Source organism: Podarcis tiliguerta (assembly GCF_965153285.1).
Source record: "Podarcis tiliguerta genome assembly, chromosome: 7".
Classification (NCBI taxonomy): domain Eukaryota; kingdom Metazoa; phylum Chordata; class Lepidosauria; order Squamata; family Lacertidae; genus Podarcis; species Podarcis tiliguerta.
The window spans coordinates 485905-595269 of record NC_139540.1 but is presented as its reverse complement, the minus strand read 5'-3'; the positions used below and the strand labels follow the sequence as shown (position 1 = coordinate 595269).

The 109365-nt window shown below is 50.7% G+C and overlaps 4 protein-coding genes and 1 long non-coding RNA gene across 18 annotated transcripts; 1 reads left to right on the top strand and 4 right to left on the bottom strand.

Moving 5' to 3' along the window:
- Nucleotides 1-303: 303 nt before the first annotated feature.
- On the bottom strand, nt 304-21606 carry LOC310681297 (sphingomyelin phosphodiesterase 5-like). Of its 5 annotated transcripts, none has more exons than XM_083448957.1 (9): nt 21579-21606; nt 19479-19597; nt 6964-8006; nt 4938-5010; nt 3862-4002; nt 3675-3764; nt 1832-1895; nt 1328-1478; nt 304-1130 (listed from the first exon to the last, which is right to left on the bottom strand). In XM_083448957.1, exons 3-9 carry the CDS (start codon nt 7897-7899, stop codon nt 1032-1034), a joined length of 1554 nt encoding a protein of 517 aa, XP_083305083.1. In that variant the 5' UTR covers nt 7900-8006; nt 19479-19597; nt 21579-21606; the 3' UTR covers nt 304-1031. The 5 variants fall into 5 exon arrangements, with proteins under 5 accessions (XP_083305083.1, XP_083305082.1, XP_083305081.1 ...); XM_083448956.1 differs by lacking the exons at nt 19479-19597; nt 21579-21606 and adding exons at nt 9548-9672; nt 11838-12301; XM_083448955.1 differs by lacking the exons at nt 19479-19597; nt 21579-21606 and adding an exon at nt 11838-12301.
- A 2437-nt stretch (nt 21607-24043) lies between these two features.
- On the bottom strand, nt 24044-40593 carry LOC310682033 (uncharacterized protein; the record flags this gene model as incomplete). The annotated part of the gene is made up of 4 exons (XM_083450279.1): nt 24044-24446; nt 28379-28518; nt 34969-37962; nt 40566-40593. The coding sequence occupies 4 exons, from the start codon at nt 40591-40593 to the stop codon at nt 24117-24119; spliced, it is 3492 nt and encodes a 1163-aa protein (XP_083306405.1). The 3' UTR covers nt 24044-24116.
- A 258-nt stretch (nt 40594-40851) lies between these two features.
- LOC310681292 (speriolin-like) lies at nt 40852-70681 on the bottom strand. 8 transcript variants are annotated; one of them, XR_014513209.1, is made up of 6 exons: nt 69552-70681; nt 68608-68856; nt 50467-53667; nt 48599-48671; nt 46434-46567; nt 40852-41244 (listed from the first exon to the last, which is right to left on the bottom strand). XR_014513209.1 is itself a non-coding variant. In XM_083448941.1 (6 exons), exons 1-6 carry the CDS (start codon nt 69736-69738, stop codon nt 40915-40917), a joined length of 3921 nt encoding a protein of 1306 aa, XP_083305067.1. In that variant the 5' UTR covers nt 69739-70681; the 3' UTR covers nt 40852-40914. The 8 variants fall into 8 exon arrangements, 6 of the variants coding, with proteins under 6 accessions (XP_083305067.1, XP_083305066.1, XP_083305070.1 ...); XM_083448941.1 differs by lacking the exon at nt 48599-48671 and having other exon boundaries at nt 50467-50554; nt 50735-53667; XR_014513210.1 differs by lacking the exon at nt 40852-41244 and having other exon boundaries at nt 50467-50554; nt 50735-53667.
- Nucleotides 70682-73150: 2469 nt separating this feature from the next.
- Nucleotides 73151-82732, bottom strand: GRINA (glutamate ionotropic receptor NMDA type subunit associated protein 1; the record flags this gene model as incomplete). 3 transcript variants are annotated; one of them, XM_083448966.1, is made up of 9 exons in its annotated part: nt 73151-74337; nt 74890-75033; nt 75539-75667; nt 75882-76082; nt 78584-78696; nt 78840-78899; nt 79153-79502; nt 82369-82569; nt 82665-82732. In XM_083448966.1, the coding sequence occupies 8 exons, from the start codon at nt 82380-82382 to the stop codon at nt 74188-74190; spliced, it is 1161 nt and encodes a 386-aa protein (XP_083305092.1). In that variant the 3' UTR covers nt 73151-74187. The 3 variants fall into 3 exon arrangements, with proteins under 3 accessions (XP_083305092.1, XP_083305093.1, XP_083305094.1); XM_083448967.1 differs by having other exon boundaries at nt 82369-82566; nt 82665-82726; XM_083448968.1 differs by lacking the exons at nt 78840-78899; nt 82369-82569; nt 82665-82732 and having other exon boundaries at nt 79153-79474.
- Nucleotides 76455-77934, top strand: LOC310681304. The gene is made up of 2 exons (XR_014513218.1): nt 76455-77147; nt 77606-77934. It is a non-coding gene; the product is annotated as an uncharacterized lncRNA (long non-coding RNA).
- Nucleotides 82733-109365: the final 26633 nt, after the last annotated feature.

The following is a 109365-nucleotide window of genomic DNA, read 5'->3' as shown; positions in this document are numbered from 1 at the left end:
GCCCTGCTCATGCCATGAGACGCACAAGTCTCCTTCCACATGACCAGCCTCCAGGGCAGCTCTGCTCAAGACGGGAACGCAGGGCAGGCCGCCCATCTTGGCAGCAGTCAGAACTATCTCAGCAGAAGCCGTCTCAACCTGCTTTTTCACAAACAGTTAAACCTGCAGTGCTCAGAGCGAACGTCAAAGGGAACGGCGCTTATTTGGGATGGCAGTGAGTGCAGCCCAGCCTCAGGGCTCCACGGATCTCAGGAAGGCCAGCTGCTGGGACTCTGGCCAGGTGCCACTCCAAAGCCACGGCTCTTGCACAAAAACGAGCAGAAGTTTATTGAAAGGTATGAAGGTGAGCAGGTAGGCACTCACCTTCGGCACAGAGGGGCTAAGAAGTCCTTCTGCATTTCACAAACTGTTGGGTGAAAACACAAGCATTTGGTGTGGGGAAACTTCAGCCCCGAAGAGGGCGAAAGCCAGCATGGCAGTCCGAGAGGGTAGGCCACACCAGCCATGCTCCCCTATTTCCCCAAGCTGAGTGGTGCTGCCACCCCCCCGGCACCATTCCTCGCGCTTGGGGGGGGGGCCACCTTGAGTTGACAGATGAGGGTCACCCCTCCAATTCCACGCCCCACAGGGCCTTAGAGGAACAAGTCACAATCATGCCATGCAGGACATTTGTTTTTAAGCCTCAGTTTGGTAAAACCCTTGATAGCTTGCAAGTGCTGGGGGGTGGGTGGGTGATGGCCATTGCAGGCCTGCCCTTTGGCCCTGGGGTTCCTGAAGGTCGTTCTCAGATTGGCAGGTGGAGGGGGTGCCTTGCCCACAAAGCGGCCTGCCAGTGGAGCCCCTTGCCACACCTCCAGGCTGGCCTGAGGCCTCCTCTGCCCCAGGAACCCCTGCCCGGGACAGAAGCACGACTCCTCCTCGCCACTCAAACTGGGCCCAGGGCCTGATCCTGCTGCTGCTGCTGCTGAGCTCTGAGAAGGGTGTGTGTCTTCCTGCTCACAGATGCCTCCCTGGCTTGGCATGGGAAGAGTTCACACTTCCGGCTGTGTTGTCAGGCGAAGCCGCAGCCCCACTGGCAGGTGGTCTGAGAAGGTGGCCAGGCGAGTGATGAAGAAGAACTTCTCCACAGCCTGGAAGAAGCAAGGGGGGGGGGCGGAGAAAGACCATGAGGGCAGGGCAGGCAGCAGAGAGGAGAGCGAGCCCACAGGCAGGAGCCCCTTGGGCACCCCGGCAACACCCACCTCCTCAGTTCATGAGCAAGAGGGCATTGAAGGGCCCCCCCGGGCACTGCGCACTTGCAGCCGCTGCCTGGCAGCCCCCAACTCACCGTTTTCAGCTCCAGGGGGTTGAGGTGTTCCCGGTAAAGGATGTAGTCAATGCGCCGCCCCTCGCTCGAGGTCACCGAGGGATCGGGGGTCCCGTCCTCCGTGATGGGGCCGGCCAGGTACTTCCGCCGCCCCTTGGGCTCCGTGAGGGTTCTGAGAGGCAACGGAAAGACGTGTCCAGCAGGAAGGGGCTGTGGGTCTCAGGGCAGCCCCTCCTGTGGGGTCCCGCATTGGGACACCTCATGCTGATGGTCCACTGCAAACGGCCCCAGAAAAGCCCACCCAGCACCTTGCTCTTCTTCAGAGGGCTCCCCCCCCCACTGCTCCCAGCTCAACATGGAAAAGACCATGTGCAAAGTCCCCCCCGCAAAACCCAAATTTTATCCTGTCAATTTTGCCACTGTCCACACCCCAGCAAAGGAAGAAAGCAGCTGCCACCCCCAGCTCTGCCAAGTCCAGCAATCCTGCCACGGAAGGAACCCCCCTAACCCAGTTCAGCCCCTCACCTCTGCATGCGCTTTGGGGTTGACACAGCCTTGCTATAGATCTTCAGGTAATTCATCAGGGTGCCTGTGGGGGGGGGGGAGGGACAGTTGTCAGTTCAAGGTGTGGCGCTTTTGCACTCTCCCCCCACCTGTTCATGCTTGGGGGGCTGCCCTACAAGGCTAGATGGAGAGTTGGGAAGAGGTGGTCTTTCTGCAGTCAGGCCAGCAGCACAGCCCACCCCCATCTGACTTGCCATGATGCCCCTCCACCTGCCCCCCCCCGCAGAAACACCTGGCCCCTCCCCAACAGCAGAGCACAGAGAGAAAAACCCATCCTTGCTGCTGCTGCTGCACCGTGGGTGCTGAGGATGGCTGCTCCCCCCCGTAGGCCCAAGGGGCGGGGCCCACACCCGCCACCGCTACAGCTTTAAGGACACTGGTGCTGCTGCAGCAAATGTTTAAAATGTTTTTATATATTTTAAAGTGTTTTAAAGGGGTTTTTACTTTTTACTTTCTTGTACCACCGTGAACAGTGGTTTTTATTGATGTATTTTTATTTTGTTCCGTTTTATGTTGGTTTGGGGTTGGATATTCAGTGGGGTGGGGATTGGTTTTGTTTGGTATAATTGTTTTTGGTGGGGTTTTTTTCTATTTTGTAAATGGAGGTTGGTATGAGGCTTGGGATTGCTACCGTGGAGGGGCGAGGGAGGTATGGCGGTGGGGGCAGATGTTATAGGCGAAGGGGATCAAGATGCGGATATGCTCGTACCCCTTCCAATCTGCGCCCCATCCCGAGGGACGAGGGTAGGGTGAGCAAGGATTACTCACTTCCGTCACTGGTGTTGTGCAATGCCAGGTCTATAGGCAACAAAACCGCCACTCTGCGAGATTTCTTCACCTCGCAGGGGGTCGACCTGGCTTGTGGGGGTGCAATTAGTGCCAGCATCGTCCGTTAAGAGTTTGGGTGTAATCTTCGATACTTCCCTCTCTATGGAGGCGCAGATTACAGCTATAACAAAGGCGGCATTTTTTCATCTCCGCCAAGCTAAGCAGTTGGCTCCTTACCTCTCTCGCCCTGACCTAGCCACTGTGATCCACACGACGGTCACCTCCAGACTGGATTATTGTAACTCGCTCTACGTGGGGCTGCCCTTGAGACTGACCAGCGGGTGCCGAATGCCGCGGCGAGACTCCTTATGGGGTCTTCGCTGCGTGATCACATTCATCCGGTGCTATACCAGCTGCACTGGCTCCCGGTGGAGTACAGGATCAGGTTTAAGGTGCTGGTTTTAACCTTTAAAGCCCTTTACGGCCTAGGACCCTCGTACCTACGGGACCGCCTCTCCTGGTATGTCCCACAGAGGAACTTACGCTCTGCAAATAAAAACACCCTGAAGATCCCAGGCCACAGAGAGGTTAGGCTGGCCTCAACTAGAGCCAGGGCTTTCTCGGCCGCGGCTCCAATCTGGTGGAACGCTCTGTCACAAGAGACTAGGGCCCTGCAGGACCTGACATCGTTCAGCAGGGCCTGCAAGACAAGCTGTTCCACCAGGCCTTTGGTCAGGGCGCAGCCTGACTCCCTCCTCTGGCAACCTGCACAGAATTTTGCTTAATGGTTGCCATCAATTTGATTTTAATTAATTTTTATAATGAAATGTTTTTAGAACGTTGGATTATTTTGATTGTTGTTAGCAGCCCTGAGCCCAGCTTCGGCTGGGGAGGGTGGGATATAAATAAATTTTATTATTATTATTATTATTATTATTATTATTATTATTATGCCACAGGGCAGAGTGCAGGAAGGTCTAGAAGCAGAGGCAAGGCCAAGGTGGGGCAGGCATGCTGTGTGGGGGCAGAGACCCACCGATAACCCAAGGCTTGTCCTTCCGGGGTCCAATGCGGCACGGATCCGTGTAGACGTTGAAGATCTCATGCACTTGCTCCAGCGCATCCCCTGTGGAGAAAGGAGCAGGGAGGGACGACGGCAGGTGAGGGGGAATCCTCAGACACACACCCCTTGCCAGCCCGCTGCAGGAACCCCACCTGCGTACCTGTTGAGCAGTTGTCAAAGTTGAGGTCCCCACAGTAGATGTCGAAGGCCACAATGTCCCCAGGCTGAGCATTTGCATCCTGGAATTGCTGGGCCCAAAGCAGACTCAGAGTCAGCTGGTCGACCCGGACCTGGCTGTCAGCTGGGAGAAAGTGGGAGGAGGCGTCAGCCCAAGAGGGCACAGCAAGCAGGGGGGAGGTGGAGAGTCCAGAGCTCCCCTGGAGAGGGCTGAGGGACCCTCCCTCTCCTGCCGGGATGTGGGGAGAGCAGAGCAAGAGGGCAGGAGGAGGAGGCGGCCAGGGGGGAGACAGGGAGGGGCAAGCACACAAGACCCTCAGAGCCTGCTGGGTCAGGCCTATGGTCCAAGTTGGTGGCTCTTGCTGCTTCCTGGGGAAGCGAGCACCATAGTTGAACTCTGCTCTGCATGAAGGAGGACTTTCTTTTATCCATCCTGAATTAATATAATTATTATTATTATTATTATAATTATTAATTTAATTTATATACCGCCCTACACCCACAGGTCTCAGGGCAGTTCACAGGATAAAACCAGAATATAAAATTCAAAAAGTACATAGTCAAAATAAAAACAACAATCCAATAACCCCCAACACATTTTTAAAAATCAACCAAAAGCCTGGTTAAAGAGGAACATTTTTGCCTGGCGCCTAAAGGTATATAATGAAGGTGCCAGGAAAACTTCCCTGGGGAGAGCACCTCACAGACGGGGAGCCGCTGCAGAGAAGGCCCTGTTTTTGTGCTGCCACCCTCCGAACCTCCCGAGGAGGGGGCACACAAAGGAGGGCCTCAGAAGATGATCTCAAGGTCTGGGTAGGTTCATATGGGAAAAGGCGGTCCTTGAGTTATTGCGGTCCTGAGCCATTTAAGGCTTTATAGCTCAAAACCAGCACTTTGAATTGGGCCTGGAAACTAATGGGTAGCCAGTGCAGTTGGAGCAGGATCAGTGTGAGATGCTCAAACCGTCTTCCAACGTGCAGCTTTGTCCACAAGATATGCTATATATAGCGTCATGTGAGAGAGGGAGAAGAAGACACCCTCTCCCCATCCTTCACTTACCTTCTGGAGCGTGCATGTGGGTGCAGTTCAGGTACCCCACAATCCTTTGGCCTTGAGAAGCTCCCAGTTGCACCTGAGACACACAGGAAACAAGGCAGGTCAAGCATCACCAAGGGAAACCTTCTAAGGGGAGGCACTCCAGGGAGAAAACAGATTCCAGCAAGCAGCCCCGAGACCAGCTTGGTCCATTCTCCAGCCCCCAGGAGACCCCCTTACAGACCTCCTGGAAAACAACTCCCGCCTCTAAAGGAGGGCAGAATCTGCAGAAGGCACAGACAGTTGTTGTCGTCGTCATCCCCCCCCCCCCGCTTCTGAGGACCCTCACTCAAATGCGCCTTTTGCTAACTGCTGTGAGGGAACTCCAAACACACCCCAAAGGCAGGAAACAGAACCACTTTTCCTTTTGCAGCTTCCACACCTGCAAGCGTGCATCCGCACACACACACACTCGCACACTGGAGCAACTTTCTGATCAGGTTCAGCTTGGTCTTCCAGTTAATGTTTGCCAAGGGCTGGAGAAAGTGCAAATCTTGGACAAACAAGAATGATTTTGATTTCGGGCACGGAGGCATGTGGAGGGCAGGGCTAGGAAATCCTCGGACCAGTGGATCATATTTTTCCTGGAATGGGTCTTTAGGGTGTGAGGCGGGGTGTGGGATGAGACCAGTTCTTGGGGCTCGGCTAGGAGACCCAATCTGCTGCTGGGCCCCAGCGGTGCGCCTCCATTTCCAGACAGGGAGGAGGGTTGCCATGAAATCAGGAGACCTCATTGTGGTTGCCCAGCTGCAAGAAGAAGCACCCCCACCCACGCTCAAGGACTCTCTAATCTCCGGCTGCACGCACCACGTCTGTTTGAAGCGTATGGCTTCACAGCCGTAATCTGTTAAGGGTGCTGAGAACTGTAGCTCTCTGAGGGGGTAAACCAGTTCCCGGAATTCTCTGCGGGAAGCCGTGTGCTTTAAATGCACAGAGAGAAGCCCCGCAGCGGATCCAAGGGAGCGTGGGAGGGAGGGCTGCTCCCCAGGCAATCTCTTTGCTCCCTCGCCTCCCCTCCCGGTTCTGGGTTCCCATGCAGATCAGAAAATGGCAGCAAAGTGACAGGCTCTCTTTGGAGGTGGCTGCTCCTAATTCAGCCACGTCCCTCCTGGCACGGGAAGTACAGGAGCAGCAGCAAGGGCACGGTCACTGCCAACCTTCCTTCGCAAAGACTCCTGCCAACGCAACAGCACCCTCAAGGCTGCCTGGGGGCAGCAGGCGCAGCCGCAGCAGCCCTTCAGCACCCAGTTCAGCCCTCCGGAAGTGAAATGGCCCCTCCCATGTCATTTCCTTCTGTGCCAGCGACTTTGAGGGGGGCATTGCTAGGGTTCAGCATTAGCTGTGGGTCCCATAAATGAGAAGCAGGAGTCCTGCTTTTAGGAGGGAGGGGAGAAGAGGCAGGCAGGCAGGCAGGCAGCAGGAGGGCTTCCCTGCTTCGGTCACAGAAACACCCCACAAGAGAGCAACACGGGGGGCTGCCTTTTCAGAAGCCAAATGTAGGTCTGCCTAGTGTAGAGTGGGAAGGAACCCACAAGGGTCATCTAGTCCAACCCCAGAAATCAAACTTATTGTATTAATTTACAAATCCCTGAACAACTAGGGTCCTGTCTGAAGCCTCATATCCCGGCTTGGTTACTGAGATCATCTGCAGTGTCGTTGGGGGAGTTGGCAAGGCTTGTCTGACAACAAGATACTGAGCCTTTAGTGTCATGGGCCAGTCCTGTGGAACTCCCTGCCACCAGAGATTCAGCAGGCACCTTCTGTTTCAACTTTTAAATACCTGCCGAAAATTTTTCTATTCCGCCAGGCCTATGTAAGCAGTTGAGAGAACATCGCCCACAATGGTCCACTGATGTTTGCTGTTAATTCTTTTGCTTTCAATTTGTTTTTATGTTTATGATATATTTCTATGACATAGCGGCATGGAAATATTGTTGTAAATAAACAAGCAAGCAAGCCAAGGAGCCTCCCCCCCCCCCCCGCCTCTCACCTGCACAGAGAGCAGCCCTTTGGCGCAGAAGGCGTCCTCGCCAGTGCCGTTGGGGTAGCAGTGGTACTGCACGGCCAGGACTGGGTAGCGGCTGGCCAGGAAGAGCCCGCTGTTCAGGAGCTTCAAGGTCGAGCAGCCCACTACCCCGAGGGTGCCCACGTCGTAGATGATGTGCTCATAGTAGGGGGCGAGGAAATGGCGTACCTGCCCCGAGGCCCGCCGGTCAAAGACCTCCTGCAGGCACACAACGTCCGCGTAGAGGGGGAAGCGGGCCGTGATCTCCGCGGGCAACCCGGCAGCCGCTCCTTCCTCTTCGAGGGGCACCTCCAGTGTCACATCCCCACTGAGCTGAGGGGAGCCCTGGCCGGACCGTGGGGGGCTGGCCTCCATGGACCCATACTTCCTCACGGCCGAGGGGCTGAAGCCAATCTGGAAGTCCCCCCGTGGGCCTGGCTCGTGAGACGGTGCGGAGCCGGAGGCCGCCCGCGCCAGCGCATGGCCGATGTGCTTGGCACGCCACTGCGTCCGTGACAGGTTGCTGAACTTGGCCAAGCCAACGGGAAGCAGGCAGAGGTTGCCGCTGACCACACTGAAGGTCTTTGCCGGGCCGGGGAGCACCCAGGGGTCTGGTGGGGCCTGGTTCGGCGTGTGTTGGTAGGCAAAGGGGCGGCGGGCGGCCTGCAGGGGCAGCCACAGCAGGAAGGCCAGCAGCGAGAAAGGGGCAGAGAGGAGCAGCAGGGGCACCAAGACGACCCCCTTGCCTGCCGCCTCCAGGGCATAGGGCAGGCCGTGCTGGTGTTCCTGCTTTTCCTGGGTGGTCTGCTGCAAGGCCAGCAGCTGGTTCACCAGCCAATAGCTGGGGAAGAGGATGTGCCGCAGCACAGAGTCCATGGCCCCCAGGACACAGTTGGAGTAGGGCGACTCGCGCAGACCCATCCTAGGGCTGCTGCAGCAGCAGCAGCAACAGGGCCTTCCGAGGGGGACTCCTCCGGGCCCCAAATGGATCCTGGGTGGCTGGCCTCTTGGCTCTGGGGGGCCGGATCCTGTGGAAGAGAAGCAGTAAAAGTAAGAGGCTACTCTGGTTAAGGGAGGGGGGTCTTGGGCTCAGTGATGTGCTCTGGCAGTTAGATTCTGCATCCTCCCTGAACTCTAAAGGGAGCAGAGTGAGGATGGAGTAGTTTTTTGGGGGGGAGAAGGTCCAACTAGGACTCTTTGGCTCTGCGGCCAGAGCAGGGCAGAAACCAAACTGGCTCTCCTGTTGGTGTTCAGCCACCGTTTTATCAACCCTACATTTGAAGAACGCCTTCTCAACATCAACCCTTTTTTGGCAGTTGGAATACAACGAACATTGAGGGGGAAATATCAGAATAGATAAAATGCCGGAAGGGCGAAGAGCACGTCAAGCCCCAGGGGCCTGATCTCGCTCCAGGGGCCGCTCTTCAGGTGCGCATTGCAGAGATGGCTCTTTTAAGCAGATGCAAAGAGGGGGCGTCCCAGGGGGAGAGGGTGCCCACGTGGGGGGGGGCTGGGCTGAAGATGCTGCTGCTGTACAGCCTCCACACTCACCCCCCTCCCCGGAAAGCGGGTCCCCCTACTCCTTCCCGCGGATGCCTCACCCGCCTCTCCACCCAGCCACCTCGCGCGTCTAGAAGCGGAGGAGTCAGCGCGCCCGGCCGCCTCCCTCTGGGCGCGCCTCGCCTCTCGCCCCGGCAGGTGAGGACTCAGAGCCCGGGCCAGCCGCCCGCCCCCTCCAGGACCCGCCTCGGCCCCGTCCGCCCGGCGACTGGCTGCTGCACCTGGCGGGCGAGTTAATGGTTAGCCAACCTCCCTCGGGCAGCTCGCGAGCGGCTTCTCCCGGCTCGGCTCGGAAGGGACGCTCCGGCTCGTCCCGTCCAACCCCCGCAACGTAGGGCGCGCAGCGCAAGCATCCCGCCGGGCACTTCGTGGCGGTTGAAGGCGAGCCCAGCAGTTGGCACCCGCGGGGCGCGAGGACGCGCGACGAGGGCGGGCAGAGAGGAAAGGAAGGGCGATCCTGTGCCCCCCGCCCCGGAAGCCCCCTGGATCCAGGCGGGGAAGAGGAGCCCCCAGGGAAATCCCCACTTACTGCCTGGGGCGCCTGGGCTCTGCGGGCGCCACCCCGGGCGAGGGCGCCCGCCCGCCCGCCTCCTTCCCGTTGCCGCGGGCGGGAGAGAGAACGGAGGAGGAGCGCGGCAGGGAAGGGAGGGGCCCCAGCCCCCAAGGCCCCTTCCCCGCCTGCCGCCACCCCACTTGCCCCACATCGGGGCACTTCCTAGAGCCCCCTCTGCTCTTCCAACCAACCTGCTCTCAACAAAGCAGCCCAAATGTCTCTTTCAGGAGAGGGCGTTTCCCCTCCAGAGGGACCACTGCCACGCCCCCCCCCCATCTGCCTCAGTTCCACTGGACACCCCTTTGCACCCATCGCCCCTCCCATTAATGTTTCGTTGCATTAATTATATTCTATTGATTATATTAACAATATAACAGTTGAAAGTCCTTAAACTGAAGGGGAATATTTCCAAGGCCTGGTTGAAGAGGAATATTCTTATTATTATTTTCCCTTTACCTCACTGGGGTTCTAGTCCCCACTCGGCCACGGGGCTCCCAGGGTGAGCGTGGGCCAGTCACCACCTCTCAGCAGAGGCAGGTTTAGGGGAGTGTGTGTCGCTTCGGCTGCAGTGGGCGCAGAGCCTATGGGGCAGAATGGAAGGCAAGAAGTGGAGGGGTATCCGATGCTGGCATCATGACGCTGCTGAAATTTGAGAGCACAAAGTCCAACGCTGCTCCCAGCCTAACCTACCTCACAGGGTTGTTGTGGGGGATTAACAGTGGGGGGGGGGAGAACCACGTGTGCCACCTGGGAGAAAGAGGTGGCACAGAAATGCAGTAAATGAAAAGAGAAAAGTGGACAGCGCTGAGCTAGAGGGACCAAGAGCCTGGATCTAAGGCTGCTATTTGGAGGCTGCGCAGCAAACCTGCCCTGGGACAACCCTGCTCCTCAGGAGCCCTCACAATCTCCCCTCCCCCCATATAAGCCTCATGTGGGGCACCCCTAAGAGAGTGGGCAATGCTGGTGGACCTGGGTTCAGATCCCTTCTGTGCCGCAGAAACAACAGGGACCCGTTTGACAAGGTTGTGGGTTTGAGTGAGCAAAGCAATTTGGACACCACGAGGACAACAACGTCAACATCCTTGTCATTAGAATTCTCCTAATCATCCTAATTACCACAATTCCAAGGCACAGACAGGCCTGCTGAGTGCCTTCGAGAGCAAGCACACCTGAGCTTGTGCTGGTGGGCGGAGGACAGAACATCCGCTCTTGTTTCACATTCATGAGCTGGTGAAACGGCAGCACTTTTTCATTGACATGCCACATTGGTGGGGCTGCCAACGGAGTGGCTGTTGGATTCTGGAAAGGAGGAGGGGAGGGGCGAGGTGCAAATGTGCCAGCAGCCAATCTTGCTGAAGCATTTGCACTGTGCCATCCTCATCCCTCCATCCCAAGATGCAGCAGCGGCTCAGCTGGAGAGAGGTCAGGTGAGCAGCGCAGGCCATCCTTTTCCCATGCCAAGAGCCTCCTCATAAGAGGCTGGTTACAGCTGGATCAGTCCAAGGGGGGGGGGGTGACCCACCTAGTTCAGCACATCCTGTTTTCCACAGTGGCCAACCAGACACCCCACTGAGGGAAGCCACCATTGCAGGAGTTTGAACAGATGACCCTCAGGATCCCTTCCAATGCTACGGTTCTATGAAAGAAGCGCATGAAGACCCTAGAATGGTATCACTGGAAGGGACCCAACGGCCATCTAGTCCAACCCCCTGCAATGCAGGGATCACAGCTAAGGGCACCAAAGAAAATGCTGCTCGTGGAAGTAAAAATGCAAAGGCACCATTGAGGTAGAGCAGCAAACAAGATAAGATAAATGCTTTCCTAGTGTGTCAAAAGGAAGAGGAACAGAATAATAATTAGTTCTGTTTATCAGCAGAGAAGATGAGATATAAAGATACACAGAGTACACTGAACCGTTTTTGTATTCAAGGAAGAGGACGTGGGTGCTAGAGGATTAACAGAATTACCACAGGTCACGAGGTGGGCCAGACTCGCGTGCGTGTTTATAATTCTTTGCAAACTGCTTTTTACATATGTCTCAAGGCCAGTGCTTTTTTTCTTTAAAAAATGTTTAGGGGTCCTCTCAATTTCCTACTCATATTGAAATACTGCCCCTCAGTGAGGCCAAACTTAGATTCACAAAATGTACCCCTGCGTCGCCCCAGAAAAAAGCACTGCTCAAGGCCATTGACAGGTGTCCCACCAAAGTGACTATGCGACCGTGGGACTCTAACTCCCAGCAGCCCCAGCAGCCGGCCTCCCCCATCCCTGGCCTTCACAGAGAACCAGGGCAGGGAGAGCCGTTTGGGCCCCTCCTGCTGCAGGGGCTGCTTGGGAGTAAACTAGCACCAGCAAGGGCCAAGGGCTGAACGGAGGAGAAGTCACATTACACACCACCACCTGCAAGCTATGGCCAAACCCCTCTGGTTTTGAGAAGCAGTGGACTCTTCTTCATTGGAGGATATTAAACAGAGGTTGGGTGGCCATTTGCCAGGAACTCTCCAGCGGTGATTCCTGCATTTCAGCGGGTTGGACTAGATGACCCTTGGCAGTCCCTTCCAACCCCACAATTCTCTGAGAGCAAGTTCCTTAGGGCTCTGAAGCCAGAAGGGGGCCCAGAAGGAGGTTCGGATGAGGCTGGAGGAACGAACCTTTCCTCCCCCGTGCCCTCCTGGGCATGGACAGACCTCCTCTGCCCAACCACAGTGCGAGGGCAAAGGGAACAGCCCCAACCCAAAGCACTCACCTCTCTGGGTGCTTGTCCAAAGCGGTCCAGGGGAAACCGGCTGGCTGCTGGTTGTGTCCAGCTGAGATCCTCCCCAAGAGCACCTGAGAGAAGAAGGCCTGGTGGGGAAGTGAGGCACAGCTGGGATCTAGGCAGCCACTCTAGGTGTCCTGTCATGTGTTCTAAATAGCCGGGCACTCAGTCATGCCTCATTGCGATCCAACTGCTTCGCCAGAGAGCTCCTGAAGGGCAGGCGCTTTGGGCAATCCAGCTCAGACCCAGCGGCTGACTAACAGGTCTTGCACCCGGACTTCCTTCAGCTTCCTGGTTTGATTGCAGATTAAATGCTGCAGAGCTACAAATTCGCAGCAGCCTGCCCAGAGGTAAAAGGTCTAATTATGGTCTCACGTGAGGAGGTGATGATGGCAGTGGTGATAAGGCAGCTCATGTGCTGCAGCCAGAGTGCAGTGGCAGGCAAGTGCAGGGGAGGGTTTTACACTCCAGGGAAAGAGGGCGTTCTCTCCAGGCAAACAGTGTTCTGCCAAGCTTCAGATAATGAGGTGCAGATTATTTAGGAGGGAGCACATCCCAGTCATAAACACATTTGCCTGGAAGCAGATTTCCCTCTTCCTCTTTCCTGGCATGGCAGTGAGAAAGTCATCAGCATCAACCGTATGTTAGCAGAACTCCTTGCCACCCCACTCCACTCCTGATGCCATGCTTGGTGTTTGTAGCTGGCAGAATAGCTGACACACACCTCCGCCGGCCGGGTCATGCAGCATTCAGGCCCGGAAAGTATTTCTTACATGCCATGTTTTGCTTACTGTCTTTGGGACCTTTCAGCATTTTCTAGACTGAATTCAAAGCACCAAACTGGAGCTGAAATGTTGCCAATGAGACTCTGCCTCTGGGGTGGGCATTTTAGAGTTTGCCAAAAAGTTGCTTCAAATTTGTGAAGCTTCATATTAGGAGCTGAAGGTGCTCAGGATTACTCCCATGATGAGGTGACACCTTCCAGATGTCGTATGTTCTGTGTGTGGCTGCAGCCAGCTAATGGTTCTTCTATATGTTTAAGCATATCTTTCCACTAGTTTTCCAGGGACAGACATTAAGCTAACTGGCCTGTAATTTCCATAATCCACCCTGCATCCCCTTTTAAAAAATGGCTGCTTTCCAGTCCTTGGGTATAGAAGGTTATAAGTTACATACTTTTGTTAGAAAACCAGCAGTCGTGTGACTTATTCAACCTACAGCTACCACCACCTTCCCCCCATTCCTGGTGAATCCTGAGTTGACTGGGAGGATGCATCTGCTCTCTTAAAACTGGTCTTGAAAGACCTACATTGGCTCCCAGTACGTTTCCAAGCACATTTCAAAGTGCTGGTGCTGACCTTGAAAGCCCTAAACGGCCTCAGCCCAGTATACCTGAAGGAGCGTCTCCACCACCATCATTCTGCCCGGACACTGAGGTCCAGCTCCGAGGGCCTTCTGTCGGTTCCCTCATTGCGATAAGTGAGGCTACAGGGAACCAAGCAGAGGGCTTTCTCGGTAGTGGCTCCCGCCCTGTGGAACGCGCTCCCATCAGATGTCAAAGAGATAAACAACTACCTGACATTTAGAAGACATCTGAAGGCAGCCCTGTTCAGGGAAGGTTTTAATGTGTGACATCTTAGTGTATTTTTGGTCTTTGTGGAAGCTGCCCAGAGTGGCTGGGGAAACCCAGCCAGATGGTGGGGTACAAATAATAAATTATTATTATTATTATTGGTGTTATGAAGGCATAAGCAGAAAGGCCTGAAACCCCCCCCCCCAGCCTTCCATAGGCCCTTGCAAGTACAAGCTGCATCACAGTCACAGTCACACACACACACACACAGAACCAAAGACTTGGCTGTCTGCCATGCTGCCCCCAAGGCTGAGGAGGAGAGGCAGGCCCTCACCTGAGAGTTGGGATGGTTCCAGGAGCAGCATGTTTCCCCACATGTGGCGATATAAACACAGATGTTTATTGCATCTGCCCAGATGTTGCGCAAGCACCTCTTGGTGCAAACGCTTTCAGGAGATCTTATCTCCCTGTGTTTCTGAGATGATCTTGTTGTGCATCACTGATAGGCCGTGGGGTTCAACAGCTGAGGGGCCATGCAGGCTGCTCAGAGGCAGCCCTCCCTCAAAGCAAGATGATGACTCCACAGACAGCCCCATCCCTAGTGTGCACATAGGTGCTGTGATGCTTGAGCCTCACTCCAGCTCTGAGGAGAATGGCATCAGGACAGAGTGGGCGCACAGAGCAAAGAAGCCCCTGCTTCCCCAGGAGCTCCAGGTGGGCTTCAGGTGTCCATGAACTCTGGGTCTGGGCTTCTGAATCCACCTTCCATGCTTTTGCACAACTCCCATTCTTTTTGCTGTCACTTGCACAGTGGCTCATGCCCAGCACCTCGTCTCACCCTCACCCTTTTCTGGCAAGACTTCCAGCCCCTTTCTCTGCCAGGTAACCTCCCTTTCCAGAAGAGAGTGTAGGTGGTTTTATTGATTTGTGGATGAGGAATCCATCTCCCAAGCTACTTGCTGCCAAAAAAGATTGATGAGATGTGAGCTGAGGTTATTTTCAGGCACTCTGCCTGTTCTTGTCACGTTTATCTCACACCTGGTATTTAATGGGGAGTTATGAAACAGGATTTCGCCCAGGGCCCTTTTCTGCTGAGCCAGCGGGGTCTGCTTGGATGTGGTTCTGGGAATCCAGTCTTCTTTGCCAATGTGGGCACTGGGTGGGTTGCTGACCCCCCCAGGCACAGCTCCACGGAGGGCTAGGAGGATCTCAGAAGCAATTTCGATCAAGTCCAGGTTCATTTTTAAAAGGCTAAATATCACCTGACATGCTGACATGTTACCCGCATTGGAATCTCTTTCCCTTCATGACTGACTTTACTAATGAATGGTAATTATTTAACATCTTCCTCAATTACTGTGACAAAGGTGACACAGTTCTCTCCATGTTGAATGTACGGCATCCACCTTGCTTGGTCAACATGCTTTAGGGTCAGGTTGTGGATGCCAGAATCCTGGTGTGCCTTCTGGCCACTCAGCATCTTCCTCTGACCACCAAGTTGCCTTGGATCAGCTTCCGTACCCGCTGACTTATTAAGAACAGAAGAGCCCTGTTGGCAAGGCCGACCCTGGGGGGGGGGAGGAGGGCAAGAGGGGCATGCGCCCTGTGACTAGATGGCTGGGCTGGCAAATGGAATCTTGACTTCTTCATCCTCATCGGTGGGGCAGCATCCTGCACTGCGCCTGAGGGCTGGCTGAAGGGGGTGCAGGGCACACACACTGCTCTCACTCGGCAGCATGTTTCCAGCCATTCTCTGGACCATGTGGAAAGCCTTGGGGAGTGAACATGACTGGGCTTTTAAAAAGAAAAAAAGGAGAAGGGAAGGTGAGCCAACAACCAGGCCACCTCTGCAAATTCCTAAGAAATCTGCACTCCACAAAAAGACCTTTGCAGCCAAAAACCAGTGACCTCCTGCGCTCCAGTCACCTCTGTTGGATTTTAACTCAGGGCTCCTGTTGGTTTGAAACACTGACTCCAAAGGTCTCAGGAAGCTCCTTCTTGTATAAGGAATGAAAATACCGAGGGCCAGTCCAGTGGGACATTCCGCTGCGCAAGCTGAAAATAATCATCTAACGATAACAGGTACCTTGTCTCTAGATCAGCCTCTGTACTTAAAAATTGTAGTCACCAATGGAATGCCAGGTTTTAAAATTGGATCCAGAGGATATCAAGAAAATTACAGGCTAGTAACATCAGTTTCAGGAAAATGATAATAAAATTATTATCAACAGAATTACCAAATGTGGAGAACATGCCTTACTAAAGTGGAACCAGCATGGCTTCTGTGAGGGCAAGTCCTGTCTCAAGCCCCACGTTGGGGAGAAGATTCCTGCGTTGCAGGGGGTTGGACTAGATGACCCTCACGGTCCCTTCCAAGTCTACAATTCTATGATTCTGTCAGCTGGGCTCCCTTGCACAGGAGAGCTTCCCTGTGGATCTTGGCCAGAGTGTGCTCTTGACTTCCTTGTAGATTCTGAACTAGATTAAGATGTATCAGGGGCTTTTGAAGTAAGCACAGCCTTTGCATTAGATTTGCGTGGTGGACTGAGGCAACACCCCCAGAAACAGGTTAAAGTCTAACAGGAAGGCATAGCAGGAAAGTGAGACAGTAACTTGAACAACTTCTGGAGGAAGGGCAGCCGTGTTAGTCCGCTGCATCAAAAGCAACAAATAGCTTTGTAGCACCTTGACAATGGGAAGAAACTTTTATGGCATAAGCTTTCCTGGGCGCTTCCTCAGGTATCAATGTTCAAAGTGCCAACATGGCATTATATTATTGAGTTTCCTTTTGAAGGGTTGCTTTGAATGTCCATACCTGAAGAAGAGCTTGAAGATTCTTCGAGGATTTCAAAAACTACTTGGTGCATCCCTATTAGTTGTTCTGAGGGCTTTGTTTCATTATTGTTATTGTTGCTACTGCATTTCTATACCTTTATCTGAGGATCACAGGCAATGTGTGTGTGTTTTGCTTGGTGTCTAAGCCTAGTGAGGCCGCCAGCTGAGCCCCCCTGTGGAGATGGGGAGCCACGGCAGAAGAGGCCTTTTCTCATGTTGTCACCCTCTGGACAAATGTTTTGTGGACGGGGCACATGAAGGGCCTCAGAGGATAATTGCAGGGTCCGGGTTGGTTCAGATGGGGAGAGGAAGTCCTTGAGCCACTTAAGGCTTTATAGGTCAAAACCAGCATGTTGAATTGGGCGTGGAAACTAAATGGCAGCCAGTGCAGCCAGGCCAGGATTGGTGTAACATGCTCAGACTGTCTTGCCCCAGTGAGCAACCTGGCCACTGAATTTCTGAACCGTCTTCAGAGGCAGCACCATGTATAATCTAACCAAGAGGTTAGCAGAGTGTAGACAGTACAATCCTGTGCATACTCAGAAGTAAACCCAGAACCAGAACATTTGCTATACAAAAAGTTAGAGGGTTTAGACAGCAACTATGGGAGATGCGCAGCTTGCAGCTGAAGTAGTACAACTGCCCCCAAACTGTTGTTGGTGCGTATGGTATGGTACAATTGTACTGTGAGCATAAACCACAATGAATGCACAATGAGAAGGACACTTGCGGGGAGGGGGGGCTTCATCTGCCCCTTCTCCCCTCAGGACAAGAAGCCCTTTTGGTGGCAGCTGTGGGAGGGAGACACCACTGGTGGCTGGATAGTGGCATCTTCCCCGGCTCCTCCTACTTCTTCTCCCTTCCCCTCCGGGCAAGATCTGTTTGTGGTCTCAGAACGGAAAGGGGACAAGATCTCTGTCTGGACATTGATCACTTGATCCTGTGCATGTTTAAAGGAAGCCCTGCTAATCCAAGGGTGCTCTCTACCAAACAGGTGTGCATGAATTGGTGGCGTCTGCCCCTCTGCTTCTCATGGCAAATTATGGTGGGGGCAGGGAGGGGGGTGGACCATGGAGAATGCAGAGGCCATGTGGGGGCTGAGAGCGTATGTGTAGCAGTGAAGGGGTTTCCAGTTCTGCTATGACTCTGAAACAGCAGCAGCAGCGAAGGGCCCCAAAGCCTGTATGGCTCTGAATGCAGTCCTTCACCTGAACTGCACTCTGGTCAATGGCCCTCATAGAACTGTAGAGTTGGAAGGGCTCCTAGGGGTCATCTAGTCCAACCCCCACAAAGCAAGTATAAAAATCCTGCCCATTCAAGCCATCGGACCCAGGAGAAAGAGGCAAATGATGGTGCACTCCAGTGAAGGGGAAGGGAGCAGGTGGTGAGGAGGGGGCCACATGCCCCAAGCCTGGTAAACATGTGCTGGATCCACATGCTGGATCCTGATAAGGATCTGGTCCACGGAGCCAAAAATGTTCCCCACCCCTGCTCTGGGCCTGGAGGGGGAAAGGAAGAAGGAGCATTGGCTTCAAAGAGGCTGTTAAGTTAATGTCAAGGTGTTGAGGGGAATGAGTCACAGCCTTGGCAAACCTCCCCCAAACCCCAGGAAAATCCCACCAGCTCTGTGGCCAGGACCTCCAGGACCCTCTGGAAGAAGGTGGGGAGGAATTGGGCTGGAGAGACTCAAGTTCAAGCCCAGCCCTTTTCAGACATGGAGCGTGTAGCTGTGGCTCTCAGCCTCAGGCCCTCATCTGCACAATGAGAAGAACGGATTCAAGAGGACTAGGGCCCACGGCAGGAAAGCTGGACCAATAAACTGGACGCTGTCTTTGAGGCTTCTCTTCTCCAGTTCACTAGCTATGATGGCTTATGCCAGGGGTAGGCAAACTGAGGCGTTCTCCATCTGGCCCACGGGTGGTCCGGGAATCACAACGTGTTTTTACATGAGTAGCATGTGTCCTTTTATTTAAACTGCATCTCTGGGTTATTTGTGGGGGCTGCCTGGTGTTTTTACATGAGTAGAATCATAGAATCATAGAATCATAGAATCATAGAGTTGGAAGAGACCACAAGGGTCATCGAGTCCAACCCCCTGCCAAGCAGGAAACACCATCAGAGCACTCCTGACATATGGTTGTCAAGCCTCTGCTTAAAGACCTCCAAAGAAGGAGACTCCACCACACTCCTTGGCAGCAAATTCCACTGTCGAACAGCTCTTACTGTCAGGAAGTTCTTCCTAATGTTTAGGTGGAATCTTCTTTCTTGTAGTTTGTATCCATTGCTCCGTGTCCGCTTCTCTGGAGCAGCAGAAAACAACCTTTCTCCCTCCTCTATGTGACATCCTTTTATATATTTGAACATGGCTATCATATCACCCCTTAACCTCCTCTTCTCCAGGCTAAACATGCCCAGCTCCCTTAGCCGATCCTCATAAGGCATTGTTTCCAGGCCTTTGACCATTTTGGTTGCCCTCCTCTGTACACGTTCTAGTTTGTCAGTGTCCTTCTTGAACTGTGGTGCCCAGAACTGGACACAGTACTCCAGGTGAGGTCTGACCAGAGCAGAATACAGTGGCACTATAACTTCCCTTGATCTAGATGCTATACTCCTATTGATGCAGCCCAGAATTGCATTGGCTTTTTTAGCTGCCGCGTCACACTGTTGGCTCATGTCAAGTTTGTGGTCAACCAAGACTCCTAGATCCTTTTCACATGTACTGCTCTCAAGCCAGGTGTCACCCATCTTGTATTTGTGCCTCTCATTTTTTTTGCCCAAGTGCAATACTTTACATTTCTCCCTGTTAAAATTCATCTTGTTTGTTTTGGCCCAGTAGAATGTGTGCTTTCATTTAAAATGCTTCTCTGGGTTATTTGCAGGGCATAGGAATTTGTTCATTTTTTCCCTTCAAAATATAGTCCAGCCCACCTGAGGGATGGTGGACTGGCCCACAGCTGAAAAAGGTTGCTGACCCCTGGCTTATGCTCTGCCCTCCACAGCTGTGGCTGGGAACCACAGATGGGGGGTGGGAGTTGCTCTTGTGCTCCAATCTTGCTTGTGGGCTTGCTAATGGGGCCTGTTTGGCTTCTGTGAGAACAGGATGCTGGACTAGATGGGCCCCTTTGGCTTGATCCAGCAGGCTCACCTTATGTTCTTATGAGTTATGGTTCAACTTCAACGAAAGGAAAGCAAAAGCTAAACCAAACCTGTGAATTACCTACCTTAAGCAAGAGCTCCACCTGCTGCCATCTTTGAAAAAACCAGTTAACTGCAGTACCTCCAGTGATGCGGCTGGCCTTGCGTTTATTGTAAACATTTGGTTAGACCACAAGATGTAATGCTGTAATATAATAAGAAATGTATGTCTAAAGTATAATACAAAAATTTATTAAGGAATTATAGACATTTATAGAATGTATATATAGTAAACATACTTAAGCAAGAGCAATGTAGAGAAGCCCGAAAAGGGGTGGAGGGAAGCTCCCACATTTCCAAGTTGGATTGGACCAGGCAACTTACGGTGGCCAAGAAGCTCCTTAAGTTTCTGAGGCGAGAGCCTTTCCCGGGGCGAGAGCTGTAGTTTCAGCTCTCCAAAAAACCCCCCGCAGCTGCCCCCTGCCCTGGTCTTCCTCTTGATACTAAAGTAAGCCTGGTAATTTGGAGATCCATTCAAGGCCGGCACATCCCAGGCCAGATCCTGGCCACGCTCACTGGATTCCTCAGTCAAGGTTTGCATTTGCTCAAGACTGTAACTGGAACAAATCATTTGTTTTATCAGTGTTCAAAGCTAAATGGTGTTGGGACAGCTTCTAGAACTTAAATAAAACAACTTATATAAGGTGAAATATGTGAAGATAAAGTAACTTAAAGCAATTGGATGTAATGTGCATCAATTAATGGTGTTATGAACTAATAAACAACACTGACAGAGCAATTAATCTGAGGAATTAACATGCTTTCTTCCAAAGCAGGAGAAAACAAGCTTGCTCTATCTGCCATGTGACAGCCCTTCAGATATTTGTTCGTTTTCATTCATTAAAAACAAATAAATATTATTCTTCATTGGAAGTTTTTAAGCAGAGGTTGGATGGCCATCTGTCATGGATGCTATAGCTGGGATTCCTGCATTGCAGCTGGTTGGACTAGAGGACCCTCAAGCCCCTTTTAACTATAATTCCACCACTACTACTACTACTATTATTTCTGTATATTTATTTATGCCCCATGTTTCCCCCTGACAGGGAAATTTATCAGGAGGTCTTAAATTTTATAAACTGTTGGTCTTCATGTGTTTATCGATATACTCCTCCAATTCTTATCCTTCTTCTTTTAGACATCTCCGCTTGCATTGTGTGTGTGTTCATCTTCTTGTTTTCCAGAGGGAGGTCTCCTTGCCCTGACTCTGCCCATTAGCCCTGCTGGCCTTCTCTCGATCCCTTTCCTGACCTGAGACATGGATTCCTGCAGGATCTCTGCTTCTTGGGCTTTTGATGAGCAGCCCTCTTTGGGCAGAAATTTCCTCTTTTAAGGCCAGACGGGACTCTTGGGACTTGATGCCAGCCTTCCTCTTGCTTGCATTTCATAGCCCTGGTCATCTTCTGCTTATTTGACTTACGATTTTCCATTTTATACATTTCAACAAGTTTACAATCCTTTTAACATTTCAAGACTTGACTTCCTTCCCCCTCTTTCCGTGGTTTCTTAAATTTATATTTTTATATCTTATATTTATATTACAGTATAGTATATTACAGGATTTTGTTTATGTTAAGTGATAAATTAAGATGTTAACTCTATAAGGAGAAGATTTAAGGATGTTAATGATTAAATTAAATTTCAAAAAAAAAGGGGATTTGGAAAACCGTTACAAGGACATGCAATGAAATTCAACCAAGGGGAAGCAAGGAAGTCATTTAGCAAAGTTAATAACTGTAATTTTCAATAAGGCTACGATTTTTGTTTGTTATTTTTGTTTGTCTTGCGTGTGTTTGTTTGTTTGCTTATAATATTGTAAAAACCAATAAAATTTTTGAAAAATATATATTTATATTATAGTTATGCTTATTTAAATATGCATTCTATATTTAATCTATTTTTTCCCCATGGACGAAGGTGGTCCTGATATAGATATATAAATATAGAAAATTCTTTCCGCGTCTGTTTTCGCTGCTTTTTTCTGTGGAGGAAGGTTCTCTCTCTTTCTTATAAAAATTTGACATTTTATTATTCCCCCCCTTTGTGCTCCCCCCGCCTAATCTGTAGTCCGCCTTCAGCCCTTTCCCGGAGAGAAGGAAGGAAGAAAGAAAGAAAGCGCGCGCTACCTCTTCTCTGTCCAAGTGGCGCCTCCTTTTCCCGCCCTTTCCCGCCTCCCATCTTGGCGCCCTTTTGCCTCTCTGAGGGGACGTGTGGGGTTCGCGTTTGGGGGTCAGCTCCTCGCCCGGCGCCATGGGACCTGGGGGGGATTTGGGGGGCGCCCCCGTCTTGCTGCCCCATCTCTCTCGACGGGGCTCCCGCTTCCTCTGGAGAGCGAGGCCGGCCTGAGGCGGCGGCGGGGCGCTTTCTGAGGGCAAACCCCCTCGCCTCTTAACATGGCGGGGCCTTAGAGGCAGCCACCACCTTGAAATTGATTTGCCCCCCCCTCAGGCGGGCTTTCCCCACAGCCCCCCATGGCAGATGGGGCAGCCTGAAGAAGGAAAAGCTTTTGTGGGGGGGGGGGGGCTGGCTCTGCTGCTGCGCCCCCCCAAGTCTCTCCCCTCAGGTTTCACCCCCAGACGCCCCTCCAGAACCTGGCCCAGTGGGTCCGTGAGGGGGTCCATGGGGGCCACAGAAGCTCCCCAGAAGCTGGCCTGGCGTCTTGGGGGGTGCAGACCCCTGTCACAACTAGGGCCCCCCTCCGAGCTATGGGGCTCCCTCCCCACAGAGGTGCGCCTGGGGCCTTCGCGGCTCCCTTTCCGGAGGACGAGGTTCTTCTCGGGGCGCTGGAGGCGTAAGTTTGGAGGACTTTCTTATGCTTGCCTGTGATTTAAGACGGGTTCTTTCGAGATGTGTATTGTGTTTTCACTGTTTTCCGAATGGGGGGCTAGAAATAAGGGGGGGGGGAGCCCGGCCAGAAGGAGCCCCGACTCGGCCTTTGCCTCGGGGCTCCTCTCCGGAAATGGGAGCCGGTTTCAAAGTGGTTCAGGTTCTAGATTGAGCACAAGATTAAACTTTCCCAGCGAGGTACAAGTAGGAAATAAAACGTTTTGGCTGGATTGTAGCTTGAAAACTTTCTCCCAATGGTTCACTTGTAATGCCTGCCATGCAGAAAGGTATCCAAGAAGGGGCCTAGACTTCCTCTTCATCCCCCCACTTTGCCAAATTGATTTAGTCTGTAATAGGAATTTCATGGTCTTAGATATATGGTAATGTTCACAAGTGTACCAACCAAGCACATACATAGATCAGCACAGGAAGGCCAACCTGGAACCGTTTTGATTCCTAAACTGACCAAATCTTCTCTCTGCAAGGTCAAAATGGAAAAGCCTCCCCATTGTCTTTTCCTTCACAAATCCTGTCTTCAGGGCACATTTAAGATATGAATAAGGTGTGAGCCTGTGACCTGGCCCAGGAACTAAGTATTTATCACTACAAAAGACTGGCCAGGCTACCCAGGCAATCCAATCAAGTAACCTGCCAGACAGGAGATAAACAACAACAGGAGAAAAACAATATTCAAATTTCTATTTTGGACCGCCTCTTCTGTGATGTATGTATGATGTTTCTGGGGGTGGTCTTGATCTACAGGGTGGCAATTTCAAAAGTTTTTATAAGGTCTTGCACACCATTTTTCTGGGTCCTTCCTCTCTCCTGCAAGTAAGGGGAGCACCCTGTTGCAACAGTTCAATAAAGGCCAAGCCTACAGGCTGCTGTTCTGCTCCAAGTAATCCTGGTTGGTGTCTTTGTTTTTGTCCAAGGGAGCCCTCGGATTTTTCCGTTAACAAGGCCAGTTAATTAATCTCCTCACCTTTCAATCGGCTCATTGATTGTGTTATTATTTACCGTATTTTTCCATCTATACGGCGCCCTCTATTTTGGGGGACTCCGATTTAAGAAAATGGGGGAGATGGCCTCTCTGTATGAGACACCCCCACATTTTGTCATTCTTTTTAAGGGAAAAAACCTAGTCATATACCGGTACATGGAAAAATATGGTATGTTGGAAGCTGCCCAGAGTGGCTGGGGAAACCCAGTCTGATGGGGGGGCTACGATAATTATGTATTATTTGTAGCCCCCCTCCAGTCGGAATGGGTTTCCCCAGCCTCTGGGCAGCTTCCAACATATATAAAAACATAATAAAATCTCACACAAAGTTTCCATATACAGGGCTGCCTTTGGACGCCCTCTAAAGATTACAGGACTTTTCCGTGTATAAGACTATATTTCCCCCCAAAGTTTAAAATTGGGGGTTGTCTTATACACGGAATGTTGTAATTATTTATTTCTTAATTTTGGGCTCAAAAAATGAGGGTCGTCTTATACACAGTGTTATACACAGAAAAATACGGTATATCACACCGGCAGCCGACTGGACGGCATCTTTTCAGCCAGCCGCCATGTTGCTTTGGACTTCTGGTTCTGGGATTGAGGCAGCTTTCCGCCAGCCTAGGACTGTGGGGTTTGGGGTCCGTTTGTCGAAGACCCCGAGGGGCCCTCGGAATGGCTTCCTCCCAGGTAACGGAAGGACTGTGGTGCCGGCAGGGCCATCCCGCCCCCCCCCCCCCGTGGGATGGACTTTGCACAAGACGCTTTGCCAGCTGTTTCCAGATGGTTTATTGTGGCTGCAGTGGGATGGCATGCCAGGAGGGGGACAGGCGGATGGTCACCAGATGAACAAGGGCTTCCCGTCCGTGGACGCCATGAAACTGAGGCAGTCCAGCAGGGTCAGGCAGTCCGTCATCTTCTCTGGAGGCACGATCTGCTCAATCACCTGCCGCAGGTAGCTCGAGTTGTTGTAGACGTCTCCTTCGGGGCCTGCCGCATCTGGGCGCTCCTTCAGGATCCCGTAGGTGTTGACGATGTGCTCTGTGAACTTGGAGTGGAAGTTTGGGTCATAGCCCTTTGGCTTCAGCATATTCATGATGGTGTCGTAGCGCTCCACCATGGATTGGCGCTCCTCTGCTGACATTGGAGACAGGGGGTCATTGGCTGCCTGTGGGGAGAGAAGCAGCGTTAGACAAGAGGGTTTCTGAGCCCTCGAGAAGAAGCCCAGCCTCCCCAGCTGCCTTTATGGAGCTGCAGGTTTATGCAGCCAGGAGGGTCAAATGGGAAAAACTCCTGCCGCTCCTGGCATCTTCAGAAGAGGGGGGAGAGGCATCTTTGATTATTCCCTATGGTCAGTGCCAGTTCCCCACCCCCAAGCTAGCACCCTCCTTTGGTTTGGAGCTGCTATCCCCCCATCAACCCTAGCCAGTCAGTTTGAGAGTTCAAACCCCAAAGTCAGAGAAAGTTGTAGGCACATGTTGCAAATAGGCAGCTACAGTGGTACCTCAGGTTACATACGCTTCAGGTTACAGACTCTGCTAACCCAGAAATAGTACCTTGGGTTAAGAACTTTGCTTCAGGATGAGAACAGAAATTGCGCACCGGCGGCGTGGCAGCAGCAGGAAACCCCATTAGCTAAAGTGGTGCTTCAGGTTAAGAACAGTTTCAGGTTAAGAACGGACCTCCGGAACGAATTATGTTCTTAACCCGAGGTACCACTGTACATTTCTGTTTCCTTTGTTGTTGGCATCCATTTCTCGGAAGACAATGGCTACTGCATTTAACGCAGATATCACTAGGGCCTTATGTAAACCAAAAATTACCCTTAAGTTTAATCAAACAGGAAAAAAGATATTTATCATATTAATCAATTTATTTATTTATTAGAAAGTGATTCAGTAAAATCATTTTAGATTGAGCTACATAGGCAAGGCTGCATTCTGAGCATGGAGGGACCCAAATAGTTCGCATTTAACAGGTTGGTGCTGGAAAGAGAGGGGTCAGAGAAACCACAAAATTTGCCCTGTGTTTGCGTAGCTGGGGCTATGCTGCTTCCTCGCCTTGTGGGATGGGGGCTGCTTCCTGTTCTGTTCTTTGCCACTTGAAAATAGCAAAAAGCAGAGCTGTTCAGAAGCGGCCTGAATCTCCCTAGCAATACATGGCGCAGGAGGGATATGGAGGCTGACTTCTCTTTATTGTTTTGCACCAAAGGAAAAAGGAGTGAACTTGACACCACTACAAATGAGGGACGGGGGGGGGGGGGAGAGATATTTAGTTCATTTTGCCTTTTAAAATGAAGTTCTTTAATTGCATTTCTTGAAACAGTGACGCAAAACGCAGCTACCCTTTGAGATTCATGCTCCTCTGGATCTTGCGATGCAGTTTATTCATTTATAAAAAATATTTACACACTACTCAATCATAAAAATATATCAAAGCAGTTTACAACATTAAAAATATAGAAAACCATAAACTAAAAGTGTAAAAAGGTTAAAAACAAGCATCAGGTAACCATTGTGGAAAGATACAGTCTGAACTGCCTGCATAGGCCTTGCAGAATAGAAAGGTTTTCAGCAGGCTTTTGCTGAATCTTTATTGACTGGGTTTATGGCACTAAAGACTTGGTTTCTCATTGTCAAGTGAGCATCACCAACTTGGGGAACAACCAACGACATTCCTATAGATGTTCAAGGCTTTGTAAATTAATACCACCTTGAACTTGGCTCAATAGTAGATGGGACGTCAGTGCAGCTGATTTAACAATGGTGTCACATGTTCATAGAATCTGTCACGGTCTGGTTCACAAGCGATTGAAGTCCTGGCTGGGGACCTTGGGACCGGGGGCAAGATGGCAGGGTGGGAGCAGGAACAGGAGTCCAGAAGCCAGGAGTCAGAAAGCCAAGAGTCCGAGGGTCAGAGAGCCGGGAGTCACGAAGTCAGGGGTCCAAGGATCAAGAAGCAAGGAGTCACGAAGTCAGGGGTCCAAGGATCAAGAAGCAAGGGGTCACAAAGTCAAGGGTCCAAGGATCAAGAAGCAAGGAGTCAAGGAGTCAAACGCAGCAAGGTAGGGAAGGTGTTGCTGTGGCAAAGAGCTGAAGAGAAAATGCTGACCTTATATCCCTTCCCGGCTCTTGCCACCAGGTGCTGTGAGTTACCAATCGACCTCACCTGTGTGGCCGCACCTTGCTTTTTCAGAACAAACTGAGGAAGGCCCCAGTCCTGCAGAGTCCTATTGGTCACAGGGCTTGGCTTCATGCACACCTGACAGAATCGTAGTGTTGGAAGGGACTGTAAGGGTCATCTATTCCAATTCCCTGCAATGCAGGAATCTCAACTAAAGCATTCAAGACAGGTGGCCACACAACTTATAAACCTTCAAGGAAGGAGAGTCCCAAGAGAGACCGTTCAATTTCGATCAGCTCTTACTGTCAGAAAGCTCTTCCTGATGTTTAGTGGAAATCTCCTTTCTTATAACTTGAATCCACTGGTTCAAGTTCTACCCTCTAGATCAGAAGAAAACAAGCTTGCTACATATTCCATGTGACAGCCCTTGAGATAGGTGAAGCTGGCTATCACATCTTCTCTCAGTTTCCTCTTTTCCAGGCTAAACATATCCAGCTCCTTCAGCCGTTCCTTATAAGGCTCGGTTTCAGACCCTTGATCATCTTGGTTGCCATCCTCTGCAACCACGTTCTTGGCCAGAAGCTCCCATCAGCAATCTGGCTGCAACATTCTGTGCCAGCTGGAATTTATGGACCCATTCTCCAACCAATAAATGTGCAGAGAGATGCAGATAGAATAATGTACGAAAGGTGTTAATGAAAAGAACACAGACAATTGCATTATATTGAGTGGAGAAACTTGTTTGTAAAAATGCATATATTACGCAAAAATGCGTATAAAAATGGATAAATCAGGATAAATGCATTTTAAGAGCCTGATGAGTTTTTGTGAGTGCGTTAAAAAAACTTTGCAGACTGATGCAGGTGGTGAATTGGACATCATAACGGAGAGAAGTGAAAATAGACGGATTCTTCCTATAAACACAACTTTGAAAGAAGAAGAGGCCATGGCAGGAGTTGCAATAAGGGAAACTTTTTAGCTTGAGGGCCACATCCCCTTCTAGGTTACTTTATTTGGGGTTCACGTCAGTGGTGGGCAGAGCCAGAGGCACGAGTGGGCAGAGCAACAGTTGTTGTTTTTACCTATAGAAAAGAGTGGCTGCTTTCTATAGTCACTCACGTACCACTCTCCATTCTTCATCCAGGAAAGCCAGAGCCATTATAAAGAGATTAAAGACACACATTCCATCCAGGCAAAAACACTCAAAGAGAGTGACCTCATAAGCCCAGCAGCTCTGTCAAAACTGGGCTGGGATTGGCAGGCTCTGATGGAGGATGCAGAAGAAACGGGGCTGAGGGCTGGGGAACCTGGGTTGAAGTGGGATCTCCTTTCCACCCTGGCTTTGGTCACTTTGGAAGGGCGAGCAGGGGTGTCGTCTCTCTTCCTGACATTCCTGTGGAGCAGGAAGACTCAATGGAGGGCTTTGATCCACTCACTGGAGGCTGGACAGGAGGCAGCAGTGACTGACCAGGATCCTGAGCTGGAGGGTGTAGCCTTGTGGCCTAGAAGCTGACAGTGCCTTTGCAGATGGAGCAGACTCGCCCGCTCCGATGGTGTGCACTCTTGCACTCTTGATATTCCCGCACGACAAGGGAATCTTGTGAGTGAGCGTCCCACGCCAGTCCTTAACTCCTTGGCCTGCTCCTAAATTCCTGAACTGCGATGCTTGAGCACGGTGTCTGCTGCTGAAACCGTACCATTACTTGCCTGGATAAAGGTGTCTTTCTCTCCTCTAGGTGTTGGGTAGGAGCCAGGACACGGGCAAAGCAGGGCCAGAGGAATGTGGCCTGGGGAAGGTCCTGGGGGGCCAAACAGAATGGCCTCAGGGGCCATGTTTAGCCCCTAGGCCTGCATCTTCCCATCTCTGGGCTGCAGCTTTCAGGGTTCCTGTTCCTCCATCTTCTTCGATTGCACCCTGTCAACACACCACAGCAGGGCTAGGACTGGGGAGTGGGGGGCAGGGGAATCTCCCCTCACCTGCTGGATTTTCTCAGGGATGCTGCTGACGGTGAAACCGTAGAGGCGGACCCGATCAGGGAAGATGCTGGAGAGGATCCTGCGATCCAGCTGGAAGGCAATCTCTCCAACGATGCGCTCCATGGTTACCAGTTTGGGATCTGTAAGGACCAAGGGGGGATTTCCAGTCAGTCCAGCAGGATACCGCAGTAGGCAGCAGATCTCCCAACTCCTCCTTGAGGGGACACCCAACGAAGTGCTACATTTGCTCAGGGAAGCCTTAGGGCCAGGGCAGCCCCCTAAGGACTGTCCCCATACTGCACCCTCACTGGACATCCTCCGTGCCCTCCTTGAGTGCTTTTGCCTGTGCAGGATGTGTCCTTGAGGTGCCTCTGACTTGCCTGGATAGAGAAACGTGATGTGTGTGTGTTTGTAGATATGCTGGTTGACATCCTCCAATGGCACAAAAGAATATAGGGTTTAGTCCTGTTGACAAAACTTGCATATTATGAAAGAGAGATTGAATGAAGTGCACTAAACAATATTTATTGAAAAATAGTTTGTTAATTATTGGAATGTAACATGCCAAGACACTGTTCAACCTTATATTTTATTTTCACTCATATAATCATTAATATAATTTGACATTCTGCTTGAAATTCAGTCATAACCGAAGGCACCCAAAAAGTTATGTATCACTCCTTAAACCCCTAGAGACACACTTCATTGTCTCTTGAGACAGATGAACGCCAATAAAAAACCCTCCTTAAACCATAATTGACCTTTTGTATATGGATCCAAGATATTATGAAATCATATATTGTGAAATAGAAAGCAGATGAAGCAATGGGCAGAGCACTATCAAGAACTGTACTTGTGGGAAAACATGGTTGCTGACACAGCAGTTGACAGCATCCAGACACTGCCTGTCTTGGGAGAGCTGGATGTCCTCCCTCCCTTGATGAGCTGAAAAATGCCATCAACTCTCAGGCATGAGGAAAAGTCCCAGGACAGTACCGAATTCCTAAAAGCTGGCCTCAAGTCCTCCCTCATGCTGCACCTCCACTACTTCCTCTTGTTGTGTTGGGATGCAGGATCCATGCCACAAGACATGCATGACTCCAACATTGTGACCCTCTACAAGAACAAAGGTGATGCCATGACTATTAACAACCAATTTCTTGCCTTTCCAAAAGGGAATGGCAGAATGTGATGCTAACAACCTATACCAAGCTGATTTTTAAAGCACAGGGAGATTCCCCCCCCCCCAAACCGCAAGGCTTCTCTTGGATAAAAGCTTTTTGTTGTGATGCTAATGACCAATACCAAGATGAAGGCCTACTAGGTTCGTGTGTTGGATCACACTGCATGAGGAAGATTTGGGGCATCATATGGCAGGATAGAGTCTCAAGCAAAAATGTGCTCTCTCAAGCCCACATTCCCCGCATGTTTGCACTCTACTATCAGCGATGTCTACACTGGCATGATCATGTCTGCAAAATAAAAGATGTCAGGATTCCTAAGGATGTGCTCTACAGAGAACTGGCTTCAGGCAACAGACCTATCTGTGAATATAACATGAATGCTGGCACCATCAACCCCACAGTGTGGGAATCTCTTGCAGACAATTGCAGTGCCTGGAGGCAATCAATCAGGTCATGCATCCACAGCAGTGACCAGAGGAGAAAAGACCCCTGGGAGGAGTGCAGAAAGAAGAAATGCCATGGTACACCTACATCAGCACAACTGGATGCCTTTATCTGCCTTAGCTTAACGCGTCTCTCCCATATCAGTTTCTACAGCTACAGCAGATGTTATAACTCTCCAACAGTCTGACTTTACCCATAAAGGTGCACTGCTCATTGTCTCCTGAGACAGACAGATGCCAGAAGCATATTAAATTTGTATTCTGCCTTTCATCCGAAGATCATAGGGCAGTTCACAACATAAAAATAAACACGAGACAAAAATACATTAAGAATCAAACGGACCAATAACCCCCCTCCACAAACATGCATTTTTATTTTATTTATTAAAATGAAAGATGATTTTATTTATTATTTATTCAGGGCCACGCTGCCTCTTCATTCTGGAGAGAGCCCCATGGCCACCATGATTTTAAACCACAGATAGTCTCATCCTCCATTAATCCTCCTTTTTAAAACATCTGGGGATAGAGGGCAATTTGCTCAGATAGGTAAGGTGGTGGTGCCGAGGAAACAAGAAACATATTACCCGTAAGGCTGGCCAGTATCTGGTTTTCAACATCATAATATATCACCAGCTAAACATCATGATATAGCATGATATATATCTGTGGTGGTGGAGGGCCTTGCTGGGCCTCCCCGCAGTGGCAGAGGGTCCCGCCATACCTCCCTGCAGTGGTGGAGTGTGTGCTGCACCTCCCCACAGTGGCAGAGGGTCCTGCCATACCTCCCCACCACTGTGGAGGATGTGCTGCGCTTCCCTGCAGCAGTAGAGGGCTTTGCTGAGGCTCTCTGCAGCTGTGGAGGGCCTTAAAATGTAAGGAAGTAGTAGATTTAATAAAAATATTAAATAAACTTCCATATAATATATTTAATATGTTTTCAACTAATTTAAGAGTAGTTTAAGTGATTTACTAGTCAAGTTGCATCTGTTTCCACACTCAGAGGTCTAAGTGGAATCTTTGCATACAAGTAAGCCCTCTTACTGGAGAGGAGAGCCAACTGCCCCATAGACCTTATGACTGTAAAATAGATCTTCTGTCAGGTGCGCAATTGCTTTGATGTCACAAGCAGAGCTTGTGGTTTTGAGAGAGTTTTTGGATAAGAATCTAGCAACGAGTTTCATCAGACTGCCCAAGGCACCAGGAGGCGCCCCTGTGCTATTCGTGAAGAAAATGGTACCTCAGAACTTAGATTGTGCACAAACTATAGGAAGATTAACCACATAATGGTGTCCAATCGCTGTCTGCTACCACACATTGGGAATTTATTGGAAAGGTTGAGGTCAGGAAAAATCTTCACAAAGTTGGATTTGAGGGGGCCTTATAACCAATCCGTGTGAGAGAGAGAGATGAGTGGAAAACAGTGTTCTGCACCAGATATGGCAGTCATGCCCTTTGGACTGCAGTCAGGGGCAGCAATGTTCCAAGCCTTCATCAACTATGTCCTCAGAAGCCTAGTGGATAGATTCATGGTGGTTTACCTTGATGTGCCGATATACTCAGAGAACCCAGAGCAACATGTACGTCACATGACAGAGGTGCTGCAGAGGCTGTGGAAACATCAACTCTGTGCCAAGTTGGAAAAGTCTCAGTTTTGTGTATCAACAGTAGATTTCCTAGGTCACTGCCTCACACTGGAGGGGATGCACATGGATCCTGCTAAGGCGCAGAGCATAGTGTCATGGCAGGAACCCAAGGCAAAGAAAGATCTGCAGAGATTCTTGGGTTTTGCCAGCTACTACTGCAAGTTCGTGCCGGACTATTCCAGACTCACTATGCCTCACAGATTGCTTGAGGGGCAAGAAGCCATTCCAGTGGACAGCTGAGGTGTGGCAGGCATTTGAATTCAAAACCATATTCTTCTCAATGGTATACCTAGCACATGTAGACCCTCACTGGCCGCTGATTGTGGAAATGGATGCCTCTGACAGGGTGGTGGGGGTGGTGCTGCTGCAAGGAGACCAAGATGGCAGCCTACGCCCGTGTGCCTTCCACTCCAGGAAGCTGACTCCTTCCGAGTAGAATTACACCATTTGGGAGAAGGAACTTTTAGTGATCAAAGAAGCCTTTGAAGTGTGGAGGGGGTGACACCAGGTGGAGTTGCACACTGAAAGTCCGAATCTAGAGTATTGGCAGATGATGAGATGTCTCAATCAACGGCAGATTTGTTGGGCGCAGTTCTTTGCCAGATTTCATTTTAGACTCCAGTATGTAGCCGGTAGTTTGAATCAAGGAGTAGATGCCCTTTCCAGGAAGCCGGAATATTAGGATGATGAGCCAGTTCCAGTGTATAGGCACAACTTGAAGCCAGAGCAGCTACAGCTAGCAGCTGGGTCAGTTCTGAGTTCCAGCAGAAGACAAGGGAGGATGCATTCGCGAAAGGTGAGCTAGTGGTGCTGCGGGGGGATGTCAGTGATGTGGAGAGGTTTCTGGAAAAGGATGGGCTACTGTATAGAGGAGAAGCTCTATGTTCCAGAGGGAGACCTCTGAGCCAAGGTCTTACGTCAATGCCATGATAACCCTACAGCTGGACACTTGGGGCAGCACAAGATGGAGGGCAACCAAAATGGTCAAAGGCCTGGAAACGATGCCTTATGAGGAACGGCTAAGGGAGCTGGGCATGTTTAGCCTGGAGAAGAGGAGGTTAAGGGGTGATATGATAGCCATGTTCAAATATATAAAAGGATGTCACATAGAGGAGGGAGAAAGGTTGTTTTCTGCTGCTCCAGAGAAGCGGACCCGGAGCAATGGATCCAAACTACAAGAAAGACGATTCCACCTAAACATTAGGAAGAACTTCCTGACAGTAAGAGCTGTTCGACAGTGGAATTTGCTGCCAAGGAGTGTGGTGGAGTCTCCTTCTTTGGAGGTCTTTAAGCAGAGGCTTGACAAACATATGCCAGGAGTGCTCTTTTGGTGTTTCCTGCTTGGCAGGGGGTTGGACTCGATGGCCCTTGTGGTCTCTTCCAACTCTATGATTCTATGTTTCTAAGATGCTATGCCATGTGATGCGGCAATTCTGGTGGCCGAGGTTGGCGGAGAAAGTCAAGAAATATTTCAGAGCCTGTGAAATGTGTCAGCGGGCGAAGAGACCCAGAGAAGTGCCAGCGGGCTTGCTATAACCGTTGCCCACCCCGCAAGGCCCTTGGCAAACCATAGCTATGGACTTCATCACTGATCTGCCGGAATCACAGCAGCAGACAGTGATCTGGTTGGTGGTATACCTGTTCACTAAGATTGTGCACTTTGTGCCCTGTAAGGGACTTCTGACAGCCCAAGAAACAGCACAGCTCTTTGTAGACCATGTGTTCAAGTTGCACATGCTCTCAGAGTGATCTCAGGTGAGCCCAATTAACCTCAAAGTTCTGGAAGCAGCTCATGCAACTACTCAAGGTAGAGTTGTGCTTCACCTCAGTTTGACACCCAGAGATGAATGGAAAGTCATAAAGGACTAATGCCATGTTGCAGCAGTATCTCCGTAGTTATGGGAACTACCAGCAGGATGATTGGGTGTTCAAACTGCCCTTGGCGGAGTTCGCATACAACAATGCACTTCATGCTTCAACGCAACAGACCCCCTTTTTTTGCCAGTCATGGATACCATCCCCAACACCCTGTCAGTGCTGGCAGCAGATGACTTTGTAGAAGTATTGACAGCTAACCAGCGTTTGGACTGTTCTAAGGAGGCATATAAAAAATCAGCCGATGTGCATAGACAGCCAGGTAGTGACATCAATGTGGGAGATGTGGTTGTCAACACATTATTTTCTTCAGAAAGATAGATATAGAAAACTGGACCGCCAGAGAGGGGGGCCATTTGAAGTGATAGAATAGATCAATCCTGTGACTTTCAGGCTCAGGTTGCTGGTATCAATGAAGATCTACCCTGTATTCCATAGATCCTGGTCGTTGCCAGTGGTGCCTGTGCACCCTTACCAAGCACCAAGACAAACACCTCCACCTCCAGTCCTGGTAGAAGGAGAGGAAAAGTTTGAAGTAGAACAAATTCTAGACTCGCAAATGAGAAGGAAGAGGTTGCAGTACTTGATTGTGTGGAGTTTGTATGGGCCAGAAGAAAGATAATGGGAATGTGCAGAATATGTTCATGCCCTGGACTTGCAAAAGACTTTTATAGAAGTCACCCCAGCAGACCAAAACCGAAAGGGTGGAGGGAAGGAGGAGGAGGAGGGCTCTGTAGAAGGGGTGATGTCAGGGACTCGACTGAAGAGAAGGGCTGGAGATCACCCCTTCCTTCTCTGCTTCCCTTGGAGGAGGAATGGTGGTGATCATCCCCCCTTCTCTACTAATTTCAAGAGAAGAGGGAGACACGATTGAATTACAGCAGAACTCAGAGCAGCTTAGTTATGAGGCATTAGGAGAAGGAGGGGTAGTGCTGACAGCAGAAATGTCTTTGGAAAGCATAGAAGAGCCACCATCCCCATGTACCTGTTGCTCATTTAGAGTTCAAGAGCCAAGGGCTCGGCTACATTTGACTCCTGAGGCCCCTCATAGAGCCAAGGGCTGTTGCTGGGGAAAGAAGAGGAGGAGCTCAGAGCGAGCAACGTTACTGTGGAGTTAAGGACTGGATTCTTTGCCTTGTACCACGATGACTAAATAAAACCATAATTATGAACTTCTTTGTTTCTTCCTTGCTCTTTGATGCTACTAGGGGAGGAGAGATTCCCCCATGCCTGACAGCTATGGTAGGAAATGCCCCAACTCTGCCTGAGTTCGGTTGCGCTGTAACTGTTCAGTTCTTTGGGCTTGATAGTGTCTGTCTGTGGTAGAGCTATATCAATGGAAAGTGACCATCTGTGAGAAGATCAGCTCACCATGCCCAGTCAGGGCCCAGAAACATCACACATTGCTTACACAACAGAAACACATGTACACACTCACCCACCTCTGCTTGACTTGGTGCTGCTCAGGGAGGTGGCTTGCCTGTCGGTGCCTCGGCGCTCCTTTGGCCTCACGACCATTGGCTGGCTCTGGTTGAAGGCCTGAGATGCTACTGTTGGGCTTTGAGAAGAGGCTGCTTGGCTTTGGTTATGGTCAGTGAGTTGGCTTTGGTTCATGTCTGGGGGCGGAATCTCATACAGCCTTCGATACAGGTCTGGGAAGAACATTAGCATGTGGAAAGGGGAGGGATAATAGAAGTTGGTACCCTCGCTTCTAGCGTCAAAGGTTGGGTAAGGCAAGGGAGATGCGTTGGGATTTATCATGCCAGGTTGGTACACAAAGAGGGGGGACACTTGTTGCGGGGGGGGAGGCCGAAGGAAAACAGAGTCGTCTATGAACTGGTGAAAGAAGGTTCCTGGAACGAGTGGGGTTTGCGGGGAGTTTGTGAAGAGTTGTCGTCTGAACGAGGTGCTGCCCATAGGTGGATCATCATGGCTTTGGGTCTGATCAGTGAGTTGGCTTTGGTCCATGTCTGTGGCCGGAACCTCATACAGCTTTCGATACAGGTCTGGGAAGAACATTAGCATGTGGAGAGGGGAGGGATAATAGAAGTTGGTACCCTCCCTTCTAGCGTTAAAGGTTGGGTAAGGTATGGGAGATGCATCGGGATTTATCATGGGAGGTGGGTACACCCTGAGGGGAGACACTTCTTGGGGGGGCATTTGGAGGGGGGGAGGCCTGGGCCTGACAGGCCGATGGAAAGCAGCCTCGTCTATGTTCGGGACAAAGTAGGCTTCACTGAGTGGGCTTTGCTGGGAGTTGGACACGTTGCTGCCCATAGTTGACTCATCATGGAGTTGGCTTTGGTCCATGCCTGGAGGCGGAATCTCATACAGCTTTCGATACAGGTCTGGGAAGAACATTAGCATGTGGAAAGGGGAGGGATAATAGAAGTTGGTACCCTCCCTTCTAGCGTTAAAGGTTGGGTAAGGTATGGGAGATGCATCGGGATTTATCATGGGAGGTGGGTACACCCTGAGGGGAGACACTTCTTGGGGGGGCATTTGGAGGGGGGGAGGCCTGGGCCTGACAGGCCGATGGAAAGCAGCCTCGTCTATGTTCGGGACAAAGTAGGCTTCACTGAGTGGGCTTTGCTGGGAGTTTGGGAAGAGTTCTCGTCTGGCCACGTTGCTGCCCATAGTTGACTCATCATGGAGTTGGCTTTGGTCCGTGTCTGGGGACGGAATCTCATACAGCTTTCGATACAGGGCTGGGTAGAACATTAGCATGCGGAGAGGGGAGGGATAATAGAAGTTGGTACCCTCCCTTCTAGGGTTAAAGATTGGGTAAGGTATGGGAGAATCATCGGGATTTATCATGGGAGGTGGGAACTCACTGAGGGGGGACACGTCATAGGGGGGCATTTGGAGGGGGGGAGGCCTGGGCCTGACAGGCCGATGGAAAGCAGCCTCGTCTATGTTCTGGACAAAGTAGGCTTCACTGAGTGGGCTTTGCTGGGAGTTGGACACGTTGCTGCCCATAGTTGACTCATCATGTAGTTGGCTTTGGTCCGTGTCTGGGGACGGAACCTCATACAGCTTTCGATACAGGGCTGGGTAGAACTTTAGCATGCGGAGAGGGGAGGGATAATAGAAGTTGGTACCCTCCCTTCTAGGGTTAAAGATTGGGTAAGGTATGGGAGAATCATCGGGATTTATCATGGGAGGTGGGAACTCACTGAGGGGGGACACGTCATAGGGGGGCATTTGGAGGGGGGGAGGCCTGGGCCTGACAGGCCGATGGAAAGCAGAGTCGTCTATGTTCTGGTCAAAGTAGGTTCCTGCACTGAGTGGGGTTCGCTGGGAGTTTGTGAAGAGTTCTCGTCTGGACAAGATGCTGCCCATAGTTGACTCATCATGGAGTGGTGCGTACGAATCCCACCAGAACTGGCCATCAGCAGAGCCGGGTGAGTAACCCTGGCCAGACTGGTAGGAAGTGGTGGGAGCGATGGGGAGTGGTTCATAGATGGGCCTGTTGCTGAGGGGCAAACTGTAGTTGGGCTGGTGGAAGGGGGCAGGGGGCAGGGGTAGGCTCTGGTGGCCTGGCGCCCGGCGCCCAGCAGACTGGTAGGAAGCATCATCAGTAACATTGACTGCATAGTAGATGGGGGATGGGGGCTGGCTCTGATAGGCAGAACCAATGCTCAGTGGCTCGCCCTGGATGGACTGGTAGGGAGGAGGAGAGAAAGGGAGGGGCTCGTAGCCAAGCTTGTTGCTGATGGGCAGGCTGTAGTTGGACTGGTGGAAGGGGCTGGGCGTGGAGGGCAGGGGCACAGGCAGGCTCTGGTGGCCCGGTGCCTGGTAGGAAGCAGCGGGGAAGGAGGAGGTGTCATTGGCATTGACCGCATAGAAGATGGGAGATGGAGGCACGCTCTGTCGGCCAGAACCGAAACTCAGTGGCTCTCCCTGGATGGAGTCATAGAAGGCACCAGAGGTGATAGTGGGGGAAGATGGGAGTGGCCCATAAGGGATCTTGTGACCAAGGGGCAGGCTGTAGTTGGGTTGGTGGAAGGGGGCGGGGCCGGGGGGCAAGGGCAGGCTTCGGTAGCCTGGTGCCTGGTAGGAAGCAGCGGAGGAGGTGTCAGCAGTGGCATTGAGTGCATAGAAGGACTTGTTGGAAGCTGCAGAGGTGACGGTGGAGGAGGAGGCATCACTGGTGACTCTGTGGCCAGGGGGCGGGCTGTAGTAGGGCACGATGATGGGAGAGGGTGGGGGCAAAGACCGGCTCTGGTTGCCAAGGCCAAAGTTTGCCTGGGAAGTTGCACTCTGGGTAGCTAGGGGAGCGAGGCTGGAGGAAGGGGTGGGCGGGGCTGGCAGGGCCAGCTGGGGCTTGTGGGGGTGCCAAGGAATAGGGCACTGAAAGCAGAATCCACGTTGCCGAGGCAGGTTGGGCTGCCCAGCTGCACCACCCTGGAGGTAGAGAGAACTTGTGCCACCATCTGTGCAGAAAGGGGGGGGAGGGGAGAGAGAGAGAGAGAGAGAGAGAGAGAGAGAGAGAGAGAGAGAGAGAGAGATGTTGGTTGATTTGGCTGCAGAGACATACCAAGAACCCTCAGAAGTTGCCCAGCTCTTCTTCCCTCCCACTCCTACCACATCTTTGACGGTGGCCATGGCCTGGTGCTGGAGGCACCCATGTGGGCTCTGTCCCAAAGAAGGAACCATTCTTGGAGGAGGGGAAAGCCCCACCCACAGAGAAAGAAGCCCAGGCTCCTCTCCAAGAAAGAAGAAGATTCATGTGTTGAAACAAGGAGGGCATGCTTCAAGCACTCCAGGATCAGTAATCTTTCTGAAAGCTGGATATGGGTAGGCAAATCCTACTGATATCCTTATCCCAAATTCTCAACAAGCCATCCCTTACTTGAAAAGCCGTTTTCACAATACTTAGACTGCTTTTTAGGTGGAAAAATCTCTGTACATTCATTTGGCAGTACCTGGGCTTTTCCCTGATCTTGACTTGGTATCAGGGTCACCATCTCATGATCCAGTTTAGACAATTTGCCTGGCAAGGCAATAACAATTTCAAGTTTGGTGTTCTGAGGCTACCTCACACTACTTTATCCCACACCCTGTTTCTATCACAAGACCATCCTCTTTGGCTCATACAGGCTGCTGCTCCTCCCTTCAGCCATTTCCCAAGATGCCCTTATAAAGATTACTACACACATCCACTCATCAACATGATAGACCTGTCTGGCAGTAAAGGAGCTCAATAGAGCACATTAGAGAACTTGGAAATAGATGGTGTCTTTATGAAAGTAATACCTTAACCTGGCTTACAAATCCATTCACACTTACAACTTTCAAGATTTGGACAAAATGGGCAAAGTCCTGGTTGCAGGCTTCTCACCCATTATTCCATTACACTTCTACCCAGCTTTCAAAAATAAATATAGACTCTATAATATAGAGGTGTTGAAAGAAAAGCAATTGTAATGTTTGAAATATTTTTACAAAGATAGATGACTGCTTACCATTAATGTGATGCAAATTGCAGAGGCAAATGTTCAAATATCACGATTTTTAGACTACCAGTTTTTAACAAATTCCCAGTTTAAAAACAAAGTCATGAGACAATAGCATGCAAAAATTATAGTGGAGTAAAATATAATATAATAACAAAAGGCTTAATATCTTTGTATAAATCTATAATCGAGGTTCAATTTTTTCCTCTGCAAAATTTTGAGAAGGTGGCGGGAACTGAATTGAGACTTAAATACTGAAGAAAAGACATGGAACAGACTGGACCAACTCCTAGCCTATATAAAACCGAACAGTTTTCCCATGTGTTGGAGAGGATGTCCTGCTATAGCGGCATATTAGCACTTGTGGTAGGAGTGTCCAAAAATAGAAATGTTATGGGAAAATGTATTTACAGAAATATATTTAATTACAAGACAGACAGGACCCCAGGACTGCCTATACTTAACTTGTACAGTCATGATATGTTGCGAATTAGGAACAAAGAACTCATTACACTTCCATTAACTGCTGCAAAAGCAACTTGCACATGGAACATGGAAATCATTACAATTATTGATTATGGACCAATGATACAATGCAATTTCGCAAACAGCATTATTGGAGAAACTGACACAAAAACAAAGTATCAAGAGGCCAAAAGAAACACGACTATTTTAATGCAGTCTGGTGTAACTTTATTGCTTAGCTTGTTGCTATATCCTTGAACTAGCAGCCAGGCTTTTCTTTGCTGAGGGGCTCCACCTGCAGACTGAATGCTCTTCAATTGGGAAAATGGTGTCGGGAGAAAGCATGTAAATGGGGAGGCTCTTACTGGGGCTCTTTGCCCCTGGTGCAGCAACCAAGGTCTTAGGAGCTCAGCACTCTGTTGCTGCCTGCAGGCCTCTGACAGGACACTTCGACCACTAGAGATGTCAGTGTCTGAGTGAAAGACTATCTCCCCCCCCCCCTTGCAAACAATCAGAAAATTCAGAAATGAACATAGCACCGAGAGGCTCCTTTTGCTGCTGTGGTGGCCGGTGTGAGCCACTGCACCCTCCTGGCCTAACCTTGGAGGAGATTAAAAACAACACACTTTGTGCAGTGAGAAGATTTGCCAAAAGCAGTCGCCAGAGATCAACAGGAAGAGAGAGAATAGCCAGGGAGGAGAAGGGTGCTGCTGCTGCTGCTGCACTTTGGTGGAGGGCAGGTTTGGCAAAGAAGTTGCCTGCTTTGATAGGTGGAGCCCTGCCTGAGAATTCACTGATTTACACTCCTGTCCTTTGAAATCGCAATAGACTTTGTTTTGCTTTTTGGCATTTAGTTTCCAAGCCCAGCTTCAGACAAATGTTGAAGCAGAAGGCACAGAGAAATTATTTATTTAACACCAGCATTTCTAAGACCAGTTTGATGAAAAGTTATTTTTTTTAACACCAGCTATTAATACCAGTATTAGAATACAGAGTACAGAATGGAGTTAATACATCACTACAGAGCATCTTGACATTGATTATTTTTCAGTAGCAAGTCTTGTCGTAATTGGCTTATGGAAATAGTTATTGCTTATGAAACAATCATGGCTTACCAGATCCGTCATCACTCAAGCAGACCATTTCCCATAAAGTAAACCCTGCCTTCATGCCAACCTTTTACCCTTTGAATATCCTCCTGTAACAATGAATTTCAGTATATTTCTAATCATGACCACCCCTTGCTCTTTATGTTCTGGCTTGCTGGCAATTAATGCAGTTATGAAGAAGGCCAGCTGAGGGCCAAGAGGGGGCCGGACACCAGACTGGCCCTCTCCCAAATCATGAAACTGGCCAAGGGGGCACAAATTGTCTGCGGGTTACACAAGAAGACTCACTAGACATTTTCAGATGGTTTATTGTTTCTGCAGTGATACAGTGCGCACTGTGGGGGGAGTGGGAGGTTCACCATATGAACAAGGGCTTCCCGTCATCCTGAGACAGTTGATGGAGGCAGTTGAGGAGCAGCATGCAGTTGTTGAACATGTCTGGAGGGGTGGCATTCTTGACCACCTCCTGCAGATACTTTATGTCATTGTAGGCGGCTGCCTCTGCGCCTGTCATGTCTGGCCGATCCCGGAGGATGCCAAAAGTGTTGACAATGTGCTCCGTCAGGGTAGGGTGGACGCTTGGGTCATAGCCCAGCTGCTTCAGGCGGTCCATGATGTTATTGTAGCGCTCCATGATGGTTGAAGCCTGCTCTGTTGTCAGCTGCAGGAAGGGGTCAGCTCCACTCTGCGGAGAGAGAGGAACAGAGAGAGAGAAGAGCAGCATTAAGGCACATTGTGTTCACTTTTCAAGTTGTCTGACACTTTTTTCTTTTTTTATATAAGGTAACTGAGAATGTAAATACTATTGATGGTGATTACAGTGGTAGCTCGGGTTGCAAACACTTTGGGTTACAGACTCCGCTAACCCGGAAGTAGTACATCAAGTTAAGAACTTTGCCCCAGGATGAGAACAGAAATCGTGCGGTGGCAGCAGCAGGAGGCCCATTAGCTAAAGTGTTACGTCAGGTTATGAACAGTTTCAGGTTAAGAACAGACCTCCGGAATGAATTAAGTAATTAATCAGAGGTACCACTGTATAGATAATTATTTGTGCCCCAAGTGAAAGTAATAGAAACCCATCCCAATGGGCAGAAGCCGCAGAAACCCCCTGATACCATATGAAGTCCAGAAGAAACTACTTTGGCCTGATGCAGACCCTTTGGGTCTGTCCAGCCCTGATGCTGTCTACTCTGACTGGCAGTGGCTCTCCAAGCCCCACCCACCCACCGGCAGCTGCTGCCTGAGATTGTTTGACGGGAAATGCCAGAGGCTGCGTTGTGGGATCTCTTCCCATGCAGTGTTGGGGTATTAATAGTCTCAGGGTTGTCGCCCATGTTTGTCCTACACAGAGTAAGCCCACTGAAATTAATGGACATAACTAACAGATTAATTAAATTAGTCTGCTTTGAGTAAAATGTAGTTGGCTACAACCCCTCAAACTCCAGCCATTATATTCTATACAAAATTTAAAATATACTTTTTATGTGTTAAAACAGCTAGCTGCTAAATCCACAATGGGCTTTTTGCAACTATGATTTCCTTCTAAAATAGGACTTGGCATGTACAAGACACTGGCCAGTCATCCCAGGATAATAGCAAGGCGTTGCTTGCCGGCTCACCAATTAGTTAATGTCAAGGGTCAGAGGGGGAGGAGAGGTTTTTGGCACTCCATTACAGCTGAGGTCAGACGAGCCTTTCCCCACTGAACTTCCGGTGCCTACAGAAGGCTTTGTTATCTCAGCAGGCATTTTAACTATAGTTTGATTTTATCATAGCTGATTTTTATTTTGTGTTGCATCTTTGTAAACTGCTTAGAGACTATTGGTACCTTGGTTCTCAAACGCCTTGGTGCTCAATTTGGAACCCAAACACTGCAAACCCAGAAGTAAGTGTTCTGGTTTGTGAACTATTTTTGGAAGCTGAATATACTCCGTTTTGAATGTTATGCTTGCAATTTGAGTGCCACACTTCCGTTTTGAGTATTACACTGACGATTTAAGTGCCACACTTCCGTTTTGAGTGTTACGCTGAGGTCGGTCTGGTTTTGTTATTTATTTTGTGTTTTTGTTTTTGTGACTCTTTTTGTTTTGTTTTTGTGACTGTGTGGAAGCCAGTTCAGCTACTGATTGATTGATTGATTGATTTTGTGACTGCAGCACATTGTTTATTGCTTTCATTTTATGGCTCAATGGTCTCATTAGATAGTAAAATTCATGTTAAATTGCTGTTTTAGGGATTGTTTTTAAAAGTCTGGAACGGATTAATCCATTTTGCATTACTTTCCATGGGAAAGCGCTCCTTGGCTTCGGAATGCCTTGGTTTTGGAACGGACTTCTGGAACAGAATAAGTTTGAGAACCAAGGTACCACTATATATGAAGGGCTTAATAAACGAAAATGTTCATAGCACACAGGAAACTGCTTGATGCCAAGCTGTGTCGTGGGTCCCTCTTGCTCCCTGTGGCCTGCAGAGGCTCTGCAGGGTGTCAGGCCAAAAGGAACAGGGTCTTTGCAAGCTTGCCTGGATACGCTGCCAGGGGTGGGGTTGCGTGGCCAACCATGGCCCTCCCAAAGTGGTTCTTTCTCACCTGAGGGGGGAAATAGCAGGCAAGACACTATTTAGAATAAGAAAGATCAGAAGCCCAGAGGAAGAGAGAACATTTGTATTTGAGAAGCAGGAGGCATATTTAATGACAAGCAGGCAGGAGTCCCATTGACAGAGAAGCTGGAGAAGGTAAAGAGGATGGAGCTGCCAAGAGGCTTGACTGTGAGGAGTTTTGGAAGGAAAGAAGTTGAACCTTATGGGGAAACAGAAAAGGAAGCCAGAGAGGTAAGTGGGGAGGACATGGTCAGAGCAAGAAGCAAGAAAAGTCAGGATCCAGGATCCATGGTGAGAGGCAAGAGCAGGGAAGACAAGGCGGCTGCAGCCCAAAGGATCTTAAAGAACCAAGCCTTGGGTTAACATTTTAGTGGGAAGGGAGGGATAAGTAATGTGGACCTGGAGGCAATGGAGAAAAAGCTGGGCAGTGAAAGGGGGGGGGGAGAAAGTGGAAAGGATCCAAGCCACCCACCCCACCCCTGATATATAGAGGGCATGGGCATAACCAAGATTTTTGTAGGGCTTTGGGGGAAGCAGAACCTCAGATGTGTATTGATTTTTATTGATGGGGGGCAGCCACCTCCCCAACTATGCAACTGTGGAAGGACGTGTGGCTCCGGAATTGGCCTCCACAGTCACTTACGGACTCATTGTTAAAACCATGTTTATGGAAGACAATCTTACTCAGCTACGAGTGATTGCCAAAGGAAGGAAGGAATCAAAATTGCAGACTTGGAACCAAACTCCACATGACTTTAACACTTTATTTTTTTAAACTTTTATATGCCTGTTGTTTTTGTCCATGGAGTTTTGGACAAAAACATCACAGTAATCCAAGTTTATGCACAAACTACCAGTGCCGAAGAAACTGAAATTGACCAATTCTATGAAGACTTACAACACCTTCTAGAAATGACACAAAAGAAGGATGTTCTTCTCATTACAGGGGATTGGAATGCTAAAGTAGGGAGTCAAGAGATGAAAGGAACAACTGGCAAGTTTGGCCTTGGGAGTTCAAAATGAAGCAGGGCAAAGGCTAATAGAGTTCTGCCAAGAGAACAAGCTGGTCATCACAAACACTCTTTTCCAACAACACAAGACATCGATGGGCAGCATCGACATCAGATTGATTATATTCTCTGCAGCCAAAGATGGAGAAGCTCTATACAGTCAGCAAAAACAAGACCCGGAGCTGACTGTGGCTCAGATCATCAGCTTCTTATAGCAAAATTCAAGCTTAAACTGAAGAAAGTAGGAAAAACCACTGGGCTGGTAAGATACAATCTAAATCAAATCCCTTATGAATACACAGTGGAAGTGAGGAACAGGTTTAAGGATTTAGATTTGGTGGACAGAGTGCCTGAAGAACTATGGATGGAGGCTTGCAACATTATACAGGAGGCAGCAACTAAAACCATCCCAATGAAAAGGAAATGCAAGAAAGCAAAGTGGCTGTCCAACGAGGCCTTACAAATAGCGGGAGAGAGAAGGCAAGCAAAATGCGAGGGAGATAGTGAAAGATACAGGAAATTGAATGCAGATTTCCCAAAAATAGCAAGGAGAGACAAGAGGGCCTTCTTCGACAAGCAATGCAAAGAAATAGAGGAAAACAATAGATTGGGAAAACCAGAGATCTGTTCAAGAAAATTGGAGATATGAAAGGAACATTTCATGCAAAGATTACCATAATAAAGGACAAAAGTAGTAAGGATGTAACAGAAGCAGAAGAGGTGGCAAGAATACACAGAGAAATGATACCAGAAAAATATGGATGTCTCGTACACCCCCAGGTAGTGTGGTTGCTGACCTTGAGCCAGACAGGCTGGAGAGTGAAGTCAAATGGGCCTTAGAAAGCACTGCAAATAACAAGGCCAGTGGAAGTGATGGTATTCAAGCTGAACTATTTAAAATTTTAAAAGATGATGCTGTCAAGGTGCTACACTGAATATGCCAGCAAATTTGGAAAACTCAGCAGTGGTCAGAGGATTGGAGAAGATCAGTCTACATCCCAATCCCAAAGAAGGGCAATGCCAAAGAATGCTCCAACTACCGCACAATTGCACTCATTTCACATGCTAGCAAGGTTATGCTTAAAATTCTTCAAGGAAGGCTCAAGCAGTATGTGGACCGAGAACTCCCAGAAGTGCAAGCTGGATTTCGAAGGGGCAGAGGAACCAGAGACCAAATTGCAAACATGCGCTGGATTATGGAGAAAGCTAGAGAGTTCCAGAAAGAAATCTACTTCTGCTTCATTGACTATGCAAAAGCCTTTGACTGTGCCGACCACAGCAAACTATGGCAAGTTCTTAAAGAAATGGGAGTGCCTGATCATCTCATCTGTCTCCTGAGAAATCTCTATGTGGGACAAGCTTAGTTTATGAACAACTTGGAAATAGAACGCTGCAAACCTGGAAGTAGGTGCTCTGGTTTGTGAACTTTGCCTTGGAAGCGAAACATGTTCCACTTCCTGTTGAGTGTGTTCCGTTTGTAAATTGAGTCCCCTGCTGCTAATCAGAGGCTTCGTGTTGAGTCTTGAGCTCCCACACAACACAGAGGTGATATTTGGAGCTTTTGTTTTTGCTGTTTTTTGCGTTTTTGTTTGTGTGGCTTTTTCATTTTTTGACTGTGACTTGTTCTTCATTTTATGGGACTGCCTTGTGACTGTGGTTTGTGACTTCGTTTTTGTGACTGTGTGGAACCGAGTTCAGCTACTGATTGATTGGTTGTGTGACTGCAGAAATGGATAAAAGCCTCCCATCCAAATATTGACTATCTTTAGTACACGTAAGAAAAAAAAGTAATTTTTATTTTTATCATCTACAATACTGTCTTATTTATTTTATAGTACAGTACATTGATTATTGCCTCATTTTATGAAGCAATAGTCTCACTAGATAGTAAAATTCATGTTAAGTTGCTGTTTTAGAGCTTGTTTTTAAAAGTCTGGAATGGATTAATCCATTTTGCATTACTTTCTATGGGAAAGCACACCTTGGTTTTAGAACGCTTTGGTTTTGGAACAGACTTCTGGAACGGATTAAGTTTGGGAACCAAGGTACCACTGTATGCTTGAACTGACCCACTGACATCCATTCCTAGTTGGCCTGAAATGACTGGTCCCTTTTGACGGTTCCTTGGGGGAAACCCCCAGTTTGGGTTCCACAAATTCATGTGGAAAGGCTCTACTCTCTCTCTCTCTCTCTCTCTCTCTCTCTCTCTCTCTAAGCTGCCATGCCAGGGCTAGGGCCAGAGGCAGTAAGAGGAGTTTCCCCTCACCTGTGCGACTTTCTCAGGGATGTTGCGGACGGTGAAACCGTAGAGGCGCGCGCGGTCAGGAAAGATGCTGGAGAGAATCCTGCGGTCCAGTTGGAATGCAATTTCGCCCACGATGCGCTCTTGCTTGCTGGTTTCTGCAAAGAAATTTCCTGTCAGAGAGGAGGGTCTCCCAGGCCCTCCACCATCCACAAAGTGCCCACTCCCCTTGGTCAAGCTGTCCATCCTCCCCTGCCAGCCTATTGCCTCACAGCTAGCAGCCCAGGCCACATTTTGTTGACCAGAGTGGAGTCCCCCCCTTCCCCCCCGTTTGCACTGCTCCATGTACTAAAGCCAGCCTGTCCTGTCTCTTTGTAAACTCTGCACCAACACCCCTCCTGTGAATATAAGTTAAGGGCCTTGTCCTGCACTATGCTTAGAATTGTATGCATCCTTCTAAATAAATAAATAAATAAAATACAAAGGTGAGCAGCTTTTATCATTCTGCTATTATTATTTTTTTGCCCAAGTGCAGCGCATTCGATGCAAAAGGTGAGAGAGAAAAGAAGTCTGTAAGCTAACGGTGCTCAGAAGGACAGCTGTTCATTTTAGGCTGGATCATGGGGCTGTCTGCAGCCACCAGCACCTTTTGGAGCTAACAGGACACAGGAGAGGGGAAGAAATCAGGCAACCATGGTGTGAGTCCATTCTGGATTGGAGTTGCATGGGTGGTTCCTTCTTCAAACTAAAACTGGCTAATTTAAGTATTTTTTTTTAAAAAGTAAGTGTGTTTCTCCTGATGTGTCAGCTGGCCCCCAGTGGCACACATTTTGTGGCAAAGGAAGGTGCATTAAGGCAGCTTTCAGGCATAGGGTGCAATATTTACAGTTGCTACTAGGCACTTATAGGTCTGTATAAGCCTGTCTGTGGCCAGGCCATTATTTGAAGACTGGCCAGCTGCTGATAACTTCTGGGGAGAGGAATGGCAGTTTAGCTGCCTCTCTGTTAGCTCTCTGCTGACAGAAGGTAATTATGTGGTGATTGATAGTAGTCAGACTATTACCGCATTGGTCCAAAAGTAAGCCACACTTTCCCCACAAATTCCGACCGTGAAAAAGTGTGACTTAAATACATGAGCTTACAAAAATAGGCTTTTATGATCTTGCTGCTGAAACAGACATATAGTAAAACAGAACAAATAAATGTTTTATTGCCGATTTGCAAGATTACGGGTAATCTCTAGTACCCGTAGGATTTTCTTATACATTTTCCATTTTTGGATGTGAGTGCCTGCGGAATTGTAGCCATTGAATATATTTGTGGGTGCGGCTTATATTTGGGCCAATACAATAATCACTCAGGAGAATAAGGGTGATCTGGGAGATCTGAAATGCTTTGCTGAGGTCATTTTATGCTGTCTGTGCCTGGCGGCTTGGACGGGAGTTACAATGAGCTGGCAAGGTGAGGAGTCAACATTGTGCCCAAATGTCACTTAAGCATGTTTTATAGGTAGAAAGTCCAGCACACTCTCTTTCTTAAACACTTCTGGGACAAGGAAAACTAACTTGGAGAGATCCCTCTATGCTGCTGGTGAAAATTTACAATCTGAAAAATTTTAAGTACCTCTTTCTGTTGTTATGAAGAACAGAAAGGAAAACTGTTTGTTAAAGTGTCTCAAGGCAAAGCTAAAAGCCTGATTTATGGTTGACAGTAAAGATTAAACAGACAAGGGAAACCCTTGTGTGAAAAATCTAACCCTTTTTCTGTTTCTTGCTGCTGAAAATAAAGCGGCCATTTCCAGTTGTGGAAAAGAATTTCCTATAAGACACGTTGTGGCTGTGGTTTTAAGGTGGAAATATTAACATAGAGTTGCTAATAATATTCAAATCATCAAAAGCATCCAGTATGGCAAAGGTACCTTTAGATCTCCCAGTGACTGTTGGCATTGTTCAGCAGTTGATGGCTGAACAATTAAAAATGATTGGAATCAATCAGTGGAAAAGAAAGGTGGAGAGAAAATGAGTCAAAGAGATCTGAAATGGAAAATGGAAATGAAGAATACCTAGAAGCTTCAGACCAAATCAAAGAAAAGCTGGCAGGACTGGATGAAGAAAGCAGATGCTGAAATGAAATGCATTCCATACAAGGATTTGGAGGAGGAGGAGATACAATCACAAATGGGGAATTACCTGGATTTGGCATTGATGGAGTTGAGGTAGGGAAAGCTTTAGGGAAAACTTCAGTCCTGGCCATTCTTCAGTTCTAGCAGAGAGAAAGTATTTTGTATATGATTTGGAGCAAATTCAGAGAATGATGCTGCCAAATTTATAGTATTCTCTCTGGGAAAAGACTGGGAAAAATGAAAATGGAAGTTTCTAGAGGAGAGGAGATCAGGATAGCACTGTAAATGCAACAGGAAATGGAAATGCAACAGGAAGTGGAATTTGAGCATATGGAAATGGACATGAACTAAAGGATATATAATAAGAAAAAGGAATATTATTCCAATATGTGATAACAATGGAGGGATTTTAAAATGAACATGGATAGAAAGAAGAATTTGCTGTCACTCAATATGGAGTAACTGTGGTGGAAATTAATGGAAGTAAAGTTAATAGAAAAGAAAAAATATGGTTGACATTAGCCAATAATAACAATTAGGGAACTCCTCTTGGACTTTTAGTGGGAAAACAAAATGAATGATTCTGAGACACCTTAACTTAAAAGAAATATTGCTTAACAGAAAGTGCAGAAGATGGATTTTAGCATGGGCTAAATGTCTTAAATACCATACTTTTCCGTGTATAAGACTGTTTTTCTATTCAAAAATCATGTTAAAATTGGGGGTTGTCTTGTATATGGGTAGTGCATTGTGGGGACATGGGATTGGTTGCTGCTGTGAGTCAGAGATTGTTATTGGTGGCTGCGGCAAGGGCTGGTGTTGATTGGCTGTTGATGCGGCAATTGGGCAGCCTGTTTGCTGCTTTTGTTGGCGATGGGACAGAGGATAGGTGACTTTTGTGATGCGTGTACAACTCTGGGCCACCCCCCGAATAAAGCTCAACAACTGTGGGCAATCCTTCCCCAAAAAGCTCAACAATCTCCCCCCCCCTTTCCAATTTTCTTAATTTTGATTTCTCCAAAATAACGGATGTCTTATACATGGGGGCGTGTTGTACACGGTAAAGTATGGTAATCCCTTTTCCTTTTTTTATGTTACCGGCCGATGGAAAATCAGAAGGGATTTTTTGTTTGTATCTTTCTCTAGCGTTTATTTTTCTTTTGTCTTTTTCTCTCTCTCTCTTTTCTCTCTTATTGTTCCTTCCTTCCTTCCTTTCTTTTTTGTCTCTTTTGTTTTTCTTCTTTTTGTTTTTTCCTTGGAGTCCTATGTCTGGGGCCTTTATTAAGGTCCAGAGATTGTATATGAATGGGAGTGGTAGATGGTTGATGGAGGGCCTTGGGTGAGAAACAGGAAACTGTTGGTCTCCCAGAGTGGGAAGTGAGAGCTGGGAGGAGCTACTATCCTCTGTGTGTGGTAAGGGCTAAGAATTACTTTTAGGAGAGGACTCTATTTGTATTTTTTGTAGACACTATTTTATTTTATTATGAAAAACTTTAATAAAAATCTCACAGAAAAAGAGTTGCTGATGTTGACCTTCAGTTGCCCACTGTGATTTATTCATGATCCCACGATCCCATTATAACTTCAGCTTCTGGCAAATGGGCCCTGACTAGTGCCCACATATAGCCAGCTTACACCAGACTTTCCTGTGCGTCCCTCAGCCATCTAGGGGCAGATCATGGCTTGCCTCTGACCACAAAGGATTTCCCCCTCTCCCTTGGGCTTCTGGATCTCCTCCAGGGCAGGGCACTGTCCTCATAAGCTCTTTGGGGTTGCAAATAGCAGCACTCATGGTGCTGGCCTGGGCTGCCCATGCTACTGCTTGTTGCTGGCTCTAGGGCTAGAGGCAGTTCCTTGTGAATTGTACCCCCACCACATAGCTCTACACCACTCCACCCTGCCTGCCTGCCCCAGCTCCGTTCTGGTCCCTCTCACCTTTTCCTTTGGCATCGCTGCTGGTCTTCATGTCAGTCTCTTGCTTAGTGGAGGCTCTGCGCTCCTTTGGCTTCACATCGGGATATTTCTGTGGGGCTTGGAGTGGATTAGCAGGAAGGTGGGTTGGTGGCATGGCTTCGGGAGAGGGTAGTTGGAAAGGGGGTGGCATGGCTTCCCTACCAACAAGTGGGGATTGCAGTATGAAAGGGGCAGGGCTTCTCAGGATTATAGGCTGTGCAAGTGCCTGGGCTTGTGCTTGGGTCATTACCTGGGCCTGGGCCCGGGCCTGGGCCTGGGCCTGGGCCCAGTGTGCCCGCTCCATTTCCTGTCGTCGTGCTGTTTGCTCCATCTCTGCCCAGGTCTTCACCCATTGCTGTGCCTGTGCTCTCTCGATTGCCTGCTGCTGTGTCAGTCTTGGTGCCTGGGTCACTACAGGTGCCTGCGCCCATGCCCTAGGCTGCATCTGCTCCCGCTCCATTGCCTGTCGCTGTGTCATTGCTTGGGCGTGCCTTAGTTCCTTTACCCCTCCCAATAGCTTCTCATTCCTTGGAGTCAGGATTTGTGCCTGCTGCATTGCTTGCCCCAGCGCCAATGCCTGCTGCAGTGCTGGCATGCTTATGGCAGGCCATGCTTGGCATACATAGGCATTGAGTGCTGCACTTGGAGGGGTGAAAGGCCGAGACTCCCACCAGCGCTGAGCAACATCAGCACTGTTTAGAGGGCCTGAGAGATTTAGCACTGAGACAGGACCATTCTGTGAGGCATTTGGAGAGGCATTTTGAGAAGCATCCCGGGTAACATTGAGAGAGGCATTCTGGGTGGTATTCTGAGAGTTGGGGACCCCAGGGCTGGGCTGGAGAGTGGTAATGTCTACTGTTTGTGTCCTGGCAACTTTGGGGCGGCCTGGAGGTAAGAAGACTGTATCATCCCCAGGGGACATGGAGCTGGGCCAGGACCAAGTTGATTCAAGTTCTCTTGTTTGGTTGGCATTTGGAGAATAGGAGCCCCCAGAGCTGGGCTGGAGAGTGGTGATGTCTACTGTTTGTGTCCTGGCAACTTTGGGGCGGCCTGTGGGTAAGAAGACAGTATCATCCCCAGGTGACATGGAGCTGGGCCAGGACCAATATGATTCAATTTCTCTGGTTTGGTTCGGATTCGTGGAATAGGAGCCCCCAGAGCTGGGCTGGAGAGTGGTGATGTCTACTGTTTGTGTCCTGGCAACTTTGGGGCGGCCTGGAGGTAAGACGACTGAATAATCCCCAGGGGACATGGAGCTGGGCCAGGGCCAATATGATTGAATTTCTCTGGTTTGGTTCGGATTCGTAGAATAGGAGCCCCCAGAGCTGGGCTGGAGAGTGGTAATGTCTACTGTTTGTGTCCTGGCAACTTTGGGGCGGCCTGTGGGTAAGAAGACTGTATCATCCCCAGGGGACATGGAACTGGGCCAGGACCAAGTTGATTCAAGTTCTCTTGTTTGGTTGGCATTTGGAGAATAGGAGCCCCCAGAGCTGGGCTGGAGAGTGGTGATGTCTACTGTTTGTGTCCTGGCAACTTTGGGGCGGCCTGTGGGTAAGAAGACTGTATCATCCCCAGGTGACATGGAGCTGGGCCAGGACCAAGTTGATTCAAGTTCTCTTGTTTGGTTGGCATATGGAGAATAGGAGCCCCCAGAGCTGGGCTGGAGAGTGGTGATGTCTACTGTTTGTGTCCTGGCAACTTTGGGGCGGCCTGTGGGTAAGAAGACTGTATCATCCCCAGGTGACATGGAGCTGGGCCAGGACCAATATGATTCAATTTCTCTTGTTTGGTTGGCATTTGGAGAATAGTAGCCCCCAGAGCCGGGCTGGAGAGTGGTGATGTCTACTGTTTGTGTCCTGGCAACTTTGGGGCGGCCTGGAGGTAAGACGACTGAATAATCCCCAGGGGACATGGAGCTGGGCAAGGACCAATATGATTCAAGTTCTGTTGTTTGGTTGGCATTTGGAGAATAGTAGCCCCCAGAGCCGGGCTGGAGAGTGGTGATGTCTACTGTTTGCGTCCTGGCAACTTTGGGGCGGCCTGGAGGTAAGAAGACTGTATCATCCCCAGGGGACATGGAGCTGGGCCAGGACCAAGTTGATTCAAGTTCTCTTGTTTGGTTGGCATTTGGAGAATAGGAGCCCCCAGAGCTGGGCTGGAGAGTGGTGATGTCTACTGTTTGTGTCCTGGCAACTTTGGGGCGGCCTGGAGGTAAGACGACTAAATCAACCCCAGGTGACATGGAGCTGGGCAAGGACCAATATGATTCAAGTTCTGTTCTTTGGTTGGCATTTGGAGAATAGGCGACCCCAGAGCTGGGCTGGAGTGTGGTGATGTCTACTGTTTGTGTCCTGGCAACTTTGGGGCGGCCTGGAGGTAAGAAGACTGTATCATCCCCAGGGGACATGGAGCTGGGCCAGGACCAAGTTGATTCAAGTTCTCTTGTTTGGTTGGCATTTGGAGAATAGGAGCCCCCAGAGCCGGGCTGGAGAGTGGTAATGTCTACTGTTTGTGTCCTGGCAACTTTGGGGCGGCCTGGAGGTAAGAAGACTGTATCATCCCCAGGTGACATGGAGCTGGGCCAGGACCAATATGATTCAATTTCTCTGGTTTGGTTCGGATTCGTAGAATAGGAGCCCCCAGAGCTGGGCTGGAGAGTGGTTATGTCTACTGTTTGTGTCCTGGCAACTTTGGGGCGGCCTGTGGGTAAGAAGACTGTATCATCCCCAGGGGACATGGAGCTGGGCCAGGACCAAGTTGATTCAATTTCTCTTGTTTGGTTGGCATTTGGAGAATAGGAGCCCCCAGAGCTGGGCTGGAGAGTGGTGATGTCTACTGTTTGTGTCCTGGCAACTTTGGGGCGGCCTAGAGGTAAGACGACTGAATCAACCCCAGGGGACATGGAGCTGGGCCAGGTCCAGGGTAGGGGGAGTCCCACTGCGTACACTGTGCCACCCTCAAGATGTGTGTTACTGGGGTCAGAGGAAGTTGTTGAGGAGCTCTGTGGATGGTGTGGATGCACCGGAGAGGAGCACTCATAGCAATAGCCTTTGGGACTTTGGGAGGAGGAAGTCTGTGGATGGTGTGGATGCACCGGAGAGGAGCACTCATAGCAATAGCCTTTGGGACTTTGAGAGGAGGACGTGGCAAGACTCTGATGGGCTGGATATAAAGCGGCATTAGCTGCAAAGAAGAGAGAGAGGCTCCACTGAGCGTCGGGGTCACACTGACCTCACAGGGCATCACATCCCTAACACTCAGAAGCTAGTAGTGGCATCACAACAAGGGAAGCCCTGAGTTCTATGGTCATAGAGATGGTCTACATTTTTTTGGAAGGTTCTGGCTCTAGTTTTCTCTTTGGTTTGTTCTCTTTAAAGGTATTTATGGTGGCTGGATGACAGCAATTCTGGAGCTTTTTGAAGTTAAAGATGTTTCAGTTACCTCTGCACCCCAGCTGTTGTGGACCATCTCTACAATCTGCCCCAGCATCGCACAGCTGATGCTGGCTAGTGGCAGGTGAGAATTGCAATCAAAAACATCTGGAGGACACCTGGTGGAGGAAGTCTGGCTCATGGTCCTCTTTAGTAAAATGTCAATGCCAAATGCTGAGACTGAAGGCAGCTACAGGGAGGAATCCAATGATCTGCATCATATTTGCTACACCCTGGAACATTGGCAGGGGTCAGCAAACATTTTCAGCAGGGGGCTGGTCCACTGTCCCTCAGACTATATATATATATATTTTTTTTGGGGGGGGGGGGGGAATGAACGAATTCTTATGCCCCACAAATAACCCAGAGATGCGTTTTAAATAAAAGGACACATTCTACTCATGTAAAAACATGCTGATTCCCGGACCATCTGCGGTCTGGATTTAGAAGGTGATTGGGCCAGATCCGGCCCCCAGGCCTTAGTTTGCCTACCCATGATGGAGGGTTTGTTCATCACCTGAATGTGCAATCCAGTAACACCCCCTCCCCAAAAAGCCACATTTTAAAGGGTCAACTAAAGACCTGTTTAAAAAGGAATAATAATAATAATAATAAATAAATGTTATTTATACCCCGCCCTCCCCAGCCAAGACCAGGCGCAGGGTGGCTAACAACCAATAATAAAAAGTTGATCGAAATACAACTTAAAAAACAAGTTTAAAATACAACATTAAAACATTAAAATGCAGCCTCATCATAGGAGGAGAAAGGAAAAAAGAAAGAGGGGGAGGGAATCAAATTGATTCCAAGTCAAAGGCCAGGCGGAACAACTCTGTCTTACAGGCCCTGCGGAAAGAAATCAGCTCCTGCAGCGCCCTGAGGCTAATCTAACTTCCTTAGGGCCCAGGACCTCTAGGGTGTTGCTATTTATGGACCTTAAGGTCCTCCGTGGGGCATACCGGGTGAGGTTGTCCCGTAGGTACAAGGGTCCTAGGCTGTAAAGGGCTTTAAAGGTCAAAACCAGCCCTTAAATCTGACCCTGTACTCCACCGGGAGCCAGTGCAGCTGGAAAAGCACTGGGTGAATATGCTCCCATGGCAGAGACCCCGTGAGGAGTCTCGCTGCAGCATTCTGCACCTGCTGGAGTTTCTGGGACAGCTTCAAGGGCAGCCCTGTGTAGAGAGAATTACAGTAGTCAAGCCTGGAGGTGACCATCACATGGATCACTGTGGCCAGGTCAGGGTGGGAAAGGTAAGGGACCAACTGCTTGATGCGGCGAAGGTGGAAAAATGTCGCCTTGGCTGTTGCTGTAACCTGAGCCTCTATGGAAAGGGAGACGTCAAGGCTTACACCCAAACTCTTACTGGAAGGCAGTGGCACTAATTGGGACCCCGCAAGAGAAGGGAGTTGGTCCCTCATCCCCATACCATCTTGACTCAGCCAGAGGACCTCTGTCTTCGAAGGATTTAGTTTCAATCGGCTCCCACAAAACCATCCAGCCACAGCTTCCAAGCATCTGGTCAGTGTGTCCAGGTCGAGTTGGTGTGGCCATCCATCAGCAGATAGAGCTCAGCATATTGGTGACAGCCCAGCCCAAAGCTCCGGATAATCTGGGCAAGGGGGCGCATGAAGATGTTAAAAAGCATCGGGGAGAGGATTGTGCCCTGAAGAACTCCACACACCAAGGAGTGGCGCGACGACATATCCCTCCCTAGCGCCACCCTCTGTCCCCGACCAGAGATAAAAGAGCACAGCCAGTTACGGGCTATGCCCTGTATCCCCACGCCGGCGAGGCGGTGGTCCAGAAGCTCATGATCAACCATGTCAAAGGCTGCTGATAAATCTAAAAGAATCAGCAGTCCTGGCCTGCCTCGATCCAGTTGTCTACGGAGATCATCTGTAAGGGCGACTAGAGCCGTCTCGGTCCTGAAACCAGGACGGACCCTGGACTGAAATGAATCTAAAGCCAATGTTTCCTCCAGAAACCTACCAAGCTGTTCAGCAACCGCTCTCTCAATTACCTTACCCAGATATGGAAGATTTGAAACTGGGCGGTAATTGGATACATCTAAAGGATCTAGTGAAGCTTTCTTTAAGAGCGGACACACCACTGCTTCCTTCAGCTCCCCTGGGAATATCCCCGTGCCAAAGGACAAATTGATAATTTCAACCAGGGGGGTCTGCACGACATCTGGGCACGCCCTAATCAGCCAAGATGGGCACAGATCGAGGAGGCAGGTGGTGGGCCTACCAGCTTGGAGGAATCTGTCCACATCAGCAGGGAGTATCCGATCGAAATGGTCCAACATTGGACCTGAAGACAATTGAGGGGCCTCCAGTTCTGTCACTGTATCTAAATTGGCAGGGAGGTCACGGCGGAGCAACAGGACTTTCCACAAAAAAGCTCATGAATGCCTCACAGCTGTGAGTCAAATTTGTGCTTATATTTGGTTGCCCTTCTAAGGACGTTATCGACCTAATTATTCTAAAAAGTTATGCCGAGCGAGAGCTAGCAGATGCAATGGAAGCTGTAAAGTAAGATTTCTTAGCAGCTTTCATAGTCATCTCATAGGCTTTCATAAGCGTCCTATAAGATGTTCTTAAAGCTCTGTCATGAGTCCGTTGCCATACTCGCTCTAGCCATCTGAAATCCTGCTTCATTTTCTGGAGCTCCTCGGTAAACCAAGGGGCCCGGTTTTGACTGGGTCGCAGAGGGTGCTTAGGCACGATCTCATTGATAGCTGCCAAGAGCCGGTTATTCCAGTCCTAGACAAGGTCATCTAATGAGTCGCCAGGAGGAGCAGGGTCCCGCAAGGCCTGATGGAATCTATCAGGATCCATCAGCCTTCACGGGCAAGCCCAAATAGGCTCGCCACTCGAGCAGGGGAGGAGTGGGAAGTCAATCTTGGCTTTCAGAGCATAGTGATCAGACCATGGCACTTCCACAGGGGGGAGCATGATCACATCTATTCCAGCACCTAAGATCAAATCCAGTGTGTGGCCTGCTTGATGAGTGGGGCCCAAAACAAACTGGAAGAGCCTAGTGTTGCCATGGAAGTCACCAGGTCCAGAGCCTGTGAGGAGGGGTTGGCATCGGCATGGATGTTGAAGTCTCCCAAAACCAATAGGCTTGGGAACTCCAAGGCCCAGCCCGCCGCCACCTCCAGCAGGTCTGACAGGGTGGCTGCCGGTGCGCTGGGTGGTTGGTACCCTTGGCCAGACAGCCAAGCTCTCCTTGGTGCCCCACACAAGACCAACACATTCAATGCCGGAGATCGCCGGTGCTGGCAGAGCTCTGAAAGAGCAATCCCCCTGGATTAACAATGCTACTCCTCCTCCCCCGCAGTTCGTGATTGATGGAGGACAAAGAAACCTGGGGATGTTATCTCATGTAGGGAGACTACTTCGCCTTAAAGTACCCAGGTCTCCGTCATACAAGCCAGGTCAATCCCCTGCAAGACAAAAAGTCACACATGGTGGTGGTTTTATTGCCTATGGACCTAGCATTGCACAACACCAATGACGGAGGTGGGTAATCTCTGCTTGCCCTACCCTTGTCTCTTGGGATGGGGCGTAGATTGGAAGGGGTTTTTCTTGAGGCGTTCACAAAGTAAAGGAAGGATTGAACTCTGATTAATAAGCAAGACTCTGGGAAGGGTGTGTATAATAATCTCTTTGTGCCTCCAGCCCCTGGCCCAGGTCGTTTTATTCACAAAAGATCTTTTTACAGAGTGTTTGTAAGAACCAATCAGATTTCTTCTGAGCATTTCAACAAACCCCACGTGGGGACAATGTTAAACTACAAACACTAGTTAAGCGCGCATATTTTTGGGTAAATGAATGAAAACTACAAAGGAGTGCATTCAGCAACCCCGGAGGTTGTAAACAATCAATACACATGATAAGAAGGATGGCCAGGAGGACAGTGATCATTATCACCTTCATATGAGATCTGTTTCCTGGCCCTAAGATTAACATATCAGAAAAGCTACATCAAAGAAACTTGCCCACTATCTTTATGGCCCAGGATGCCTGCCTGGTGACAACTGGGCTGCGTACTTGACTTGTCAAGAAAGAGAAATGGACAGTAGAGGAAATGGCCAGAGATGCAGAGGGTTGTGGGATTTGATCAGAAATTATTGCCAATGTATCAAACCCATTCAACACAATGCATTCATTGTGGACACAATGGCTTGATGCATATTTCATAATTCCTCATAGTAATCCCACCTGACCCCACACTCTGGATATTTGCACTCCTATAGTTTTTGCCCGGCACCTAAAGGTGTACAATCAAGGTGCCAGGCGAACTTCCCTGGGGAGAGCATTCCATAGACAGGGAGCCACAAGACCCATTCTTGTGTTGCCACCCTCCTGACCTATTGAGGAGGAGGCACACAATGGAGGGCCTCACAAGATGATCTCAGGGTCCGGGTAGGTTCATATGGGAAGAGGCGGTCCTTGAGATATTGCGGTCTTGAGCCATTTAAGGCTTTATAGCAGAGAGAAAGGGAAGATCTACATCAAAAACCAGAGGGAAGAAAGATTGTGATCTGCTGTCCCAGTGGATCCTGCCACCTGAGGCGGTTGTCTCAACTTGCCTCATGGGTGGGCCGGCCCTGACCCCACTTAATGTTGCAACCAGTCCAAATGGGTAGAAGTGGCTTATTGCAGTGAGAGCAGAAGGCTGTTGTCACACCTTCTGGGCCCTTCCACAGTAGGTGTTTCCCCGTGTGGAGTTCTCTTTCTTTGTCCTATAAAAGGCGAGTAACAGAATGTATAGAATGTACTCACAGAAGCATGGAAAGTGATTTCACCTACAGAAAAAGAACTGTATTTCATCCACTGACTTTCATGGCTTGTGTGTGAGTATGTGCGTATGTGTATCTGCGTATATCTGTGTATATCACATCATACAGGACAAGTAGCTCAGCTGTCATATGGTATTACAGACTGTTCTAATATTGCCTACGCATTTAGAACTTTAACAATAACCAATAGCTAATTACAATTTTCCCAACAGTCTTTCATGCATGCATGCATTCAGCCTTTATTGGCTCATTGAATATCTCAATGGTTTCAACTGTATTTCATTCCAAGAAATTTGGTTAATGACTGAGGTAAACACTGCTGGGTTCTCTTCATTCAAACTACCTGCCCACAGACAATTCTCTAAAGGTCGCTGCAAGCTGGCCTTTTAATATTAATCAAATTCGGTCTGCAATATGAAACAATTCTTATTGGCACACCCTCCTCTATCCCAAACTTTCCTAATAAATATGGGTAACAAATAGGTAATTTTGATAAATGTTTACCTCCCTCCCTCAGATGATGAGATGAAACACTGTTTACCTTCCCTCCGCAACAGTACCTATTCTTCTACTTGCACTGGCATGCTTTTGAACTGTTACGTTGGCAGGAGCTGGGACAGAGCAACGGGAGTTCACTCCATCGCGGGGATTCAAACCACCAACCTTACTATCTGCAAGCTCAAGAGGCTCTGTGGTTTGGACCACAGGGCCACCCGCGTCCTATGTTCTTTATATTTATGTTCCAGTATTAACTTCTCTATTGGATCTTGTACAGAAAAGTGGAAATTCCCATTTCCTTTCGACTTTGCGGTGCAGACCAGCAAATAAAATATCGAAGCCTGGTCATTCAGAACAAACCATCTATAGCGTTTTAGAAAAGATTAGGTGGTCGACTTCTGGTTTCCTGCTGTGAGATATGGCTGCCTCCCAAGAGATCAGACCCCCAGTCATGCCAGTAATTCAGGGCTAATATGTGGGTAATTAGCCCTGCTGCCCCCCCCTGGTAGGGGGGGCTGCACTGTGCCACCTGCAGATTGTCCGTTATCTGACTTCCACAACAAGATGTGGGGGCAGGGGCACTGGGTGATGACCACGGCGTTTTGAAAAGATTAGGTGACCACTGCAGTCTGAAGGCGTGATTGCCAAATTCTTGGACTCAGATAGAATGTTACATCTGAGGGCAACCCTTATCAACTCACACTTTATTAAGGTAGCAGTATAATCTTATTCTCAATTAATAGACAACTGCAGTACAATATCTAAGCCTGCATCAGTGACCCTCCCTAATCCTTCTCCTTGGTTTGACTAGGAATGCTATACAGAGAAAATATTACTCAGAACTTTGCTTAGGGACCTTCACAAAAAAGGAGATGTAACAAATCTTAAAAACGATTTTATATGTAGGGAGCTATATAATGATCTCATTGCTAAGAAAAAGAAAATATATGTCAGGGAACTGCCATCAGAGCTGGCGGCGGAGAGAAGGCTCCAGAGGGATGGCGGAGAGGGTCCCAGTAGGGAGAGAGGTAGCCCATCCGCTGGGGAAGGAAATCAGCGTAACACCAGTGGAGAAGGGGGGCAGATGGGGGAATCGGAGAGGTGGCTCCAGGACTCTTCGCCGGAGACCAGCGGAGAGAGTACGGGTACTCCGCTGCCCACACCCTCTTGGCGCAGAAGACTTCCGCGCAGGCAGAGTAGGAGGAGACTGGGTGTCAAACAGCTTTTATGCTGGAAGAGGTTCAAGAAACGCCCACTGACGGATTCTGCCAGCGACTGAGGCAGCCACGAAACTTGAGGCTGTCCAGACAGAAAGGGTTCAACCAGGTAACCTAGCCAGGAGTGGCGGCAACTTACGCACGAGCAACCCCTAGAACCATTACAGCAATCTGTCAGTCCCCAACATTGCTTGTGCGCAGCTCCAGAGAGGCAGCACGATGAGCCATACCAGGGGAGCCGGAGATAAGGCGGAGCAAGCAGCTGGAGTGCAAGGTCTGGTAGAGAGAAACCGAGACTTGGAACAGCATATAGCTCTCCTGACGGTGCGGCTGGATGAAAGGCAGGCTCAGGATGCACAGGTCAGATCCACCCCCATCGCAAAGAAAGTACCGGGGCTGGTACACAAGTTTGGGGGGGAGCCCCAGGACTACAGTGTGTTCCGAACGGAAATAGAGTACGCCTTAGAACTGCAGCATAATGACTTTGAGAATGATGGGGAGAGGGTAGCCTACATGATCGGGCATCTGCGGGGGGGGGCACGTGAATGGATCAGGCCCCTCATGGCAACGCAGAATAATGCCCTGAAGGACCTTAAGAAATTCTTCCAGGCAATGGATGCGATGTATTCCAGTGAAGTGGCACAAAGTGTGACTCAACGAGAACTGATGGGGTGCAAGCAGGGGAGCCAATCAGTTAGAGACTACTGGTCGCGCTTTGCAATGTTGATCCACCGGCTTGGGTGGGATCTGGACTCTGAACTGATTCAAATGTTGTTTGAGGAGGGATTGTCCCCTACTGTGAAGGATGAGCTGTCCCGCGCGCCCTGCCCACAGTCGATGGATCAGCTGACCAAGGCTGTACTTGCGATTGGAGTACGGCAGGAAGCGTGGGCTCAGGAGAATCGCGAGGGGAGAGGGGAACGTTGCCTTGACTACAGCATTCCTGAAATACCAAGACAGCTTTCCCAGGCGGCTGAGCCAATGGAAATTGATGGGGCGCGCGCGCAAGAGGTTTCAAACTCCAGTGAAGGTCGCAAGAGGGAGGGGAAGGATTGGAAAACAACCAAGAAGTGTTTCCTCTGCCAACAGCCAGGACATTTTGCCAGGGTCTGCCCTCAAAGGAAGGCCTGGCAAGGGATGGTGGGGGCTGCTGGCTGTGAGGAGAAGGGGGAGGAAGGACAGGGGCAGGGAAACGAGAACGCCTGGCTGCCAACCAGCGGGGTCAGCAGCCAGGCCAGCCACCAATAAAAGTGTCCCAGCATGATCCCCCCAGGGCAGCTATAGCCATAGAAGTGGTGTTAGAACTCCCGAATGGGCACCCAGTCAAGGTTGAGGGGCTGCTGGACTCAGGCAGCTCCTGTAATTTCTTCAGCAGGGACTTTGCTCTGGAGCACCAACTCCACCTGCTACCCCTGGATTTTCCCTTGCAAGTGACCACCATCGATGGCAGGGAACTTCTGGGAGGGGAAGTGACACACCAGACCCCACCAATGCGAATGAGGGTTTCCAGGCACACTGAAACCATCGCCTTTCACATGGCCACACTGGCCGGACCTCCAATAAAACTGGGGATGAGCTGGCTGGCACTGCATGATCCAGTAGTGTCATGGCATCAGCGGTCAGTCACCTTTGGGTCAGCTTACTGCTTGGAACACTGGGGGGGGGACCTCAAGAATGACAGTGGCCAGGGTGGCTGGGCTAGCAGTGGGAACAAAAGGGGAGGTGCCACCACAATATACTGACCTAGAGGAAGTCTTCAGCGAGAAGGAGGCGGATAAACTACCCCCTCATCGGCCCTTTGACTGCCAAATCAACTTGCTCCCAGGGGCTCAACTACCGATGGGTAAGCTGTATGCCATGCCTGACCGGGAGATGCAGGAGTTGCGGCAGTTTATTGACAAGAATCTGAAGAGGGGGTTTATAAGGGAATCAAAGGCGGTGGGGGGCAGTCTGGTGTTCTTTGTGGACAAGAAGGAGACTAATCAGCCCAGGTTGGTCGTAGATTATAGGGCATTGAACATGGTATCTGAACCCGTGACCTTCCCAATGCCAAGGATTGACGACATTTTAACACAGGTGAGGCGGGGAATTTTTTTACCAAGCTGGATCTCAGAGGAGCGTACAATTTGATTAGAATAAGCGAGGGGGATGAATGGAAAACCACCATGTTCACCCCCCTGGGGGCGTTTGAGTACTTAGTCATGCCATTTGGATTACAATCAGGCTCTGCCTGCTTTCAAGCTTTCATGCACCATGTGTTGGGGCCCCTGCTGTACAAGAACTGCGTAGCCTTTTTGGATGACGTCTTAATCTATTCGGACAATGAGGAGCAACATGTCAGAGACGTCAGGGAAGTGCTAAAGAGACTGCAGAAGCACCAGTTGTGGGTCAAGCTGGAAAAATGCCAATTTCACGCCAGAGAGGTCAAGTTTCTGGGATACAAGTTGTCAGACAAGGGCCTAGCTATGGACCCAAGCAAGGTGCAGGCAGTGTTGGAGTGGAAGGCCCCCAAGACCCGGAAGGACGTGCAGAGGTTCCTAGGGTTCAGCAACTTCTACTAGAAGTTCATCAAGAACTTCGCCCACTTGACAGCGCCCATCACAGATTGCCTCAGTAGCAAGAAGAAGTTCGCTTGGACAGAAAGTGCCCAGCAATCCTTTGAAAGACTGAAGAAGGCGTTCGCTTCGGAGGAGCAGCTCCTGCACATTGATCTGGAGAAGCCCATGAGGCTGGAGACCGACGCGTCCGACCGAGCCATTGGGGCGGTACTTCTGTTGCAGCCAGGAGCCAAGCAGGGCTGGAGGCCGTGTGCCTTTTTCTCGAGGAAGCTGAGCAAGTCGGAGCAAAACTATACAGTGTATGACCGTGAACTGCTTGCAATCTATGCGGCATTTCGCCGATGGAGACATCTGTTAATAGGGGTGCAGCACAAGATCCAGGTTTGTACTGATCACAAGAACTTAGAATACTGGAGGACCGCGCGAGTACTCAACCAGAGACAGATTCGATGGGCACAGGAGTTCTCCAAGTTTTCCTTCGAGATCCGATACATACTGGGAGAAGAAAACGTAAGAGCAGATGCGCTCTCCCAGAAGCCGGAGTACATGGAAGGAGAGGGACCGCCGGAGATACGACACGTGATCCCCGAGGACCGATGGGTGTGGGGGGGAGCGTTGGTTGGGAAACGAGAACTGGGCGGGCTTACTAGAAACGATGAGTTCGCTCAAACTAAAATCAGGGAACTCCAAGACGGAAGGGAAAACCATGGAGGGTTTGAGGAAAAGGAAGGGCTGCTGTACTACAAGGGGGCGCTGTATGTACCAGGGGAGACCTTGAGGGGAAAGGTACTCAAACAACTCCATGACAACCCTACGGCGGGGCACTTTGGACAACACAAAACCATGCTGCTTGTCACCAGGCAGTTCTGGTGGCCAAGGGTAAGGGAAGATGTATGAGAATATGTACGGGGGTGCGACCGCTGCCAAAGGGCCAAGGGGGAGAGGGCGGCCCCCGCAGGGTTACTGAAACCCTTACCCACACCGGGAAGACCCTGGGAGGTGGTGTCCATTGATTTTATGACAGATTTGCCCAAGTCAAGGGGGAAGACAGCAGTCATGGTAGTCATCGATCTACTGACAAAGATGTGCCATTTCATTGCTTGCTCACAAGCGGTGACGGCAGAGGAGACAGCCAGGTTGTTTGTGGAGCACATCTTCAGGCTGCATGGGGCTCCCTTGATAGTCATCTCAGATCGCGGGAAACAATTTACTTCCCGGTTCTGGAGGAAGCTCATGAGCTTGTTGCAGGTCGAGGTGGGCTTCTTGACGGCGCAACACCCGGAAACCAACGGGCAAGCAGAAAGAGCGAACGGTATACTCCAGCAAGACCTATGCTGCTACGTCAGCGAGAGGCAGAATGATTGGGTAGAGAAACTAGTGCTGGCTGAATTTGCGTACAATAACTCTGAACATGTATCCACGGGAATGAGCCCGTTCATGGCCAATTATGGGTGTCACCCCAGGGCCTTCCCGGGGAGGGGGGAGGAAGGATGGAGTGTACCTGCGGCAGAGCAGTTTGTGGAAGAAATGGAGGCCTTTCACCAGCAACTCAGGCTGAACGTGGAGCGGGCCAAGGAAGTTTACAAGAGGCAGGCTGACAAGCACCGTCGGGAGGGGGAAGCCATACGGGTGGGAGACCGGGTGTGGTTGTCAACCCAAGGGTTACCCCTAAAGGGAGGGTGCAAGAAGTTGCAACCAAGGAGGCTGGGACCTTTTGAGGTAACACAGCAGGTGAACCCGGTGGCATTCAAGCTCAAATTGCCTAACAGCATGAAGATACATCCGGTGTTCCATAGGTCCCTACTCTCACCATACAGGGAGGGGCGGGAATTTCCGGAGCGGGAGGGAGGAGTCACCATCCACCCGCAGGTAGAGGAGAAGGAACACCACAACCAAGCCACAGAAATACTCGATTCAAGGTGGCGAGGGTGCCAGGTGGAGTACCTGGTGGCTTGGGAGGGAGAACCCAAGTCAGAAAACACGTGGGTCCCTGCTGAGGTGGTCCAGGGCGGGTATCTAGTGGAAGAATTCCACAGCCTGTTCCCAGATAAACCAAAACCACTAGCGAGATTCTGGGAGGAAGAATTTGGTACCACAGACAACAAAGAGGACTTTGTGGGTTTTCCTGCCTCCGAAGAGGAGGGAGAGGAGGTGTCTGAGGGAGAAGAATCAGACTGGGAGACTCACCCCGCGGGAAGGTATCGGAGCGGGTGGGAAGCGGGTTTTGAATCCTCGGAGGATGACGACAACTCCTTCAGGGGATTCCCCGCATCGTCGGCCGAGGATAGGGACGAGGTTGGGTCAGAAGGTCAGGCTGGGGGTGGAGGGGGTCCTGGGGGGGGAGGTGGATGTCAGGGAACTGCCATCGGAGCTGGAGGCGGAGAGAAGGCTTCAGAGGGATGGCGGAGAGGGTCCCAGTAGGGAGAGAGGCAGCCCATCCGCTGGGGAAGGAAATCAGCGTAACACCAGTGGAGAAGGGGGGCAGATGGGGGAATCGGAGAGGTGGCTCCAGGACTCCTTGCCGGAGACCAATGGAGAGAGCACGGGTACTCCACTGCCCACACCCTCTTGGCGCAGAAGACTTCTGCGCAGGGAGAGTAGGAGAAGACTGGGTGTCAAACAGCTTCTATGCTGGAAGAGGTTCAAGAAACGCCCACTGACGGATTCTGCCAGCGACTGAGGCAGCCACGAAACTTGAGGCTGTTCAGACAAAAGGGGTTCAACCAGGTAACCCAGCCAGGAGTAGTGGCAACTTACGCATGAGCAACCCCTAGAACCATTACAATATACTATCAGAATAAATGGGCGCATTTAGTAAATGCAATAAAAACGAACAATCATAAATCCTGGCAAATAAATTCTGGCCATCGGAACTCCAATTCCCTTCTAAATGTATATGCCATTCCCCCTCAAACCTAGGTGAATTCCTTTATTAATAAAATTAAAATATTTAATGATTCACCTTGTCTTCTACCTAATGCTGACAAGCTTGTTCCCTCAAATATACCCAATTGGCCATTGGTAAGCTCAGATGAAATTATAGAACTAATCACAGAAGTAAAACTTGCCAAGGTCCCCGGCTCTGGCGGGATTTCTGTTTGAGATTTTGAAAAAGCATACAGAATGGTGTGCATTACCACTTGCCAACCTATTTACACTTACAGATCAACATGGAATTATTCCAAGATAGTGGTTAACTATTTTTATTGGTTTTTTGATAATTTTATACAAATAAAACAGCAATATCAAACATTAAAATGCAAAGTTCTTTTGAACCTTCAGATCTCCTTCCCTGCCTCCATTAATTCCATGTTTAAGTTTTAATTTGCTGCATCTTTTACCATTATCCATCTATTATATAACCATAATTACCATAAATAATTCCACATTACAAGTGTCATTACATCCCTGCCAAATCATTCCCATTAAAAACATACAGACAATCACAACGATCCATTAAAAACCATACAGACAATCACAATGAAAGCAGCATAGCACCATCCCTCTCATTAAAAGAAGTCAGTTCTCAAAAACTGTTGGAGCTCAAAGGTGCAACAGTTTTTTGCCAGCAGGACAAGGAGGGAGCCAGTCTAGCTTCTCTAGAGAAGGAGTTCCTCTCTGCTCCTGCACCTTCTCCCAGGTGCTGCTGAAATGGTGTGAGCTAGTCTGAACTTCTCCTATGGTTTATTCATGTAGACCATGATATCAGCACAGTTGGCATAAACTTGATTCTTAATATTCTTAATAGAAAATACCCCTCAGCAAACTTTCCTGATGCTGATCTAGTTCTTATCTCTGATGCCTCGGAAGGCTTTCAGATCTCTTAAGATTTTATGTAAAGATCAGCACAGCAATCTGGTGTTACCAGCAAAAATTTCATTTTCATCACCTGTGAAAAGGTTCCATGTAGACAATGATACATAAAGTTAGAGCTCAAGAAACAAAGGTAGCCAGTTATTTTTCACTAGAGCCATAGCCCTTCTACTCCCAATTAAGTAAACAAATTAGGAAGCAGGCCAGAACTTAATAAGAAGCGAGCAACAGAACAATAGAATATAGGTATTGTAGGAATTACTCATCCCAAAGACCTCCTCCCCTCTCCACAACCTAAAAGTGGCTCAAAACCATACTTAAACCCCAGGTTTTCAAGGCTTGGTTAGTTCTCACAAGCTCCAGCATGGATCCCCTTGTCACTCCATGCCCTCAGGGACCAGCCGCACCCTGTGCGTTGCTTCCTTCGCTTTCTTGCTTCACTTCTAGTGTGAGGCCTGTGACAAATGTCATGCCCTCTTTAAGCTTTGAATAGGGACCCTTCTTTCACTCTTAGACCAAGGTGTGCATGTGCTGTAGGAGTTGCTGCCTGCTTATGTGGTGACTTGGCTGCCTGGAGCAACATTCGTAAGCTCTAATTTCGTGTAACAAACCAACCTTGCTTCATTCCTCTTGTCAGTGGGCATGAGGGTAAGGGTGAGTGCATATTCATAACAAACACATATTCACCACAAACACACGTTATAGCTCTACAAAAGGTCCTAAACCTCTTCGTGGTGAGTGTAGGAATGCACATGAGCGCTGAACACACATGTAGGTTCAGACGCACATCTTGTAACACTGCTTCATGCGGAGATGTGGGCATGCCCAAGAAAATGCCCAGTTGCTTCATGGCCACCCGCTTCCCTTGATCTGCGCAGCTGAAGGGACGGGTATTACTGGACAGAATCTCAACGGGATTTACAAGTGATCAAATCTTCCCAATGCTCCCCATGATTTTTACTCTTAAAAACAGTGTGTTTTAGAGCCCACTCCCTGTCCAAATGTCCGCCAGATTCATGAGGATATGCCTTTACTGAGTTGTGTTTCCAAGGAATGTCCTCTGCTGTCCTGGGCAGGTGTTATAATAGGGTTCGGTACGCAGATAGGTGTTGTATTTGGGCAACCTCAGGTGGAGAACATCCAGCATGATTTATTCCAGTGCCCACTATACTCAGAACCTGGGAGACGCTTTCTAAATCCTTTGTCCAGGAAAGCTGTCTCTCCCTGGCAGAGAGGGGTCTCTGGCTGCTCAGGGATGCTAATGCTCCAATGACTTATAATGTGGCCCTCTTTGTGCTGGGGACAAAAAAGATCAGGAAGAACCTGGACAAAATTGCAGTGAATTGTAAGATTCAGAGGCCTAGATAGGAAACTCTTCTATGCTTTGTGGAGTCCCCAATCAAAATGAGCATCTGCATGTTATGATCTTGATGGTTCAGGCAGTGGCTCTGCTTTCTATATATAGTTATATAGATATTTCTTTTCCTCATAGTATTTGTATGGTTTTGTTGTGGCCTTTGGCTAGTCCAGTAAAGCTTATTTTGATGATGACCTGCACAGCTGAGACCCCGGACCCCGTGGACCCTGCTCAGTACCAGAATGGCAACCCAGCAAGAGAGTCTTGCATTGCATGCTGCTTCACTGGTGCCCCTAAAAAGATCCCCACCTCAAGTAGCCACTTGAGCTGCTAGTCCCATGCAGAGGGCCCATCCTGGCACACACACCAACTCGCCCCATGCCACCAGCCCTGCCCCCACCCGCTAGCCATGTTCCTGGAGACGAGACGGGCTCTCACCTGTTGTGGTGTCAGGAGCAAACCGGACGACCTGCAGTCCTGCTGCTCTGTCCGTCAGGTTGAGGGGCGTGGACACCCGTGGGCCAGGAGAGGATCTTCTTATCATTGTTCCACCCGCCGAAGAAATGGGTGAAGGAGGGTTATCGCTTGGAAGCCGTCGGCGTACAGTCACCCTGAAGTTGGTGTTGGGGGCGAAGCGGGCTTGCTCCCAGCTGTGGCTATCCTGGAAGGCGTTGTTGAGCGCCGGATCTGTGGGGTTGAACAGGCAGGTTAAGATGAGTCAGAGTCCCCAGCCGCAAGCCTGTGAAGCCCTTAGCGATTTGGGACCCACATTTCTGAAATGTGACTTGAGATCTGCAGATCAAGCTCTCCTAGGAAGGGGGTTTGGTGCAGCGGCCAGCAGCCCCCCAGCTGTGGAGTCGTCTCCCTTCTCCTACATTCCACCTTTGGGGAAGGGGGCGGAGTGCCTGATGGATACTTCATTTTTGCTTCCGGTGCCTGTTTTATTTTATTATTTGTTTTATGGTGGTGATTAATTCACTTCGCTTTACATTTTCATTGTTAATTGTTTACTCTGCTTTCCCCAGGGGGAAGAGCGGACTAGAAATAAAAATTATAAATACATTTCCCCAAACTCACAATCCCTTTAGCTGCCAATATTCCCACATAAACTTCTGTTTGTTTTTAACAACTTTCACTGATTGTTTGGGATGGGGTGCTAACCCTCGTTTTGGGAAAACATTTCATGCTCTTCCCTCTTCCGCATCCCAGAAACAGTCCTGCTCCTTGGATTGTGTCCCTCTGCAGACAGCCTTCTGGGGCTCCTCCTTGTCCCCTAAGGCCTGAACCCCCCCCCCCCCCCCAGCTGCTCTCCAGAGTAAGATCTTGCCTGGGGGACCAGCCTGCCTCACAGGAGCCCCCCCCCCATCAACTGTAGCACTTACTTGTGGCATCAATCCGGGTAGATTCAAACTTGGGGATCAGGTTGGTTTCGTTGTACTGGTTCCGTAGGATAGACTTGAGCTCTTGGTTCTCCTTGAGCATCTGTATGAGGTGCTTCAGCTCGTCATTTTCTGCCACGAGGGCATCAATCTCCTTTTTTAAGTCGTCATAGCGAGCGAAGATGGCCATCCCCTGCGAGATGTCTTGGTGCAGGGATAGTGAGCTGCCTGGGAGTGCCCCAGAGGAGGGTCAGGGTGCCATCCAGGTGTTCAAGCTGCCATAGGATCCCCTCTCCTTGCCACTGCTAGCCAGGGAGGCAAGCAGGCAGCCCAGGTAGCCTGGTGCTAGGGATGACACGGGCGGCGATTGTGATGCAAGCAGCCCCAAGTGTGCTGGAGCTCTCAGGAGCCCTGTGGGGGAGGGGAGAAGAGGCGGGCGGGCGGGCGGGCAAGCTGCAATAGAAAAGCAGGGCGGGCATCGCCATCACCCAGGAAATTCCCTGGGCCCTGTTGACCGGCTTTGGCCCTGTATACCTGGAGGTCACCTCCATCGTCCAGCCCAGACCTGAGGTCCAGCTCCGAGGGCCTTCTGGCAGTTCTCTCATTGCGAGAAGTGAGGTTACAGGGAACTAGACAGAGGGCCTTCTCGGTGGTGGTGCCCACCCTGTGGAATGCCCTCCCGGATGAAGTCAAAACAGATAAACAATCATATGACTTTTCGTAGACATCTGAAGGCAGCTACGTTTCAGGAAGCTTTTAATGTTTGACTTCTTGCCGTACTCTCTGTTGAAAACTGCCCAGAGTGTCTTGGGCAGGGTATAAGTTAACAACAACAACAACCACTTTGAGGTTTTTTGGGGGGGTTTTTTGCAATCAATATGTGTATAAATGTGAAATAAAGTAAACAAAGCCACTCGTCCATTTTCATTGTCTTTTTCTGCACATTCCCAGCTCCACAATATATGGCGGATGCACTACATTCCAAATGTAGATACAAACTGGACGGTCAGTTTGGCTCCAACCCCTTCGCTGAACAGACCAAACTCCCAGGGAATGTGGCACCAGCTGCCCCCGTGTGGCCTCCGTGGGGAACAGCAACTGCCTCCCCAACCAAGTCAGGACCACGCGCAGCATCCTTCGCCAACACTCTCACGTGTGCCAGATATTTTATTAGTATTTTACAGTGACTTGGTATTTTACATAGACATAAATAGAAGTATATTGATTTCCAGTGAGTTAATATATTTTAGAATAAGTAAACATAAGCAATCAATAATAAATAGACTTTGTGGTGAGCCCACGGGGACTCAAGGTTAACAGTTATGTTATAAAAAATAGAAATATACACCTTTACACCTTTGTACTATCAGATAAATAACTAGACCTCTGAGTAGTTTCTGGCAGAGAATATTCCCTTTCTCTGTCAACACAGACTCTCAAAAACGTTCTCGAAGCACTGGGGAGTCTCACATGACATGAAATAGATTCAGATGCCTTCCTTTCTGCAATTGATCATGGAGTATTGGCTATAACTTAATCCAAGTGGTGTCAGATACCATCGGGTTAAAGCTTTGCTTTTTTTTAAAAACACAACACAACAACTTTCAGATTCACTGCCTAGAGTTGTGGAGTGAATTTTTCCATTTTTCTGTTGGTATACAATAAATTTGATTATTTCCCACTTTAGCTTTTAATTACGTCATGAGGATTAATTCTCTGATTATTCACATAATTAACCAACCCATTTTTTTGTGATTGCACCTTTTTGTTTTTGTTTTGTATCTGCAAGGTTTTCAAAACTGTTTCAGTGATGTATTTTAAATGGTTGTAACCTGATCAAGGACTTGAGGGGAAAGGGCGTATGGGTGGATAGATCAATAAATATTTGAGACCAATAACTCAAGAACTCATGCCATCTTTGAAGTCTAGATGTGTTATGCCTTATCTAAGTTTTTCATAAAAAGTCAGTTATTTCCAATCAATCTCACATTTCAGCTGGTGAACCGCCCTGAAACCACTGGGTGCAGGGCGGTATATAAATCAAATATGTTTTTAATATGTTAACTCTTCTTCCTTCACAGACCTTAATTTAGTCATATCTCTTTCCCAGAATTTCATTTCAACTAACTGGTCTTTCCCCTCACATTCCATATTCTAAAAGACTGCAGCAAGAAGCAGGTAGCCTGGGATTGACTTGTTCCTAAACTTTCTCCAAATCTTACAAATTACTCTAGTAATGGGATTTGAATTTAATTATTGCAAGATCTTTCCTACTATTATGTCGGACAATTTTAGTTGATAAACCTATTTGTTTTGTGTGACAAGGGTATTCAAACTATGTTCTTATAATGCCCCAATGTGTAGTAATTTAACAAAGAGTGGTAATTTAACACTTTGCATTTGGGAATTCAAATCTTCCTACTAATCACTGTAGGTAAAGGGTCTTTTAGGTTACCCTATGCTTCCTCCCCCCCCCCCCAGGAAAGTAAATAAAAATACAATTTCTTAAGTAAGAAATTGCTGACTAAGTGCAATATTTAATAATGAAAGGAAGTTCTGTGGCATTTTGCTCATTTTTATAACTGGCCTTCCAGCCCAGAAGAAATTCAACTTTTTCAATCTAGGCAGATATTTTATTATTTGTTGCATTCATTTAGAATGGTAGTGTTTGATTAACTCTTTGCAATCTTGGATAATTTCAAAGTTCCTTACTTGTGTCAACCACTTGGATTTTTTAAAATACCAATGCTATATCGCCTGCGCCCAAGTTATTTGTTAAATGGCCATTTCCTCCCTTCAAATGTAACAAGATTTGACACTAGTTCTAGATTTTGCAGTACCCGAAATGAGTACGTCTGTTCCATTCTGTCAAATGCTTTCTGGCTTCTAACTTTAGAGAATTGTTTTTGAAAGGTTTCTGGATATTTGATGTTAAACCTGTGTTTTTTCATAAATCCTGCCTAATTGCCCTGAATATATACGTTCTTAAAAATCTGTTTTATCTTTCAGCCAATACTAGACCAGGGCTTAAAAACTGTAGGTCTGTATGTCCAGCTACCGAGAAATCTTTTGCTGGTGTTTGGGGATGACAGTCTGAGCTTCTTCTCATTTGGCGGAGAAGATGGTGCCAGTGATAAACCATACAAGGAAATGGGCAGGGTGGGGGCAGCGCAAGCAATCCATGCTGAGATGGGGAAGGGGAACAGAGCCCTTGAGAAAGGCAGCCTCTTTGCAGAACTGCCACTGCTTCCTCCAAGGAGCGCTGGAGTTGCACAGCTGCAGCTTCGAAAGTCGCTGTATTAACCTGGACACGCCACATTATATCTCGGGCAAATCAAATTACTCTGAGCTGGCTTCCCTAAGCAGCCGCCGGTGCCTGTCAACATGCCAACAGCTGCAGGATGTGTGCATTCCTGTGCTCATTGCAGCCCCTCAATATACAGCAGAGGTTCAGCCCCAGAGATCCAGGCCCAGGACTCTAGAGGCTCCTGGTCTTTGCGTCCTGCCTTGCAGGGGTGGTTGGCCCTGCAGCATTCCACCCCCCAGCGCTGAAAAGAACCTCTCCCCTCCGGCCCCAAAGACAGAACCCAGGACTATCGATATCTGGTACATTCTCACTTTTATTAGGACATCCTATTTTTACAGTTTAGTGCAGAGGCTGGCCCTGGGGGCACAGTAGTGGCTGCTCAGCATGCAGTAGTGCAGGGCCCCCCTAAAGCCAGCCAGATTGCGGGGGGCAGGAAGGGGGAGAAGAAGAAGGGGAGAAGGAAGGATGGGGTACAGGGTCCCCAGACAAAAAGGGTCAGGAGACTTCACAGCTCTGTATAAAAGCAAAGTGTTTAAGGGCCAGGAGCAAGGAAGGCTTCTTCGCTGCACCCCCAAGGGGGGGCCTGAGAAAAGGCAGCTGAGCAGTCTCTGCCCCCCGAGCCAGAGGGGAGAAACCACCCCTACTTTTGTAAAAACGGGACATGGGCATCATCCAGGCACTCAGCCCCCACAGGGGCTGGACCAGGAGAGCCCAGCAACGTGGGAGGCCAGCCTGGGCAGGACAGGAAGCGGCACCCGTATCAGTATCATTCAGGGGTGGGGGTGGAAGGTGGCAAGGGGGGGTGGGGAACCTCGCTGCCAGCCAAGAGGCAGGGGGCGGTTTGCATGTGTCCAGAGCCCCAGAACAGCCCTGTGCCCACAGGAAGAAGCGGCTGTGAGTGGCACGCCCAAGACAAGGACATTCCTCAAAATTAAATTAGCATTTCTAGACCAAAATACAAAAGAGACAAGCACAGCGTATTTACATCCTCTTCCGAACTCTGCACAGCTCAAGGGAGACGCAGGGCAGAGGAGCCCTTCCTTTCCAAAAACGGACACCAGCATCATACGGCAGGCTGGAGGTGAGCGCTGCCTCCCCGGTTGGGGGGGGCATTGGCCACCTTGGACTCCCCCTTCTTTTCAGGTATCCTTCCCCAGAAAAGCACAAGACAGGGAGGGGGAAGAGGCAATGAACTCAAACTCAAGGGACGGGCAGGAACACAACAAAAACCGGGGCGGGGGAGACCCCCCGGGGTGGGAATAAAAAGGAGGAGAACCACAACAAAAGACAGGGCTTGGAAGGAACTAGCCCCTGAAGGGGTCAGAGGGCGGCCTACTCCTTGGCACGCCCAATGATGGCCAGGATGTAGAGGAAGATGTTGATAATGTCCGTGTAAAGGTTGAGGGCCGCAAAGATGTATTCCTCCGGGCTGATGGCCAGCTGCTTGTTCCCGATTATCATCTGGGTGTCCATGGCCAGGAACTGCAAGGAGAAAGCGGGTCACGTGGGTCACAAGACGCCCCAGGAGAGCCAAAGGGGCCTGCGCCCCCCCCCACCCCCCAGCCTGCTTCCTCTGGAAGCCCCACCCGCTCCACTGCTGGGCCTGGGATGGTGTCTCAGCTGCCTTTAGGCCCTCAGCATCCGAGGAAGAGAGGAGGGGGCCGGGCAGGTGCTCTTTCCAGCCGCACTGGGGGGTGAAGGCGGGGTGGAGAAGGAGGGGCTCCGCAGGGACTCTAACTTAGGGCTGGGGAGATCGGGATCTGCTGGCAGATCTCTGGGTGGGTGGCCAGCAGCAGATCAACAACCCCAGGCTCCCACTACCTGTTACCTGACAACTGCAAGAGCTAAAAAGCTCTCCTCTAAATCTGGGGGGACAACCAGGAGCTGTCTTTTGTACAGAAGGCCTTGCGAACAGAGATTGGCTATTGATCCCTGGGCTGAACAGGGAGGGGGCTCAGAGGCAGCTTCCTTCCCCTTAATTCTCAGCGCCCTTCTGCCCGGCCGGTGGATCTCGGGGCCCGCGGGGAGACTCACGCAGGTGAAGAGGAGGGCGCCCAGGGAGGCATAGACAATCTGCAGGATGCGGTTCCGGATGAAGATGCAAAGGATGGCGAAGATGAAGAGGACCACCAGGCAGACGATCAGCACCCCTCGGCACGAGGTGAAGTCGTACTTGGTCTGCAGACAAGGAGAGGAGCCCCGGGACAGAGGTCAGGCAGCACCCCACAGCCCAGGCCCCCTGCCCCACATGCCAGGGCCCCCAACGCCATCTCTTCAGGGGCCCGTTTGCCTAAAGGGGCAGCCTGGGCAAGAGTGGCAAGCAGGGGAACCAGCAGACTCTGCCAGAGACCATCGGCCTGACCTGTGGCACTTCAGCCTGCTTTGCAGGGTCTTATTCCGCATCAAGCAGCCATTGGGTCAAAAGATGTAGGGAGCAACGCAGAGCCCCAGGAAAGGAGGCCCTGCACAGCCATCGCTGCCTGGAATCTCTTGGGTGCCAATTCTGCCATCCCCACCCACCCACAATCCAGAAGAGCAAAGGCCTCTTTGGCTTCACAGCCCCCCTGGATGCCAACCCAACAGCCCAAGGGGCGCTTCTGGGCAACTGCTCACCCTGGGAGAAACAATGCCTCTTGTCGTCACCCCCCCCCCCCAGGGAAGGGGGACGAGCCGACACACCAACCTGCAGGGAGAAGATGACGACAGTGAAGCAGACGACGGTCGTGATGCCCACAGCCATGATGACGGCGTCCGTGTCGTAGAAGCTGGCAATCATGCCCACCATGTAGGAGAGGCTCAGGGTCAGGATGGACTGAGGAGGAGGAAGAGAGGCAGGTGCCTTCAGCAGTGAGCCTCAATCCAGGCCCCCCATCCCCCCATATCTGAGTCCAGGGGCAGCCATCTCAGCTGCCTGCCTGCCTAGCTAGGCCACAGCAGGCTTCTAAGACTTTTTAAACTCAGAATTCAATCAGTAGCAGCAGCCGCCCCCCCGAGGCCACACACCTGCTGCCCGCTGCCCCGCTTACCATGGCCACGAGGTTCCAGGGGTGCTTGCGCCGGAACTCCCCACAGCAGCTGAGGACGATGAGGGAGATGAAGAAGAAGACGTAGGAGACGTAGTAGGTCCAGACATTCCTCCGCACGAAGCCCTTCACGCCCTTCACGAAGGTGAAGATGGCCACAAAGGCAAAGGTCACCGACAGCTGGATGGTCAGCACCAGGAACACCTGCAGGGGGACAAAGGCAGCCAGAGACACTCAGGGGGGCAGAGCAGGCAGCGCCCAAAACATGGCGAGTGCCCCCCCTGGCAGCAGCTGCTTCAGAGTGCCTCCTGCCCCTTGCGGGAGGCAGGGAGCTGGACTGCATGGACCACCCACGGTCAGTGCTCAGGGGCTTCTGCTGGTGTCAAGATTTAATACTGGAGATGCTAATTTTGCTGTTATTGATACTGATTTCTGGTATTAGATAGATTAATAATAATAATAAAATTTTATTTATACTCTGCCCTCCCCAGCCAGAGCTGGGCTCAGGGCGGCACACACCAGTAAATAAAAACATAACGGGGGGGGATTTAAAATACAGGTTAAAATACAATTTAAAATGCAGCCTCATTTTAATAGTAGCCCATGGATCAAGACCATAAGGGGAGGGAAACATAAGGGTCAGACTGAGTCCAAACCAAAGGCCCGGTGGAAGAGCTCTGTCTTGCAGGCCTTGTGGAAAGATGTCAAGTCCTGCAGGGCCCTAGTCTCTTGTGACAGAGCGTTCCACCTAGTCAGGGCCAGTACTGAAAAGGCCCTGGCCCTAGTTGAGACCAATCTAACTACCTTGCAACCTGGGACCTCCAAAGTGTTGTCATTTGTGGACCTTAAGGTCCTCCGTGGGGCAGACCAGGAGAGGCGGTCCTGTAGGTACGTGCGTCCTAGGCCATGTGTGTGTGTGTGTGTGTGTGTATATATAAATTTTCAATTTAATTTTCTGTTTTACAATTTAAGTACTAATTTTACACCCTTGAGATATCAATGACTTCTTCTCTTTCCACAGTTCATTTTACATATCATAAATCCCTGCATATTTTACAAAAACTACACCATTCAGTATTCCATTATTGCATCCATCAAAACTTATTTACACTGTTGAATTTATCTTAATGCTGCCGGTGTTTTCAGCTGTACAGAATTATTTCCCATATATTCAACAAACGTTTCCCAATCTTCTTTAAACGTGTGTTCTTCTTGTTCTCTTATTCTATATGATAAGTCTGCAAGTTGTGCATATTCTGTCAACTTACTGTATTTTTCGTCCCATAGGACGCTCCGTCCCATAGGACGCACCTAGTTTTTTGGGGGGAAATAAAGGGGGAAAAAATTTCCCTTTATTTCCCCCCCAAAACCAGGTTGGGGAAACCAAACCAGGTCGGGGAACAGTGGTATGGCGGCGCTGCGCCTCCCCGCTGTCCCCCGAGCTTGTGGGGCTGCCCGATGTCTGCTCTCTGCTCCAGGGCGCCCTGCGCGCCGGGCGGCAGGCTGCTATCCGCAGCCTAGGGAGCCCTGCGGGAACTTCCGGAGGCTCCCCAGGCTTGCAGATAGCTTCCTGAAGCCTGGAGAGCGAGAGGGGTCGGTGCGCACCGACCCCTCTCAGTCTCCAAGCTTCAGCGAAAGCCTGTATTTGCCCCATAGGACGCACACAGATTTCCCCTTCATTTTTGGAGGGGGAAAAGTGCGTCCTATAGGGCGAAAAATACGGTAAGTTGCCATTCTTCTTTGCTTGGGTCCTCGCTTGTTTCCCATTTTTGGTATTAGTTTTAGACCTTGTGTCTCCAATGAAGGCTGGCAACGCCATCAGCTCCGCCCCGTGAGCATCCTTTGCAGGCGAGCGCAGTGCCTGGAGACAGCCAGGTCCTGCATCCAGAGCAGTGACCAGAGGAGGAACGGCCGCTGGGGGGAGTGCAGAGAGAAGAAAGGCCCCCTGGCATCTGTAGCAGCACAACAACCAGACGTCTTCCTCTGCCCCAGATGCAGCAAAACATGTCTCCCGCATCGGTCTCCAACGGAGTGACATCACCCCCAAAGGTGGGCTCCTCCATTGTCTCCCGAGACAGATGGACGTCAACAGTAATGACTTAGTTTGGCTGTGTATGTTGTGATATGCTTTTATTCATTGCCTATTATTGTTCCGTTTTTGGAATTATGTGACTCTCTTCATGTTGTGAGCTGCCTTGATTGCAGTTTTAACGAGGGGAAAGTGACATGCAAAGAAACCCCAATCATTATCAGATCCAGCTTCTCAGGGGTCTGACCCTTCCCTGCCAATGAGGGTCTGCGCCCTGCCAGCCCCTCCCCCTCCTCCTCCTCCACCAGCAGCAGCCACAGCACCTCCAGGGCTTCCTGCCACACTTGGACTGGACGGAAGAGGAGGAGTTTGGGTTTGATATCCTGATTTATCACTCCCCGAAGGAGTCTCAAAGCGGCTCACATTCTCCTTTCCCTTCCTCCCCCACAACAAACACTCTGTGAGGTGAGTGGGGCTGAGAGACTTCAGAGAAGCGTGACTGGCCCAAGGTCACCCAGCAGCTGCAGGTGGAGGAGCGGAGACGCGAACCCGGTTCACCAAATTACGAGTCCACCGCCCTTAACCACTACACCACGCTGACTGCACCCCATTGCCAGGGCCAGAGGCAGAAGGAGGGAGGGAGGGAGAAGGGCTGGAGCCCCACAGCCCGACTCACCTTGCGAATGAAGGCCTGGCGGATGGTCTTGTCCTCCCAGTTGGTGGGGGGGAAATCCGGGTTGTCATAGTAGGAGGGCGGCCCGTCCTCATGGTAGTTGCTGTGCCCGGGCGCTGGGGACGAGAAGCAGTGCAGCCAGTCAGGCAGGGGCTCCCCACCCGGCGGCTCTCCCTACAGATTCCAGAGGGAGCAAGAGCAGCTCCTCTTCCTCCTGCCCCCTCACCCAGCCCGTGGCAGGGGTGATGAGGGCGCTCACCAATCCTAGAGTCTGCGGTGCCTCCTCTCCATACCACATAAACAGGGCGCCTGGCTCCAGCTGGGGGGCACAAGTGCAGCAAGAGAAGAGGAGAGGAGACTGAGGAGGGGGCCACAGAGCAGCGCCCCCCCAGGGAGCAGCCGAGCTCCCCACGGAAGCAGCCACAAGGCGGGAGAGTGCGCCCCGCCTGCTAGGGCCAGTTGGTCTTGCCCCTGGCTCACAGGAGCAGCTCTTCTGCCACCCCAGCAGAGACCCCACAGCCCCCCTTCCTGCCCCCCACCATTGCAGCAGGGCGGGCAAGCGGGCTACTTACAGTCTGGGTCCACAGCGACTCCAGGATGCGGCTGGGCGTAGGGCCCCTGTGGATAGGGCCCCTGTGGATAGGGCCCCTGCGGGTAGGGCGCCTGGGGGTAAGGTGCCTGAGGGTAGGGTGCCTGGGGGTAGGGTGCCGCTTGTGGGTAGGGTGCCGCAACCGGGTAGGGGCCCTGCGGGTATCCGGGCTGGCCGTATGCCACCGGCTGGGGCTGCGGGTAGGGAGCCACTGGGTAGGGCTGCTGGGCATAGCCGGGTGGCGCAGGCGGCTGCTGCCCAGGGAAGGGGTCTCCAGACACCAGGAAGCTCTTCTCATGCGACATCTCGGCCGGATCTCCCACCACTTCGCGGCTGCAGAGGGGAGAGACAGAGGGTTGGCAACTTCAAGCAGTGCAGAGGGAGACCACCCTCAGCAGCCCACCCGAGATTGAGCGGGGGTCCGGGGGAAGGCCCTCCCCTTCCGCCCAGAAGTCCCACATGGTGCAAACCAAACAGTACATTCACATATATTCCCACAATTTAAGAGCCCATTTTTCACATAATTTGGTGTGATTTCTTTACAGAGATGGGTGTGAGAGGAATGAGGGCAGAATGCAGAGGGCGGAAAAGACCTGGGGAAAGGAAAGCCAGGGGGAGGAACACGGTTCTGAGCAGAGCCCACCCCTTTCCAAGAGGCAGCCCCTGGCCACAAAATCCAGCTCAGGACTTAGACATCTGACCAGGCACCACCCGTCCTTTCTCAAGCCTACGGACGGCTGCTATTGCTGCTTACAGTCATATCTCGGGTTGAAGTAGCTTTGGGATAAGTATTTTCGGGTTGCGCGCTGTGGCGACCCAGAAGTAACAGAGTGTGTTACTTCCGGGTTTCGCCGCTTGCGCATGTGCAGACGGTCAAAATGGCTCTGACCACCAGAAATAATACCGGTTAACTACACTTGTAAAATACAAAACCCCACCAGCCCATCAATCCAGTGAAATACAGTCCAGCCCTATAAGAAACATTTCCAGAACGACACTGTTCATCAAGTGCAACCATTAAAAGCCACACAACACAGGCGGGGTTTCAATCCCACCTAAAACACCGCAACTGAAGAGGGAAACTGAACATCTTAAGCGAGAGGCCACTGCGGAGAAGGCCCTGTCTCTAATGCACATCACCAGGGGGACGACAAGCAGGGCCTCCAGCACTGATCTGAGCATGTGGGTTGGGTGGCGTGGAGGCAGATGTTCTGATCACCTGGCACTCAGCACCAGCACTTGGAACAGGGATACTGAAGGGCCAGAAATGTCCAAGATGCTCAGGGACCTGTAAGCCTCCACCCCTGGCATCAAACCTACATTTGCACAGTTCTTCCAAAGTCATACAGATTTTTAGAGCATGACGTATCGGCTTCACTAGCATCCGGTTCATTTCTGGGTCCAGTTCAAAGTGCTGGCTGCACAGAACCAAGATCCCATCTGCTCAGATCTGATTTGTTTCTATTTCAAACTCTCTTCTCCCCAGGATGGCTAACAAACAACCAACCTGCAAAGCACCACAAGGAGTGATGAAAAAGCACTTCCAGAGACCAGGGAGAGAAGGGAAGCAACCCAGCAGCATCAGCAGCAAAACAACCACAAAAAGCAGCCTCAGCCCCCTTGGAAAAGCCCCCGAAGGAGAGGGAGCAGGCCAGAAGGAGGCAGCTCCAAAGCCTGCCCAGCATCCCTGCCAAAGGCGAGTCTGGCATGGTTGGGGACAGAGCAGCAAGGAAGTCATCCTGGGGGGAGAATTCTGCGCTGCCTGAAGCGTCCAGACTCTCCTCCCAAGGGAGCCTGCAGCGATGCAACCCAGATACGACTGGCTCCTTCGCCACCACATGCCCACCCGAGATGCTCTGGCTGAGAAGGCGCACGGTGGCGTTTTCAGCACTGCACCTGGGGAACTGCCCGCCCCAAGAAATCTGCTGAGCCTTCTCCTCAGGGACCTTGAGTCATCCATTAGACCATTTTACTCAAGCAGTCCTTTCACCTGGCAGTTTTGATTTAATTACATGCCCCCCTGCTAACTTTCTATCTGCTGTCCTAACTTTTTCATATGCTCCTTTTTAAATAGATTATTTGAGGAGAGAGTGTGTGTGTGTGCGCGCGCTGTAAAGTGCCGTAGGCAGAGGGGACACGTTTCAATATGAGGAAGAAAAGCAATTCCCAAAGTGTGCTGTAAACAGCTGGCCATTTGGGGAACGGGCTTCAGGTAAGAACTGTTCACAAACTGAATGGGAGTCACTGGAGGATGAGGAAGCAACTTCTCCGGGGAGCCTGCAGGAATGTGAAGTCAGGGGGAGAGAAGAGGCTGCGTCCAAGAGACCCCCCCCCCTTCGGGGAAAGGGCCAAACATGAAGGAGCCCTTCCAGGGCCCCCTCAGCTGGGAGGGAAAAGCACAGGTGCGTTAAGGAAGTGGAAGCATCTATCAGGAAGGAAAAAACAGGTCAGGAGGCAGCTGGAGGCAATCCCATTTCCCAGTTGGCAGTAAAAGAGTAATAATAATGAGGATAGTTTTGTTCTTTATATGCTACACATCTGACTGGGTTGCCCCAGCCACTCTGGGCGGCTCCCGACAAAATATTAAATACACAATAAAAACCTCAAACATTTAAGACTTCCTTGTGCAGTGGCGCCTTCAGATGTCTTCTATAGAAGCATGGGAAGGTTTGCCCCATTCCAAAGTCGAGCCGGTGTGGTATAGGGGTTAGAGCGTCAGGCCAGCGCCTGGGAGAGACCCGGGTTCAAGTCCTCCCGCTTGGCCACGAAGCTCACCCAGTGAACCTGGGCCACTCCCTGCCTCTCAGCCCAGCCCTGCCCCACAGGGTGGTTGTGGGGATTAAACGAAGAGAGCTGTGTATCCCACTTTGAGCTCCTTGGAGAAAGGGGAGATAAAAATGCAATCAATAAATAAGAAACTCCCCCCCCCCCTTCTTCATAGCTTATAAGTAAATGGGGAGGGGGCAGAGTGGCACTGGCAACTATACAGCAGTCACAAAAACACACAGCACCCCCCCCCCAGCATCCAAGGCAGAACACCCTGCAGGACCCCCCCCCCCCCGCCATGGGAGGAGGACTGAACAGCCATGAGCAGCAGAACTGCACCCCAGTTCACACCTGGCTCCCTCTCTGCTGTCCTCTTTTTAACCAGCCCTCCCCCCAGACAAGAATACAAAACAGGGGTGCCGGCGTGACCCACACTTGGGTCTTCATCCGCCCTCCGGAGTTTGGTCTCCCAAAGGTACAAGCAAGCGGCGGTTCAAACAAGGCCTGGCCTGGCAGGAGCCGGGGGTCTTCCTGCTGCTGCCGCTGCTCTGCTCCCAGATCTCCTTGCCAGGGGAGGAGGAAGAAGAGGGTATCCAGGGAGGGGCTGGTCTCCCAAGGCAGCCCTCAGAATCTGCTGAAAAGCAGAGAACAACCCATTGAGGTGAAGCAGCTGGCTGGGGGTCAGAGCGCAGGAGCAGGGCTGGCAAGGGCCAGGTGATGCTCACCTACCTTGCAGGGTTGCGGAGAGGGGAACGTGGGGAGGGGAGACCATGCAGGCTGCTTTGAGCTCCCTGGAAGACAAGCCAAGGGGAGAGGTGAACTCTAAAGTGACCCCCCAGGCCAGCCCCAGCTAGCCGTCTCAGCCCCTGCGCCCCTGGCTCCAGCCCCACACCCGCCCCCCAGGAGGCTGCCAAGGGGCAGGAGGAGAAGGTGCTGCCCCCGCCTGGCCACTGCTCAGCTCCCTGGGGAGCAGCCTTCTCCTAGCCAAGCACGGGAAGGGGTGAGCTCCACACCAGAGACCCTCTGGGCACACACACAAACCCTTGGCAGCGTAACCAGCCTGCCTCCCTCTGGGCCGAGAGGGCCATCCAAGACCCCCTTGCCCTGCCCAACTCCACAGCTGAGCGTTTGCAACCTGGGGCCAAGAGGGTCTTTGGGCTCTGTGCCCATGCTCTTAACCACCAAGCAGAAGGCAACGGGAGGGAGGGGTCTTCTGCCATGTTGGCCCAGCCCCCACTTCCACAAAGGCCCTTCTCACCCCCCCCCCCCGGCAGCAGATTTCCCTACACTGCTCCGGCAGCCGGCCCTCCTGCTGCCCGCCTGGCACATGCAGAGCGCGCCCAGCAGGCCAGGACCAAGGCGGCCACACCCTCCCCGGCGGCGGCAGGAGCAGCCCCCAACTGCTGCCAAGAGGCCAGGTTCTCTTCCTGCCTCTGTTGCCATAGCAGCCACCAACAGCCAGCTCTCTTCGTTCTCAGCAGCCTTCCTTCCTGGTGGCTGGGGGCCAAGGCGCTCTTGCAGGCTCCGGACCCCCCCAACCCCCCCCCCTCTGCCTCCTTTGGGGCACTCTCATGAGGAGCACAGGAAGGGCAGACAAAGGGGAGGATGTGAAGCTCATCAAAACAGGGGGTGTTGAAGTCATCAGCGCAAGACGGCTGCAGGAAACTCTTCTGGGCTCCTGAAAGTCAGGGTCTGTGTCCTGAACTAGCCGTGGCATCTGGGAAGATTCTGGACAGACCAAAGAAAGTCCTTCTTCATACAGTGCAGAGTTCACCTGCGGAACTCCCTCCCCCAGGAGGCAGGGATGCCAACAAGTGAGACAGCTTCCAAAGAGGATTGGGCAAAGGAGGCCATCAGTGACTACTAGCCAGGACAGCTCTGCTCTGTCTCCACAGTTGGGAACAGTATATGCTTCCAAATAGCCATTCCTGGAAGCCGCAAGAGGGGAGAGGGCTTGTGTTCGAATCTGACCTGTGCGTTTCCCACGGGCATCTGGCCAGTGTGAGAACAGGAGGCTGGACAAGGTGGGCCTCATCCAGGGTGTTGAACCAAAGCTGAGCTGTTCTGAAAGCTTCCCTAACGCCATGATGGTAGTCAAGATGACCCCACAATTAACTGGTAGTGGTTGTAGCAGTGAGCACATATATGCTCGTATTTGCTTGCTTTGACACAGGCTAATAGACTGGCTTGGATGTTCTCCTTCTCTGTGGGCTTTGCGGTGGTGGGCTGAGCCCAGAAAGGGGAGCTGATGGTAAGGTTTGGCTATGGCTGCCTCTGCCCTCTGGTGGGCAGGTGAAGCAACGGGGAGTCCTAGGCAGAGGGACGGATGCTGCTTCGTGTATAAAGAATGTGTGAACATTTTCTAGGGTGCGGACAAACCGAGGTCTCCTTGCTGTGGTGTCCATCCTGCGTCTGCAAAGGCTGGGAGACTTGCTGTGAGTCTACCCCTTTCTTTAATAAAACAGGAGACCGGATCTCTCCGTTGTCTTTTCTTTGGTATCCCTGTGCCCAGCCAATCCCAGGAGCCCTCCTTTGGCTCTTCTTCTGCTCTTAGGACACCTGGAGACTCTCCTCCGCCAAGATGCTCTGCTTTCACACACCTCTCCTTGCCTGAGACCCTCAGAATCACAGCAACTGCCGCCTGCAGTTCAGCGCCAAAGAAGAATCCCAAAACACCAAGCTCTCCACCCTGGGGCACCTTCTCCTTCACGTCCAGACTCCATGCAAGGAGAGAACACAATCGGTGAGGCGTCCAGATCTTTATGCCTTGCGAAAAAGGAAGCTGGGGCCTCTTAATAATAATAATAATAATAATAATAATATCTTTATTGTCATTGCCCCCTTCGGGGACAACGAAATTACTTGGCTGCTCCATAAAAACACTAATTAAAAAAATATAGTAAAATACATAAAACACCAATTAAAAAAATATAGTAAAATACAGCAAAGGAGATTTGATGACTTTCAAAGTCCGGGCTTCCCATTCAGGGCCGAGATCGCTCTGGAGAAGAAGCTGTTCTTAAGACGGCTTGTTCTTGTCTTCATCGTCCTGTATCTCCGTCCCGACGGCAAGAGCTCGAAGAGACAGTGACCAGGATGCGATGGATCTTTTACTATGTCCAGTGCCTTCCTATGGCACCTTGTGGCGTAAATCCGCTCTAAGGTGGAGAGTGGGCAGCCAACAATGCTCTCTGCTGCCTTCACAACACTGCGCAACCCCATCCTGTCCTGGGTAGTACAGCTTCCGTACCACACACATAAGCCATAAGTAAGCACGCTCTCAATGGCACAGTGATAGAAGGCAAGCAGCAGTTTCTGCGGAAGATGGTTTTTCCTTAGTATTCTCAAAAAATACAGTCTCTGCTGCGCCTTCTTCACAAGCCCCCTTGTGTTGACACTCCAGGACAGATCCTCTTGTAACTCAATGCCCAAAAATCTGAATGTTGTTACCCTCTCCACACAGACCCCATCAATCAAAAGTGGCTGGACATTGCTCTTCTGTCTCCTAAAGTCCACCACAAGTTCCTGTGTCTTCCTTGTATTTATGTGCAAGTTGTTAGCTCTGCACCACTCTGTCAGCCGCTCCACCTCATCTCTATAGTCCATTTCACCCTCCCTTTCTCTTCCTAGTGGACCTGCGATTGCCCAAAGGTTATTTCCAGGAGTGGGGTGTGGGGTTGCACCCTGTCCTCCTTTTTGCAGGCTGCGTCTGGACCTCTTTAGAACATCTTCCGCTGCCTCCTCAGAAGGCTATCAAGGGGAAATGCCCCACTTGCTTCCAGTGCAAAGACTTTACACAACCATCTGTCTTCCCCACACATTCACAAGAACAAGTAATCACAGAGTAATTGTTCCTGGAGATTAGCAGCTGGTGCAAACTTGTCATGGGCAATTCAAGCATCTTCTTCAGGCACCTCATGGGACACCCAGTCGCTCCTCAGAGGACATCCCACCCCAGTGCAGCTGAACCTCAGCATCTCTTGCCTGCACCCGGCTGGCCAGCAACATCTCTGGCTACCAACGCCCTGCCTTCACACGCCTCCTGTCTCTGGACCATTTGGAGAGGCTGCAGAGGAAACGTATTACGTGGAGCACTTTGGCCACTCAGACAAAGCTGGACTCCCTTCAGCCATGCTGGGGGGGGGGTGACAGGAATTGCAGCCGCACACCTGGAGGGGAGCATGTTGGGGGAGGCTGAGCAAGGAAGCAAGGGAAGTCCGGCGCACTTCCTGTTCGCGGCCTGCAGTGGCCGACCAGAGGAGAACAGCCATAGGACTGGAATAACTTGCAGGCACTCTACTATAATTGGCAGCAGGAAGAAGAATAACTCTTTGCAACTGATTTCCTCATTTTAGTTTCTTCTTTTGAGGTTAAATGTGACCAGATTTTACTTTCTTTTGCACACGTGCCAAGTTTGTTAGGACCAGGTCCTTGTCTCAGTTGGAGGAACAGCAGCAGCTGCGGCGGCAGATAGTGAGCAGCTGCCCCGCCCCAGTTGGACAGGGCTCCTCTTTGCCCACAAAGAGGCCCCCGTCAAATTCAATTCAGCAATGCTGTCAACTGCAACCCTGTGAACCTAGAGAGCCCAGCCTGGCCCCAGAAGACCCCACATTCTATGGTCAACGGCTTACAGCCGCATTAGCCATTTCCAGCAAGGGAGGGTCATTGGTTTTTCTTGGGAATCGCAGAGGCCTTAAGAACATTATAGCAGTAAGAAGGAAGTGTCCTGAGTTTTCCTGCTTCCCTCTTCCCTCCACATTTTTCCTTTTGTGTTGTGGCACCTGACATCTCCACCATCTGGAGGCGCGTGCCTGGGGATCCTTGGATCTCGACTAATACTCCATCCTGTAGAATTCTTTCCATTATATTTTACCTGCAGAATCAGAATGAATTTCAGGAATCAAAATGCTTTTTCTGTGCAGTCTGAGCAGGGAACAAAGTTATAGCTAACTATTGTCATTTGTCTTCAATTACCCACCCCCCTGCTCACAGTTGTGAATAATATTCTTATGTTATGAATGGTCCTTGTCACCATTAAGAAAAAGGGGTAGGAACAGGCCGGTGTATAAGCTGACTGTCCCTGGGCCAAGTGACTTTTCTTCTTTAAGTTCTCAAAGTTCTTAACCGAGCTCAGGGTTGTCATTGGAACCAGCCAGATGTTTAATTGAGAATCAATCACAGTCAGTCCATCCGTTGAAAAATAAGACTTTAGTCTTGCCCCAAAATGGCAAAATTCTGTTTTGGCAACTCTAACCTTGGTTTAAAGAACCATTTTGGCACCGAGCTTATATATCTGAGTTTCTAACACTGATCAAGTGCCATCATTTAACTGTGCTCTGCATGAAGAAGGACTTTATTGTACTGGTCCTCAATTTTCCAACATTCAGTTTCATTGGACGTCCGTGAGTTCTGGTATTAGGTGAGAGAGGGAAATAACATTTCTCTACCCACTTTCCGCAAGCCATGCATAGTATCACAAACTTCTGTCATGTCCCTTTTCTTTAAACTGAAAAGTTCCCGGTGCTGCAGCTTTTCTCCATGGGAAAACTCCATCCCCTTTGACTGGACTTTCCTGAACCTTTTCCGACTCTGTGATGCCCCTTTGGATGGGAGGCAACCCAAACTGCGCAAAGTATTCCATATGCAGCTGCACCATAGATTTGTATATTAGCATTACAATATTGGCAGTTTTCGTTGCAATTTCAACAATCCCTGCCAGTTCAGACCCCAGGGACATTTATGTGGAATTCAGATTCATTTATTTTTTGCCCTGATGTGCATCAGTTCACACTTTCTGATCCTGAACTGCATTTGTCATTTGCCACCCATTCACTCCGTTTGGAGAGAGGGTTCCTTTTGAAGTTCTCCACAATCTCTTTTTGTTCTAGCAACCCTGAACAATCTGCAAACCTGGCAACTCCACTGCTCCCCGCTAACTGTCCATGAACAGTTGAAAAGCACAGGTCCCAAGACTGATCCTTGGGAGACTCCCACTTGCTACAACTCCCTATTTGGAGGCCTGTCCATTTCTTCCTGCTCCTTGACCCGCGAGAGGCCCTCTCCTCTTGTTCCACCAAGGCACACATCCTGTTTCAGAGGGTAGCAGCTAAAAGTCCAATGTCCCCAACACCCAGGTGGACAGAGAGGGTGCTGAAGCCTATCAGATGCTCCTCCCTGTTGCCCTTTTTCTTCTAAACCAGGGCTTGGCAAGGCTTACCTCACCTGGGCTGGTTCACTCCAGTGGGGATCCCTCTGTGGGCTAGACTGTGCCTGTGCTCGCCATTTCCGGCATCTGCGTCTGCACAGACACGATTTCCGGCGCTGTGGAAGCGAGTCCCCGTGCCGTGCTGCACCAGTTGAGCACAGAGCGGGGGGACTCACTGAGCAGGAGGCTTGGTTCGGGGGCGGTTAAAGGACCCTTGTGGGCCGCTTGTGGCCCATGGGCCTTCGGTTGCCGACTCCTGTTCTAAACTCTTCCCAGTGTACTTTCTGAATTAAAGTCCTGCCGGCTTTCCCAAAATGAGCTTGGCCAGGGGGCAATCCAGGGATCCCGAAGGACTTATCCTCATGCCTCCACAGTACCCCAAACAGATCCCCTGAGCAGTTCCCCATCTCCTCCTTGAGAGAGAGATAAAGTCTGGACAGTCCTCTGCATCCAGCAGCCATGCCCCCCCCCCTTTCAAGCTGTCATTCTGGGCACCTCTGGACTGTTGCAAGGCTGCCTGCGCATCAGATAGCCACTCCCAAGGCTGCCAGGTCGCTCGGCCGTCCCCTCTTCCCCACAAGGCCACTGTCTCTCCCTAGAGATGGGCTCCCATAGGAACTGCAACAGGGCAGCACCCAAAGGGGTGGAAGAGGCAGAAGTGACCGGCCCCTCCTTGCCTGACGCTTCATGGTGCCAAGTGGAAAGGAGGGAGGGAGGGAGAGAACTGAACGACTGATTAGTACTAATAGTTTTAGTTACTCCTGAGCAGCAGGTGACTCATAAGAGCATCAGAGTCATGGCAGAAAGATCAGCTCCTCCACACACAGGAACACAGCCAGGTGGGACTGGCATTCAATGAGCAAGCTTACTTGGGGGGTTTAAAATAATGTGGAGCAGGAGAGAAAGAATCAGGATTGAGGCCACTAGACTTTAACATTTCCTCCCAAAGAAAGCCACTCCCTATCAGAAACTGCCTCCCCCCCCCCCGAAGGAACACTTCCCTTAGGTGTTTTCCAGCCAGGGACACAGAAGGGAGGGTTAAATGCCCCCAGCCCGTTTGCTATGCCCCATTCTGACTTTCCAAACTCAGATGCCAGGCAGCTAACATCTTGTCTACCTTGGATCCGAGACGGAGGGGAGGGAATGGGAACAGCCTGGATTCAGTCCAGGGCCAGGTGCCCAGTTCAAAGGGCAGGGCTGCTTTCTGTTCAGCTCTGAGTCGGCCTTTTGCCCACAGGGATGCCAGGGCCCAGGAAGGATACCGGAACGGTTCAAGGCCACCAGGCAAGGCTGGCCTAATCCTGCTGGTGATGCCAGGGGTCAAATGTCCTCCTGCCTCTCCCCGCACCGGGTGTGCTACTCTGCTCTGGCTAAGGTAGGGCGTTGGAAGAAATCTGAGCTGTTTAACTGGAACCTAATGCAATCTTTCATCAGATACTTCCGGGTCCCTATGTAAGCGAAGCAAACAAGGACTCCACCGTGTCTTGCCGGCTGCCTGAGTGCCGCACAGTCTAGCATGAAGATCCCCCCTCCCCCCAATCAGGTTGAGGATGGTCCTAAATGTATGCTAAAATGCACATCCCGTCTTCCAGCTCTTAAGGAGTTTTCAAGGTGACGAACCATGACAGATTCAAAACAAGCCTTGTTTGCAGATAATGCCAAGCCATGGTTCATTTCACCTATGGTTTGCTTGGTCACTCAAACCCTGCCCAGTGGCTTAACCATGGTTTGTTGTCGGCTCACAACCATGGTTTCTGTCAACTGTGGCTTGATGCCATGTGCAAGCCCAACCCTCTTCCTTGACACGGAGCAAGAGCAGCTGTAAACAGAACAAACTTGGGGGAAAGCAGCAACTTGCAGCGGCAGGTTCTTGGTCTGCTAAGCCATGGCTTGGCACTATGTGTGAACCAGCGAAGAAGTCAGGCAGCAAAAGCAGCTGCAAAAGCAGGCAGGCAATCCATGAAACGCAGCTGGAAGAGAGCAGCCCAGGAGCAAAAGATCACGGAGTGACCTAATTAAACGCTCACAAGAGGACAAAAAACATGTTAGCCTTGTGCCTCAAGTCCAGAGTCTGGGAACCAGCTGAGACACAGTGGGAAGAGCACACCAGGATAATATTAGAGCCCTGCCCTTCCAAGGCACCCCCCCCCACACACACATACTAAGATATCTGAACCAAGGGACCACTATTTTCAAGCACTGCCCTCCTCACTTCTGAAGGGATGTTGACTGGCAGCAGGAAGAGCCTGGAGAGGGCCTTCTGATGAATACTCTAAGGACTGGGGCGGGATCGGGGTGTGTGTGCAAGGGGTCCTCCTGATCTCAAGCTGCAGAGGGCTTCATGGGCCAAAACCATCCCCTCAACCTGAGCCTGCAAAAGCACCGGAAGCTGCTCCACATTTGTTTTATGCTGGCAAGTAAGAGAGTTTGGATTTGATATCCCACTTTATCGCTACCCGAAGGAGTCTCCAAGCAGCTAACATTCTCTTTTCCCTTCCTCCCCCACAACAAACACCCTTTGGGGTGAGTGGGGCTGAGAGACTTCAAAGAAGTATGACTGGCCCAAGGGCACCCAGCAGCTGCAGGTGGAGGAGCGGAGACGCGAACCCGGTTCCCCAGATTATGAGTCCACCGCTCTAAACCACTACACCACACTGGCTCACAAGTGACAGCCCCATCAGCTCCAGGTAATAATCTGACCGCTGTCCTCTGACCACTGTCCTCTGGCAGCCTCAATGCCTGGCTGGCTCCTCGTGACACAAGAGGCCTCTGAGACCAGCCCTCACCTTGGGAGCACGAAAGCAGCCTCCTTAGCTGCCAACGTGATCCTCCTGGGGAAGAAGAACCCCCATCTGCTCCCAGTTCCCACCCCACCCCTTGGGGAGAGCTCAAGGCCCCGCAGGACGGAAAGCAGAGCCAGAGGGAAGCCTGTCTACCTGCGGGAAACAGGGAGCAAAGAGTGGCTGGGCGTCCCCCCCCCCAATTCCCGGAACTAGACCCCTCTTTCCCTCCCTTCCCCCTCCCACTTGACCCATGACTGGGCTGGCACCTGCCCCCTTCCCTCCCTCGATTTCTCCAGGACCTGCCTGCCCTGCCCAGCTGGCAAATGTGCTGCGCCACACACTCTCAAAGGGCAAGCCACACCACCAGCCCCGTGTGCAACAGGCCGGACATTCCTGCGGGGGCAGAAGCTGCAAAAACGCTCCTGCTTCCCCACTTGTAAGCTGGAGAGGGGAGCATCTTCCCACATCCCTGCCAGGAAGCTCTCGCTTCTGGGGACCAGCATGAGCCTGCCCTGGACCTCCAAGCTGAGCCCACCACCAGCCTCAGAGGCCACACCAGCCTCTGCCACACACGGCCCAAGGTGGAGCCCCCTGCTTCAGCCCAGCTGCTCACATGAGCATTCTCTTCTTCGCCAGCCAGCCTGGATCAACAACATGTGCCTCTCCCCTGGGGGGTCCAGTGACAGCCACGACAGTCCTCTGCAGAATCCCAGCTGAGCCCAGCAAAGCCTCCTTCTCTCCAGGGAAGCTGCTCTCCTCCCGCTGCCACGAAGGGCCTGCTGCTGTCAGCACCTCCATCTCCTCAGGGGATCCTGCACCAACTCCCCTCAAGATGCGATGGAGGGGGGGGTGACCCTCTTGCCAAAGCAGCAGCAGGACTCCATCCCTAACTGGCAATGATAGACAGGGAGCATATGGGGGGCACCCTCTTTATGCTTGGGCCTCAATGCCTTGCCAAAATAGCCACTTGCAGATGCCCCTGCAGGATCCTGGCAGCCCAACCAGCACAAAGTCTAGAGCAGCCTTTCTCCACCTGTGGGTCCCCAGATGTTGTTGGACTACAACTCCCATCACCCCTAGCTAGCAAGGCCAGAGCTCAGGGATGATGGGAATTGTAGTCCAACACATCTGGGGACCCACAGGTTGAGAACCACTGGTCTAGAGCCTGCTTTAAGAAGCTGCTCAATTTGCCATTCCCGGAAACAGGCCCTGAGCTCCGCCTCAAGTCCACCTCCTTGGAGCAAAGTCCTCCTTCAGTCAACAGGACTTCCCTCTTAGTAACGATGCCCAGGATCAGGAAGCAAAGCTCGCTCTGGTTTTTGCTCTGTCTGCAGAGAAAGGGAGGATTTCAAATAATCCCAAGGACACAGCAGATTCAAGGTGCGCAATTTGCAAGCAGAGTGTGCAGGTTCAGCCTCTTCTTCCAGCAAATGAGAAAAGCTGCCAGGGTTGCCAGCTTACCAGGAAAGAGGAGCACACAGGGGCACCTGCTGTGCAATGAACCTTGGCTTCCTGTGACATCTGAACCCAGGGTTGCACTTTCATTCTCCCCAGAAAGTCTGAATCACTAGCTGGCCTCCGACAGTGTCTTGTTGCCGCCTTGTAAGCCCTGGCTTCTTAGGGAGAAGCCGGCCGGCCTCCCCGATTTGGGAGTCACAGGAAGCAGCAGTCAGGTCTCCAAGGAGTGGTGCAATAGCGGGAGTCGTTTTGCAAAAGAGTCACAGGCAAGAACTGGGGAGATCAAGGTTCAAATCACCACTCGGCCACGAAGCGGACGGGGTGAACATAGTCAGTCTAGTGTCTCAGCCTCGTCTACCTCACAGGCTTGTTGGGAAAATAAAAGGGGCAAGGAAAGGTGGCATATAAATTAAATAAATTGTGGTCTTGTGCTTTGCTTCTTCCCCTCCCATCTGGGGAAGAGTGGCCGGGCAGAAAGGACCCCCCCCTCACTTGCTCCCAAGTGGACACAGCTGAGCCAGCCCTCCTGACTTCTTGCAATGTGCAAACGCGGCCTGGCTGAAAGCGCACAGTGTGCGAAGAGGGAAAGGGGTGTGTGTGTCACACAGTCTGGGTTGTGTGTCCCTTGAGGAGGCAGCGCTCTTCTGCCTTTGATGAGCACAATCTGAACTACTGTATACGCAACAAGACCAAGCCGATGAAATGCTTTATTGGCCCCAAACAGTAAATATCAAGGGCTTGAGTAATTGAAGTTGTTCAGATTGGAGGAGAAGGCTGTTTCCTGGGATAGACTGACGGGGGCCAGATTGTCTCTTGAGCCTTGACTTTTGTTTTGCAAGACCAAGACAGCTGTTATGAAATGGGCAAATTGCACCCACCATGTGACCCTTTCAGGGCTCTTTCACAACCAGCACTGAGTGTGCCACTGATTGCTCACTTTTCATGGGATATCCACTTAACACTGTCATGCTAAACTTGTGCTTTCCCGATTTTGGACTTTCCCAGATGACAGGAACATGTCGGAAGAACAGATGAGGACCACAGATCTGCCAGGGCAGATGTCCTTAATAATAATAATAATAATAATAATAATAAAAATAATAAATTTATTTATACCCCGCCCTCCGCAGCCAAGACCAGGCTCAGAGCGGCTAACACCCAATATAAAAACAAATTGATTTAAATACATCTTAAAACAAGATTAAAATACAACATTAAAATATTAAAATACAGCCTCATTTCAATGGAAACTCAAAAACGTTTTTGGGGGATGAAAACGTCAAGTCTTCACCAAGGCTAACTTTCCAGACTGGTCCTACATGGGCCAGAAAAAAGCCAGGGAAGTCCCCAAGTAGGAGTTCCTTAGCAGTGCCTTCTGTCTTTTTTAAAAAGGCATGGCTTTGATGCAGACAGCGAAGTGTCGGCAGACTGAACCCACCACCGCAGCTCAGCAAAGGTCCATTGCAACATTGGGGGGGATGCCCTATAATTCCATTTTTGTTCTTTTGATTCAACAGTGCTACACCTCTCTTTCATTAAAAAGGGCGGGGGGGGAACGTTAACTATGATTAAAAGCTTTATTTTAAAAATTAAAACTGGGTTGTAAAATGAACCCCCACTGGGGTTCTGGTGAGAGTGTGCTGAGGTGCAAGCCCCCCCCCCCCATGCAGCAGACGCAGCTTGCCTGCTTGTGTGAACAGAGCGTAGCAGGCAGAGCCCAGCACTCCCCGCAGTATGAAAAGGCCACTGCAGCACTCCTCCTCCTCGCAGCTGGCAATGGAGCAGCAATGATTGGGCAGCTGAAGGAAGCAGCCTGAGCCTGGCAGGGAAGCTGGCCCTGGAGCATGGAGTTAAGGAAATGAAAGCGGGAGACCCCTTCCCAGAAGCAAGACCACTCACAAGGCGCAAGGCAAGGCAGACCCCAGATAAGCGGGAAGGGCAAACAGATAAGCTAAGGAGGAATTCTGCATGGAATCTCCTGCTCAAGGACCCCAGATAGCAGTCCATGATAACGCCCTAGCAAACTGTGGGGGGGGTGTTTCTCCCTCCCCCCCTTCAGACCAAGCAGGGGGGCTGGCGAGGGTGCACAGAGAAGATGCCAGGCTGTGCCAGCGGCAAGGGACATGTTATTCCACTTTTGCAGTCCACAGCTACGAGCACAACTTGGTTGTGCCACTTACTTAGCCAGGAGCTGCAAGACGGAAGGGAGGGAGGAAAGCAGCATTTTGCACACGCCCCCCCCCCTCGGGCCCCCTCTCCTTAGTCCCCATTCCTAGCACTTGTTCGCTTCTGTCAGCAACTAGGAGGGGACCAGGCAGCTGCTTGTAGAAAAGGAAACTTGGGCTCCAACGCTTTCCCAGAGAACTGAAACAAGGCCAGGATGGTGCAGGTTGGCTGGCTGCACTGGGGGAGGGGGGAGGCTTGGGGGGGGGGCTGCAGCTGGCCAAGAGTTATGCCCCTGCTCCTTGGCCCAAGAGGGACCCCAAAGCAGCCCCCTGGGCACCCAAAGGGGTTTCCTTTCCCCATCCCCAGAGAGGGTGCTGCTCCAGGCTCACTGAGAACGGATGATGGCAGACTGGGAACTGCCGGGGGGGGGGGGAGGAGGCACCCCAGTCAGCTGGGAAGGAAGGACCCTTGCTGGTGCCACTTGCAGCACCAAGAAGCCCCTCCAGCAGAGACGCCAAGCCCAAACAGGGGTCGCCTGGAAGGAGGCCGGCCAAAGACCCCCCTCCAGGGAGGCTGTGGAGGGAGAGGGACCAGCATCCCAGCAACATCCCAGTGGCCAAGGCGGCGCCTGTCGCCGTTGCTGCCGCTGCGTCACCAGTCTCCGCGTCCACGCAAGGCACACAGAGACCCCTACGGGTGGCAGCGCCAGCCAAGGAGGGGGGGGGCTACGGCGTCCCCTCCCCCCCCCGGCTCGTAATCCGCTTTGAGCTTAAGGCGCCCTAATTCCCGGCCGGGCCTATTTCTGGCTTTGCGACCCTAATCCCTTCGCTCGGCCCCCCCACCACGGGGAGAGGGCACTGAAATGCCCCCGGCCGAATCAGCCACCAGGCGCGGAGGGCAGCAAAGACCAGGGACCTTGGATCTTTCCGCCTCACCTAAACCACAGAAACCCCAAGGGCCCCCCCCCCACTGGCAAAGAGCAAAAGCAACATCAGCTGCTCCCTCTTTTTAAAAACGAGGCTTGCGGCAGGGGGGTATTCTGGGGGTGGGGGTCCTTTCCGCAAAGGCGGATAAGCCATTGCCAAGGGAAGCTCTAGTTCCTGGGTCCGGCTAGATGTCCCCCTGCTGCCCAGCGCCCCCACAATGGCTCTTGGGTCCTGCCTGGCATCCGTGCCAGGAGCTAGAGCGGGCCGCCTCCTCTGCTGGGCAGCATTTCTCTCCAAGCCCAACCCAGTCCTGCGGCCTTTCATTATGGACTGGGATTAAAGGGCCACTGAAGGGATTGGCAGTGGAAGACCAATTCTTGGGGTCTCCTGCCTGCAGCCGGAGAAAGCAGAAGCCTGGCCAGGGGGAGACGGCAGGGCCAGTCCGGGACAGAGGCCTGGCAACGCACAAGACAAACCCACCAGCTCAGAGCCACAAAGGGACCAAGGCCACAGCAGCTCTTCTGCAGGAAGGGCCCAGCCAGGAGGACAGGATGACCCACGCAGAGAAGCTCCAAGGGGCACACAGCTCCATTCTGTACCTCCTCCCGTGCCCTGGGCAGAGGGACCAGCCTCACACAGCGGCTGAAGGCACAAGTCATACCAGTGGGGGGGGGGAGACCCCCTTTCTGTGGCCCCAGAAGCCCCCCTTCAATGCAGGGTTCTGGAGAACCCTTCTCCTGAGGGCGTCTAGCCATGATTTCACCTCTCAACTCTCAGCGTCTTGCAGACCAAGATGACAGACGCCGGGAGCCAATCCAGAAATGTGTTACGTGACGTCCGGCATTGTGGGAACCAGCCAAGAGACTTCAGGGCACCGACCAGCACCTAAACCCAAAATCCAGCCTAAGCACCTAGAAAGAAACCAAATCAGAACACAGGCCGGGCGGGCGGCCCTCCAGATGTTTTGGCCTACAACTCCCATGATCCCTAGCTAACAGTGGTCAGGGATGATGGGAATTGTGGTCCAAAACATCTGGAGAGCCAAAGGTTGGGATGCCTGCCTTAGAAGCACCTCCACATCCAACACAATAGATTCTCCGGCCCTCACTTCCCTCCCTCCCCTGAGATGGAATGTTTTATGCGCGCTATAATATATGGCAATGTGCCTCTCTCTGCGCATTTTGCGGGGTTGTGCATTGACGCCGTGCATGAAAAGCAGCCCCATTTAGCACACGGAGCGTGTGACTGCGCTCTTCCCTCACAGAAAGATCCATGCACAAGAAGATATCCCCCCCCCTCGAGCGAGCAGCATGTTCAGTGTCGTCACAGGAGAACATCCCAGAATTCTCTTCTGCCATCTGGAGAGCAACAGCCCCTCGCTTTATCTGTGGCAGAGAGCATCGCCTGGCAAGGAATGTGCTCTGTTCATATTCTGCTTGCTTTCTTTTTTAAAAATAAAGCACACATGCAAAGCAGCTTCCAAGTGTTAATAGCGCCAAATGGCTCCAAGGGGCCATTAAACAAACTGGCCCCCCAAGGCACCTGTTTCTCCACAAGATCAAGCTGCTTTCCCTTTGTCCTACACACAAGGCCCCAATCCCTCCTTCCACCAGACACTCTCCACTCTCTACCTATCTGGATCCCATCTCCCTTCTATCTCACCATCCTGGTCAGCCCCCCCCCCCTTTTTTTACAGAGACTCCAGAAATGCAGCAAAATCTGGAGCAAAAGGGGGGCCCTCGTCTCATCTCTTGAGAAGTCTGAGCCAAGGGTAGGATGCTGCACTCTCATTGCTGACATGGTAGCTCTGCCTGGCAAGGAGATTCTTCCCTTAAGGGGATTCTTAAGGGGTGATAGGATAGCCATGTTCAAATATAATATAAAAGGATGTCACATAGAGGAGGGAGAAAGGTTGTTTTCTGCTGCTCCAGAGAAGCGGACACGGAGCAATGGATCCAAACTACAAGAAAGAAGATTCCACCTAAACATGAGGAAGAACTTCCTGACAGTAAGAGCTGTTTGACAGTGGAATTTGCTGCCAAGGAGTGTGGTGGAGTCTCCTTCTTTGGAGGTCTTTAAGCAGAGGCTTGACAACCATATGTCAGGAGTGCTCTGATGGTGTTTCCTGCTTGGCAGGGGGTTGGACTCGATGGCCCTTGTGGTCTCTTCCAACTCTAGGATTCTATGATTCATCCTTTGCACACCTGGGTGATGCAAGGCAGACAGAAAATGGTCCAATGTAGAAGTTCCAACCCTCAATCTGTCTTGCATGGTACGCCTTGAACACTTGAAGAGTTCAGTATAGTCTGAAACCTCTCTGCCAGCTTCAGAAACACAGGTGGACCCCCTAAAATGTGGCCTCGCTCCCTCAGGGTCCTTTGCTCTGTGGGACCAGCAAACTTGCCAAGGACCTTTAGCTGCTCTGGGTGAAACTTGGGGTCCCTTCCAACTCTTTGAAAGGCAGACTTAGCCCCACACTCGGCTTCCATTAGGGACCCCAGTCCTGGGGGGGCTGCTCTGCCATCCCCCAGCCGCAGCACGGAGCCCCTTCCTCCTCCTGGGGGAAGCCAGCAGCGGGGAGGGGGCAGCAGCCTCCTCTTCCCAAACATTGAGCAAGGCAACCTTCTGGTGCAGCAGCAGCAGTCTCCCTGCCCCATCAGGGCACCCAGGAGCCACCGCCACACGGACCCAAGTCATCTGGGCCCTGGGCTGGCGCATTCCGGTTCTGCGCCACTCCCCACTAGCCAACGTGGCAAGCCAAGACCCTTTGCCCAGCCAGCGCTGACCAGAGGCAGCGGCTGCATTTGGGACACACATCAGGCTCCCCCAGCTCCAGGGAGGACAGGGGCTCTGATCCTGCCTGCCCACTCGTGGGACCTCAGACCCTGCACCAAGGAGGAACTGGGCTGTGTCCAATCACCCACCATGATTGTAGCACACTGGTAAAGGTAAAGGGACCCCTGACAGTTAAATCCAGATGCAAACGACTCTGGAGTTGCGGCGCTCATCTCGCTTTATTGGCCGAGGGAGCCGGCGTACAGCTTCCGTGTCATGTGGCCAGCATGGCTAAGCCGCTTCTGGCAAACCAGAGCAGCGCACGGAAACGCCGTTTACCTTCCCGCCAGAGTGGTACCTATTTATCTACTTGCACTTTGATGCTTTCGAACTTCTAGGTTGGCAGGAGCAGGGACCGAACAACAGGAGCTCACCCCGTCGCGGGGATTCAAACCGCCAACCTTCCGATCGGCAAGTCCTAGGCTCTGTGGTCTAGACCACAGCTCCACCCGCATCGCTGCACACTGGTACTCTCCAGCAGATATTGTGAATGACACCTGCCCTCCCCCCTGAGGCCAAGTTCCCTGGGGCAAAGGGAGTTGTGGTCTGACACATCTGAAGGCCCCCATGCCAGTCAACTCTCCTCTCTCACAGCAAGGCTGAGCGTGACCCCTGCAAGGCCAAGCCAGCTGCAAAACCACAGGAGGGGGGCAGCCAGTGGGGGAGAGAGACCCACCACCCCGTCTGAATCAGACTCTCTTGCCTGCCTGTGTCCTGCCTTCTTCAAAGGGGGGGGGGGACAGAGTGGCAGATCAAGGATATAGCGGTAAGAACCAAGAACAGGAACCACACGGCTTCTTTTTCCTCCTGGCTTCTTCCTCCCCCCCCCCCCCCACAGCCTGGGGCTTATTCCCTGAACACCCACCTGGTGCCAGGACCCTCCTTCTAAAAAGACAAAAAGGCCTCTTCCCAAAGACGTCAAGGCAATGTACAAATCCGTCCCCTCGGAACAAACGAAAGGAAAACGAAAAGCCAGAGAGCAGGGCTGCCAACTTGAACAAAATACCCGGGAGGGGCGGGTAAGCCCAGGCCCACATAATCGATCACAAGGCAGGGTTCCTGCACACCGTTTGACTGCCAATGCCCATCAACTGGGGGGGAGCTTCTCCAATATTTTATGGGGGGGGGGCAAGAGACCTCGACCCCCCGGAGTTGGCTCCTATGCCAGAAAGCCTTCCATACTGAAGGCAGCAAACCTGCGCTGCCCGCCCGCATCTCATCTGGGCCAGGTTTCATTACGATTTAATTCCGTGTTTTCGGGGGGGGGGGGCGCTGCCTCTGCTCTGATGCTGCTCAGGCCGCGCTGGGTTTTCCGGCTCCCTTAGGGAGCTGCTGGAAAGGCAGGTGAGGCTGGAATTGGTTTTAATGGGGGGGGGGGAATAAAATCTCCGTCGTCCCTTCCTCCTTCCTCTCCGGCTCCATCCATCCTTCGACGGAGCCCCTCCAGGGTCACCTGCGCTGCTCGCCCAACCCGGGAAGGGGGGTGCCACGCCCGGCCCGGACCCCCCTCCCGCCCCACCGCATTGCAGGCCTCCGGGGAGAGCCAGAGGGGCTGAGCCCCCTACCGGCCATCGCCTGCCCCCCCCCCCAGGAGGAGGCTCGCCTTCCGGCCCCGGACACCGCTGGGCAGCTCGAGGGCCCCCGCCCGACAAAACACCGCGACCAGGACCCCATTGTAGGAATGGGGGGGGGGGCACCAGGTGACGCGACGGGGCCCCCGCTCGTGTGGCGCACCAAGGCATCCGCCCCCCTTCCGCGGCTCCTCCGCAGCATCACCTCTCCTCCGCCCCGGGGGCTTAGGATCCGGCTAGGGCCGCGCGCGCCCCCCTCCCGCCCCGACGCCCCTTGCTCGCCTCCGCCGGGCTCACCTGACGGGCTGGGGCGCAGCTCCGCGGCTCGCCTGGCGCAGCTCGGCGTCGAGGGATGGCGGCGGCGGCGACACTGCGCGGGAGGGGGCGGGGGGCTTTCCTGCCGGGCGGGGGCGGAGCGTCAGCAGGAGGGGGCGTGGCCAGGAGGCCAAATGCAGCCGGGGGGGAGGGGGAGGCGCAGCAGCGCCGCCCGACCAGAAAGAGAACCCCACGCGCCCGCCCGCCCGACCAGAAAGAGAACCCCACGCGCCCGCCCCCCCCCCTCGGAGAGGCTGGCTGCAGCTCTGGATTCCGGGCAAGGGAAAGCGCACCTCGGAGGCAGCTTGCGCCACCAGCCCGGCGGGCGCCGGATCCGGCCCCAAGGCAGCGCAGGGGGCTTCTCGGCCAAGCTAAGCTGCGCTCACTGGGGGGGGGGCACCGAAGCGCCCCGATGGACGCCCCTCCGTCTGCGCGGGACCCGAGGGCAGCAGCAGCAGCGCTCTCCCTGCGCGGCATCCCAGGGGGCAGCCGGCTCACCCGTCCTGCCCCACTGCAAGCCCAGGGCAGCCCGGGGGGGCCCCCAACCCACTCCCGCCCACCATCATCCTCGTGCCCCCCCCCCCCCGCAGGGCTCTGCCCCGAGCCGCTTCCCCTCCGAAGCCCTTTCGGCCGCCAGGGGGCGCGCTGCTCTTAGCGCGGAATCACCTCCGTGGGAAAAACACGGTCCCGGACAATAAACATGGGCGCTGATTGGACCGGGCGGGTTGAGGGACGCGGCGTCTGGCGAATCAGCCGCTCCCAACGAAGCCGAGCTAAAGTCAATGTCGGGGCGGGATTAGAGCGCTTGAAGCGACGGAGGCAACCAATGGGAGGGAGGGAAGAAGGGAGGTAGGTTCTGGGGCTCGGACTGACAGCTAGAATCACCAATCCGGAAAGGGTGGCGTGGGACAAGCTGGTCGACGTGAATGAGGCGGAGCGAGCGCGGGCTCACGTGCTGCGCGCGCAGCCGGGGCTGCCGTTCCAAGCTTGCAGATGGCAGGAATTGCAAGACTGATTTATAATCATTATAAGACCCCGAACCTCCCGCTTTCAAAGAGAAGGGTCCTCTTTATTTCCTGTTTAGGGAAGCTTTTAATGTTTAATTGGTTATTGTTGTAGCAGGAAACCCCCCCCCCCCCATCATTCAGTTTGTACAGACTTCACACACACTCACACTCACACACTACATACGCTACACTTCTGTTATAAATTCATAGAAAATCAACCATACATCAGATTTGCACTGTTCCACTTTTATTTTACTCCATGAAGGAAGGACTACAAAATGGGGAAGGTTTGATACAGGCCACCATAATCCCTTGAGCATAGCAGCACATCCACAGGAGCCCTGCCCAGTTGCTATGCCAACCCTGATGGTCCTAGACAGAAAACCATCCACTACACTACAGACTGCATACAGGAGTGGATTGAACACGGACTATAACAAAAGAGCAGTGATTGGATTTCCCCTCAGGGGGCAGGAAACTGCAAGCTCCCCTTTGTCACCTGGAAAGTACTCATGGGGAGGGGGGAAAGGGGGAACCAGCCAGGTGACAGGACACTCAGGTTACCACCACAACTCCTCCCTCAACCCCTCCTTTCTGTAATGTATGCATGATGTTTCTGGGGGTGGGCTTGACCTAGAGGAGGGGAATTTCAAAAGTTTTTATAAGGTCTTGCACACCATTGTTCTGGGTCTTTCCTCTCCTGCGAGTGAGGGGAACACCCTGCTGCAACAGTACAATAAAGGCCAAGCCTACAGGCTGCTGATTTGCTCCAATTTACTCTGGTTGGCGTCTTTACTTTTTGTCCAAGGGAGCCCTCGGATTTTTCCGGTAACATTGTATTTTAATATTCTGTTGGAAGCCCTGGGGAAACCCAGCCAAATGGGCAGGGTATAAATATTATTATTATCATTATTATTACTACTACTACTATTATTTATTTGGTTATCCAAAACAAAACATGCAATTCCTGAAGCCCTTCGGAGCAAGGAGAGCGGGCTGCAAAAATGGAGCTGCCAAGCAGGGCAGCTGTGTGGGGGGATGGGGACGACAGGTTGCAAAAACATGCACTCCAATTTCTTAAGAGTCAGTTCTGTTTCGGGATGGGTTTTCTGTTCCAGGGCTGGACAAAACCTGACCTTTAAAAAGATGTTGCCCATGTTGCCTTTTGCTTTTCTCTTTGGTAACAAAAGGGCCGGATTGAGGTTTGATGAGGCCCTCAGCTCCTGAAGGTAATGGGGCCCTTTCTATGTCCAGCTGTCCTTTGTCAACAACAAATTGTCACTATTTTTTGTGTTGAATATATGCTATATGGTGATACGGAAGGGGGGGGGCATGTCTTCTTCACCTCCTTCTTCGCTACAATATATCCATTTATTTCCAACTGTCAATGACAGAAGGGACTAAAATCTATAAATCATAGAAAATCAACATGCCAATTTGCTCAATTTCTCTAGAACTCCATGACACCTTCCCTGTCCTCCATAATCCCTCAAGCAAAGTGTTAAGACCCTAATCCTGTCAAATCACTCTGCCAAGCCTTGCCTCTGGGCAATGCCAGGTGGCAGACTATGCATACATGGACCATTGTCTTCTCATCACCTGGACTCAGGATGTGCTTATCTACGCATATCTCCAGCTCTGCATATTCCCCCCTCCCTCCTCCATATGTTAATCCTGTGGAACCCAACCTCTTCTTAATATATTCATGATGTAATCTGTGTAACCCAACCTCTTCTTAATGTATTCATGATGTAACTGGGATGTATTTTGCACTGTATTCTGGGACATGGAGGGAAGTTTCAAAAGTTCATGTCACCCATTTCTCACGGTTCAATCTCGCCTTGAACCTTATTGCGCAATAAACATGGATCTTCTGCAGTTTGCTCCTGTCTCCGGCTGAACTCATTTTCCTCCGCAGGGACCCGCGGACTTAGTCCGACGAGCTGGGTGGCAGAGCAGCCTCGCACCCAGATTTTGCCGTAACAATGGTAATGTATGGACCCAACAGGTATCTCAAGCCATTTGCCCATGTTGCCCTGCAAGCAGTCCATGCAGAATGGAGGCACCCTATATATAGAAAGGAGCAAACCAGGGATATTTGAGGGAGCAGGCTAGCAGGCGGGGGCCATTACACCATAGGAACCTACACAACACAAAACACTGTTGCTGTATGTAGGTTTTATTGTATTTGTTTTTTATCTTATATTTTAGAAATGTACATCCAGTTTTTTCCTTTGATTTTTTTGGGAGCCCCCAAGAGGGTGGGGCCCTAAGCTTTAGCTTGTTTAGTTTATACGTAAATCCAGCACTGGTAATGAACGTGGGCCATCAAAAGGCACCCACCCACATTTTCTGGTAACATAGGAACCCTCCTACAACAACATAATAAAGGATCAGACTTTCTAGCCATTTTGCTCTTTATCAGACTTGGTTATTATTTCCTTTTTCCCTTTTACTCTGACCGAGGAATGAATCTTGAGGGGTGGCACACAGTCCCTTGAGTAGGGCTGAACCAAGGCGACCCCAATTTGTATAACAGGATGATCTGGAATGGGGGGCTTTACTTGCAGCGGAAAAGGAAGTTGGTAACTTCCAAGGTTGGGCCTCAAAATCATCATCTTTGGCGATCCCTCGTAGCTGAGTAAGATTGTCTTCCATAAACACTGTTTTAACAATGAATCCGTAAGTGACTGTGGAGGCCAATTCTGGATCCACACGTCCTTCCACAGTGGGGACATTGGTTTCCGGGCAGGAAATGATCATGGTGTGGATTTGCCAAGCGTGCCTTCCTCTTAGCCCATTTCTCCCTTGTATCCTGAGTTCGAGTGTCTTCAAAGCCCATGACATCTTTGGAAAAGGCTGTTCTCCAATTAGAGTGCTCGCAGGTTTCCCAATTGTTGGTGCTTATACTACATTTTTAAAGATTTGCCTTGAGACTGTCTTTAAACCTCTTTTGTTGACCACCAGCATTACGCTTTCCATTTTTAAGTTCGGAATAGAGTAGTTGCTTTGGAAGACGATCATCAGTCGTCCGCACAACATGACCAGTCCAAGGAAGTTGATGTTGAAGAATCATTGCTTCAACACTGGTGATCTTTGCTTCTTCCGGTACACTGATATTAGTTCACCTGTCTTCCCAAGTGATGTGTAAAATTTTTCGGAGACACCGTTGATGGAATCTTTCGAGGAGCTGGAGATGGCGTTTATAAGTGGTCCATGTTTCACAAGCATATAGTAAGGTTGGCAGTACAAGAGCTTTGTAAACAAGCATTTTGGTTTCCCTGCCAATGTCCCAGTCCTCAAACATTCTGCACTTCAGTTAGGAGAAAGCTGCACTCGCAGAGCTGAGGCGATGCTGGATTTCGGCATCAATGTTGGCCCTTGTGGAAATATAACTGCCTTGGTAGGAGAAGTGATCAACATTTTCCAACACTACACTATTGAGTTGGATTTGTGGCGCTGCAGAGGGGTTATTTTGTACTTGTTGGTGCAGCACTTTGGTTTTTTGGATGTTGAGTGATAGGCCAAGCTTTTTGTAATCTACAAAGAAATTTAGGATGGTTTGGAGGTCATCCTCTGAGCGTGCGCACACTACATTGTCATCAGCATACTGAAGCTCCATGACGGAAGTTATGGTAACCTTCCTCTTTGCTTTCAGCCTGCTCAGATTGAAGAGCTTTCCATCTCTTCGGTATATGATTTCTACTCCGTTGGGGAGTTTCCCTTCGACAAAGTGTAGGATCATGGCAATGAAAATAATGAATAGAGTTGGGGAAACACAACCCTGTTTAACACCTGATCCCACTGTGAATGGTTCACTTTGAGAGCCATTGTTATCTGCGATTGTTGCTGTCATTTTATCATGGAGGAGCCGAACGATGTTCACAAATTTATCTGGGCAGCCAATTTTCAGAAGGACAGTCCACAGGGCATTACGATTTACAGTGTTGAAAGCCTCAGTCAGGTCAATAAACACCATATACAGGGGTTGGTTTTGCTCTCTGCATTTTTCTTGAAGCAGTCGAGTGGTGAAAATCATGTCCACTGTCCCCTTAGAAGGCCGAAAACCATTTTGGGATTCAGGAAGGGTCACCTCGGATATTGTTACGAGACGGTTTGCTAAGATCCTTGCAAGAATTTTGCCAGTCGCAGCTAATAGAGAGATGCCTTGATAGTTTCCACAATCAGTTCTGACACCTTAATTTTGGCATCTCTAAAGTCTGCTGGGATTTCTTCTCTTTCCCAGATTTTTTCGATGAGCTTGTGAAGTTGTTGTGTAAGTTCAATTCTGCCCATTTTGAAGATTTCGGCAGGTATCCCATCGGGTCCACTGGCTTTGTTGTTTTTCATTTGGTTAATAGCTGTACACAGCTCTCCTGATTTGGAGATACTGCAAGCTCATCTCTAATTTGGTTTTGCGGGATTTGTGAGAGGACCTCAGCAGCTATGGGGGAGTTGCAGTTAAGGAGATGTTGGCAGTGTCCTTTCCAGCACAGTGCAATAGCTTTTTATCTTTTAGAAGTGTGGTACCATCAGCTGAGTGTAGGGGACATATGCCATGACTTATTGTCCCATAGATGGTCTTTGTGGCTTTAAAGAAACTCTGTGCATCATGAGTGTTGGCTAAGTGCTGGATCTCTTGAGCTTTTTTTATCCACCAGGTGTTCTTTAGTTCTCTGGTTCTTAGCATTGGCATAGGGGTTTTTTCTTAGTGGCACAGTTTCTATCTCTTTGCCAGATCTGAAAGGTCTTCCTTTTCTTGTCAATCATGCGTTCAATCTCACTGTCATTCTCATCAAACCAGTCCTGGTGTTTCGTGGTTTGGTATCCAATAGTTTGTTCAAAGGCTGCAATAATGGATGTTTTTAGCTTGGTCCAGTGTTCCTCGATGTTATCAGGGAATTCTGAAAGCAGACGGTCCTCAAGAGTCGTTTGGAAGCAATCCCGCTTAATGGGATCTTGAAGGGCTTCAGTGTCCATTTTGCGCCTTGGTTTCCTTCCTAGAATCATAGAATCATAGAGTTGGAAGAGACCACAAGGGTCATCGAGTCCAACCCCCTGCCAAGCAGGAAACACCATCAGAGCACTCCTGACATATGGTTGTCAAGCCTCTGCTTAAAGACCTCCAAAGAAGGAGACTCCACCACACTCCTTGGCAGCAAATTCCACTGTCAAACAGCTCTTACTGTCAGGAAGTTCTTCCTAATGTTTAGGTGGAATCTTCTTTCTTGTAGTTTGGATCCACTGCTCCGGGTCCGCTTCTCTGGAGCAGCAGAAAACAACCTTTCTCCCTCCTCTATGTGACATCCTTTTATATATTTGAACATGGCTATCATATCACCCCTTAACCTCCTCTTCTCCAGGCTAAACATGCCCAGCTCCCTTAGCCGTTCCTCATAAGGCATCGTTTCCAGGCCTTTGACCATTTTGGTTGCCCTCCTCTGGACATGTTCCAGTTTGTCAGTGTCCTTCTTGAACTGTGGTGCCCAGAACTGGACACAGTACTCCAGGTGAGGTCTGACCAGAGCAGAATACAGAATCCTTGAAGCCTGTGTTGAGGTATAATCTTGATACCCATCATGGAGCGTATTAGTCGGTGATCTGTCCAGCAGTCGTCAGCGCTCGTCATAGCTCTGGTAAGGAGCATATCATGGTGATCTTTAGCACGGACAGTAACATAGTCTAAGAGGTGCCAGTGGTTTGACCGATGATGCCTCCATGAAGTTTTAAATTATTTTTTCTGTCAAAAGAGTGTGTTGGTAATAACAAGGTTGTGCGCTGCACATATCGTCAAAAGTAAGATTCTGTTCTGGTTGCTGTTGCCAACTCCTTCTTTCCCAATAGTCCCAGGCCACAAATTGAAATCTCGCCCAACTCTTGCATTAAAATCACCCAGGAGGATAATTTTATCTTCATTAGGCGTCTCTAATAGGACAGTATCCAGCTGAGAGTAAAATTTTATTTAATGTCTTCATCGGCATCCAGTGTTGGTGCATAAGTGCTTATAATAGTAGCCTGTTGGTTTTTTGTGAGCTTTATTTGAAGGGTTGAGAGTCGCTCATTAATGCTGGTAGGGACTTCTGACAGGAGCTTCACAAGGTTGTTTTTCATAGCGAAGCCTACCCATGTATTCAATGCTCTTGTTCAGATAGACCTTTCCAGAAGAATGTGTAGCCTCCTTTTTCTTCCTTCAGTTGTCCCTCGCCTGCTCTTCGAGAGTCTTGTTAAAACATCGCAGCTCTCTTACAAAGATGGCAGTTCTGCGTTCAGGACGCTTGCTGTATGTGTTATCTGACAAAGTCTGTATATTCCATGTTCCAAAGTTCATTTGTCTTTTACGACCGCTAGGTGGTGACCCCACTGGGCAAAAGGGAGGCAGACTACGTTTAGGGCACCTTTTCTAGCCCCTCCCCCTTTTCGGGGTGAGCAGAGTGGATCCTAAAAAGGGCTGCTCGGTCATAGATACAGCTGCTGAGCTGCTCAACTGCCTCGTTCCTTGAGTCAGAACGACTGAATCTGTATCCACCGCCCATGTGCTGGATCATGACTGGGGGCTTCCAGATTTCACGATCCTGCCTGTTAGCATTTGCTGATCTCCATTGGACTTTGGGTTGGGTTTTTGGAAGATGCCTGTGCATGAATTTGTTTTGTGTGTGTAGATCAGTGCACACTGACCAACGCACAGTCTTCACAGTAAGGCTATTCCGATGGCATGAAGTAGTCACGACAAACTGGTAGATTCCTATCTGCTGCAGCCTTCATCCGCCTTCACAGCCATTGTAACATACTGCTTGTTATCATCCGCCTGTTCTGCCATTGAGGACTTCTTGGATCATTCTTTGTCTGGCTCCTTGCATTTGACCTTACGGAGTACGAGATTCCCGACGGCTTCGCTCACAAGGGTCATAGGAACATGCAACCCACTCACCACGACAAGGTGATGATCTAGCGAGTGGGGCCTCAAAATACAGTCCTGTTGGCAGAGCACTTCCTCTGGCTGGAGGTGAATTTCTCCCCTTTATATAGGGCGAGTCTTTTAAAAGAGGCCTCTTTTAAAGGACTCACCCTGCACATCATTTATGGTAAGCCTGGGAGTAGGCTGAGCTTCTAAAGAAAGCCAAGCCAGGTGGCACTTCCAATTCACGTATGGGATGGAGACCCAGGCCCTTTAGCTGCCAGATTTCGTAGCCCTGGGAGTAGCTTCTGGGACACCCCCCCCCCCGACTGGACTGGGCAAGTCTCTCATGGCCCACCTTGTACCTTCACAGACCCCAAGCGATGCCTCTCTGGTCCAGTTCAAGGATGTCATCGGCACACTTTTGGAAAATAATAATAATAATAATTTATTATTTATACCCCGTCCATCTGGCTGGGTTTCCCCAGCCACTCTGGGTGGCTCCCAAAAGAATATTAAACACACAATAAAACATCAAACATTAAAAATTTCCCTAAACAGGGTTGCCTTCAGAAAGGGTGGGGTCCCTTGTTTTTGCCTAAATGGAGACTTCACAAAGGCACATTCATCAAACCTTAAAAGGGAGATCCTGGTCCATGGGGTCAGGAAGAGTCGGACACGACTAAACAACTAAACAACAACGGGCAATAAACGTCTGACCAGGCTGTGTGTTGTTGATTCAAGGACTTACCTCTCTCTTCGACATTTGCCTGCTGCAGCCCTTGCTAAACTTTGCACAGCCAGTTGCCCCCCAGCTCTGCAACAGCCAGAGGTTTCTCCATCCTCCTGCAGCAGCAGCAGCACCTGAGGAGGTGCAGAGGAGAACTGTGATGGGCAAGGTCTGGGGAGAGTCCCAAGGGCCAGACCAAGGGAAGCAGGAAGCCCACCTGTCGCAGGTAAAGGAATCCCTTCCAGACCACAGAGGTTCCCACCTGCGTTGCCACAGGCCTGGCCTGAGAGGGAGCAGCTGGTCTGGTATCCAGAAGGAAGCAGGGAGGCCGCCATGTTGCCTGGATAGAGCCAAATCCTTTATGAAATCTGGATGGCAGAGAGTCCTTAAGTGACTGTGGAGGCCAGTTCTGGATCCACACGTCCTTCCACAGTGGAGACATTGGTTTCCGGGTGAGAGCTGGTCCCCAGAGCACAGATTCACACAAAGCGGCAAAACGTCCTTGCAGGTTATTAACAAGGTTTTATTTGAAATGCATA

What these genes read in the sequence shown, in the direction of transcription:
- LOC310681297 (XM_083448954.1), bottom strand. Translation starts at nt 9,242, where the DNA reads ATGTGGGGCAAGTGGGGTGGCGGCAGGCGGGGAAGGGGCCTTGGGGGC. An exon ending in CCACATGCACGCTCCAGAAG is followed by an intron (nt 4,003 to 4,937) that starts GTAAGTGAAGGA and finishes ACTTTCTCCCAG; the next exon opens with CTGACAGCCAGGTCCGGGTC. An exon ending in CTTTGACAACTGCTCAACAG is followed by an intron (nt 3,765 to 3,861) that starts GTACGCAGGTGG and finishes CTTTCTCCACAG; the next exon opens with GGGATGCGCTGGAGCAAGTG.
- LOC310681292 (XM_083448940.1), bottom strand. Translation starts at nt 69,738, where the DNA reads ATGGCCATCTTCGCTCGCTATGACGACTTAAAAAAGGAGATTGATGCC. An exon ending in CAGCGATGCCAAAGGAAAAG is followed by an intron (nt 46,568 to 50,466) that starts GTGAGAGGGACC and finishes ATTTCTTTGCAG; the next exon opens with AAACCAGCAAGCAAGAGCGC. An exon ending in TCCCTGAGAAAGTCGCACAG is followed by an intron (nt 41,245 to 46,433) that starts GTGAGGGGAAAC and finishes CTCTCTCCGCAG; the next exon opens with AGTGGAGCTGACCCCTTCCT.